Source organism: Aythya marila (assembly GCF_965140915.1).
Source record: "Aythya marila genome assembly, chromosome: 5".
In the NCBI taxonomy this organism is placed as follows: Eukaryota; Metazoa; Chordata; class Aves; order Anseriformes; family Anatidae; genus Aythya; species Aythya marila.
Genome location: NC_139046.1, coordinates 46,614,091 through 46,734,212, shown reverse-complemented (window position 1 = coordinate 46,734,212; position 120,122 = coordinate 46,614,091). Strand labels below are relative to the sequence as shown.

At 38.4% G+C, this 120,122-nt stretch overlaps 3 protein-coding genes across 7 annotated transcripts; all 3 read left to right on the top strand.

The window, feature by feature from the left end:
• Positions 1–25,996: 25,996 nt before the first annotated feature.
• LOC309878618 (acyl-CoA (8-3)-desaturase-like) lies at positions 25,997–38,179 on the top strand (the record flags this gene model as incomplete). Its single annotated transcript, XM_082761367.1, has 12 exons — positions 25,997–26,290; positions 29,567–29,677; positions 31,333–31,530; positions 32,285–32,386; positions 32,548–32,676; positions 34,048–34,108; positions 34,431–34,507; positions 35,311–35,408; positions 36,002–36,098; positions 37,066–37,145; positions 37,807–37,932; positions 38,128–38,179. 12 exons carry the CDS (start codon positions 25,997–25,999, stop codon positions 38,177–38,179), a joined length of 1,425 nt encoding a protein of 474 aa, XP_082617493.1.
• A 17,411-nt stretch (positions 38,180–55,590) lies between these two features.
• On the top strand, positions 55,591–94,618 carry CPT1A (carnitine palmitoyltransferase 1A). Of its 5 annotated transcripts, none has more exons than XM_082762105.1 (20): positions 55,591–55,733; positions 58,694–58,882; positions 68,101–68,253; positions 69,413–69,552; positions 69,947–70,118; positions 73,302–73,403; positions 74,248–74,385; positions 75,237–75,314; positions 75,961–76,068; positions 77,440–77,527; positions 79,596–79,791; positions 80,796–80,984; positions 81,213–81,318; positions 83,090–83,206; positions 83,999–84,163; positions 85,384–85,518; positions 87,824–87,976; positions 88,920–89,024; positions 89,946–90,038; positions 91,454–94,618. In XM_082762105.1, the coding sequence occupies exons 3-20, from the start codon at positions 68,113–68,115 to the stop codon at positions 91,538–91,540; spliced, it is 2,313 nt and encodes a 770-aa protein (XP_082618231.1). In that variant the 5' UTR covers positions 55,591–55,733; positions 58,694–58,882; positions 68,101–68,112; the 3' UTR covers positions 91,541–94,618. The 5 variants fall into 5 exon arrangements, with proteins under 5 accessions (XP_082618231.1, XP_082618233.1, XP_082618232.1 ...); XM_082762107.1 differs by lacking the exon at positions 55,591–55,733 and adding an exon at positions 56,401–56,493; XM_082762106.1 differs by lacking the exon at positions 55,591–55,733 and adding an exon at positions 56,981–57,048.
• Positions 94,619–98,434: 3,816 nt separating this feature from the next.
• TESMIN (testis expressed metallothionein like protein) lies at positions 98,435–110,178 on the top strand (the record flags this gene model as incomplete). Its single annotated transcript, XM_082761366.1, has 9 exons — positions 98,435–98,464; positions 99,143–99,260; positions 102,696–102,772; positions 105,119–105,204; positions 105,886–105,957; positions 106,595–106,697; positions 108,134–108,271; positions 109,124–109,299; positions 110,022–110,178. 9 exons carry the CDS (start codon positions 98,435–98,437, stop codon positions 110,176–110,178), a joined length of 957 nt encoding a protein of 318 aa, XP_082617492.1.
• Positions 110,179–120,122: the final 9,944 nt, after the last annotated feature.

The following is a 120,122-nucleotide window of genomic DNA, read 5'->3' as shown; positions in this document are numbered from 1 at the left end:
CCCCTCTGATAAAAAGATGGGATAATTAATGACAGCAGACATGGAGAAGGCCGAGGTCCTTAACAATATTATGTGATACGTTGAAAAATCAGAATGTTCACCTTTATTCACATTTATAGTGAGCCAAATAATCTTTCTGTGCCAATTAATCGAGTTGATTTATTTGAAGGTGTTGACACAAAGGTATTGACTAGATCTGTTATTGTGATCTTTGACATGTTAGAAGACACTCAGACTACTGAATTTATTAGGCAAATAACAACAGGGGTAATTTTTAAAAATAGTATTCCTTTCCCTTTGGCTTTCTTTATTGTATAAAATACCCAAGAAATATAATATGAACCTTTAAAATCTCCAGCATCATACTCCAGTGTGAATTAGTCTTTGATCTGTTTTAGAAACCCCGTTTCTTAGGGAAGCCATCCTTGTATGGTGACTGGTGATGTGAGTTCTCTCGTGTGTAGAATCATGTTGGCTGGTCTGTATCAAACTTCACAGTACAGTAGCAGTATTAATAATTGACAGATGAGCACAAAAGAGACTGTGTAAGGAAAAGCTGCAACATAAACTTTGTTCTTTTTGTTATGCGATACCAGAGGATCTCTCTGATTCTTTAATTTTGTGAGAGCAGCTTCACTCTGCTTTTGTTTAAATATCTAGCGTAAAAAATACTGTGAATTTTTATTTATCACTGCACAGTTCTTGTGCCAAAAAATGATGTGCTGGTACATGCAGTTTTATACCAGCACAGTATGGAGAACATTGTGTAAGAACAAGCTAATTATGCAAATCAAGCCTATAAGCTTTGCAAGACTTGCCACATTCAGAAATCTACATGACTGTAATTTTTGCTCTGACTCATAATTCCACTTTTGTGAATAGAATTGTGCATGGTAGTTACATACCATTCAGTATGTAACTGGGGCTTGCTTACATGGGCATGCTTACCCATATACAACCTGCTATATCAGCATCACAGTCAGGTCAAAGCTTCAATTACCTATGTCTTTGGGGCTATCTACAATGATATTTGTTCTAGACAATCTGAAAACTATTTAATAAAGGTAGGTGCCTTGGTAAAGCAACACTGATAGCAGCTTTGCATTTTAATGTAAAGTATTTTACAGTTAGCATGTGGTGAGTGATTTTAAGTGCCTTATCTCTCACTACTACATAATATGAGGCATAACATACTGCTTTACACTGACTACACTGAACTTGACTGGGTCTTTCAAGTTTTGCAGTGAACAATCTAAAGGAGATCTTTCCATAGTTGTTATACATTCTTAGCTGTTTAGGCTTTAAATCCATTGAATATATTCTTTAGAAATTTATTTATACGCCCAGTTCTAATACAAGTCTGGTGCAGCTTTGTCCTATGCATACATTCATCACTCATAGACTTAGGCTCATATAGGAAGATATAAAATCAGATTCAATACTGATTAATTACAATGTCTATTTTATTTTCATACATGGACTTATCCAGCGGGGAAAGAGAAGAGCAGCAACTCTGGCAACTGAAACTTTTGTTGGCAGTGATTTAAATGGTAGCTTTTCTCAGAATTTAGTCATTCCTCTTCCATCAACCTACTAGGATGTTTGCAGTCACACCCTCTCCAAGTCCTAGTCTGTCTTCTATTCCTCTTGAACTATGAATTAGCCATAGCAACTTTGGCTGGTTACAGTAGATATGATTTTACAAGGCTCTGGGTGCTCATGAAGATAAAAAAGGATTTGTCCTCTTTTCCTTTTTTTTTTTTTTTTTTTTTTTTTAGCACTTGTTGAAATGGGCACTAGGGTTATGCACATGATGAAGAAAAAAAAACTCAATAATAATATGTATGAAAGCTAATAAAATATATGAAAAAAATAATTACCACTTTGTTTCTGCATGATTTTTCCTTCCTGTGTTTTGAGAGAATGCACATCCCATTAAAAATATGATTTCAAGCTGATTCCCTTTTTTATCAACATTTTGCCGGGATGAACAGAGGTAACAAATTTCAGACTGTTGCATCTTGCCTTCCATTGGTGCCTGCTCATATTTCTGATGCAGTGTTTCAACACACCATTATGCAACTCCAATTTGCTGAATCAGAAATGATTTTATACATCACCTATACACATGAATGAACAAAGGAAGGGAGGCATGTACGGATCATAAAAATATTCATTATAATAGCTTTAAATGTCAGCTGTGGGACATAAACTAAAAGTTTGATATTGCAGCATACAAAATTTGCTCAATCTATGGGATGATGTAAATTAACCCTGTGAATATAGTTGCAAGCTGTGGGTGTGTGAAAATGAAAGAGATGTTCTCAGGGTACTTTCTAAACCTTTTTTTATTAATTCACTTGTTTTAACTGCTCTTACCAACCTTGAAACAGAAAACAATCTTTTGTAAGAAGCTGTGACAACTGATAGCCAGTGAGGTAAAACTCAGCCTTTCGTCACTGTGTATATTTTTTTAAAAAGCCTATACCCTGTTTCTTTAAAAGCTTTTTTTTTTTTTTTTTTTAAAGAAAAAAAAAAAGCTTTAAAATGTTGCTTTAAAAGCTTTAAAATGTGCTAGAACAGCATGGGAAGATTATTTAATTATTTATTGGGGGGTGGATGGGTAAGGAAATGGGGTAGTGGTGTGGAGAGGGTGCTGTTCCTAACTCCTATTTTTTTCTGCTCTCTTGAAATCTGTGAAGGTCATGGCAGAAAGAGGAGCAGAACATCTGCTCTGTCGAAGCATATTAGAATAATAATTCTCTTGAGAGATGTGAAGGAGAGAAGGCTTTGTCCTTCTTGCATTTCTTGAATATATGCTTCTGCTCAGCCATGCTGCCACCCAACACTACAGAGGTTAGAGAGGCTCTTTAGGGATTGTTGGAAGAAAGAGGGCTGCCCACAGGATTGTGATTATAGTCAGGGATGTACTATTACATAAAATGTTAGCAATCAGTGTAGCTTATAGTTTTTTTCAGAACTTCTAGCACTTACCATAGCTTACAGTTACAATGAATTTCTAGAATTCTCAGTTACATGGACTTTTTAGTCACCTGGACCTTCTGCAGATTGGGTCAAATCCTCATTTATTAGCACACAGTACAATAAAAATAACCTAGATTCCAGCTTTGCCTAAAAGAACATGAATCGCTCCCTCAGTCCTTGGAGGAAACAGACAACAGTGGAGGCATCCCTGACCTCTGGCAGGTCATGAGTTTTGCTATTCAGCAGCAGTTCCAGTCCAAGTCCCACTTAGGGCTTGGAGCTGCTTAATTGTAGAGGCAGCAATCTGTGTACTGTTATGACTCCCAGTTCCATGATGGGTGTTACCACAACCTGGTGACCCAGCACCTGTGTTTTGGTAATGCTATTGGATTTACATATTACAAGGGGTCAGGAGAAGGGATATCCTGCAAGCTCTAGGTAGGACTTAGACAGAAACTGGAGTAACGTGTTGCACTTGTTAGATTAAAAATCCATTCAGCAACAGTCATATTGCTAATGGTATCAGTGCTCCTTTTATATCTTCTTTCCACAGAATGAAGACAATGAAAAACCAAAATTTAGACTTTGAGCTTCACTTATGTTACTCGTAATTTGGGACTAATCTTTTGAAAAGTAAAAACAAATACATATCCATTTTTTTCTGACTGAAAAGGCAAAAATGCAAACATACTGTTCAGCTAAGCCCAACCACCAAGCACAGGTGAACCTATTTTTATTGTTATTACTTCCTGGGACTGTGCCTAAATACATCTGAACAGGTATATACTATATCGATTTTGGTGGAGGTAGGATGATTATAGCATTTTAGTTTGTAACATATAATTGGTACAGATGATTGAACAATTGAGACAATCATAATTAAGAAAAATTTAGATATAGTGTGAACACACATTTAAAATTGTCTCTCATCTCAAATTTTCAAGTAATTTAACTTCAAATATAATCAACCAATCTTTTCAGAAGATTAGTCTAGGAAGACTATACTTACTGCTAAGTTCTGGTTAGTCAGCACTTAACAATCGTGATAATCAAACCTTTACTTATTTAGTAAAGTCACAGCATCTATAATTATACAAACATGTTACAATCTCATTTTTGAATTTAAGAAATCAGCTCTCTAGTCTCGTTTTTATTTTCAGGCTCTTGCTCAATTAAGGTTTAAATATAACCCAAAGACTTACAAAGAAGGCAGCAAATAAGAACACAAAGCTGATAAAGCAAATGTCTTGGTATATTTCTAGTACAACCGCTATTTAAGCTCCCCCTTATTCTCTGCTCCACGCTAAGTTGAATTTTATTTATCTATCTTAAATGAATGGATGTACTAATTGTTGGAGATTAGCCACTGGTTCCTGTTCTATACTCAGATCTCAGGGAAAGCTGAAATAACAGTATGTTGTGAATTTGCAGCACTGGCCAAGAGTGAAAAGGGCTGTAACCTAATAAGAAGTTCGGTGGTAAACACAGATAAATGGAGCTTGTTTCCTTGTAATATGAACAGTGTGTAACTTATTAATTCTTCCTTTTCCAGTCTTATACATTAAAAACTAGTTTATTTAGTATATAATTTTAAAATTATTTTTATTTTTCAGTTTACCACTTACAGAAAGAAACCACTATTGGCAACAGCAAGACAAAATATTTGAAGATGGTAGGCTGTATCACAGTGAAAAAATAGATTTGTATGTGTAGGTTCATTTATAGCTTTCTTTGGCTTGATCGTTTTGTAACAACATGGGTTGTTACTATTTACCTCCTGGCAGGTTAAAACTTGCATTATGATGAGTTAAGTGTGTTTGACTCTTATTTTAGATTTATAAAATAAAATGAAAGATGAAAATCATCCAATTAAAATTGTGTTTCAGTCCCTGCTTCTTAATCCTTTGAATTACACAGAAGACTCCACTTGCCATTAGTTGCTTCTAAGGCACATTGCATGACAGATGAAAGGAGGTCAGTGGATTGAAAGCCTGCAAGTTCAGCGTTGACATCTCAGCCTCACAGGTGTTGCATGAGTTTGGAGAATTTTACGTTTTCTATCAATACCTATTGTTTGCAAGCCTAAGCCATGTATATTAATTTTATTTAGTGTGCAGTTACACATGCAAGCAGGGTTGTATGCACGTTGAGTCCACAGCAATTATCTTATTTATAGTCTGCCTAATGCACACAGTAAATGGCCAGGATCAGCACAGTGCTAGGCAAAGCACCACATGCTCACCAATGCCAGTGAATGTCATATCCATGCAGTCATTATCTGGGTGGGGAAATGTCAACTGCTGCAACTCCTTGGAATGGGCAGATCCCCAATCCTGCTGAGCTATTGTCTTCTTTCTCCCTGCTTTTACTCCACAGGTCTTTATTGTCTTTCATGTCAGTAATTTCCTCTTGAGTCCTTGAGGTACTTGCTGCTACTGATTCAATGAATTCTTCACTTCTGCTTCATTTTTAGTTTTCTTACCTTCTGTGAGCCTACTTAAATACTTACTTGCATCATCAGCATTTTATTCATTTATTTATTAAGCAAAATTTAATGAAGAAGAAAAAACTAAGGTTCAGCAAACTGAGGCCTACATCACAGACTGCTCAGTCTCACAAAACTGAGCCATGGGCTGCAGTTTCTTTCTTTGGTCTCAATGTTTTTTTGATCCTTGACAGCATGCTCAATCCTGGACTCCAATATCTGTTGTAAGCCTGCAGAGTAGGTGGATGGTGGTCACCAGCAAGGTCTCCTGTTCTGGAAGCAGTAGTTACGCCAAAATTCTCTCTTTCCTCTACTGGTTCACTCAGGATATAACACTGCTCTGTTCTAACAGCATAAAACAACTGTTGTCTCTACTTAGTAAGCAAGCTACATCAAGGATAGAAATAGTAGAACATGTAATGGTAGAAGAACTGCTAGAAGATAAACTTAGGTGGTGTTATCAGAAAGAATTATTTCCAGTGATGACTAGCTGTAGAATAACTTCAGATATGACATCTTTAACTTACTTTGGGAATGCTGTATAATGACTGAAGTTTCTCTTTGTTATTCTGCAACTATGGTAGCTTAAGATATTAAACATGCTGCTACACTGCACAATGAAAACTGAGATCTGTACCTTAAGGTTATAGCAAATCTGGCTTTGCATTTTCTTTGGTCTCATTGTGAAGCTTTGCTTAACTAGTATCATAGTGTATTAATAACCTTAAAATACAAAAGGTGATTTCATTAGCACTGAAGTTTTGCTCTTCTTTAACTTGCAACATTTCTGTACAACATTCTAATTATTTTTGTCACATTAATAATTAAAAATTACAGTATATTGGAGACTATATTGTTATGTATCATTCTTCAAGCATCAGTGGTTTGTAATGACACTATGGATATGGGTTGATACACCTATTGCAACTGAGATCTGAAACCAATACACTTTTTTTTTTTTTTTAATCTATTTTGCATAGGGTTAATAAAAGGCTAAGCCTTATTATCAGCTCAAACCTTAAGCTCATTGCTCCTAGGTGACTGGACTTCACTGCTGTTGCTTTGACTGGTTTCTCTGATTTCTGTGTTAACATGCTGCTATTAATTGATCTGTTGGTACTATTTTCTACTCATTCAACAGAAGGGAGAAATAATCTTTCCCATTTTTTTCTGCGTATCTCAAATTAGCAGCCATCAAATCTAGGTAACGTTCAGTATAGTGGAACTGAGATCAGCAACTGATGGAAATGTCACATCTCCTAACACAATCTGCCTATCCTGTCGCATAACTTGCTAACACTGTTCTTTCATTCTTTGCTCCAGTTTACCTGAAAAGTCTTCTCCTGTCCTTGGGAGTGTGACCAGTGGTCTATGATATAATGAGAGGAAGTGTTTGTAACTATGTAAAGAGGAATCTCTAGTATTCTTTCTTTTGCTCTAGAGAATAGGTTGTTTCTTAGAACTCTATATTTTACAGACTTAGCCCTTAAAAATGCTAAAGTGATAATTGTAAGTTCTCCTTATTAAACAGGTGTTATAATCCAAATAATTATAGACATCTCCTTACCTTCAGGGTAAGCTTTGCACATCTCAGTTGCAATACTTATCTGTTCTCATATTGAACATCTGACAACATGTTCTTGTCCTGTGATTATCTTCTCAGTCAGAAAGGGAAAAAGCAGAGCTAATGTACTGAAAGGTTGCTGTAATAAAAGATCAACTGAGCTGTACATTGTGCTCACTATCTCCTCTAACACTAATCAGTAGCTCACTGAGTTTCAGCATTCTCACTGGAATCTTGCTGTTGACTCATCCCCAGGAGGAAATGGAGGTCATTTATGGTTTGCTCGTGGTCCCCAGAAATGATCCTCCCAGGTTTTGCTTGGTGGTGGTGGTTAAGATTCTCCTACCTACGACAAGTTTCACTAAGTGTTAACAGCACACAGAATAAGGACTTCAGTTTCACCTGTTTTTCATTCTGTGATTTGCTTGTTTGTTTTGTTAAGGTGTTGTATCTGTAGCAATTCTGTGCTTTCCTCTTGACTTTTATTCACACCATTTTACTTGAATATATTTTTAGTAGCATAGCTTTACTGCAGCTAACGTATAAAGACAGAGACAGTTCGGTGCTATGAATTGTCCTTGCCTCCTAAGTGACAAAATGTATTGTGTGATAGATTCATCAGGAACAATGATGTCTTTGCATTGGATCAAACCTTTAACTGATGAGCTGCAGTACTCTATTTGTTTGGTCTTTTTCTGTGCATTTTGCACCTTTTGCTGCACAATGCCAGCTTTCTCAGAGTGAAAGAGACCTCTTAGATTTTCAGCTTGTGAGGAAGTGCACTGAAAAGTGAGGAGACAGCTTTGAGTGAGTTATTTAGTTACGAGGCTATTACACACATCATAAATGACATCTCTTTCTCTATGCTTTTTCTAGTAAAGATGGAACATGTGAGGGCCCTGAGTACACTAACAGGCCTTAATGACCCTGGCCAGCTTCACTTCTGACCTTCACCTTGCCCAGGGGCTCATATATTTGTCCCATATAAGCTTAGTGTTCGGTCTTCTCTCTCCCCCTTGAGCTGCATATTAGGAGTGCTGGGCTTCAGCTCAGCTGGCCCCTATCCCTGAACTGAGGACCCCTCTTATAACCACAAACTATTTTCATGCTGATCTGGCCTCAGTTGAACTTGGCTGTCATCGCAGGTCTGCCCTTCTCTTGGCCTTGAGATAGACCCTGGCTGACATGGCCCTGCTTGGCTGTGGCCCTGCTGGCTCCCCATCACACAGGGAGCTGCTGGGCTTTGCTGCATCCTGACAGAATTCTCTTCTATTTCTTGATCTGCAGCTAAAGCTTGTACCTTGAGTGCCACCTAGGTTTTTCTGTGATTAGCCTTAGCAGCTTCACTGAGTATTTGCAGACTTCTGAGCTGACTTATGTCCTGTTGTTGACAGGTCATTTAACCTTTTTACTTGCTGAAGCGTCAGAACAGGTGGGTGATCCTGGCATGAATTCCACAGGAAAGATTATTATTATTTTTTTTTTCAGTCTGAATAGAACACTATACATAGGTCCATCCGGTATCGAGGAAAAGCTTTAGGAAAAATATTACTAGTTTGCCCCCTTGTGGTACTGTCCTAGAAGTTAGTCCTAGAAGTGGATTGACCTTTCATTCTTTAATTTGTATGAACACCTCTCTGTTTACTGCTCAAGCTGGACCATCTGTGTCCATAACAGATAGCTTAGTGCTTCCTTGGCCTTCTGAACACTCTCAGTGCCAGCCAGTATTATTCAGACATGACAAAGACAGAATGCAGTTTTGCCTGCCTTTGAGACACTGATAATATACAATACTAGTAGTCTCGTGTTGCTTAACATGGAAATGTTATCCAAAAAATACACTGACCATCAAAGTAAGTGAGAACAGAGTACAGTTCAGTTGGAAGGGACCTACAAAGATCCATTTCCTTACCAAATTAGTGGCCAGTTAAAGCATACTAATGAGGATATCAGTGCCTCGTGAACATTGTCAGGCATGGGGCATCAGCCACCTGTTCCAGTGTTTTTCCACCCTCGCAGAAAAAAAAAAATATTTCTTAATTTTCAGTATGAATCTCCCGTGGTGAAGCTTTGTGCTGTTTCTATGTGTTCTGTCACTGATTACCAGGGAGAAGAGATTGGTGCTTCCCTTTCCATTTCCCCTTCTCAGGAAATTGTAGAGAGCAATGAGGTCACCTCTTAGCCTCCTTTTCTCCAAATTAGAGAACCCAAATGTTCTCAGCCTCTCCTCATAGCACGTGCTTTCCAGCCCTTTTGCCAGATTTGTTGCCCTTCTCTGGACACTTTCAAGGACCTTAACATCCTTTCTATATTGTGGAGACCAGAACTGCACACAGTATTCAAGGTGAGGCCACATCAATGCTAAGTGTAGTTGGAAAATCACCTCTTCTGACCAGCTTGCTACGCTGTATGTAGTGAACCCCAAAATGCGCTTTGCCTTCTTGGCTAGCTCATGTTAAGCCTGCTGTCAACTAGTACCTCACTTCTTTTTCTGCAGAGCTGCTCTCTAGCCACGCATTTCCCACTCTGTACCTGTGTCTGGCATTAATCCATCCAGGTGCAGAAATCTGGCATTTACCTTTTCTGAACTTCATGCCATTGTTGATTGTCCAGTTCTCCAAGATATTTAGATCCCTCTGCAAGGTCTCTCATCCCTGCTGGGAGTCAACAGCACCTCCCAGTTTAGTAACATCAGCAAACTTGCAAGTGATTCATTCAACTTTTGCATCCAGATCATTGATAAAAATGTTGACCAGGACTGGCCCTAGAACTGATCCCTGATGAATATCACTAGTGACCAGCTGCCAGCCAGGTGTAGCCCTATTTACGACAATTCTTTTGTTAGCACCCAGGATAATCTTCTTCCTAACTTTTCCAAGGATGGAGGTTAGACTAACAGGGCTGTAGTTTTCTGGGTCTTCTCTCATGCCCTTTTTGTATATGGGTATAACATTGGCTACCTTCCAGTCAGCAGGGACTGGACTTCAGGCTTCTAAGACCTTTGGTAAATTGTTGAGGGGAGTCCAACTATGACATCCACCCTCCCTCACTACACCGGGGTGAATCCCATCATACTGCATGGAAAAATCTGTTAACCACTTTCCACAGCCAATTGCCATGTGTAACCTCTGCATCAGCAGCGGAAAAATAAGTGAATATTTTAAAAGCTGTGTGTAGTAATTCTGCATATGGGTACTTAGCAGAAAGTACTTAAGCAGGGAAGTGGCTTGTGCTTACTGTGCATATTCAGTGCTTGGCCTTCTGCTTCCAGGGTAGATGAAGGCTCTGGTTGCATAAGGAAGAACAGCAAGTAAAGTGAGGTGACAAGTGGCTGGGTCACATATGGGTCCATAGATTCCCTATGGTGTGATGCTGGCAGGACATCAAAATCTGGTTCACTGTGGAAAACTAATGGCAAAATCACAGTGACTGCAGAAGGTGTTTCCTTTGAGGTAAAATTGTAATACCTTAACCTGTTCCAATCTGTCTCATGAATGATGTGGGAACACAGGAACATTGTCAAAAGTGGATTCCCGCTTCCTCATGCAGGTTCTTTTCTGGAGTCTCTGAAATCAGTTTGTCAAGCCCCAAGATTCAAGTGACAGAACTCAATAGCTTAGGGCTTTTTAAAGCTTTAAATATTATAAAAAATAAGTGAATGTTTTAAATGCTGAAGTACTCCTACTCTGACCTCAAAAAAACATCTTTGAGCTCTGACTGGTTTTTGGGTTCCTCTTAGGCACTGAGATCAAAGTTTCAACCTCATCTGATCATACAGAAGATGGAAAATTATTGCATCTCTTCTCCTTCTCCCAATTCCATTCATAAATACAGAATTCTACTCATTTTTTTGACTACTGAGGGCTGAACTGTTAAGAACTCAGAACTGCAGAGCTCACAATAGAATAACAAATGCTGGTACCACAACGGAAAATGCATCCACAAGAAAAAAAAACAAAACAACAACAACAACAACAACAACAACAAAAAACACGAAAACAACTCAGCTCAGTGTCTTGGGCTAAATGCCAAAGCATTAGAAGTAGCGGGAGTGCTTCAGCTCTCTCCTGATTAGGTTAATGTCTAGTGGCAGACTATGGAGAGAACGGATATGGTATCATGGTCTTGGAGTAGTTTGCGTCTCCTTTGCTCCCTCTGTATAATATACCCTGTGACACTCTAGCAGTGGTGATTGGGACCGACTCCAACAGCCTAGGCTAATGAAATTCCGTTCTTTGCCTCAATCTGCAACTCACAAAACCACTGTATGCCTTCTACAAAGGAAAATGTAATTTATGTCTCTGATATATTTAAATTAATTTAATTATGTTGCCTGTAGCCTTCTGTCTAAGGACACTGGGAGATCTTGTTTTATAGGTCCTACTTCAAGATTCAAATTATCCAGGTGTAATCCTAGCTGCTGTCAAGCTCTATGCTTAATGTCCAAAAGACAGCACTTGCAGCACTGGGCCAACCAATGTGTTGTGGAGTGCTTTGCTTGTCTGGCATCACCTCTTCCTTAGGTTTATAGTCTGTGAGCAACCAGTATGTAAGCAACTAGTAGCTGCCCAGGGCTAAGATTAAACAATTAGTACTCTGCTTGGATCTTTAGAGGTAACCCCCAGGTGTAGTCCAAGGCCTCTGTCTGATCAGGCAGGATTAGGAGCAATTAAGAGAATTAAAATGAAATATGATAGCCACTAATATCCATCATGTTGGGCTACACTTATGAAGACTAAGCGTTTTTAAAATGCTATCAATTTCCTCCCATGGTTAACCGTCCAGGTGGATCACAGTACATCTGAGGACAAAACATTAGAACATGGTGTCTATAGACATAAAAGAAAAAGAAAACCATTCAATCTCATTAACCTATGTGACAGTAATCCACAAATCCAAGCAGACATCTAGGGTTTGTGCCTCAGTGAGCCAGATTCAGCTAGGATAGCTCTTGATTCATTGGTTTCAAGGATGTAGATCCAAAAAGAAATGGACTGCAGTCCTGTGCCTGAAATTCAGTGAAGGACTACATACAAACTCTGCTTCATGTTATGTAGGAAGTAATATCAGCTATCAGCTATTTTGTGAGTCTTTGCAAAAGATGAAAAACAGACACATAACAAGGGTGTTGTTGAGGACAAACTATTTTCTTTCACAGTTATGTTGTTTCTCCCAACTACTTATAAGGAAGTTCACAGTGTCCCTTCTCTGTCTATGGCCATGTATGGATTCACCCTTTTTGAATCATACCAGAGTAGAATAGCATACAGCTTCCCATGTTCAGTAATAAGGCTGGTCTGTATCATATTAACTCTAAAGAGCATTTGAGAATGGTAGGACCTAGTTGCAGTGATTCAAAAAAAAAAACAGAGAACACCAACAAGAAGAGCATGAGTGGTCTTGGGCCTTTTCAGATATGGAGGTCACAGTTTGTTGTTTTTTTTTTTTTTCCTAATTCCAGTTCCCATTTTAATTGATCCAAATATCCTTTCAGAGATCAGTGCACAGAGGACTTCCAGCCCACCAGATAATGGCCTGTTGCTATAATGGTTTTAGGTGTTCATTTTCCTAACATTTAATATCATTTATCTGTTACATTGACAAACCAAAAGGATAGTTCATCTGCATGTTTCTTATGGCCCAGGTGTCTGCTGGACTAAATGGGTCAGCCTTACCAAAAGCCCTGTTCCCTAGAGTTTGGCTGTATGTTCAAGCCTCTGTTTCAAGATCTCACTTATAGCAACTGAAAAATGAAAAATACACTGAAATCTGACCTCATGGAACTGATGCATATGTAAACGTGGCATTATAAAAATGCCAAGTTTAAAACTTTTTGGGACATAAGACTATGTATCCAATCCAGATATCCTCTATATCTGGTTTTACACTTTTTTTTTGTTGTTTTTTTTTTTTTTTTTAATCAATCAAACAAACAAACAAACATTCTGTGAGGTCACTGATCATTTTAACACCTCTGTGCCGTTTCTTTTGCAATGTCTTTGAGCAATTTCTGTATTTCCTGTAGATGCTCAGGTGTGAGCCTTTCACCTTCATTGCTCGGGGCTCCCTTTTACCTGGCTCCATTAGAGTATGGAGAGGGTCTTGTGAGATTGTTTCTAAGGTATCCGATGAGCATCTTAAATTACTATCCATATTACACTCTGATATAATTGCTTCTTATCTTCACATTATACTGGTTGACAAGATATGAGAAGCATTCTTCTGAGACACAACTTCCAACAACCTATCACTAACCAATGCTCATTACACAACAGATATTTTCCCAGATCCTTATTTGAGTCTGGCTTACCTCAGTAAACTTAACTTTTCTTACCTCAATAATAGCTTTGTCAACCTCAGGTGTAACTATTTATATTTTTTTAATCTTTTTAAGGTTGCTTTTTTACCTTTTTACCAAAATCTTTTAACTTTTTTTCCCTTAGATATTTTCAGATTATGCAATACTGTTTACACTACTTCTGAGAGCTAGGATTAGTGTGGAAGGGGAGAAGCCCTTCCTTAGGGAGAAGCAATTTTGGTTTAGAAACATATTCTTTAGAAATAGTGGTGGAATACATATTAAGATTTTAGCTGTGCTTCAGCATTTGTTTACACCTCTGATACACAAAATCAAAATGTAAATTGAAGCAAGACAGTAGAAGTACTGTGGATTTCTTTGGAAAGGTGATGGTATGTTGACTTCTGGTGGAACCACGTGAATTCATGAAGGCATTATGATACAGAGCAAGTATCTGAAGTGGCTACTCCCAAGTCTGGAATATGAGAATTAATAGAGAGTTTTGGCTAGGTACCTAACTTTGAAAAGAATATGGGTAACTTGATACATCTTTATTCACTGCAGAAGTGAAAGGTGTTCCCAAATATGCAGAGAGTAAAGAATCTGTTTTGCTTATAGTTACCAGTTTTTAATATAGATTTTCCCAAGATAAAATTCTACACGTGCTTAGTAACGGGGTTCTTCTATAATATCATCAGTTCTATTGATCTGGTGGTCATATGCAAACCTAAGCCTGGACTGTCTCACAGCAACGCATAAAGGCCTTTCAGAATACAGCTCCTAGCTCTACTTAGTTAGCCTTCCATATTCCAGCATAATTGCGTAATAAGAACAGAACTGAGCTAGACAGATGAATTTAATAACACTCATTCCATACACAAACAAACCTTTCTTTAATGCCTCATTTCCCCTCAGATCATTACTCGCAATTCTCAGTTGTCTTTTAATGTATCATTTAGTTAATTCCTACAGAAAAAAAAAAAAATATTTGCCATAATTTATGAATGTTTTTTCTTATGCCTGCTTGAGACCCATCAAACTTTCCATAAATGACCACTAGGACCAGAGAGCTGAGCTTAAACTCTGCATAGAACAGTGTACAGTTAAACTTTATGATAAGGGGCCTGGTAGCAGAGACATGAAATTAAAAACTTTACCATACTAGTTATGAAACTCATTGTAAATACAATAAAATTGGAGCAATAGCTCTTGTATTATTGATTCTAGTAGTAAATTCAATTTGCTGTGTTCTCCTACATCCTCACTTAGCAAGGAAGCAGAAAATCTGAAAAGAAAGGATGAATTGTGATTAAATGTGGATCCAATCATTTCAGGTTACACCTGACAATGAGGTAACCTAGTAGGTGCTAAGCAAAGGTTGTGCAAGAAACCAGTCCAGCTACAAAATATAGATCCTCCCTTTTAATCTTGATAGTGGTTCCAAACTGACAGAATGAATTACTTTGCCCTGCTTTGCTCCCCCTTGTTTCCCTCAAATAAAAGTGACTAAATTGTTCTCACAAAGTGAGTAGGTGTTTAGGATTTTGTAAGACAACTCTTAAGTGTTCAGTGCACCAGTTCTCAGTTGATATTGGCTGAATGATTGACCATGATTTTAATATTTTCTTTTCCTTGGGAAGAATAAGAAAAATCAGACTCATTACTACAGCTGAGGTGTGATGAGTGCACATGGTAATTGTAAGAGGGCAATTCTGCAAAAGTTTGTTTGATTTGTTTGATTTTTCTATTTCTTAAGACTTTTCCTGAAATTTGTTTTGATCATTCAGGGAAACATAAACAAGTGTGGTAAGAGCTGAAAGTACAGTTCCTTAAAGACCTCTGTAATTCCATTTATGAAAGCAAAGGTGCAAAGGTAAGATCGTCTCTAGATCAAATTTATGCTCTCCATTTTTCTCAAACGATTACAGAGAAAGAATAAATAAGTCATTTAGACTATGTGGTTTTAGTCAAATAAAGCTAAGTGAATGAATTCATTCTTCGTACCTGAATTATTCCAATGCTCACCTTATTCCGGTTTAGACAGAGCGATGCCATGGAGCACGTTCTATCTCTGCACCACTATAGAGAAAAACTTTCTGATACTGAAGAGCTATATTCACTAAAGCACTAAAGGATTTTTTTTTTTTAAGTTAAAAAAGAAAAAAAGAAAGAAAGAAACCACTACCACACACACACACAAAACAGATCTGATAATGGGGTAAAATTCATTCATCCATTCAAAATTAAAACTGAAAGTAGCATTCAGTCTGTAACATGAATATTATCATGAAATAAGGCCAGTTTGCCTTATAAAGCCCTTAAATCAAGTGCTACTTGAAAACTAGTCCTACTGGTATGCTTCAGTCTTCCTTTTTTTTTTTTTTTTTTTTTTTTTTTGCTATGATTTTGTGGCCACGTTTTTCCATTATTTCATTTTCAGGTCATTCTGTTTCTATATTAGTCAGTCATAAAAAGAACAAAGACTGCTGCTCAAAGTACTTATCCAGTGTATTTATGCAGTCTGCACATTCATTATTATTCATATAATGCCTGAGTGTCCTCTAGAGGTAGAAAGTCGTTGTTGTTATTATTACTATTATTATTATTATTTGCAGTGTTACCATACGGGATAAATTACCCCAGGAAAAAGTTGTGTAGCTATACTTTTTCCAATGCCTCAGTTATCTAAAAGAGTTAACTCCAGAGTCATATGAGCTCAGCCTCACTCAAGTTAACACGTTTTTGTTTGTTTAGAGTACGCATACGTGTACACTGAGTTTTTCCTTTGTCAACATGATATGTCTGGGATCACAGAGGAATTCAAAGTCTGAGGAAGAATGTAATAGATTTCCAAATTGGGGAATAAAATCCTAAGTGCTGTCTTTGTTAATGATATCTTAAGATGGACAGGGCTACTGTCTGATAATAACCTGGAAGCAAAAAGCGGGGGAAAGCCTTGGGAGACCAATGACCTTTGTGATCCAATACTGTTGTTCCCTCTATGAAAAACAAAAATACAAACTTAGAAACCATCAGACAAGAAATTATCAGCAGTTAAAGACAAATGCTAGGGCTCTTGTACAAAACTAGGAAAATCTCTTCTAGATGACTGTGCAAACTGTTGGTTGCCAGGACCCCAGGAAGATTAATTCAAACGTGAAAAGGGGCCTCTATTAGGTAAATCAGAGAATTGCGGTGTTGCTCATATGACAGGAAACAAAAGGAACCAAGCACATTTTCAGGTTGTTTTTCTTCAGTATTTTTCTCCAAATTCATATATGTGTAAGTAGGTATGTATCTAAATTCTGTCGAAAAATAATGATTTTCAGCTGTTCTTTGAAGGCTTAAAGAAATGCTACATTTACTCTCACTGATGCAGTGCTTAAAGAAAGGAAGCACCTTTCATGAGATCTAGTGAAAGAAGCACGTATTATGTCTTTATTGTTGCAGAAGTGACTTCTCATGAAGATAAATTATAGCGTTATGCAATGTGTTTTCACCTACTATTTGATGTGACTTGTCTGTACCTGTTGACATACCTCAGGTGGGAAGGCAGGGTGGATCTTTACCTTGTGGGTCAAGTTGTAGTAATCAGTTTTCTCCAACTACTAACACAGAACAAGCTTTCTCCAAATGATATCTGTGAGTCTATGCAGAATGTGGACACAAGCTATAAGCTCCATGTGCAGGAAATCTTTACTGGATTACTAATATTGTGCTGTTTTACCTCTTGAAATTCACAACTCCTGTCCTTTGTAGGTGCACAAGAAGGTGCAGTGGCATGTATGTAAAGAATACTCCTCTTTTTGTCTTTCTTTCCAGAAGAATATGCACAGTAATTGTGGACACTGTCACAACTTTCTCTCAAGAGTTCATCTAAATGCATGCATGATTCCTGGCTTCTTAGCACTTTCCCATCCCTGCTACTGGTGTGATGGTAACAAAACTATTATCCTTAGGAAGCTTCTCTGCTGACTCTCCACTACCAATGAGAAGCATGTCTCACCTTCTACACCATATCATTTGAGATTGTTTTTGTTCCTTTCCTTTCATCATTTTTGTTGTTGTTGTAGTTGTTGCTAGACTGTTTTATTCAGCCTTTTCCATATACTATCCACATCGGAACATCAATCTCTGAAGATTAGGAAAATAAGTAATATGGTTATAAGACACATTTATGAAAACTGAGGACTAAGAAAATAAGTATAAGTATATATGCAATAGTAATCACTCTCTCCACAGACTGGCAGTGTGAAGTGGAAATCAGCTGGAAATTTTCCAGGTATGCCTTCCAAGTGAATGTTATTATAATAATAACCCAATAATTAATCAATAATTAGTCAATAATCCAGTTAATGAACTGGATAATGAGAGGGCATCTTAGCGGTGCTGTGATAAAGGATTATGTGGAAAGACTAAGGTTTTCTATGGGGTTTCAACCCCTCTCTCTGATGTTTTGCTGAACAGATGACAGTGTTACGTGCGTCCTTTGAAACACTCAGTCATAACTCATATTTATGCTGTTTTGCATAGATTATATCAAGTAGCAGGAAATAGGGATTCTCGTGCTGTGGAGATTACCAGTTGTTTGGTCTGTGTTTTTGATTCTAGAGAGGTGAAACTGTGGTGCCAGGATCATGGCCAAGAGGTTAAAAGGGTCCAAATTTTGAGTTAGTGTGTAGAGTAAGATACAGCCTGCCAAAAATTGAGTCACCCACTCAAGGCATGTATTCTCATTGCACTAGCCATGGAGAGTCTAAGTGGCCTCTTAATGCAGGAAGTTAATTGAAGTTAGACACTTAAATTTAGGTATGAATCTAGACCTAAATATTTGTCCTGGTATGGAAAATATAGACAAGTTCTGTTCATTGTAATACTAAATTAAATTGAGTATGTGTGTATGTAGGGGTAGAGAGAGAGAGAGAGAGAGGAGCTGGCAGAATAGAACATCATTCAAATAATATAAAGATCTGGGTATAACTTTAACTCTTTTTTTTTTTTTTATTTTATTTTTTTATTTTTTTTTATTTTCAGTCTTTTCATGCATCCTGGAGTAAGTAAGTGATCATGCACCTAATTTTGTGTATAGATTTGAGTAGAAGTGTTATGTGATTGTTTAATATGTCTTCCTTTTCTACATTCTTTTGTATTAGCAAGATAATTGTTGTCAGGCATTGTAAAGTTTGAGATGTGAAAAAGAAAGCTGATAAGAGAAATCATATCTCCATTAATGTTACAATGTCTGTTATCTTATGCATCTTTAAGTATGTGACTACAATAATCTCCATAAGTTTTGGTACTTGGCTTCTTTTTCAGCTTATCTTCCATTTGCCATATTAGCAGCACTAGAATTTATTCTATGTTAACATACCCCAGGAACCAGAGTGTTAGAGGAATGTCCATTTCCTTTGCCATGTTGCATGAGTTGGACAGAAACTTGAAAAATATTCAGACTGTTTGGGTACTCGCTGAGCTATCCTTCCCCACTTGCAACATGTAGTGATAGTTCCCCAAACCACCATGCCACAAGGAATATACATTCTTTGTATATTGTATTCATCTTATTCATCCTATTCTTCTGACACAGTATTTAGAGCTTGGCTCAAATGACTTTTAAATTGTTTTCTGAGTTTCCATCACCTTGAAATGCTTCTCCTTCATCTTGACACACTTAAGTGTTTGTTCAGACATGTAGAGACACATATTTAGTAACTCTTCAGCACTGAATTTGTGACAGGGAACTTCTGGTCTTAGATAGAAATATAACAAGAATGTTTTAACTGGTCACCTGGTGCTTTGACAAGCAGTCTGGAATGAAGTAAATGAGAGCAATGCAGGGTTTTCTTAAGAGTTTAAAAAGTTAAAAGAGGGGACAAAGTGTGAGAGTGATCCATATGATTCCATAATTTCTTCAGGGGGTTAAGGCTTAAGTCCCAGTGACTGTGGGTACAGTTATCAGCAAAACAGAGCATAATCAGCTGTACTAGCGAAAAAGGGTGTAGCATGGTGTGACAGAAAGGAGATGATATCACTCTTTCTATTCAGCATATGTTTGTACAGCAAATCTTGAGTCATACACTGATGCTTTTTGGGGGGGCAGTAGATAAGATCTGTTATTATGAAAGAACACATTGCATCACATGAAGATGCAAGGTGTTACAGTGTTGTTAATATAATAGCACAAAATAGCATAGCATAAAATAGCTTGGCACATATTAATTTAAGAGTGGAAGAGACCTACAGAGGTTATCAAGTCCAACTGCCTGACCACTTCAGGGTTAACCAAAAGTTAAAGATTATTATTATGGGCATTATCCAAATGCCTCTTGAACACGGACAGGCATGGAGCATCAAACACCTTGATAGGAAATTTATTCCAGTGCTTGACATCTCAGAGGAGTGGGCAGCCCAAGTTCTGTCATTACTGTGAAAGACTGAGGCAAAAAAGACATTAAATGCCTCTCTCTTTTCCTTGTCAGGTGGTCGATTTCATCAGGTATCAGTCTACTATTTCCTTAGACACCTCTCCTATAGATATCCCATGGAAACATGAGAGCCATAGCACAACTGTAAGTGACCGTCTTGACTGCTGTGCAGCAGCAAGGTAATAGGTGTAAGCATAACAAATCTGTCAGTCAGAATATTATCTTTTGCATATGCTTTGCCTCTTTACTGACCCCCACTGGCTTACTTTATTTATTTTTTCAGAAATTTCTGCAAAGTAGCACAAATAGAAACCAACTTTGCTGTGTCATTAGCAAGAGGACCTCTCAACACAGTGCTAGTTAACCAGTTGAGCACACCCAAATTGTGTCAAACATCCGGAAGGAATATGTCAGCATCAGCTCTGTGCCACATCAGCTGCTCTAAACACTATGAGAGGCTTGCTCACTTGAGTCTTTTCTAAATCAGTGATCAGGACCATGAAAAACGCTCAGTGAAGAATTTCTGAAGATGTACAACAGGCCACTGCAGAAGTGGCTTAGTGCTCCATAATGTGCTTCTGCTGTGTGGCTCTAGAGGAGCTGTTCTGATCAAGCTACATGCCACTGGTAATCTCTTCTCTAAAACATGATCTTCAATTCACAGTAGAAAAAACAGAGTTCATGGTCAGCATTTTGAACTGGAGGGGAACATGGAGCAGCCTGCTTAAGCCCTCATGAAAGCTATGAAGAGTTTAAGAGATGTTCTGTTATACTTTTATATGAGTCCACCACTATTGACATTTATCCTCAATGAAAATGAAAGTTAAAAAGCACAGGATAAGGACACCTGTCTTGAAGATGAAGGACGTAATTTTTGGTTAGTTGTCAATGACAAGTCATATTTAGTAGATGTTAATTTGTGCAGCACTCAACAGGAAAGGTAGAGGGGTTATTTCTTTGTAGAGATTTGTTCATAGCATCACTCATACTGGTTATTTATGGTGTTCATTAGCGTTCTTCTAAGACTTAAAAATACTTTGAAAATAATGTTTATGCAGCTCAAGTCCTTGATACTTGAGTAGCTTAGCTAATGAGCAGATCTTGCTGAATCACTTGATAACAGAAATGTGTACATTTGTGTGCTGCAAAACTACTAGACTTTTTAGAAGCTCCTGGTGAGGCTACTCTCTCCTTCCCACTTAGAAATATTTCACAATATTTATGTTGTTATGTACTACCTTGCCTGGAGCCTAGACACAGTGTCTTGTCTAGCAAAAGACATGAAGACATTTAAGCCTTCAACGTCTCTTTCTCTACCTTCTCCCCACCCCGTAAAAAACCTGCTCTGTCCTTATCACAGAAGCCCCTGGCTTTTTCCATGGGCACTCCTGGGGAAAGAACCTTGAGTCTGCCTCCTTGAATTACACGAATTACACTCCCTGGAGCTCCTGCACCAGGGAAATCAGAATAGCAACAAACTTTTTGATGCTGTCTATGTAGACAAGGTATCTTGGAGGGCAGAAGATCTGTATCTTCTACAGACCCACCAGTTCCAGTAAAAACCACACTGTTATGGGTGGCCCAGGGCAGCCAGACATGACAGTATAGGCTGCATTGGAGATACTGCAGACAGCACAGGACACTGATGCTGGCTACCAGGACCAGGAGTGAAGCAACCTGGCTTCCACGCTCTGGAGCTCTACCAGAAAGTATTGTGACCTGGCATTGTTGGCCAGGCAGGAAAGGCATGTCTAGGAGGACAGCTCCCCCAGTGCAGACTACAGCAGACACAGCAGTTTTAAGAGCTTTGAGCAGTGTTTTCTGCTGGCTGACAGGAACTGGAGCATGGGCGTCACACAGCTTCATGTCAGCTCCAGCCACCAGCCGGTGCAGGTGGAGCGAACATAGCAGACTTCCCCATGCTGTGGGTAGTGAACAAGTTGATTTTCTGCCTGACCTCTACAGATCAAGGATATCTGTCCCACCAACTCTCACTAATCAAAAAGAGTAGCTCCAACACCTTCCTGCAAGGTGAGAATGTGCTGCAGCACTTTTGTTTGTTTCTGTTGGTATAGTTTGTTTGCTTGTTTTTTTTTTTTTTTGTTTTGTTTTGTTTTGTTTTGTTTTGTTTTGTTTTTCCTCCAGTTTGTGCATCATTTTGCTGTGTTTAGAGATCCCTGTTTATGGAGATTTTGGTGTCTGCACTGTGGCTGTTCTGGCTATATACATCAGTTACTTGTATTGAAATTCACAGTGACATAGTGAAATTGTTACCATTGCCCACACAAATGTAATGAAGGAGTAAGCCATCAGAAAGATTTTACTCAGTTACAAAAACAAAGGAAGCAGTCTACGCAATACATTGAATTGATTTTCTACCAGTCCAGAATAGCAAATGCAGGAAGGCACATTGAGTCTGATATGCTGATTATCAAGCAAACCAATACCTTATCTTCTTTCTTGTCATTCAGAACAATTCAAAATATTTGTCGTAGGCAAACCATTGCAAATATGTTGTCAGTTGCCCCTCCTGCCAGGGTAAAAGAACATCCCCCCAGATAGTGTGTTAGCAGGTAGGGACATATTTAGTCTAAAGCATAGCAGAAATGCAAGCACTATTATAGTTCTCATCATCTTGGATTACTTATTAGGACATTTTCCAAATGTAGAAATTGATTATGGAGTCCATCAGTATTCAAGTCATAATCTGTATGGAAATACAAGACTATTTTTTCAGCATTTGTGCATGCTAAAGAAGGCTAAAGACATGACTTTGGTGTCATTCATCTAGCTAATGTTTCTCTGGTGTTCAAGAATCTGCCATGTGGTCCATGGCTTGCAGAAAGGGAACTAACAGAGTTCCTTTCGGAGTCAGCAAGTATTTGAATCACTTATGAGGTGCAACAGCTCAGTTTGGAAAATCAGTGTTCAGACTCTAACCTGTATTCAAGATTCATTTAGCTCCACCCCAAAAACTATTTTTACTTTTAGGCTTGATGATTTACACATTGACATGACACAAGAGTTTAAGAGAGGACCATGATGCAGGTTTGTTCCACTTCACCCTGATGAAAGTGGAGAGGAAGAGTGGATTACAGAACAAGATGTGGGATACGTGAGAGAACTGGATAGCAGGTAGGTAGATTCTCCGGTCATTATTTGATGTTTATCTTTTTAGCAGCTTGATCTGTTCTTGTGAAATGACATTGCAAAATGTGAAAACAGAGAGTAGCAATACTGTAAATACCTAAGTTTAGCTTAATGGCGGGTGGGAGGGTGTTCCAATAAAAAAAAATTGAATAGCTTCATGTAATAGATAGCTGTGACTCTGATTAATGACCTGTTTGTTACCAAATGTATTGTTCAATTGTATCAGTTGGCTGATGCATTAGCAATTATTATTAGCATTTTTTTCAGAGTAATGTCTATAGACCGAGAGGAATGGTGAAGTCATGAGTTCCATACAAACTACATGGCAGTTTCTTCTCTGACTGTATTATGTGGTGCGTTCTGGAGTAATTAAAAGTTCGGTTATCCAAGGGTTCAACATACATACATACATATGTGAAAGTACTTAATAGATTGGCTAACTATCTCCTGAAAGAGGCAGGTTCTCAATGCTGCTTTATACCTCTCACTAAAGTTTCCAACCAACAGTTTCTGAATGAATCATGCTTTATTTATTTATTTATTTATTTATTTATTTAGCCTCACACCTGTAGGAGTCTAAAGGCATACACATCTTCCACTCTGGCCCCATTCAAGAAGCTTACCAAGTGCAGCTAAGCACTCAGTAATAGTGAGTACTTAGTGTACTAAAAGCCGTAGCATACAGGGGGGAGCTTTTCCACACCCATCTTAGTTATCCAGTGGTACCTGCAGCTTTATGTAAAAGATGATTGGGGAAAAAAAAAAAAGGTACTTTCTCAGGTATTTTACTTAGTAACCTGTGAATCATTAAAAAGTTAAAGTATCAGAGGGATGTGACTTTAAATCTCTTGTGTACTGCTAGATTTCCCTGGCCATCTCGGTATCCTCAGAGAGGCAGAGATAAAGTTGAAACAGGAAAAATAGGAAATGTCTCAGTCATATTGTTGAAGTTATTTAAATTCATGTGGAATTTATGGTCAGAAAAAGCAGATAAGGAGGAATCAGCTAGGGCAAGAGGAGCTGAATTCTTTCTTTATTGAATATTCAACATTGAGTATTCAATGTAGGAGGGATGTTGAAAGGAACACGTTGTGCTGTAGTCCCAAAGGCGTGTACTGGTGCACTGGAGATGGCTTATCTCAAACATAGTCTGTAAAAAGTACCAAAAGTAAGACTGAGGGATGGCAAAGCCCAGAAACAAGAAGAAAAAGATGTTTTCTGACTGCCTACTGCAAAAGAAAAGAAGAAACAAAACACATCGATGATAATGACTGCTAAACTTTTTCTAAGGCATCTTATTTTATTGGCTGTCATTGGCAGCTGTGCTGAGAATTCAATTAGAGTCTTTTCACCTCTTCTTATAAAGGAGAAAAGCCATAAGCACTATTTAAACAGCTTAACTGTGTTAGCTGTAAGATTTCTGATGGTTATTTGGATCTAATAATTTTCTAACCAGAACCATGGACTGCAGAATTATTACTAAGTGAGAACTTTGTTATCCCAAGCAGACTCAAAAGTAAAGGAAGAAAAATGCAAGTGTGTGAGAAATGTTACAAATGTTTAGGAATTAGATCAAGTGGAATATTGCAAATTATGAAATAGCAGTAACTCTGACAAATTAATTTTTCAGATTTGATAACATCCTTTGAAAATTATCTGAATTGTGTGCTTCTCCATCCTGACTGATGTTGATACAGGCTTTAACATGAGTTCTCTTTATATGGAATAATGAAATCATTGATTCAGGTGTGTTTTTACAATATTTTCATGACTTTATGGCCTGTTGTTAAATTAAAAGAGAAAATTATGTGAATGTTATGACCTTTTTAAGAAAGATAGGAAAAGCTGAACCAAGTGCTATTTTGTAATTAATTCTAATTTCCTGGAATTAATAGTACTATTTTTCCCCTGACAGTTTACTTAGTAATTTTAGAAGTGGGAGGGAAGGGCAGGGGGAGAAAAAAACAGTTTAATAGCCTACCATCACAACCTCACATAACATTTTGTGTTTGCCATCTAAAGTTTACCTGAGGTAAAAAAAAAAAAAAAAAAAAAAAAAAAAAAAAAAAAAAAGAGCATAAAATGTGGAGGCCTGAGGAGACTTTCCAGTGCAAAGGGCACCGTGGAAGCCTCCTCCTCCCTGCCCTGCTCTTGGTATATAAATCACCTTTTTTACAAAGAGGTTAGAGGTTCATAGGCTGCAATATCCCAACAGAGATACAGAGTGATATTTTTGGGGAGAGGTAACAAGTTACCTCCTAAATTTTTCTTCATAATGTGAAGCCTGTGGGCCTAGTTGCTCCAGCCAAAGTATCACTTCTTCATCCATCTGTTTAGCAACTGGGCTGTGGACAAGAAAATTATCTTCAAATTCTCTGCTACTCCAGTGATACCAAGGTAGTACTACTGCTACAAGTTAAAGCGGACAGAATGTCTGAGAAAAACTCTCCTCCTCAAGGATTAATTCATCCTGTGTTTGGAGCTGTAGAAACCTGATCATTCCCATATTTTTGGAAAGTTGCAGTGCTGCATGCTACATCTCTGTTTTGCTGAATATCTTTTCTTTGTTCAATTGCATCAGAAAACAGTGTTTTGATTATTCCTGAGAATATCCTAACTTCTCCATCCCTGAGAAGAATGTTGATTTTGGGGAATCCTTCCCATTTTTCTCTGCATTCTGGGTGTTCATTCTTCTTGGAGGAGGTAACAAGGTATATTTTAAGCAAGATTTTCCCTGATGGATGGAGAGCCCAGTAAGCACATCTTGAGAACAGAATGAGCCAGGTGAGAAAAAGTGGTCTAACACTCAATAGTAGTGCATTTTTTTATGCCTGGGTTGCAATGCAGGGGCCAGGACAGGGAAGAGGAGGTTGTGAGTCTGTCTGTCTGCTTGTTTGGGGAATAGGTGAAGCCCAGAGGGGCTCTGCCTGCATCCAGGCACGCTCTTCAACACTTCTGTCATTTCTCTCAGGGCTGAAAAACTGAGGGAGGCGTGGGCTGGGGGGGCGGGTCGGGGCTTGACTCATCCCTTATACACCTGGGGAGACACAGGGCACGGTGGCTGCCTTTGGAGGAGAAGCAGCAGGAGGATGGTGCTGCTGCAAGGCGATGGGGACTGGGCAGCTGGAGACCAGGACCAGAAACAGGACCAGGACCAGAAACAGAACCGAGACCCGGACCCAGAACCGGTGGTGGCTTCTTCAGCCCTGTGGTCCCGCCGCTGCTTCACCTGGGAGGAGATTGCGCAGTGCTCAGGTCGGGGTCCGCCACCCCAGGACCGGTGGTTGGTGATCGACAGGAAGGTGTACGACATCAGCCACTTCTACAAGAAGCATCCCGGGGGTGCCCGGCTCCTCAGCAGCCATGCCGGGCAGGATGTCACGGTGAGGGATGTCACAGGCTGGGGATGGATGGAGAGGGCAGCGAAGACAGGGGGCACCAGGGTTGTGGTTGTAATCCAGATGAAGACTTCAGGATGGCTCTTATCTCTTGAGCTCACTTTAGAGCTACTGGAAGCGTACTGTGGTGGTTGCATATGGTGAGGAATCTGCAAGTGGTACTGCAGCAGTCCTGTGGCAACTGCAGCAGTCGCTCTCCTTATCTTAGTAAAGGAATCTCTTCCAAAGTGCTTCCCCAACTTAATTTGGAAGGGAAGGGAAGGGAAGGTGGTATGCTCTCCCAAGCAGTTTTCTAGGAAAGTCGCTGCAGTTACTGCCCATAGTCCCTCTGATACCTGGAATGAACCAAATTGGACGAATCAGATGGCTAGCTGATGTCAAGCTGCTGGTCAGTTAGTCTGTGGGCAAAAAGACATCTGCTCATCACCTTTCCTGTTTGACCATTATCTTTAAAGCTATGGAAACCTGTAGGAACACAGGAAATTGTTCAGCAAATTCTCTGGACTTCTGGTGTTCTAGTATGTACAGGTTATGCTGAAAATAATAGTAAATCAGCATCTATACAAAGATGTGACAAACAGGATTGCATCCTTGCTCTGTATTTTGAAAAGCAACTCGAGGCAAATAGGTTCTAAATCTCTCACACATGGGGGATGACTGATATTCATGAAAAAAAAATAAAATAATTTTCAGTCCACTGAGTTTAAACTTCAAATTTTATATTAGCAACATTTTGCATTCCATATTTTCCATCATTCATTTTCTTTAGTTAGCACTGTCAGACGTCTTTCATTTTAGGATACTGGATAGCCCCAGATAATGGATGAACTTGAAAAATACAGGTGCTTTGTTTCTAGGATCTGAGCTAGCTCTTACTGGTTGATGCCATATCCAAATAATAAGCCCTGTCAGAATTCAGCCAGTTTCGTGTGACAAAAGTTCAAAGCTAATTGATACATGTGATACTGGAGTATCTTGTCCTGCTTGAACTGTGTGTGCTTGCAGGCTGTGCATCTCGGCCTCAGAAAAAAACGTGAAAGCAAGTAAAAGATGGAATATTTGCTATAGGCACGGCTAGACTGCAGGATCATGGAGCAGAAAGAGCCAAGCTGGCACTGGTCAATCTATAACAGAAGCAAGATAAATTAGGGTTTGTGGAATTCGATACTCTACTCTGTATCCTGTTTATATGTGAACCTGAACTATCTTGTTTGGAGCAAACTTTATTTCCACACTGAGTTACAACCTGAATGTTGCAGGGAAAGTTAACATCCCAGACAGACCCAGTACAGAAGTAATTCCTCTTCAGTATTCAGTGGAGTTTCATGAGATGGTATGAATCTCACAGGCCCTTTAGTTGTAGTGGATGCAGACAAAAAGAGGAAGGAGCGTTAATTAACAAAATTGAGAAGAGGAGTGGAAATACTGAGTATGATTAATGCCACAATATTAGCAAGGGTCGCACCGCACAAAACTGTAAAGAAGAGCCCTGTTACTGCTGATGCTGTTGAAGTGTCTTCGCACAAAGTGTAGAAAAGCAGAGTTAAGGAACGAAGTAACTTAGGAAACAGGAACAACTGTCGTGAGGCTGGGTTGCAGTTTAACCAAATTCGCTTGAGTTTTGAAGGCTGTAATGATGTATAGTGTTGTATGAAATACAGTTACTTGCTGTAGATTGTTTTGCAGAGACACTTCTTGCTTGTTGTTAAAACTGGGATTTATTGCCAAATTTCATTGCTGGAATTGCTGGCAGAGATTCACTGTGATAGTGACTGTGTGCTCAGTACTTAGTCTGAGGTGTATATGCAGCATAGTTAGTCATGCAGTTGCCCAGGCCTGTGTTATTTTGTTATTTCAGAATATAGGACAGATTCTGTAGCAGTTCACTCAAAGCCTCAAAGCGATTAGCTGAACAGTGTTTTTTTTGTTTTTTTGTTTGTTTGTTTTTTTTGTCACACAACCATTCTTAATTCACACTTGCACAGAGTAGCCCTGCAGGGTTGGAACACAGTAAAACACTTACTCTGTTCGGGTTAGACTAACAAAAATTGATGCAGACGAAAGATGGTGCAAAAGCAGACATGCCAGCAGAGCAGTAAGATGAAGTAAGTTTGCTTGGTTGGATAAAAGCCATTCTCCACAGCTGGAGAATCTTTGGGAGGAGTTTCATTCCCATGGAGTGAATTCACAGCTCAGCTCAGCCTCAGCTGTAGCATATCAGCATACTCCTGTCTTTTTCAGGGCTCCAGCTACTCCCTACATGCTCTCTCTGTCAGTGAAGTTGTTTCCTCCTCTGTGTTTCTGCCCTTTCTGTCCCTAGCCCTGCCTGGAAGCTATCACACTGTTGTTTTTTCATGCTTTTATCTTTGTGAGAGATCAGTAACACCTAACCAGGCTTGTTCATATAAATTGCATTCTTGCATTAATTTCTGTAGGAATATCTCCAAGTGCTAGAAAAAAGCTCCCTACATACGTCACTTAGTCCTCAACGAAATCCATCCTGTATTAGTTAATTTGGGAGTGGATTTCTCTTCCCAGGGCTGGTTGGATTGTTGCTGTGACATGTTTCCTAAAGCAGGCTTCTCATTGCTATCACCTGTCCATCTCCTCCTCCAGAGCTTGTATTACTTATAGTTTAGTTTTCCATCATTACTTAGCCTTAATATAACAGAAGTCTTGATGCTATTACTTGACTAGTTGAGGAAAAGCAAGAATTTACTCTTTGATAATGGTATATTTCTGAAAGGTCAAAATCCTTTATGTCTGTGAATAACAACCACCATTTTTTTTTTCCTTTAAGAAGTTGGATTTACAAGGCAAACAGTCTTCTGATAAATTTACAATAAATATGTTTTTAGTTTGATGATGGAAGGTATTTTGGACACCTGACTGTCAAGGGTGAGTGAAAGGTCACTAAAATTGGGGTTAGAAGGGGAAGAAAGGCAAGGAAACTAAATTCCACTTTAGACATGTAATTGAGTTCAATTCAATTTTGTATTATGCAGCTTGCATATCCATAGTAATTTAAGTCTTTGAAGCCAGACCTTCTCTGTTTGCCAGTTAAATAATAAAATCTCATTTAAGAAGAGATTAGGGTAAAGGTGATGGAGGGGAAGATGTAAAAAATGAGGAGATATAAAGGTCTTTGTTACTGTGGTTCCTCCACCGTGAATGTTTTAGCATGCACAGCATATTGAGGAGATCGGGGTCAGTAACACGATAGTTTTTCTTATCTCTTTCTTTACTCTTCTGCATTTGCAGGATGCATTTGTAGCATTCCATGTTGACAAGCTACTGGTGAACAAGTACTTGAAGCCACTGCTGATTGGGGAGCTGGCACCAGATCAACCCAGTATTGAGCCCACTAAAAATGTAAGTTTATCCTCATAAACCAAAGATTAAAGGCAAATATTCTGAGATTATAACTTGATTTTCTAGATCAGTGTAGTTTCTAGAACAATGTGATCCAGGTTCTTCACAATTTTTTGTTACTACTCAAAAATCCTAAATGAGTATTAGTCTAAATCCATATTATTTGTCAGAGAATGAGATTCCTAAGGAATTTTCATCCCAGCAACTGCATAAGGTATAGAGGCTTGTTTGGCTCTCATGAATATTTGTTATCAACTTTTCTTTTCCCCTGCTTTGAGAAAGATCTAAGCAACCACTCAGTAGTTCTCTTCAACAGATAGTAACTTTTCAGACTGTATTCCCCTTCTGTTGTAGGTATCTGTAGGGACAGAATGCAGGTAGAGTGCATCAGCCTTGACAATACACTGTGAAACTTAATTCATTGCCCTTTTGGACGGCCTACTGTAGCAGTCTCAAGGTCAAACTGTGTAACTGCTGATGCCAGTGTGTGAATAACCAATCTTACATGCCAAAGAGGGGTGCAGACAATAGATCAGAAGCAGTCTTGGAGTGCAATTGTCCACAGGGTTGTATGCACCTAATTCCTTTCCTATATCCAAGACTGTTTTCTTCTATTCCTCCTTGTCTGCCCTGACTTCCTTTGCATAATTTCATGCTGAAGGGGAACAAGGTAACGTGCCATCATGTAACCCAGGCATTAGAAACAATTCCCAGAACAGCAAGTTCATAATTCCTATATATATGGATAGAATGTCCTATCCATGTGAGGCTGTGCCTTGCCAGTTTCCCACAGCTGGCCTGCAGTAGAGCCTGCATGTGCCTTGCTCCTTACAAACTCCATTTCCCAGAAATGACTGGCAAACTGGTCTGGCAGTCTCCTATGGGCTGGGCTTCATGGAGACAGAAGCCAGGCTTGTGAGGTATCTGCCGAGCTCGTAAAGACAAAGGTAGGTTGGTCTAGTACCTGGACTGTAGTCACTTCTTCCATATTACTTCCTCAGTGACCAACGTGAGGCCAGCTGGGCTATGGGTTCCATTTTTTGTACAGACGTTTGACCCTCCCCTGTTAATTGTGGGAAGGGTAAAGTGAAGGCATGCATTGTTCTGGTGAAAGTGATGGCACAGGAGGATTAATGTCATCATATGCATACAGTATGCCTTCTAATAAGTGCTTTACACACATGCACTTCTTCCCCTAATTTGACTATTTGAGGAAAGGTTCTGGATGTCTTTTAAATCTTCATGCCTTCACTATTGCCTGGCAATGTTTGAGTAGTGCTGGGCTCTGGTGACTATGGACCAGTAGCATTCAGAAGATATTACAGCCCTAAACAGCTGTTGCATGACCCCTGTGTTATTGCCAAGGAGATGGTGGAAGAAGCACAGGTGCTAGACATAGTCTTAGGAGCTGGGGGTACAGACATTTTCCTCTGTAATAGCTTCTGCTTGCTCCTCTGCTCTATGTACTTTATTGGGCAAAGGCATAGAGTAGTTGTAGGAGAACAGTGATGAAGTTTACTGGTGTGCAAGTCCAGCTCTTGTCCATTTGAACAGACTTTGATCTTTCTTTCCTCGCTTGAAATGTTTATTGGCTTTTAAGGCTGTAGCGCTACACTCTAGGAGCAGGGAATGTGTAATACTTGTGCTTTCCACAGAAAATGCTTGTAAAAGACTTCCGTGAATTGCGTGCCAGTGTTGAGAAAATGGGACTTCTGAAGCCAAATAAACTCTTCTTCTTCTTGCACCTTGCTCACATCCTCCTGTTGGATACTGCTGCTTGGCTCGTTCTCTTCTACTTTGGAACATCCTTAATGCCCTTTATTGTCTCTCTGGTGATGCTGAGCACTTCTCAGGTAAGCAATAGAGTCCACAACATATATGCATGGATTTATGTCAATTTTCATACACATACTATTGCAGTTTTGTAGCTCTCCACTACCTTACTTGGTACAGTTCTCCTTTGCTTAAGATGACAACTTCTATATGACTTGTGTTTCACAGAAGATGCAAAGAAGAAATTCTTAATTGTGGTGAGCTCCCAGTATGCCTAATCTGTAGCTTTTTTTTCCCTTTTTTTTTTTTTTTTTTTTCCCAAGATGTATTCACAGAATCATAGAGTGGTTAGGGTTGGAAGGGACGTTAAAGGCCATCTGTTACTTTTTACACAGGCAGATAACTTAGAACCATTCCTCCTTGTCCTAGCACTGAAAGAGGGGAGGCTTAGATTAGATGTTAAGAGAGAATTCTTTACTCAGAGAGTGGTTAGGCACTGGAACAGGTTGCCCAGAGAAGCTGTGAATGCCCTCTCTGGAAATGTTGATGGTGAGGTTGGATGGGGCCTGGGCAACCTGATCTAGTGGGTGGCATTCTCCCCCAAGGAACCGGGGCTGGAACCAGGTGGTGTTTAAGGTGCCTTCTAACCCAAGCAATTCCATGATTCTGTGATATGATCAGGCCATTGACCACAACTATGAGTGTGGCTATCCAGCTATTTCCTTATCCACCAAGTGGTCCATCCATCAAATCCATGTCTCTCCAATTTAGAGGCAATGATGGTCTTGATTCCCCTTTTGTGCTACTCCCAAGATTTCCTTTTTCCTCTTTCAGGTCCAGGCTTCATGGCTACAACATGATTTAGGACATCTCTCAGTCTTCAAGAAGACAAAGTGGAACCACTTGCTGCATAAGTTTGTCATGTGCCACTTGATTGTAAGTGATTGATCCTGGAACAACTTGCTTGATTTGATGGCCTTTCAGCAAGTGTGTGTTCTGAAGATTCTGTAGGAGTGTGCTCAGCACTGGGTGAAGAAGGGAGAGAATCTGGCTCTGAGAGCATTGTGGTTCTCATGCTCTGTTCTTCACTTAAACAGGGAGCATCAGCCAAATGGTGGACTCTTTTGCATTCCCGACACCATGCCAAACCCAACTGCTTCCAGAAAGATCCTGATATTGATATGCACCCGTTCTTGTTTACTTTGGGGAAGAAATTCTCTGTGGAGGTCAGTGTCTGTGTATGCATGTGGTCATATACTAGCAACTGAGAAGAACACCCTACTCAACAAAAAGCACAGTATATCATAAATATCTAAAACTGTAATCATAGTTTCTGAAAAAAAGATTTTCATCTGTCGATTTTCTTTAGACATTGTGAGCAGGTCATAGTTTATATTATACTATTTAAAAGTTGCTCAAGCATTTGAGAAGTTGCTGTAAACAAATAAGAGACAAATGTTCATTACATATAGGAGGGAAAATCCAGTAGGAAAAGACTACTAATGGTTATAGCAACTTAATGACCTACTAGGTTTTGTAACAGCTCAGTAATTACTGATTATTAGATAACTTGTGAATACTAATATAAAGCACGTATGCAGTTAGTCTGGGATTATTTCTTAATATTAATGTCTAAGGCTCACAGATGCAGGCTGCTCTGGTTTGTTTATGCCTTGATGTGAAAGGCAGCTGGCACAACAGTGCTGAAGAAACAGTGGCTGGCTGTTTCTGCAGTTTTCTGGAACTGGTTATTGTCAAGTGCCTCTCGTGTGCAGAAGTCATTTGACTACATAAGATGCTCTCAGCTTGTACTGCTAGGTCACTGCCAGCAGCAACAGCTGAGGACAATGCTGCAGCCCTTTTACTGCACAAGTTAATCAGTTTTTGAGGCCTTGTCAGAAGAACTACAGCAGAGATTTTATTTTTTCTTCCATTGAAATTGTCACTTAAGTTTACAGAATTAAAGAAAAAAGTAGAAAATGAAAACAAAGAATGACTGGTTTTGACTGGTAGTATAATTTAGTACTGTGGTATGTAAGCTTGTGCTAAGTGACTTATGAATGAATAAGGAACACAAAAACAAGAGATTCAACAGTTAAAATTCACCTCTATTTACTCTCAATTTTTATCATAACTCATGCTTATGGGTCACATAATCTTTTATGGTGAATGTGTTTGGATAACACATTCAGGTATAGCTTTTACTACCTTATTCCTTTCCAACACAGATAATGGTGGTATCTGACAGTAATTTATTTCCTACTGTGTCCCAAGGTATGTTTTAAGTATATGCAGAACTGCTTTTCAGCAATCACATTTCACTTTTCTCCTACTGAAGAAAAGTCTCAGGTTTGCTTAACTGCTTATTTCTGTAGGACTTCACAGAGTAAAGCATTAAAGCAGTCACTGGAGTGAGGGTTTATACATATGCTTTTGCTATGTAAAGTAATAGGACAGGTGCATGAGAGGGAGACAGTAATGATGGTTGTGCAAAGTGTGCAAAAAGGGTGCTTTCTGGGGAAGAAAGATGGAAAATGGCAAGTTACCTGTACAGATTACTTAGATTCCACTCATTGTTTTATTGTTTATTTTCACAGCTTGGAATCAAAAAGAAAAAATACATGCCATATAATCACCAGCACAAATACTTCTTCATTAGTGAGTATCTTCATTCTCCTGCGACAGTTATTACTAATGGGGCTTATAGATCTTACTTTTGAGCTGCAGTCAAACTTCAAAGAGCTTCTCATATTATCTCTGTTTTACCTCCTGAGACCAGCAGGCTCAAGGATCACTAAATGTTAGTCTTCTTTGATGCATGTTAAGATCATCCAGAAGTTTCTGGATGATAGCAGCCCTAAAACTTTTCAGACTACTATCTATATCGAGTAGTTGTTCAGGGATCCTTTGCTTCCAGTTCGCGATTTGATATGTCATTCAGTAAACGATATTACCAGTGATAATGATTTCTCCATTACAGCTCTTCCTCCGCTCCTGTTTCCCACCTACTTCCACTGCCACACATTTTATATCGCATATACCAAGAGGTATTGGGTGGTAAGTATTGCTGTTTGTGCAACCATGGGGTTAGCTGTGGGCTTTCAATCCTTCTCCTGAACATGGAGCCTACTTCTCTCAAGAGCTCAGGCCCAAGCTGCATGACCCAGCTTGCTCATCAGTTAGGCCTAATAAGACAGTCAGGTTGGTGCAGCATTTTTCAGTGGCTATGTATCCTTTCTGCTAAACACATTATGTTCCCCAGCTCGCTGATAAAGGCCTGGAAACAAGCAGTGGGCTATTTGATCTGCACTGCTTTGTCTTGCTTGCAAAATCATGGAGTGCATGTCCACAGTGTTCAGAAACAGGAGAATGTGGCTTTGCAGGAGCTGCTGTCCTCTATTTGTCAGCAGTATGCATATAATTTGCACTGCTTCCTATGCCAGACAGACAGTGCTTATGCTTCATTTTTCCTTCTCTTGCATGTGTTACAAATACAGAAAGGTAGAGCAACCTCCAGGCAAAATGAAATAGCTGGTCTAGCACTTTGTTCACTGTGGAGTCATTGTAAATGATTTGATATGTCTTATACTTGGGTTTCTGAATGCCTAGCTATTTGCTAACATATTAATCCACTTACTAGGAATAAATGATAAAATTTAATTCAATTATAGAGTGAAAAGAAAGCATTGATACTTTATTGTAACTTGTTTTTCTCTAGTTCTTTCAATTAAGCAAACAACTACAGCAAAAACCTACAGAAGTTGAATGTATAACGTTTTCTTTTACATATAACATGATGCTTAGAAAAAAGATTTAGGAAATGCAGTTTCTAATGATTTTATTGTCTTCGGGTTTGGTAGGACTTGGCCTGGATGCTGACCTTCTATATCAGATTCTTTTTTACCTATGGATCATTATTAGAAATAAAGAGTCTCCTGGCATATTACTTTATATTCAGGTAACATCTTTTAAAAAGATACTTCAGCCTTCCTTTGTGTATTCTTTCCATCTGTCTGCCTCTGCCTTATTCTTATTCTTCTGTGTTCTCTTTTACCAACTCTTTTTTGCTGTTTATTTTTTTTTTAAAGTTAAACTCTGCTTAATCATTTTCTGTGAAAGCAGAGATGTAACCAAATGATTACCAAATAGAGAAATTCTCACCTTATGTAATGTTCAGTGCTTTTGATATTGGTTCTGCTACTAATTAAAGAATGTTTAACAGGAACAAGGGTTACCCTGGGCTTGCAAATGTTTTAATCAGCAGCATAGCCTTCAGTGGACATACTCTGCTTAGATCATTTTACTGTTTCTATCTAGTTCGGTCCTTAGTTAAAAATAAAACCAGGATGAATGCCAGGCTACTTCAGTTTCATACCAAGACATATTAAGTAATGATGAGTTTTATAAGGAAATATGAAACTTCCAGGTGCTGGATTAGTCAGGCTGGTGCTCTCCCATGCATTTGTAAGCCTGGCTATGCTGTCATTTCAATGGCTCATCATTGACTCATTTACTTGTTACTGAATTCTGGCCTCTTGTTTGGTTGTGCAGGATGCTGGAGAGCAGCTGGTTTGTCTGGGTTTCACAGATGAACCATATCCCAATGGATATTTACTACGACAAGAATTTGGACTGGGTGTCTACCCAGGTAAAATATTTTCCCCTTGGGAACTGTGGCCATACAGGTACAAATTCTAACCACAAGACGAGCAGCTACTGTATTGCACTAAGGGTGAATCCTGCTGGTAACTGGAAAGTGAAGGTTAATAGGATGACTGCAGGAAAAAAAAAAGAGTTGCTGGAACATGTTTAGAGAAGAGCAATGAAGCTGGTTAAGGGACTAAAAAGCAACATGTGAGGAGTGGCTGAGGGAACTGGGCTTTCTTAATCTGGAGAAAAGGAGTCTGAGTGGAGACCTCATCAGTCTCTACAACTACCTGACGGGAGGCTGGAGCAACATAGGTGTTGGTCTGTTTTTCTCAGATGACAAATAATAGGACACAAGGAAACAGCCTCAAGTTGGGATAGATTTAGATTAGATATAAAGAAGAATTTCTTTGTGGAAAGGGTGGTTAGGCCTTGGTATAAGCTGCCCAAGGAAGTAGTAGAGTCCCCATCCCTGGACATATTTAAGAGATGTGGATGTGGCACTTAGGGATGTGGTTTGGTGGTGAACCTTTTTTCCTGAAGAGATGGAAGTTCATGTTCTGCTCTGGCTGAGCTCCTTTGCACCAACAAGATGTCAACTACTATCCCCTCTTTGCACAGTGACTTACTGGAGGCTAGCAGTAAAACCATCACAGAAGCACCTGTCCATATCTGCTTTTTCTGGAGATGTAGGTTTGAGAAGACTCAGAACATGACTGTGTTATTCATATGCATTCACAGGAGCACAGAGCCAACCCCTAGTTTTACCACGGTCCATGCTAGCTTGTCTGTATAACTGCTGCTACACAAGGGAAGGAGGGTTATGATTCTTGCCTTGAGGTAGCTCAGCTTGGGCTGAAAGAGAACAACAGAACAGAGTAGCACAGTATAGTGTGCTCTTGAGACAAATGGAAAAGGCTGCAGTAACAAACCTGTACTAACTTTGCCTTTCTTTTCCCTTTCTCCAGCTCCAGGCAACATGTAATGTTGAGCAGTCCCTGTTCAATGACTGGTTTACCGGGCATCTGAACTTTCAGATTGAACATCAGTGAGTATACACCCTGAGAGTGGTTGTTTTTTTTCAGAGCACTATTCTCTGCTCTGAATCCTACAAATTGTTGTTGGCACCAGTGAGTTTGTCTAAATCTGAAAACCCTAAAGATCATGATAGTTAATTCAATACCTTCACTGTGGGCCCACAGGAAGATTGGAATTATGATTGAAAATGGAATATGGGCAGGATCTGTGGAAACATACAGGTAGCAACAAGTCTTATTCAAAGTGGTAGTTCATATGCATCTGTGAAAATGTGTGTGCCAAGGCAACCTGTTTATACCCTGATGGAGTAGTGAGATATGCAATTGAAGGATGTACCCATCTCCATTCCTGTGCTGACTAGTTATGGAGATGATTACAGCTGGAGAAAGGGGGCAGAAGTGGATTCTCCTAGTTTATGGTATCACTTAATTTGGAAAAAACAGAGATATGAAAGACAACAGTAGAAGAATAAGGGAGGGGTAAAGCAGGAAAATATTATGAGTTCCTTGGGCTACAAGCACAACATAAGGAAAGAAGAGACAGGAGCAGCAAAAAGTTCTGTTTAGTGTGGGCTGTAAGAGTCCTAGGAAGTAATAATGAACAGAACAGGAATGTTTGAAAGGTAATATTTCTTGTGGGGGCACTGAAAGAGAACTTGTCTCCTTTCACAGCCTATTCCCCACAATGCCAAGACACAACTACTGGAAGGTGGCTCCTCTTGTGAAATCCTTGTGTGCCAAGCATGGCATTGAGTACCAATGCAAACCGTTGCTCACCGCCTTTGCAGACATTGTGCAGTAAGTAACAGTTAACACATAGGGAACAAAATTGAAGAAGGATATAGGAGAGGCTGAATTTTTAAGAACAGGGGTTGTCTTGCTCTTTCTAACAAATCTGCATGTGGAGATGCTTGTTTCCCTTGTCCTCACCAACACTCCCTTAAGCACCTACATGTAATGTGCCCATTTTCTCTCTCTCTCTCTCTCTCTCAGCTCTTTGAAGAATTCAGGAGAGCTCTGGCTTGATGCCTACCTACACAAATAGGAAGACAAAGTTTGATGGTGCCACATATAGCCTACTATGTCTTTGCATCCCCAGTAAGCTGAGGAGCAGGGACAACGAGGGACTAAGGAAGAATAAAATGGATAAGAACTGAAGGATGCGATTCCAATCCATGTGAAGTTATCTGAATATTTCTTTTGTTCTTTCCTGATATTTTGGTTCAGATATGTTAAAAGTGAATAAGGCCAGCAGGAGCTGAATGGTTAGATCAGGGAGAAACTTTTTGTTAACAGTGTCTGAGTAAACAAGGCCAAGAAGCAGTTCTGAGCATGTGTTCAGGTCAGATCTACGGACTGGTGTAGCTGCACACACAAGTTCATGGCAGTCTCCTCATGTGCAATATTTAACACCTAATACAATGTTTCCTTACTTGAAGTCATTTGAAATTGCACAAGATTTTGAATTAGTGTGGTGTCCTAACAATGCACTTACATCATAATAAACTACAAACTACACTTGGAGTATAGCAGTTGTAATATGTAGTTGAATAACAACATAAGCGTTGCTCCTATTATTGCTCTCTAGAGTATTTGCAACAACACCAGGCATTCCCAGTTGCCACGCAAAAATACAGTTCAAGCTCAATTCACTTTTCAAAACTTCTTTACTGCCTTTTTTTTTAGCCTTCTACTTAGGTACTCTTTGGAGCATTCCTCATGTGTGTTTCTTTGATCTGTTATATTTTACAAATCTGATCCAAGCTCTTTGATAAGTAAAATAGCTAACTTTCTTTTGTATTTCTTTTTGAAGGATTTTTTGAGGAATTATAGCAAAGGAGGCATTAGTAAGTAGTAAGAGCAGTGAAAGCCAGCTGCTAATATAAAATACTCAGATTGGTTTAGTGTTTTCTATCCATAAACTATATTTATGGTTATTAGCCATAAAGATAAAAATAACAGTATTATTATCCAGTAGCGTGTATGAGTAATAAAGTAAGAAGTAATGCAACTGAATTCCTGGAACTGTGCACTTGCAAGCAAATGTGTATTAGTGCTAGTAATTTTCTAGTAAGAAATAATCCTAGTTTCTTTAAGGAAAAAAAATGCATTCTCTTCTGTTTAATGAAGACAGAACCGGAACAGATTCTCAAATATGCAGCCATACTATATTTCCCTCTTGAGGGAAATGCTGTGATTATTGGCATTCTTAGTCCCCAGTACACCTCCAATATATTTTCAAACTAGTACAAAATGATCTATGCATTTCAACATAATCATTTTGGAAGTGTGTGTGTGGGGTGGATACATTACATGTATCTACATGTATGCCTCTAGAAAAATACCTTCTTCAGTTCTGTTTGTGGGAAGTCAGCTGAGAATTTCTTGTAGTAGATAAGAATTGGACACATGCCCTGTAAGTCCTCAAACTGGCACTGGTTTGAGAAATCTAAATGAACCTTCATTTAGGGGTGTGGTAATGATGGTAAAAATATAATAAAGGTATGGGCTAATTGAAAACATGGAAAATAAAATTTTTCCTAGTTTTTGGAAAAAAAGCATGATTAGCTTAGACAAAAAAAAAAATCTATAAATCAACTCTGCCTTCTGAATGGATTGCCTTCCACTCAGCTTTCCGCATTGGACTGAAGAGAAGAGGTTTGTATTACAGACAAAGGACTTTGGAAAAAACATGAGGTACAGAGATCGTCTGTTCACCAATCTTACTGCAACTCTGAGGATGTACAGGGGCTAACAAGGGGGGGGGCACACTGAAGGCCATAGAGTATGTGAAAAGGTACATGGGTGGCTCTTAGGTGCATCAAAAGGCAAATCAACCTCTCTGGTTTAGACCACCAGGCAAAACAAAGACTCTGGGGAGCCAATAAAAGAGAGATTCTGGGATCCTAACCCAAGACTTACCAGAACCTTGGCTGAGGACCACCCCCTACCCTGATAGCATAGGGAAAAAAACACTTGGGGAAGAAACTTCCTTGCAGCCTTGCCCTTCTTTTGGCAGCTCCTTTGCAGCTACACATCAGTGGGTGCTCTAACCCCAACCCTTGGCTGAGCTTTGTCCAGTAGTAGAAAAGAGCTAGCTGGGATAAAAGATTTTGCAGTTTATCCTGTACTTTGGTAACTTGCAGATGGCTCCAGAGTCTCAAAGAGCTGTAAAGGACAGCACAAGGCAAAAATATGTCTGGGGTAAACTAAAAACTGCACAGAGGACTCTGGGTCTCTGCTGCTTTACCTGCATCCTCAGGGACAGGCTACCAGCACCTGCTGGCAGTACTGGTCAAGCAGGGCCAGAAGAGCTGCAAAAAAAGTGGTAGAAAATGCCTAAAGAGTTGAAGTGGCCAAAGGAAGAAGAGGCAGCAGTGACATTGCTGGGGGATGGAAAAAATACAGGTGGTGCTGGCTGAAGGGAAACAGCTACCTAGGCTCCCTGCAGAGATAAAGCTCTTTGTGCCCCAAGTAGCAGAGGCGTGAGGGCTCCTGGTAGGCAGCAGCAGGACCAGAGATGTCCTGCTTAGATTGTTCAGCCCAGAGCAGGCTGAGGGGAGGCCTCATGGCAGCCTGCAGCTCCCTCACGAGGGGAGCGGAGGGGCAGGCGCTGAGCTCTGCTCTCTGGGGACAGTGACAGGACCGAGGGAACGGCATGGAGCTGGGACAGGGGAGGGTCAGATTGGATATGAGGAAAATGTTCTTCACAGAAAGTGGTCAGGCACTGGAACAGGGTCCTCAGGGAAGCAGTCACAGCAGCAAGCCTGACAGAGATCAAAAAGCATTCAGACAACACTATCAAACATATGATTTGATTTTTGGGTTGTCCTGTGTGGAGCCAGAAGTTAGACTCAATAATCATTTTGTGAATCCCTTCCAGCTTTGGACATTCTGTGATTCTATACGTTTCTTGCACTTCAAACAAATATTGGATCTTCTGCACAGCAAATTACTCACAAGGCCATGGAGAACATCTGAAGGAACTTGTGAACAACTGCAAGTGGGTTAGTGTTAGGATTAGGGCTAGCGTTAGGATTAGAATGGTGGTTAAAGTTAGGATAATGGGTTAAGATTTAGGGTAGGGAATAGGATTAGGGATGGTGTTTGGTTTAGGATTAAGGTTAGGGTATGGGTTATGACTGAGCTTTGAATTTGGGTTAGAGTTTCAAATAAACATTAAAATGGGACTGGAGTGCACCAAAGGCATTCAGGGTGCCACAGTGCTGCACAGAAGGCCCTCGTAGAAGATTGGGTCTTGGTTATTTTCAGTCTGTGAGTCAGGGTAAGCACTGGGTATAGTGAAAAGGCTTCATGTTAGGATAGGGGTTTTACAGTTGGAGTCAGGCATTGGCACTCAGAGGGACCTGGCACCCACCAAAGACATGCAAAACCATGCTGATCTGGAGCAGATACTTGTAAACCATCGTGGAGGGCAGAAATGTGCACAGATGCCCCTCCTGCAGTTCAGTGCCCTCTCACAGTCATGTGAAGCATACAAGAAAAATACTCAGAGGGCCACAGATGGCACTTAATCCACTGGAAGTGGATCAGTGGCCTAGTTTGGGATTAGGTTAAGGGTTTAGAAGTAATTATATTTGAGATTTTACATAGTATTTGGATTAGTGTTAGGGATATAGTTAGGATAAATTATAGGACTGGATATAGGTACTCTGAGGCACCTGGGGTGTATCAAAGGCACTTCCAGATTCCTTACTTCCGATAAAAGATATACAGAGCCCTGTTGGCATACCTAAATGCATTTGGAGATTCCTGGCATGCCCAGAAAGTCACCTGAGATCCTGGTGCACATTAGAAAGCACCAGCAGACCTCTCTGGAGCACAGAAAAACCCTATAAGGCCACACGTGCATCAAAAGATTCTGGTTGATCACAGTCCCCTTGCTGCAATTCAGAGCTCTCTCAGATTCAGGTAAAGCACACCTAAAAGCAATCAGAGGCCATGGTGCTCATGATAGAGATGAGGCACCTGGATTTGGTTTAGGTTTAGGGTTTGCAGTTTAAGGTTAGCATTAGTTGGGTTAAATTTAGTTTAAGGATCAGAGTTTAGTGTTCCCATTGAAGTTTAGGCTAAATTTTAGTATCAATTTAGGCTTAAAATAATTGTCGGGATTAGGTTTTGAAGTCCAAGGCACCTGGGCAATACCAAAGGCATTTCTGGGCTCTTTAATTCTAATGAAAGACACACAGAGAGCTCTGTTCCCATACCTAATTTTAGATTCCTGGCATGCCCAGAACATTACTTTAGCTCCTTGTGAGCATCAACAAGTACTCATAGGCCTCTCTGGAGCACAGAATGTCCTTCCAAGTCTGCAGGTGCACATCACAAGGCACTTATCTGTAGCAGAGAATCAAAACAGATATAGATACCTCTGCTGCTCTTCACAGCCCTCTCAGATTCAGGTGAAGCACACCGAAAAGCACTTGGATGTCCACAGTGCTCATCAGAGGACACTTGAAAATTATTGTAAGTAGGTCAGTTTCTTGGACGCAGTTAGGTTTAGTAGACATTAAGGGTTTTATTTAGTAACTCATCTATTTTTAGGGTTAGGATAAATAGTAGGAGTAGGGATTAGTACTCTGAGGCACCTGGGGTTTACCAAAGGCACTTCCACATTCTTAAGTTCTAACAAAAGACAAGGAGAGGCCCCTGCTGGTATCCAGACTGCATTCAAAGTTCTGGTATGCCCTTAAAGTCACCTCTGCTGCACGTCAAAATCTCTCCAAGGCTCCTGGTGTCCACCAGAGGGCTCACCTTGACAAAAACAGAGAGACGTGAACACAGATTCTCCTGTTGCTCTTCAGTGCTCTCAGCTTCAGAAAGCACTCGGAGGGTCACTGTGCTCATCAGATGGCACTTGAAGACTCCCAAAAGTGGGTCCATGTCTGGATTAGGATTAGATTAGGGGTTTAGAAGTAGTTGGGTATTTGAGTCTCATTTAGGATTAGGGCTAGAGTTAGGGTTATGATTAATGACAGGACTAGGGTTTAGCACTCTAAGGCACCTGATTTTGGTTTAGGGGTAGAGTTTAGAGTTAGTGTTGAGTGTTAAGGCTAGTGCTTTGGGTTAGGGTAAATTTTAGGGTCAGGGAAAGTTTAGGGTAGTTGTCAAGAATGGGCTTTGGCATCTGGGAAATGCCAAATGCACTTTCAGGTCTTTTTCGTCCAAACAAAAGCACACCAAAAGGTGCTCAGAGGACCATCACACTCATCAGAAGGCACTCAAAGACATCTGGAGTTGGTATCTCTCAGGTTACGTTGCTGAATGCAAGAACATGTGTATGCTGCTGCAGGTGAGGTGTCCAAGCTCCTGTCTCCTTGCCCTTGCAGCAGTGCTGAGGAGGCTGGTGTGTGGAATCCCCATGCCCAGGCCCTGCATCTGCACTGAGCGCACTGCAGAGGACGATGTTTCCACAGACACGCCTCTCACACAAGGCTGGGTATGTTACTGTGTCCGTTCAGGTGCTTTTCTGTGCAGTTCAGAGACTTCCCAGGCTTTCCAGTGAGGCCTCCAAGGCTCCTTGTGCCTTTCTGTGCTTCCCAAGGGCCCCCGAGTGTGTTTTGGTGCATCCCTGAGGACTCCAAGTGCCTTACTTTGCAGCCTAGGGGTTGTCCAAGGAAATTTCTCTTCACCTTTTAGTCGTTGGTGTTACTTTCTTTGTGGTCCCAGACCGTTCATATACCTTCCAGTGCGACCCATGAGCCTCCTTGGCCTTTCCTGTGTGGCCCAGTGGTTGTTGTATGCATCTCAGTGAGGTCCTGTGGCCTCCAAGTGCCTCCTGGTGCCTGTCAAGAACCTCCAAATGCTATTTGCTTGTCAGCAGCCCCTGAGTGCCTTTGTGTGTGGCCTGGGGACCTTCATGTGCCTTCCTGGGTAGCCCCTGGGACCTCTGTGCTCCTGTGTGTCCCAGGGGCCTCCAAGTGTGTTTCTGAGTGGCCCAAAGGCCTCTAAGTTCATGTTTGTTTGACCCATGATCCTCACTCAGAGTTTCCTAGGACAAGACTTTTGAATGGGAAGCACTGAGCATTTGGGCTGCTTGTGAGGACAAGCTGGGCATGCAGCTTGAGACTGCTGCAGAGTTGGCTCTAGCAATTTGATTCACATGCCAGTCTTGCTCTTCTCTTTTCTGAAGCTTATTTTGTCTTTAAACTGTTGGATTTTTCTGTTACAGTCAACTGAGTTTAGTTAAAGTAAACTAAATATTTCTGGGAAAACTTAAGTACTTCCAATAAGTAGATGTGCTACTAACTACCACCTGTAGTCCATAAGCACACCTTAGTTTACAAGAGATTCTTGCACAATTTTGTGCCTTTGGTGCTGACTATGGGTTGCTCAGCAATCTGCTCTGTAACTTACGCTGTGTTACTTCTTATCCCCATACCTTAATAATACATAAATTTGAGGAGAGGATTGTAATGGTTTTGACCAGGCTAGAGTTAATGAGTTCACACACTTTTACCTTTCTGATTCTCTCACTCATCCCACCTGGGTAGAGTGAGCAAGTGGCTGTGTGATGCTTAGCTGCTTGCCAGTGTTAAAATACAACAGTGAATTTTGAGAACTATCTGGTGGCAGCATCTATGAGAGAAGGGTATTTCAAATACTAGACATGCACCAAAAATACACTGTCTTGGACTTTCCTGTTTTATTTGTCACTCCTGCTTAGGTGGTCTTGGAGATTGAGCCCTAGATCACATTATTTGTGGCTGTGGAACACAGTAGGCTGCAAAACCTAGAAGCAATTTTTAATATAAAAGCTACTACTGAGTATGAATTCTTGAATTCTGGCAGGCTTGGTGCCATGACCACTTCCCTGGGGAGCCTGTTCCAGTGCCTGACCAACCTGTTGGTGAAGAATCTTTTCCTGATATCCAGCCTGAACATCCCTTGTCACAGCTTCAAGCCGTTCCCTTGGGTCCATTTCAGCGGGTATCAAAACACTTCTGCCATGTCAATGGATAGTATTTGGTGGGATTCTGCTGAACAAGATGTGATTGAGCCACACTTGCCCACCCCCTCTGTCAGAAGTCTGGAGTGTAAACACCAGAATAGGTGATAGTGTCCTAGCACCAGTATTTACAGAGGGAGAGATAAATACATTGCTAAACCTTGAACCATATGTCTTGTCCAGTTCAGGAGTCCATTCTGGGCAAGGATACGAAGTGTTTTTGTGCCTGTGTCCTTTTTCAAAAGGACAGGCTATATGAGAAAGACTTCCTCTCTCTATTTGTTCCTGCCATTTGCTTTCAAGGTCAGACTCAAAGGTATCCACCAACTCTTGACTGCAGCAAGCAGGTTTGGTAGGGAGGAGCAGGAATGGGAGACATACCTAATTTTACTCAGTAAAATCAGGTCGTGCAGCCCTATACCAACTATTTACCCTACACTTATACTACCTTATGCGTACCACACCTGCACAGGCCACATGCATTAATTAACATCCCTCCTTCAGCTAAGGAGGGTGGACAACTGACAGCACCCTACATGCATAATTCCAGGCAAGAACAGCCTTGCTCTGTGCAACGAGATGCAATACTGGCATCTCATTACACTACAGGGTGATATTTCCACTTGGAGGCTGCAGGTACAATGTGGGAAGGCCAATCATGAATTCACAGGGCTGGTAGTGTCCTCAGTGTAACCACCCCATCAAAAGAGGATTGTGAAAGCATGCACCCAATAGAAGAAAAACAGAGATTGTGCAAGCTCATCTGTGTTTCATTATTGTTATAGCTGTTGAAAAGTAGTGATGGATGTGGCCAGGAGCCCCTCTACAAAGCCTAGCAATGAAAGGGGTGAGAGATGTTACCAAATCTCCAAATATTCCAATCACATCTGCATATATATTCATGTATTTTGGATACTTTCACAGGAGGTTCAGCAGAACCACACAATTTTCTCTTTGTAAGGCATGTCCAGCCCAAATCCTGGGGTGGGGCTGGGGAGAATGGGCAGTGGTAACTGCAGATATCTCTGGGGAACCTGCAATCTGTAGGAGTTTGTACAAAAATAAATGCAAACAAACAAAAACCTTAAACTTTCAAAGGGCCTAAGAGAAGTACCTTGCGAATAAGGACAAGAGAAGATCTCTGCATTTAGCTAGTTTCTCAAATACAATAATCAAAAACTGCTTAAATAAATTTCAGGCTGGTCTTTTTAAGAACATTGACCTTCCTAAAAGTAGTTCTGAGCAAATTAAGAAATAAAAAAAGATTAGTCAGAGAAAACATTGGATGAAAAAAATGAATCCACAATTTGCTTCCTCTCTACAAACAGAGGAGCTAAATACCACCTCAGATTTAGAAGAGCACAGAAATATGCAATATAAAATTGCTGGGCCATCCAGTCAAGAGCTAGGGTACGACAAATCACAGCTGCTTCAAAGGCAAGATCAGGAAGTTTCACAATGAGAAAAATGCGCAGTCTGTGCTTTGTGAATGCCTGCTTCTAGTAGTTATGTTGGATTCAGTCCTGGAAAATAAATTTTCCAAGGCCCTTTTTTTTATCAATAGCCACACGAGGGCAGTAAGCTCTATTTTCTATTGCAGAAAGATTCTTCCCAGCTCGGGTACTGAACATGTTGCACAAAACGCTTGTTCAATAAAATAAGTAGCTGATATCTGTTCACTAAGGACCTACTGTGAAACAGTGAAATAACTCACTAAGTTTTCACAGTGATAATTTCAGTGCCTTGAAATTTTCTGACATTAAATTCAGCATTCATGAAAATTAAAATATTTATGAAAGACCTAATATTATGGCCTTTTAAAAAACTGCACTGTTTTAGCTGTACATGTAATTTTCCCACATGTGTTCTTTCCAAAAAGTCATTTTCATGTATTTGTTTCTAAAACCAAAATCTTCCTGCATAAAACTCACGATTCAAATCGCATTAACTTCCTAGAAAAGCCGCCTAAGATCAGTCACTAGCAGAGTCATTAACACTTTGCTACAAATATTAGGATTGCATTAAGAAATCCTGAGAAACACTGCCATTTTCATGCAATTTGGTAGACAGTAGTCAGTTCTTGTATTCTGTGATGTATAGAAATATTACTTTTCCCCACTCTTTGTCATTTAAAATCATTCTAAAAATATACTTTTTGGAGGAGAGGTTTAATTTCAGTCCCGTCTCTGACCAATTCAATTACTCGTATATTGTCATATAGGAGAACACTAAGACTTTTTTGCACTCTGTGCTTTTAATAATTCTTCACTCTAATGGCTTTCTAATCTTAGTGATTTTTCCCTTGTTACTTCTGTTCCTTCATTAAGGTACAGGAACATATTTATGTGTGGTGGTATTCTACTTATCCAGCATGTCATCTGTGCACTTCCTAAATTCATTAGCTTCCCAGGCACAAATGCAAGCAAAACTAATTCTCACAGATGATGGGAGTGCAAAGGCTCCAGCATGCAGAACAAGGGGCTTTGCAATAGTAATTCCCTGGCTGACAGTATTTTGAAAAGCAGCCTGGCAGATACAGCTTAGGTAGGAAGCTGACCTGCCTACAGGTCAGTAAATAGCCTACAAAGTCATGTATATTATTTTTCCTTAGGTTCTGAAAAGCTTGTTTTCAAAACATGTTGATGATCTTTGCTTTCATTCACCTTTCTTTATTGTCCTCAGCTCTTCTAGTGATTTGGATGTGTATTTTAGATATGTATAGGTAGAATTTGTGCTTGGTGCATGATCACAAAACTCAGCAGTTCTACACTGAATTGAACTATTCAGTCACAAATACGGACAAAGTCCACTGGATGCTTACATCACTTCGAAAAATTAGCCAAACAGCACAGGAGTACTTCTACACTGCTTGGTTTACTTTCTGTTGCCCATCTTGATAGGAGCTGTAGTTAATGTTTTTAAATAGGTCAACCACTTTGCTTTCTGTAGCAGTTTTTATTACTTATTAGAATGGTTTGATGAACACAACAAGACTGTTAAACATAACTAAATACTTTGATTCCTTCGGAAACTGAAAAATATTAAGGTGCTTTTCTTAGCTATTTACCCACAAAGCCAATCTTTCACCAAAGATTACAGAGATTGGCCTCACAATCATGTCTGCCAGCTCCCTTAGCACCCATGGGTGCAACCCACCAAGGCCCATGCACTTATATATGTTCAGTTTGCTCAAGCATTCCCTGATCTGATTCTCTTTGGCACATTTTCCTTGCTCCAGCGTTTCACTCTGGTCTTGATTAACACCGCGAATCCACAAATCAGTAGTGATATTTGCTTACACAACAAGCACACGGGATGACCAGGGAAGCTAAGGCTGTGTCCCAACAGCTGTGGCACAGCCAACACACAGAGTATTATGGCACGTTGCTGCAGGTGAGGAGCTGTGTCTGTAACCTGGATGTGCAACATCTAGGTTAACTAAGCAGGGAGACTTTAAGCTGCTTTTCTTCCAACGCAAACATTGCCAATACTTATCTTAGCCAGAGTTTCTGTCTATTTCAAATAATTGAAGGCTTCTCCCTTCTGGGGCTGCTAGTGGAACTTCCTTTGAAAACTCAAAGCTTGGAGCTGTGCTGTTGCAATGCTGCTATCATTGGCTTCACCTGTTGCCTCTTCTATAAGCTGTCTGGCACTTGCTTTCTCCCATCTTCCTCCAACTACTGAAGGTTTCACCCCCCCACTTCTTACCACTCAGTACTCTGCTTCATTTAAGTTGGTGGTACTACAGAAGGTAAAGGAAGCATGTGGCAAGTACACTATGTTTTATTATGGCTGCAGGTATAGAAAGATAAGGAAATTCAATAGAAAAGGTACAAAGGTAGATTTTAATTGTATGTGTGCACTCAGCCTTGACTGAAGATGAGACTTGCATATGTTGCAAATCTACAGGGCTTGAAAATCTCTTGGTTATGTATTATACATCTGAAACAAGGGCTGTGGAATTGAGTTCATATTGAAGCCTGTTTATGGAAGCCTACTGGTGCAACAAGAGAGCAACTGAAGCACGGATAGTTTTTATGCTGGCATAAATACTATAATGAAATGGAGATGTCTTTGGGGACTATGCATAGTAAGAATATCCTTTTCTTTCCTGAAAGAGCGGTTGGTGAATAATCCTTGTAAAGGGCAGCACTGTGAATTTTAGTTGCTGACTGTGACTATGGTGTTCAGTACAGGATATTTTCTCTGGCTCAGTTTGCAAATATCACTGGCACTGGTAATAGATGCCAAAAGAGGCTTGATGGGAGGTGGGGTTGTCCTGGTCCACATTTCCTTTATTTTCTGGGAGGTGTTCTGAAATGTAGAGCAATACAGTCACAAAGCAATGGGCGGAATGATAAAATGTGTCCTCACAAAGCTCTACTGGTCATTAAAGAAGACATACCTGAGTAGGCATGATAATTCATAAGGAAAATGACATGAGGAATTGTGGACGTGCTTCAGTTGCCTATGGATGAACTGCAAGCATTTAAAGGGAAAAGACTTAGACTGATATAGCCATGCTACATAAGCAATAGTGGTCTAGTGAGTGTTGCAATGCATTTTTTTTATTTTTTTTTTCCAAAAGCTATGAACAAAGTGAAAGAATAATCTAATCCATTCATCTGGAGGCAAGTAGTCTGCATTTTTTTATCCTGTCTAAAATGGTATGATCATGGGAAATAAAGGAGTCTTTCTTCCCTGCTCCTCAGCTGCACAGATTATTATTGTTTTTTTTTTGTTTTTGTTTTTGCACGGTGTTCCCACGGGCTCTGCTTACCTTGAACCATGAATAACATTGAGGAACTGAGCTGATGTGCTTTGTCCCTAAAGTCCAAAGTGCAGCAAGGAATTGAACTCCCTTCCTTTGATTTTGGCCTGGACTCTAAACAGCAGATCAATCTCTTTCAGTCTCTGGACACAGTCTGGGAATTACTGTAAGGCATATAACTGGTATACTAGAAATGAAGCAAATATTCACAGATACTTGACAATGCCATTGTCCTCCCAGACCTATGTGGGTAGCAAACAAGTAGAAAATAGTACATACAGTATCTCTTACCCTATGAGCCCCAGAAATCTGCAGTACAAACCCCTCAAGGTATGCCTAGTATTTGAAACTGTTAAAGGAAATTATGCTATTAATTTGCTGGTGAATGTTAGTCTGAGAGACAGATTTTCTATTGACAGTGGATTACTTTAAATGTTTTACAAGTGGACCTGATGTCTTCCAAAATGTACCTGCCGGATTCTTCAATTTGAACAAATAAACTTCTAAATAAAATTCCAAATAACCTCTAAATAAACTTCAAATTTTGCTAGAAATAATGGTATGTATTTTCAGGCCAGATGATTTTCTTTCTCAGAATTTTGCAGAATTTAGGGAGTGTCCCAAACACAACCACTATTAGGTTGCAACATTCACTAAAGCTTTTTCTAATTAATATACATGGACCTTTGGTATTGTGTTTTTGACTTTTCCCTTACTTTAGAAAACGCCTGCCTACATGCTTCCCTTTCAAAACTTGGCCAGGCTCCATTTTGCTACTGTCAACATAACCTTAGGCACATGCTGTAAGTAATGCCCTTTATACCTGGGATGCCATCCATTTTCTCACATCAAAGATGGTATCAGGTGATCCATATTCCTCACCCAATGTGACTGTGGAGGACAAATACTCAAATTCAGGGAAAAGAACTGAAACATCAGAAGGAGAGTTATGGAAAAACAGATAGTTTAAAAATTTCTGTGTGTGGCAGATCTAACACGTGCTGTCAATTCCTTCCAAATAGGCTCTTTACATATTTTTCTGAGCAGAGGAACACCTATGAGCTTGTCCAAAAGGACAGTCTCATCTGTATGGCACTGCAGTGCTGTTCATTTTGCTCTTACTGTTCAATATGTATTAAAAATATATTAGAGAAGCAGTGCAGTGCTTGGAATGTGGTGTTTTAAGCATGCAGATGCCACAATTCCTTTTGGACTTTTTCTCAAATATGTTCAGGCACTTTAAAAAAAAAAATCTCAGTGGATTCTATCATCATTATTTGATCATAAATTTAACCCTTTCTGTAAAACTTCTCTAACTGACCTGCTAAGTTTAAGGACAATTCAGTCAGCAACATGTTAGGCTTATATTTATACACTTCTCAGTGGGTATTGATTAGTTTTTCTGTTCACTTGGTCCAGGTCATATCTTTGGAGGTCATGTTGCAAAAGGTAGGAATATCTCATATGTACAAAACAGTAAGTCCAGGCACTGGGAGCATAACCCTGGCCATGGAGAATTCTTGGGTCAAATCTGGGGAAATTAGGTGGGTTTTCACCACCTGAAGTTATCATTATGAAATTTCTAAAGCAACACTGTATTGCTCGCTAGTTGAGCGGCATCTGTGAGTGTTGACTTTCCAAAGATGCCCTAAAGCCTAGTTTGACAGCCTAAACCAGGGGTTTAGAGTAGTTACTGCAAAGGTACACTAAACAAAACCTGTCACGTGTTCTGACCAACCATTTCACAGTTTGAATGATTGTAAAATCAGAATGCTCATTCCACTCCAGAATAACTAATACAATAGAAGTTCAGTTCAAACAGTGGTAATGTTTAAGAGAAGAAGAACGTATTTATTTTCTTAGAACTTCTGCTGTTGAAGTCACAGATACACACAGTATGCCTTCTGCTAGGTCTGAATGTCACAGGATAGGCTGATATCCCTGTTGACAATGCAGTCAAGCCATGTCAGTAGTGACCTGTATCTGTTTTTGTTTTAAAAAAAAAGACAGGGTAAGACATGACAACTCTCTTTTCTGTTTAAATATCAATTGGACTGCTTCTATATCCTCATGAGAAAGTATTTAAGAATGAAGGAAAAAAACAAGCCAGATCAAAGTCTTCCTTTCCATTACTCTGCTGGTACATTTTGGCGTTAGTCAGTATTAACAATGGTGGCTAAGATGGTTGACTCATAGCAGTAAGGGCCTGGGAGTCAGGAGTGGTCTGAAACATGTAAGAAAAGAAGGATGTGGCAATGCATGGGTATTATTTCTGGTAGGCAAAATCATCCAGGGATTTTCACCAGTAAGTATATGTGCTGACTGGTGAATGCAGTTTTGCAATGGTTCTTTTTTGATTTTTGACATAAATTTGATTCTTGACATAAAATCCTGTACCTTTTGGCTATTGGGTTTTGTAAAGATCTCTGCTTTTCCTACAGATAAATGCATCTATTCTGTGAGTGTGCACATGTGTATGTGTGTATACTGTCAGGACCCTGAGCAGGCTCCTCAATGCCTCCGTGGCTTTTGGGTGCAAGGCCTCAGATACAGGGTGCAGCTTTCTAGCCTTGATAAGAGCTGTTAGGGGAGGATCTAAGGGCCTCAGCGGGGCTCCCTGCTTCACTTGGAAGGAGCTTTTCAGCTGAGGCTTTTGTCCTTGATGCCCTGGCCTTGCAGCCAGTCCCCCACCTGGCCACGCTCCCTGTTGATCTGGACCCTGACCCTGACTCAGTTTTCCAGCTTGACAACCTTGGACTTCCTCATTGCTGCAGACGTGTCAAATGATCCGGCTGACCCTGTTTACTGTCACTGGACCTATTCTGCTCCCCTTGCTCAGGTGCCAAGGGATGGTGCCCTTGTCAGGGAGGGCACTGCCTTGCCTGCCTTGCACTCACCCTTGACTCCTGGCATACAAACATGCGTGCACTTAGCTGTCTACAAAAGGTGTATTTTGGAGCTGTTCTTCAATTCACTTACTACAGATGTGTTTTGCCACTCAAATTATCAGTGATAAATTGCTGAGGGATGCTGGGTTACCAGTGGCTATGTGTCCTAATTATGAAACGGAAACCTTCATGTTCAGATATCACAGGAGATAATACAAAGGAAAATAAAATAAACTGTCTTGGTGATGTTTAAAATGAAACTGTCTGACTAGTAAGCAAACTGGGACAATAGCTGGTGAAGCAACTAAGACTACATCGAACAATTGTGTGCTGAAAATCCTGAACAATTCAATTCCAATAAGCAGAATAAATCAGTTTCAACACAATTCAAGATAGTTGGTTGTCTATATTAAAATTGCTTGACTTCAGCTATTTGAGAAACTGAATCAATGTAATAATAATAAAAACACCAAAAGAGAACAATGCAAAATCATGTTGAGGATAACGAGTTTCCATTGAGGATAACCAACTTCCAAACATGATCCAGGCTTAAGGTTTAGTGATGTGACATCATTAAAATCTGTCAAAAATAGACAAAAGCAAAAATAATGAGCAGTACTGGAGAAGAAAAGCTGCTGCAAAGAAGCCATGTTGCATGTACAGAAGAGAAGAAATCTTGAAGAACTGGGGTAAGCTGACCAGAAGGATTTAATTCAAGAGGTACATATCTATAATGCTACACTTAAACTATTTCAGTCTGCATAGTTGTCATTGATTATTTTGATTTCTTTGGATTGTAAGAATCAGAATTAATTACTAGGAGGTCTTATAGTACCAAGCACATATTCAGTATGTGAATTACGGTGGAAAAAATGACTTATCTTTGCTGGGCAGTGAAAGATTAGAATTCCAGGCCACATTGCAGGCTTGCAGCTGACTACAGTTCCAGTCATGAGAAGCAGAATCACCTTATGTCCCTAGATGAAGAGAAAGCATACTTAGCAGAGAGAATGGAGCAGTAGCCACAGTAAAAGATGGTCCATGTTCTGATTAGGACGATCTTACTCGAGGAAGTATTTGACTTGTTTCACCTGGGTTAATGGGTGAATAGAGCCTGACCTAGGTGATAGTGGCAGGACCACTGGCAACTAGTCACAGGACTATCTGTAATGTTATGTTTACATCTGCCAGCAAAACAGAGCCAAGTCAAGTTTGGCTAAGACACAATCACACAACCTCATGTAATGCAATGCTTTTCATGTCCTTATGGAGGTTAGTTGCAGGGGGCTTAGAATCACAAGTTTATCTGGGTGTTCCCTAATTCATGAGAAGAAAATAAACAACACCAACAACTGTTCCCAGCTGACTGATTCCTTCCTGATTACCGTGTAGATGAACATGTTGGCTGGGGACAAAGATATGAGGAAACTCCTGGTAGAATGAGAGAAAGCAGACTTGCGTTGGTGTAAATCTGTGGTTTTTGCTTGTTTAATATTTCAAAGGTAAAAAGCACCCGGAAGAAAAAACATTCAACAACAAACATCAAGACATTTTAGGTTGTCTTTGTGCATAATGAAAAATATGCAGATGATTTTTTATTTTTAATCTCCTTGTAGAACACATACACCAAAGAGACAAAACTTATTAATTACCACCTTCTAACTCTTCAAGTTACATTATACATTATTTAGCCATACCTGTTATGGCTAAATACATGTAAACATGGATGCTGCTGAACTTGGGCGCATAAATGGGTTTGTGGTGATTTATTTATTTTTATTTTTTTTCCCCCCTCTTACTAATACTAATAGACCTAAGCCTCCTCTCCTTGTTTTCTTCTGGGCTTTATGCTTCTTCCTGGAGTAGTAACATCTTAAAATCACATCATTAGGCATGGAACACTGGAGGTGAAAATTCTGACCAGTAGCGTTTCGTTTTATTGACGTTGCATGATCTTAAGGATGTGGGAGAGGCTCAGTCTGTAGTGTCCGTGCTTCTGGATTTCATCATATGTTTGTGTGCTTTGGAGCCTTCAGGCACATCCTGGAAATTCCAGCTGGCAGGACTGTGGGGTTGGGTGGATCTGCCCACAAGGGAAAGATTATGAATCCCAAATTGTCCTAGTTCAGAACTGTCGTGTCGACACCACTGTAGTCTGACGTCATTTCAGACAGGACAGAGACTTCCTGCACCTGTCATACTGAAGTCAGAAGGTGCATCAGAGATATTCAAACTCCAAGATCTTGACACCCAAAAGCGACTGGCCCATTGCAAGCATAAAATTTAATCATTTCAACTTTTGCATGCTCTGGGACTGACACTTTTATTTAGATTGCTTCCATGATTTTGCATTTTTGGAAGCCTGCAATTACTTTTGGGAAGCACCGAGCGCACCTCCTTCTTCAGCCCCCTCCCTGCATTCGTTGCACCCTCGCAGGTCCCCCATGTGTTACATTACCCCAATTTACACCCATATCCCAACAACTCTACACCCCCACTGCCTCTCCTCGCAATCCCTGGGGCTTTATCGCCCGGGAGCGGCCACCTCCATGCCTCAGGAGCCCTGTGCGCCCCTTGACACCGCTCCCCTTCACCCCCACAGCCCCATCCCACCTCAGCTCCATCCCAACTCCCCTCAGGCCGCCATAACTTCCCCCCTTCAAACCCCGCCCCCCTGGGCGCTGCCCACCAATCACCCCCCAGCACCCCCCACCGATGACCTATCAGCGCCCTCCTCCCTTCCCGCTCCTCCGCCCCGCCGGCGAATCCCCGCCCTCTTTCCCACAGGCAGCCAATGGCGGGGCGGGCGGCAAGCGCGGCTCCGGCGGGGCGTGTGAGGGGAGCGGCCGCCGCCCTCCTTCGCTCGCTCCCTCCCTCGCCGCCTCCCAGCTCCGGCGCCGGTCTCCTGCGCTCGGCCGGCTCCGGGCCGCCCCTGGTGGAGCCGCTGAGCGGCGGCGGCGGCCCTCAGCAGGTGGGTGGCGGCCGGCCGGGCCGGGGGAGCCTCCCGGAGCGGGGCTGAGCCGCCGGCGTGCCCCGTGAGGTGTCCCCGGTGCGGGAGGCGGCGGAGGGGACGGGGTTGTGGGGAGGGGGGCGCCTGTGGGGCTGCTGCCCCCTGGTTTGGGCGCCAGAAGCTTACCCCCAGGGTTTTTATCCCTGCTGCCGAGCTCTGCGTGACACCGGGGCTAAAAGCTGTGAAACTTGCACGAAAATAGCGCAGTCACCGTAAAAAAGTGGTTTTTGAGGTGTGCTTGGGCTCGTTGCGGCAGGGAGAGGTGAGGGCCGGCAGCAGCTGCTGGTCCCCGGTTGCTCGCCGCGTTTTTACGCACCGTGAAGGTTTTGTGCCGCGTCTTGGGTTTTCAATGGGAAAAAGCAGCGTTAGGCGTGACTTTGGTTGTTTATTTAGCTGTGGTGCTGGTGGCGGAGCTGCAGCGTCAGGTGCCTTTTTTTGGGGGAAAGGAAAAAGTGCAAAGCGAGATGGAGAGAAGCGGCCCATTGTGCCTCTCACCTGGCAATTTGTCAGCGCTTGAAGGACGATTGTGTTGAAACTCCGCAGCGTAGAGGAAATTACTGTACGGAGGACTACTCATTTCCTTATCACGTGTGTAGGAGTGCAGCAGTGGGGCTGGGGAAGATGTTTTGTGCGGGGTTTCTCAATTCTATTTTCCTGCCTGCCCTCCTCAGTTTCTGGATCCATGTGCTCGGCTAACGCGGTCGTGTGTCCTCTGCCCAACGTGAGTTGTACAGTAGGCACCGGTAAGGTGCTCTTGGTTCGTTGATACAACTAATAATTACCGAGCTGTGATGTTGTAGGTGAGTGAGGTGGCTCTCCTTTAATTAACGCAGAAGCGCAGCTTCACCTGCTCACACAGAAACAAGGCTCCGACAGAGCCGTGACCTGCTGGGAGCTCGGGGATGTTCTGGGGGTGCGACAGCCTCAATCCGAGCACCCTGCTGCAAGGAAAGGCTACTCCTAGCTTAAAGAAGGACCGTGACATCCCACAGCTGAGGCGTGTGAGCTGAGGGCGCTGCGCTGCCTTCGGGGCAGCCTTGGCTCGGGCTCGGCGCCGCGACCTTTCACCCACTTCCCGGCAGCGGTCACGTGGGCGGGGGGCGTGGCCTGGGGGCGGTGGGTGTGGTTACGGGGCTTGGCCCCGCCCATAGGTGGGCGTGGTCAGGGTGCGGGCTCCGGGCGCCCTGCGGCGGGGAGCGGAGCGGAGTGGGTCGGGACAAACCGGATCGAGGGGAACCGGATCGAGCCGGCAGCGCGTGGAGCGGCTGGAGGTCTGGTGCGTGCGTGGAGGAGGGGTGTTCGCGTTGGCTGCACGCAGGGGTGGCAGGAGCGCTGCATCCCCAGCGTGGTGCGTGGCCGGTTCTGGAAAGTCTTGTGTAAAAAATGACCTAAGTGGAAGCTTTTATTTAAGGGAAATACACTTTTCTCTCTCTCTTTTTTTTTTTTTTTTTTTGTATATATTCTGAAGATACTGACTTTGCCCTGCACTGTGCTGTATCATAGTCCCAAACTCCAGAAAGACAAGCTATATGGCTGAAAAGCATCCCTCTTTCCTGTGTCTGGATTAGCTTTAATTTGAATGGTTGGCTTAAATATTAGGAATATGCTTAGATGTGGCTCTTCGGTATTCCAGACTTTCATCCTTACACAGTAAATAATCATTGAACTACTGTGATAGTAATTCCTTCATTTTGTCCTTGGTCACCTGACATTGTGGTCATGTTTTTGGACTTCAGAGACGCTGGAAGATGGACATCTTGTAGGGCTGCTGAAAGGCCTGCAGTTCTAGAAACGTTTGTTACCACAGAGGGGATAAACATAATTCTTTACTGCATGAGCTTAAAAGCTAATTAGTGCAAAGGGATAAAGAAGGGAGACAACTACTGTAATTAAATGCCTAAGTGATGGCTTTTATAGCAGTATTTAAAGTAACCAGATCCTAGTGCTTAGGTTTTTGAGGGGGGAGTGAGGTTTCTGCGTAGTACAGTAGCTGTTCAGTGTTTTTTTTGTGTGTGTGTGCTTATCTCTTACTCAGCAAGATTATTGTGAATTTTGAGAAGGTCAGAAGAGGTGGCTTGCTGGAATGTGTACTGTGTAACATATTGCAGTGAAGACTAGAATTATCTAAAATACCTAGGAACAGTGCAGTATGTGCAAACCTGTAATGAAAATGTTGTAAATAATGACAGCTGTAAGAGTTTCGGTTTTGATTACAGTTGTGGAGTGTAGCAGTGGAGTTTTTGTTGTAGTTGTTTTTGATGGAGTGTACATTACAGAACCATGTTGTATAGCAACATGCTATTCAGGAGGAGGAGACAGGCTGTATGATCCATAAGCTGTAGGGATTAGCCTGGTAATTAGCGCATTGTTTGATATACTTTCCCGTCTTTGCCTGGCTGTTTGCTAGGTGAGAAGCCAGCTTACTATCTGTGGTCTTTCTCCTGTGGAGATGTCAGTGAAAGCAATCTGTTCTATGAACGTGTCTCCAAAACATCTTGATAGTATCTGGTTTGACTGTAATGGGAGATTAAAGCCTATAAGCAAACACTTGCATTTACTTGTCTTAAACTGCAAGATGAAACTAGCCTTGGAGTCAGGCACCCAAGATCACCTCTCTTACTGCAGCTAGCCAGCAACCACTAATTTCATCCCCCAGAAATAACCGGGAGGGTAGCAGAGTAGTGGATGAACTTTGTTCATCCCACGGTTCTTTGCCATCTTGGACCTGTTACATGCAGACAGATCAGGCCAGTGTATTCATCCAGTGTAGTAAAAACCACTGTATCAAAGCTGCTGTTTGTGACAATTTTCTCCTTTGGCATCAGTTCTGACTAAATGGTTCCAGTCTGATCCAGTCCTGAGCCATTGAAAGCTGCGTGTGACTCAAAGTTCAAACTGTTTTTCTTGACTTTCTGTTTCAGAGCTGCAGTTAACTATTTGCCATTGCTGTAGCTTAATGGATATTAGCAGCTGACAGCATTGGAATGAATCTGGCTCTGAGCGTGTCCTGACCTACCCAAGAGTCCAGCTGCGGTGAGCCTGTGGGGCGGAAGACTTCTGTGTGACAAGCAGGTTTCAAGTCCTTTTTTGAAGCAGACAGAGCTGTTCAGGTATGTTCACATTTCATTCATTGGTCTGTTTGTTTGTCTGTGGGTGTTTTGTTGTTATCTCATCCTTTCACATATGCCTGTCATTCCAGTCCCCTTCTTGGGAAGGGGATAAAGAAATTGGGCCAAGATTCCAAAGAAGTTGCCTGCAGAGAGTAGCTAATCTATACCCAGAAGTGATCTTGGAAAATGCTGGACAGGTCACAAACTGATAGCTTGGTCAGTGGGGCAGTACTGCTGAGGTGTTCTGATTTCAGTGTGCTATGGGTGAGGTTTGCAGTGTTGCTGTACCTGTAGAAGCACGTGTACTCAGGTCTTCTGCTAGGGTTAAACCACAACATTTGTTCATTTTTAGATGTAAGTAATTCTTTAAAACGTTGCAGCGTAAGGGGACCTCAGCCATAAGTGAGGATGAGAGCGATCAGAGCCAATGATTAGCAATAACAAAAAAAACAACAACAACAAAAAAAACCACCCACAACCACCAAAAACCACCCCGCAAAACTTTCATAATGGGTAGTGAGGGAAAAGCTCCTTTCTCTTTGATGCTTTGGTTAAGCCACTTCACACATTGGCCTACTAGTCATATTTTGGGAACTTTGAGAGAACTCATGCATAAATAAATATCACCTTCAGCTTCTAGGAGACTTAAAGTGATTTTAGCTTGTTTCAGTCACAACTAACAAGGTATGAGAGAGCCCGTCAGTTTAACTTATAGATTAACATCACATTCAGTCGATCATCATTTAATGCAAATTTTAAAGGGGAGTGATTGCTTGGTTTGTTTTATTTCTATGCTGTAGTCACCAGCTTCACCTGAGATGCCCTACTGAGTGACTTAAATCCTCGTGACTGTTTATTGCAAAGGCATGGCTTGGCTTTACTCCTCAGATTTCTCTTAATGATTTTGTGTCTGTAGACCTGTTAGAGTATGCTTAATCACTGTAAGGTGAGTTGTTGGTAAGACTTGGGCAGCAGCCTCAAGCATGATTTTTTATTACTGAAAATTGGTATGCAAGGAAGCTAGTTAGAAATAGAGATTCTTAAGTGAATAACACTGTTGGTTAATCTTTACAGCAAGTTCAGAAGTCAGCTACTTGCAAAATATCACATGGTTCATGAATAAGCCCTATACTCTTTCTGAGCTATCTTGTTACATTTTTGCAGAACTCTAATCTACACTGCAAGAAAGTGGCATTAGCTAGTAAAATATTCAACAAACAAATGTCTTTTTGGTCACGATTAAATGTTTCGGCTGTATATTTGATGCTGTTTACTGAAGATAATTATAGATCAAAAACAGTTTCCTTTGGGAGGCGTAGTGACCTTTTTGGAAACTTTAATGCATGTACATTCAGACAACTTTGATCTTTGTTTGGATTTCTGTTGAACTGGATGCTTTACGTGTTGGTTTGAGCTTTGTTCAGCTGTGCATCACAGGAGCACCAGATGCTTGTGAGTAAAAGTGTCTTTGGCATCCTCTGGTTAGCTGCCTGCCCTACCAAAATTCTGCCCTAATGCTAGAGGATAGGCTGTGTCAGGTACTGGTACAGAGGCACTCACATAAGAGCAGATTTGACTGAGTTACTGCATTGGTGCTGGATACTGCTGTGCAGCATATACTTCAGTGACTAAATCTGCTGTACTTGTAGCAAACTGTGAAAACACCTTACTGAAGTCACATCAGCTTTGTTATTGAACACAGGCTCTTCATTTGATAGGGCCAGTCACTGTTTTCCTTTCCTCTAGCTATATACATGCAACAGTAAGTTAGTATTGTGTCCCACCACTTGTATCAGAAATCTACCTGCTCTAGACTAGCTAGCTTTCATGCAACCACGTAGTAGCGTTCAAAATGACTACGTAAGTCCATAAACGTTGTATACTAACACACTAGTGCTTTCAGAGAGGACAAAGTTACTGGAATAATGTTTAAAAAAAATCAGGTGAAGAATCGTCTGAAAAGTTCATGTAAAATCTACAAATGTACAAATCCTACTGCAAAATCCAGCTGCTTTTATTCTCCAAACTAAGGGTATTTTTTTGTCGGTTGCAGAGAACTTGTTCCACTTAAACATCTGTTCCCAATTTGACTTCCAAGGTGTGCTGTTCTTTTAAAGCAATTGAATTGTTTATGCCTAAGATTTCTTGTTCAGGCCTTATTTTTTTGAAGTAGATCTACTTAAAAAAAAAAAAAAAAAAAAAACAAATTTCAGGAAGAATCTGTGGTAGCTATGCAGTTAAATACAAAACCTTTCTCAAAAACAGAGCTTTATGTTCAACATGAGCAGCACTAATGATAAACTGGGAATTTTGGTCTACGTGCGGGCTCTACTGTAAATGGGATGCTACAGATACTGACTGCTGGAGTTTGGATGCTTTGTGTTGCACTCAGGCCATCCCGAGGGACTTTTTGAAGGGGATAATGAACTTTGCACGGCTCAACTGAGAACTTTATTCTTCTTCTGTATTGATGTTTTGGTTTTTTTCTTCTGAACCCAGCATTGAAATTCTAAACTTTGTCATTCTTTCCATGCCTTTGAAGGCGTTCTTCCAGCTCTCCATGTATTCTTTCCTGAAATGTTATGCCTGGTACATAAATATGTAAAAGGAAGATTAAAGAAGAAAAGCATGCTGTTTGTAAGGCACTTTGTGCAATTGCTTCTTTTTTCTATTCTAGCACTTGTTTTCTTCTCCCTGATTGCAGGACTCAAGATCCTTGAATGCCAAGTGTCCCCTTGCTAAAATAATACAGGATTTTTGTTTTATTTAGCTCTTATACCAACAGTCCCAGAATGGTTGAGGCTGGAAGGGACCTCTGGAGGTCATCTTATCCAGCTGCCCCACCACTCAAGCAAGATCACCTAGAACTGGTTGTCCAAAATCATATCCAGATAGCTCTTGAATATCCAAGGGACAGAGACTCCACAGTCTTTCTGGATAGGTAATGCTGGGCCCCATCACATTATAAAATAAAAAATCCTCACGTTCAGATGGACCCTCCTGTGTTTCAGTGCGTGTCCAGTGCCTCTTGTTCTGGTACGGGGCACCGCTGAAAAGGGCCCTGCTCTGTCCTCTTTGCACCCTACCTTTCCGATATTTATACCCTTTGATAAGATCCCTCCTGAGCAAGCCTCTTCTCCAGGCTGAACAGCCGTAGCTCTTTCAGCCTGCCTTCACAGGAGAGGTGTTTCAAGTCATCTTAATCGCTCTTCACTTAATTACTACCCTCTCCAGTAGCTTCATCTCTGGTACTGGGGAGCCTAAAACAGAATTCCAGATGAGGCCTCAGCGGCCCTGAGGGCAGGATTACCTCCCTTGACCTGTTGGCAAGGCTCTTCCTGATGTGTCCCAGGGCTCTGTGAACCTCCTCTGCTGCAAGGGGCCCCTTGCTGGCTCCTTGTGCAACTCGCAGGGTTGATTTCCAGCGGGTCTCCAGCGTGTGGTAATGCACCGGGTTGTGATGCAGGACTTTGCACTTCTCTTTGTTGACCTTAAAGAGGTTTTAACCTGCCCATTTCTTCAGCCCATCTGAGTGGCAATACAACCCCCGGTCTGTCAGCCACTCCCACCTGTATGTCCATCTGCTGAATGGTGGTTCCTTTTTTTTTTTTTTTTTTTTTTTATTTCAAGCTTATTTAAAAAGTTGGAAAGATACTACTTTTTCTGCTAAACATCTGAGAGGGTGCCAGTTTGATAAGACCTGAGAACTTCTGCAGAATTCAAATAGGCAAAGACATCCTTGATGACTGTTGCCCAGCTATACTTAAAGTCTTGCAAAAAATGTCTTTCTGTTTGTGTAAGAAGAAATCCTGCTGCCTAATGTAAGTGTAACTGACAGAGGAACATCAATGGCAGAAATCTGAAGAGAAATAAGGAATATTCCAGGAAGAGAATTAGGCACCTCAGTGCTCATGATTATCTTACTTTTAGTATCTGGTATGAAGTGATCAGTTTCGGTCACGAGCAATTATGAGCAATTTTTGGTTTATATAAACAAAACGCACTCATAGTTTTGACTTTCCAAGGAAGTCGAAAATGCATATTTATATATTAGAGCTTAACTGGGAGAGACAAAATACTTTGTCTTTTGAAACGAACACAGTGCAAGTGTTTTAGTGTTTTAACCCAGGGCTCTGATTCATTAAGTCTGTCCTTAGACTTGGCATTCAGTGATCTATTCTAAACCACCAAAATAAAGTTAACCAATGAAGATGCAAATGGGATTTATTTATTATTTTTTTTTGGATGACAATTTCTTCTAAAAGCTGTGGCAAGCTCATCTCCTGAAGGAAGTTCAAATTATTTTTCTTCCTTAGAGATGTGTGTGTCTGTGTGAGGTTATAAAGGTTTCCAGGTTCTGCTGAATCCAGTAGCATACTTTAACTCTTAGCACAGGGCTATGTGATGCTGCAAGTCTGCCCACCACCAACGAACAACGGTTTGGGTGTCAGAGATGTCTGTCTGAGAACTGTGGTAGTATTAAACCTCGCGCAGGGTGGTATGTGATGGCATTCCCAGCAGTCACTGTTCTTCAAGAAAAGAGTCAACCATTGACTGCCAAAGTAGAATCATTGAAGAGATTTGCTGGATGAACTGAGTTTGATTCTTGACAGATATATGCACCATATATAAAAGCTAATATACAAGTAGATGTCAAAATAGTATGAAGGGAGCTTCAGACTAAATTAATATTGCTTAAAGTGGGAGTCACAGAATTCTTTCACCCAGATTTTAGCTGTTCAGGGCTGTATGAATAAGATTTCTCTGTTTTTACTCTGCACTTGTTAATTTCCTTCCTTTGCAGGAGAAGGATCTGTGGATGTGAAAACTGCATTTAAGTAACGTCTCTTCCTGGTGACTGGACTATATCCAAGGAGAGATGGCTGGATTTTCCCTATTGCAAGAGGAGTAGGAATTAGAGAAAATGTATGAGTTGAGCAGGGGGCTAGGATGAGCTCTGAGATTAGAGGCAATATGGATATGGAGAGGAGTTGCTTTTTGTGATGAGGAGGTGCTGGCTTTCCTTAGCTTTTTTTAAACACTCTCGTTTTATCCATATAAAGCCTATGAAATCTGCAGAAACATATTAAGGCTTATACTCAATAGCATTTCCAAAAGTATCTGATTCAGGAATTAATAACTTATTTCGCTCAATGCACACTAATACGTTTAACTCTTTTGTATGATGGCCTGGTGCTTTTTAAGATACACATGAAAATTCTTTCACTGTCTTTTTAGACATTGTGTTCTGTATTGTATCTCTCAGAGAGGTTACCAACCAGAAGTGTCTTCTTGCATGTCTGACTAAATGTTTCCTGGACATGGGATGTTTTTTAGCTTCAGATTTCCCAGAGCTGAGACCAACATCTCCTTGGAAATAGGAACATGTAGGCCCTAATATAAAGCTGGCTGTCTGGGGCTTTCACCCTGAAATCACTAGGACTGTGGGCATGAGAATCTAAAAAGTTAAACCTTGGTCTTTGTCGTGACAATGTCCTGAAATTGCAGAAACAGCACAATGAGGAGGTTTTATGTGTAGTAGACAAACCAACATAGATTTTACATTTTACCATTTTCAGACCATTAGATCTATCAGGGCTTGAGCCTCACGGCATGTTTTGTGTTTTCTTGACCAAAAATCTGACTTCCAACCTAGCAGTATTTTGTTTATAACAATGGAAAAATAATGTGGTAAGTTTTGATTGGCTCAAGATGCAGTATGAGAAGGGAGGAGGAGAAGCATTTGCAGCTGTTACAGCACGTTCAAATTGAACTAAAACCAGAAGAGAGCAGAGAACAGCTTTCTCCTTCAATAAAATAAAATTGAACCAAGTTAGGGGGCAAACGTGTCTGTCAGATATGTTAATTCTATAAAAGAACGCTCAAAAGTATGAAAATAACTGTTTAAGTTTACTTGTAGAAATTGTGTTCATCTTTCTCTTTTTTTCCTTTAAGACTTGGCCAAGCTGCTAAGGCCGTAAGCTCTTCGTTATGGCTCGCTGCTGGGAATAGGGCTAATTAACATATGCTGTACAGAAATATTTTGCTGACCAAAACGCCTTAAGTTAAAAGAAGTTATTGTTTCAGTCTTAGCAAGCTGATTGATGTGGGCTCTGCCTTACCAACAGTGGTAAGTGAAGTCTAAAATCTCGCGCATGCTCCTGCAGCCTGTGCTCTTTCACCTACTTTGTGAGCAAGCACGTGATGGCAGAGGAATGCAAAGGAGGGGAAGTGTACAGCAGCTTATGATTGAATTGGCCTTTAAGAGCTAAAAGAAGTGTTCAAAGAAAGGCACTCCAGGAAGTCTCTTTGGTACTTCGCCATCATAACTCAGAACAAACAAACTAGTCTTAAAGACTTATTTTCCTTCGGTAAAGGAAAAGGATATGAAAAGAAACAAGCCGTTTGGTTTTATATCTTTCAGGGTCAAGTAATACAGTCCTATAACCAAACCTGTCTTTGTTTTCAGGGCTTGTTTAATTGATTCAGGATTAGTTTTCACTTGTGCTTCATTTGGTAATAAGGAATATTTTCCCTATTGAAGCATATTTAATGATCATGCTAAATTTAGTGTTGTTAATATATCAGGTTGACGGTTTCTGATGAATGCTATTTATAACTTTTTCTACATTGGACAATAGAAACACATGCACTTCAGAGGGAGGGTTTACTGAAATCCTTTCTCTTCGCAAACCAGGAGGAGGATTTCCAGGCTGAGAAGCCATAGGGGACTTGAAGGGTAACAGAAACTAGTTCATCTGTTACTTTTATGTTCTGGGATGCCAGTGTCTTATTCTATGTGTGATCTGGAGAGCCAGGTGGCTCTTTCGAAATGAGTCTGTGGGCCTGATTCTCCACATAGGGATATGGTGTGTGTGTGTGTCTCTTTGTTTTTTTGTTTGTTTTTTTTTTGTTTGTTTGTTTTTAACCCTGGTCTTAATAATAGCACTAAACTTACGATGAATTCTTTGATTGCTCTCTCCTTTTTTGAGCCCTGTTGTGTCCAGGGTGTGCCATGTATTACTATTGCCTATTTCATCACTCACACAATTTTGGCCTCAATGTAGAGCTGATGCACAGTTTACATGAATGAATACCCAGCTGACTGACTTCCTGATGCTTGCCAACAGCACGGCCCCTGCAAATGAACGGTTGTTAGTGACTGAGTCATGAAGTGCTACAGATTGCAGTTGTTGCTACAGCATGCAGGACTTAAAGGTCCTGAGACTCATGTTAAAAGCTGATTTTGTTTCTTCATTGTCTTAATGAAATGCTGTACAAGCGTAGATCCAACTGCATTCTATCTGTACGGCATTGTGAGCTTTAGCTACTCTTCTGGAAGCCAAAAGTCTGATTCACCAGGATTTTGAGCCTCTAACACTTGAGCAGTGACTGACGGATTTGGGAGATCTCTGAATTACCATCAGCTGCTGTAGGAGCAGTTGTATTGCAGAGGCGGATCATTAGAGGCTGGCTGAGGGACAGGTACTTTACATATATTGCAGTCACTACTTGTTGGTCAACTGCCTTACTAGATATTGGGCAACAGCACTTATCTTGTTCTTCTGCCTAGTGCTCCTTCTCTTCCTATATTTATTTCCTAGGCCTGTTATTAATGTAGCATTCCCTTATAATCCTTACCATACACAGACCTTTTTACACCTTCTGTCCTCCAGATGGTTTTCACATTATAGGATATTTCCAGCAAAGAGGAGGAGCATTATAGCATAATAGACTGCTTTTGAATTGCCCAGCTAAACTGCACTGGTTAGCTCTGACTTACTGTTTTACAAGGGATGAAGGTCAAGCAGAACTTAAGTTTTGCTAAGCAGTTTAAGCTTCAGATTTGTGGAAGAAATGTAAATTTAAGCATTTAGGATTCAAAAGGTATGAAGCAGTTGTACTTTTCTGTTTAAAGACAAATGCCAGTGCTACTTTAGAGCGCTTAGTGTTGATTACATTGTATTTTGTACCAGTAAAATGTGAAGTTAAAACCTGCCCTTGAATCCTGACCTACAAATGGGAATACGGATTCCTTTACCTCTTTGCTGTACTTCTAAGGGGATGATGGTTTTAAGTTTATGCACAGAATTTCTGGTAAGCTAATAAATGCATGTGTACAACAGACTTTGTTATCACAGTGGTCTCCTCAGGAATATATGGACTAAACAACTTCAATGCTATTCATAGAGCCTGCCTAGAAAAATCTGTGTTTTGTAGACCATCTATGATTGTAGGTGCTCAAACAACATTACTGTGATGATGAGTAGGGGTAACTTCCAGGGTATCTGTGTGGAAATGCTGGTTATGGAAAGAAAGAAGCTATGAAGATAAGTTGATAAAGAACAACTTAAAAGTTCAATTCAAATTGACAGTATCCTCAGGGAGAGTTAAGACATGTATGTGAACTGGATCTCAGTTGGGTTTCTATTCTAACTGCTGGTGGATTTTATTTTAGCCTGGTATGCCTGCCCGTTATGATGGTCTTTCTACTGTACTTGTGTTATTGTTGATTTGTTATGTTGGCATAATTAGTTCAATTAAATTTCCTCTTTACTTAATTTCAGATTTGTTTATATGAAGGTTACTTTTCTGATAGTTGTGTTTTTTTTCCCTGCTTGGCTTTAATTTTTGCATTTATTTGCTGGTGAGAACTGGGGCTGTGCTGTCGTATTGTTTTGACCTCTCAGCTTAAAAGTAAGGGAAGGAGACTATTTCAGAAGAAGGCATGGCCCAAAGCTGCTTTGTTTTGCTAGCTGAGTTGAAGACTTTAAATACCTTTTGTTTCTAAAATTATGGAAGAAAAAAAATCCCTTTATCATAGCAGAATGAGGTGCTACTTACCTGCAATACACTTCTTCTGAATATTATATCTTTAACTTCCTGCTCTGTGCTGGGGATTTATATATTATGTGTACGCACGATATTCAGCTTACTGAAGGCCTGCCAAAACGCTGAAATTATATATGAGTGTTTTGTCTCCATTTTCAGCAGCTGTGGTTAGAAGTAGTACCTTAATTAACATACCGGAGGCTCAGACTGAAGTGCAAGCATAGCCTGTGAAGAAGAGGGAAGTTCTATGTGTAAATTTGTCATACTTTGAAATGTTTTCCAAAATGACTGTGGAGAAGACTTCTTGACAGAAATGGGCTAGTTCCCAGTACCTTCGAACAAAGTCTAATTTTTTTAATCTTTTTTTTTTTTTTTTTTTTTCACAGAACTCTTCAAAAATGGCGGAAGCCCATCAAGCGGTAGCATTTCAATTTACAGTAACTCCAGATGGGATCGACCTGCGGATGAGCCATGAGGCACTCAAACAAATTTATCTGTCTGGTGTCCATTCATGGAAGAAAAAGTTCATCAGATTCAAGGTACTTAAAATTAGTCAAGCCTACTAAATGTGAAGGTTATTCAGTGTTTCATAGATTTATCGAAGTTTTGTTTAAGCACAACTTAATTTTTATGCCTCTGTGGCAAATAAAGTTCCTTATTGTGAATGACTTGTATGGATTTTAGTTAACAAGAGATAGTAAGGAAGGTAGCACTGGCTGATGCTGTGCTAAAATGACAGTGTCAAGACTGCAAGGATACATCTTTTTGATCTGTTCTGTGGAAAGCAAGACAAAGCAGGTGTAGAAATTAATAGTAGTTTTAGTTTACTTATCTTCATAAGAGATGATGTAATTATGTAATCTTTTAGCACAGGTCAAAAATATAATTGTGACTTTAAAAGTCATGTCGCTTAAAAAAAAAAAAAAAAAAAAAAAAAAACAACACACAAACAACTGTACTCTTGATTTACATCTTTACCAAAATTAAATTTTTCAAATTACAGAAAATGTGGGGTATATTCAAGGCAGATCTTCAGGTAATTTTTGAAAGAGTTATACTATGTAATAATGTTTCTGATCTGTATTATGGATATAAATGAAACTGATATTTGATACAGATTTCTATGAATTTATTTGTTCATGGGATCCTAAATGTATCTATCTTATTAGTAAAAAGCTAGGTAAACTACCGGTTAATTTCAGCATCTTCTTAACACTCAAATTTATATATTTTAAAGTAGTCTTAATAAAGATTTCTTAAAGCTTTGAGGACTGCTTCCATGACAGAAATTTTCCAGTTTTCAGTGTATTGTTTAGTAGAATATTTTCTGCCATTTATTCATTTAGAGAGGCCTGATCCAGAGCTAAGTGAGAATTATTGAAGTGCCATTTGCTCCAAGGAAGTTTGCTGACTTCAGTATTTTTAGTAAGACTTGAAGCACTGTCCGTATCATCTGCAAAGAAACTTTTGAAGTTCCTTTAATTATTGGTATTGTTGTGACAATATTCAGTAGCAGTTAAACTTCACTAAAATCCATTCCTTACTCATGAGTTAAGCACGTGTAAGAAAATGCTGGATAATCTTAACTTCTTGTTTAAAACTAAATGACTTAAATGTGTTGATTTTTGTTTCTTTCCATGGTAATATGAAGTCAACCACTTTGGTATGAAAAAATTATGTGAAGGCTTTTCTTTCCAGAATGGAATTATCACTGGTGTTTACCCTGCTAGCCCATCTAGCTGGCTTATTGTAGTTGTGGGTGTGATGTCAACAATGTATGCCAAAATTGATCCTTCTTTAGGAATAATAGCTAAAATCAACCGAACCCTTGATACAACGTAAGTAGCCTGAAAACTTACTGTTCTCTAAACCAAATCAGTTTGACAGGATTTAGATTAAGAGTATTTATATATAACTGTGTAAGTTTTTGAACAGTATGTTTGTGATAGAGTAAGCATAAATCTTAAAGCAAAAGGGTATGAAACATGTAGGTTGTTGTACCAGTATTACTGCATTGTTTTATGAGTGTTTGGGAAGCACGGTTGGTAACTTCTGTTGCCTTTGTTCTTCTTGTATGAGAGGATGTTTGTAAAGGAGCTTAATGAAAAGGGGCAAACAGGCTTCTGTAATGTCTGCCTGTAGTACCACGGGACTTAGGTTTGCAATATTAAGTTCTCTCTAAAACTTAAACTGCTGTTAACTGACAGATATTGCCTTTTTTTCTTAAAATAGTGGCTATATGTCAAATCAAACACAGAACATCGTCAGTGGAATACTTTTTGGCACAGGGCTTTGGGTTGCCCTTATTGTCACAATGCGGTACTCTCTCAAAATGCTGCTTTCCTACCATGGTTGGATGTTTGCTGAACACGGCAAACTTTCTGCAGGCACCAAGCTTTGGATGGTAAGGATATATTGTCTTTCTGTTTTATCTTAGTGTGCATCTGATTTGTTTTCAAGGCCCTAAAAAGTATAACTTTGTAGGTTTTTTTCATTCTCACTTGCATTTCTGTATCCTAAGATGGGAGGCTGTTAAATATTTCTAATTACTATCATCTTTTTGATGCTATAATTAAACTGTTCAGTATGGCCTTGTAGAAGGAAGAGTAAACACTTTAAAAATAACTTCTAAATTTGCCAATGTCTTGGGATTCTGTGACTCAAATACCTACTTCTCTTGGCACGTGGCACCAAAAAATCTTGTTTTCCCCACAAAGTGCTACCCTAATACTTTGTTGAAGGTGAATGTTGGTGTTTCTAGTCATCCATTCCAAACTTAATCCCACGTTTGAAGAAAATAACATTAAATGTCCCTTCAATCAATTTTAGTGGTATGACTCCAAAAAGAGTTGGAGCAAAAACATGAGGTAGGTAGCTTGTCACACAGTTTACACAAGATTTGAGTGATTTGGCTCCTCTCGATAATTGAGGTGCTTTGGAAAAAGATCTAAGAGGCTGTCATCTCCCTGAAAGGCAGTGATGAGTGTCAAGTGAGGGAATATACATATAGGTGCTCCAAAAATGAAGCAACTTTTGTTACTCAGACTTGGTCATTTTAACTCTCTTTCCAATATTAATGTAGAAATAATTAAAGTGCTCTACTAAGATAAAATAAGTGTCTCTAGCCTCAAAAATTAACGGTTATGTTTAACAATATGTAATGATTTATTATGGAAGGTAATCAACAACATCCAGAATATAGATTAAAATAAAATTTCATTTGTAACAGATGAATATTAAATTTCTAATCACTAGTTTCTCCTGGAAGCACTGTCAAGAGCCTCATGACTTGAATTTGTACAGTACAGGCTCTGAATGGTAAGGCTTTCTGTCAGTTGCTTGAAGCTCCCGCTGTCAGGGTTTTCAGCATGTCTTACCAAATAGATGTGTTAAAGCTCTTAATCTTAGCTTATAACGCCAGCCTTCAATAGTGTGAACTGTAATGCTACTTACCATGCCCTGTTGTGTATTATATTTGTATACTTCCCTATATTATAGGTTGCATATATTTTTTTCTATTTTCTTGTGCGTTACATATGCTTTAGAAACAAGTCTCTATATAAATATATGCCCAACAGTGTCCCATCTCTCCTTAATATGAATCTTTATTTTAATTCCTTACCTTTTCTTCAGCTAGTTCCAACAAAAGAGAAGACTGGTTTCCCTAATGAAAGTACCAAGTACCTTAGCTTTCTAGATTTTTATCATCCAGGAGAGGTTTCTATGTGTATGTTTGGGGTTTTTGATTTTTTTTTCATCTGCTTTTCATGCTCATTAACAGCATGAAAATATTAGCATGGGTATATTGTTCTCTGTTCAAATAGTCATGCAGATAGAAAACTTGAGCTGTGATTCAGTCACTGTATAAATTGATTTGCAGGCTGGATGAAAATTCCAGCCTCTAAATAAGTCAAATTTTCTGATCAGCATGAGGGGAAATTCCAAGTATTAGTTGCAGTTTAAAAATAACAAAAGACAAACATTCTTGGAACAGATGCAACATGTGCAAGAATGAGATCATTTGCTGTGTCTGGATATGAAAGTGGAGAAGTAATTATGGATGTGTGTCTGTCAGTTCAATTTAATGGTCTCAAACTGTTAAATTCTCATTGAGTTTAAGAGAAATACTGTGAAATGTTTTCTGTCTGTCAGTTGAGCAGGTACTTTTTTTCTGTCTGAAGAAAGTGTCAGCCTTGCCTGAGTTCTGGAATAAAATTGTTTTCATGCAAGGAAAGTAGATTTTCCTGTGAAACGCTGAGTGTTTTTCTCATTCAGCTTTAAATTTGTCTCATCATGAAGCACATTCAGATTTCATTGGGCTGATCACTGTGGCACATCTAACAGATCTGTTTGTTGCAGGGAGGTCTTTGTTGCTAACACAAACTCTTAATGTCTGTGCTGCCTGAAACAACCTCCTGTAGCTGTGCTGACCAAGGAAATTGAGAGGAGTGAATATTTTAATAAGTAGCCTTGTCAGTTGTTTGTAATTTGGGTAGAGAGGGCAAGTTCTTGCAATTAAACAGTGAAAGGAAATCCTCAGTTTTCATCTGTCTTCAGACTATTAGACCATTTAGTGAACTGTGTGCAATGTGCTGTGTAGTCTGTTGGGCCCAGATTGGATTTCACAATAAAGGTTCCACTGGATCAGTGGTTTAATGCTTGTTTTTACTTTCATGCTGAAATGGGGTGATGGTTCCAATATCTTTCTGTGTATAATCTAGAAGCTGCATGGTCTAGACTTTCAGCCTAGTGCATGTCACAGCTCAGAGGCAGCCACAGATAGAAATGCTGCTTCTGTCTTCAGTCTCATGGAAAAGTAGGGACTGCTCTGAAATCTGAAGCTGAAATGGTAACTGTTGGCTTTTGGCTGTTTTGGTTGTGGTTTTTTTTTTTTTTTTTTTGATAACAGAAGGACTGAGTATAACAACCGGCATGCTCACACAACTTGATGTGTTCAAATTGTGCAGTAGATTACCTGGGACAGTCTCATGCTTAAAGAAACTCCCTGTAAATCTATAATACTGATACTGAGCTCTAACTGTGGAAAATATCAAATCATGATTCCAAACCATTATTATTGTTTTTAATGATGCCTGTAGTTATCTAAGATCCTTAGCTGAATGAGAGGCTTGATAATGAATCCTGTTTTAAAGTACAATGTAGGGTGTTTCTTTTTACTGCCTATTATAAAAGTGAAATATCAACAGGTAGACTTGCTTCTTTAGCCTTCGCAGAGGAAATGTATGAAGAAACAAAGCACTAAGTAACCATCTCTGTTTTTCTTTGAGATCAAAGCGTGCCACACAAGAACAACAGTATTGCTTAACAACTAAAAGATTGTGTGGGAAGACAGGAAGACTCCATGACACAATTTCTGCAACTGACACAATGTTTTAACCTTTAGGAAGTTAGTTTCTGTCAGTGCCTTTTTAACTTTGTGAAACAATGATAAAGGTGGTAGTTTGCTAAATGTATCGCTTACTGATGAAAGGAACTCAGAGCTATGTTATTCCTTATTACTCTTGTCACTTTCCTTTGTGGAATCTAATAATTTGGGGTGTGTATTTTGGTTTTGTTTTTTCTTCAGTCACTTGTAAAGCTCTTCTCGGGACGTAAGCCCATGTTGTACAGTTTCCAGACATCTTTACCACGGCTGCCAGTTCCAGCTGTCAAAGACACAGTCAATAGGGTATGTTGAACTTAATTCACTTTCCTTAGTAAGGTTTAATCAGTATTTAGATACCATTGTGATTTTGTTTGACTGTTTGGTTTTGTTTTGTTTTCCCATGTCTTTTAAAATCATTGCATGGTAGTATTAATGTTGTCTAATGGATTAAAATGTCTCCATAGAAATTAAAACAAGGCCTATGACAAATCACTAAAACCAACGACAGTTTGAAGCTGGCTTGCTTCATGTTGAACAATATGATACCAACTTACATAACGCTGTCCAATGAAATGTGACTTCCAGGGCTTCTGATACATCTTGGTTTTGTTGCATTCCCTAACGCATACAGAAAAGTGTTTTATGAAACAAAAGTCTTGCAGCAAAGTAGGGCAGTATGTCATAGAAGCTGAAGATTTGATTTTCTTGTTTTTGAGACAAAAAAAAAAATTCTCTGCATCATGCTAAAGAAGCAGAATCATTTAATTTCTAAGGAAGAAAAACAATTCCAAAAGTTTCCAACTTATTTTGAAAAAGGAAAAAAGAAACAAGTTAACGCTTATATACTGAGTTCTTCAATACAATAAGTACTTTAAGATATGTTCTGCTCTTGAGGGGAGAATGTATGTTAGAAAAGTGACCTTTTTCACTTGCAATTTGCTGACAAATATGTAGAAAAGATCTAATTTTTGTACTTCACAGGCAAATATTTAGAATAGAGTATAGTCTTAACTGTAACAACATAACATTTGAAACCTTATGTATTCAGTCTGAATACTCTGTCTACTGTTCAAATATTTTGTGTAGAAATGATAAGAAGCTACATGTCGGTGACTACACTGATGCTGATTCTTTTCCTGTGTTCTAGTATCTGGAATCAGTCCGGCCACTTATGAATGATGAAGAGTTCAAAAGAATGGAAGGTCTTGCCAAAGACTTCGCATTTAATTTGGGACCAAGGCTTCAGTGGTATTTGAAGCTAAAATCCTGGTGGGCCACAAACTATGTAAGTAGATAAACAGGAGACTTAACTATTCAACTGACCTTATTTTATTTGTTCTTTGTTGCATTTTTGGCTTAACATTTAAAAAGGAATGAATGTTGCAGAAAGCAACTGAAATTGACTAATATTTGTGTAAAGCGGAGACCACTTGATTTGCACAGAAATGATTTGATCTGGGATTTAGTAAACAGTGTCGCAAATGGAACTTGAAAGAGTGGATCTTCATTTCTATGTTTATTCTTCTGGAGCTGGTAATTTAGCTGTAATGATTGCTTTTAAGCTGTTCGTTACCTTGTTAGGATTTATAATTCAACACTGGGTGTGGCTGACCAGGTAGAAGAGGGATTTAGGACAATTTTTTTATATAGAGCAGGTAAAGCATATGAAAGTGAAGTAAAGAATCATAACAAATGCGTAGTTTTTTATCAAAAAGAAAATGCAGACTCCAATACTGTAGTGAGAACTGTGTAGTATAATTCCTTCCTGAGGTATTATCTAAAATTTATCTGTACAAGTTAGCCTGAGGTAAACTAAGATGATCTATAGTTACCCTGGCATACTTCACATTCAGGAGATCTGATGCATTTTAAACATTATATGAAGATGATGCCTTCAGAAGCTTATGATCAGAGAGCTAGAGCTGAATTTATTTTTTTCAACCTTTGTTGTTGTTTTCCCCTAAATATTAACAGAATTTAGTGGAGGATTTTGGTCTGTTTGCGTGTTTCCTAAGTGAAAGGGCAAGCTAACAGTTTTCATGCTGCTTCTGTGTGGAGTGTTGTCGAGTCATTAACATAAACACAAACTATGGAAGTGATGAGGTCTTACTCATTTTCTTGTTCTTCATGCTGCAGGTTAGTGATTGGTGGGAAGAATATATCTATCTTAGAGGACGTGGACCAATTATGGTTAATAGTAACTATTTTGCAATGGTAGGTAAATGCTGTGAACATCTTGTCTGCCATAGAACCACTGTAAAATTTCTGCCAGTGATTTTTTTCATTTTTTCTGTTTTGGAACTCCAGTATGTGGTGATTTTCTTTCTTGAGTATAACCTGAAACTAATATCTTAAGTACAGTGCTATTTTCATAATAAACTTAGCACATCTGTCATTTAAGCAGACTCATGCAGTAATGAGTTGTTATCCAGTTCTGTACTTATTGCCACAAGCAATCTTTAAAATCTCAATGTAAAACTTTCATTAGTAACACAGCTGTATGTTCTTATTTACAAGTTTACTTTCTGTACAGACATTTGCAAAAGACCCTTATGTTAAAAACAAAATTAGGAAATACTGTAGTCTTGAATTTAACTTTTTAGTAATAGTATTTGGAATGACTAATAGCTGTCATGTAGGTTTTCAGACTGATGCTGTTTAAGGAGACTTTGACTACTGAAGAAATTTTAAATTCGAAGTCGTCAAGTCACTGCACTAGCATACTTCATTATATTTTAAAGCCTCTTCTTTACTGACCAGAATAAACTGTAAGAAAAAAATGAATGAGAAGTACTGAGTTTTTTTTTTTTCCCAATGTAGTATGGTGATAATTAACTTAAAATTCTTATTTGTTCTACAGGACTTCCTTTATTTAACACCCACAACCCTACAGGCAGCTAGAGCTGGTAATGTTATCCATGCCATCTTGCTCTACCGGAAAAAACTGGACAGACAAGAAATCAAGCCAGTATGTATATAAGTTTAAATGGCTTTTGATCTCTTCCAGCACAGCCAGTAAGAAGTTGATCTGTTTTTCTGGAGCAGGAAAGGAGAGGAATATCTTATGCCAGAACAATAAGTAAGGTGCAGCTAGATCTGTGATCTTAAAACATTTTGGTTGTCACCTGAATTGCATGTAGGCAGAAAGTACCAGCTATCAGAAACACAGACTTCAGTCATGCTAACTGACTTCAGTATTTGAAACTGACGTACCTATTTGCCCAAAAGAAAATAGGATCTTCCACTTGTGTGTGTTAATCGTACCACCTCACAAATTATTGGTATGTACCAAGCACGTAATGGTACTTCCAAGCCACTGAAGTCTGAAAATCTCATAGGAAAACATTTCCATATTTCTTGCTAATACTGGCTTTAAGGATGGATTTTAAGTGGAGTAGCATATGAAAGTTGTATGCTACACTGAATGCCATAATGCTTGCTATATTTTCATGTTGTTCTTTTGGATTTATGCTCATAATTATCTAGCTTAGTAGGTCCACCAAATATGATGAATGTATTTACTTAATTTATCAAGACGGGAGATAAAAATCTGCAGTGTATAGCTGAATTTATTCGTTTCTTAACCTGATGCAACAATGATGCTAGAGAAACTAAAAAAAAAAAAAAAAAAAAAAGTCTTTGAACAGAAGTGTAGAAACACTTGATTTCCACTAGATATGTACCTCATACCATTCTGACTCTGCACTCGCTGCCTGAGGCAAGGAGTAGACCCTGAGGTTAAGAGTGGGCCAGTGGTAGCCTAAGGGTAGATGACATGAAAATCCTATGGAGAGTTGTGCTGAATTGTAGGCAGCAGAGATAGGCAAGATGAATCCCATTCTGAATTTCTATCCCGCTCTGTGACTGTGTGTTGTAGTGAACAAATATTGTTAAAGCAATTAAGGAGTTCTGTTGAAGATCATGGCAGGGGTGTAATTAGTTGTATGCAACTGCATGTCTGAGAAATTGGAACTTTTTAAACCTCCTTCTGGCTGTTTAGGAACAAAAAAAGAAGTGAAGAGGTAATGCTTGCTGCATGTGTATCTTTTGCATCCAGACTGACCATAGAGAGATCCTTGGATTTCTGATGCTAACTAGTTTTAGTTATGCCTCCTGAAGGGAGAGCTTTGGTAAGGTGAGGGGGGATGTGGAAATGCAGCTACTGGAATGTCAATGAAACTTTCCGCATGTAGTTGAAGTCAAGATGAGGACCACAAAAAAACAGATGCATTATAAATCCCATTGTTCTACAGCCTGTTTTTTAACCAGACTGTTTTTCTTTCCTTGTTAATATTCTAACTGTATACAAATTACAATTTAATGTGTATTTGTGGTGCAGATTCTTCTGATGGGATCAACTGTTCCGCTCTGCTCAGCTCAGTGGGAGCGGATGTTTAACACATCCCGTATTCCAGGGGTGGAATCAGGTAAGCAGGACCATCCAAGGAGAAAAAAACATCATGGAATTTACAGTTTAGGGAGAATTTTCTGCTAAAATCGTATTTTCCCATGTAAGGATCTGAAAGACAGGACACCAATAGTGTTGTTTCTGAAGAAGTAATGAATTGCCATAAAGTGTATAGATGACTTCTCTTTCAGAGTAATTTTGAAAGTTTAGTGGTTTTTTGTCTCTTTCTTTATAAGATAACTTCAAGAAATTGTTTGCCCCATATTTTTAATGTGTATATAACCTTTACTTTTTTTCCATTCTGCTCTTTCAGGTTCCTTTTTGATATCTGTTTTTTTGTGAAAGTCGTGTTCCTTTATCAAAGTTATTTTAAAATATGTCATCTCTTGTTTTTTTTTTCCTTTCTGTTTATTATTCACAATAACATCATAATGTATTTTTCTCAATATGAGCAACAGTATTGTTTACGTGGTTTACAGGCAGTCTTAGTCTTGTCAGTTTCTTTCATTGCCAGTATTGCCTTGACACTTGGTATGCACTGTAAGATACCAGATAAGTGAAATCACCTGTAATAAGGAGATTGTCCAAAACTTTCTCTGTAATGCATTAAGAAAATGTATACAGTGTTGGTGGTGGTGAGCTTCTGTCCTACCCTAACTCTAGTAATGGTCTGATTATCCTAAGTGATGAGTAACTAAATTTTCACATCTTAGTGTTGAATAAAGGGAGGCAGCTGTTGAATTACAGTAGGGTCATTTTCATCTCAGTCTGCTTCTGCAACTTCTACGTACTGCGGAACATTACAAATACGTTTATATGATCACCACAAGCAATCATATTAGCTCAGCCCCAAAAACATTTGTATCTGCAAGTTAGTTCAAGTTAGTTACAAGATAGTTCATGTGTACATTCTCATTGTAGGTGTAAACATGCTCTCATTACAGACAACAGAAGTTGAATACATCTTGAGGGAACGCAGATGTGTGCATTCGTTAATAATGCCTATAGATAGAAAAGCAGGGTTTGTCACATTCTACTTTCGGTCCTCTCTCATTTAGGTCCTCTCATTTTCACTTTAGGTCCTATGCCTGTTGAAGTTAGTCATGTAACTCTGGGGTAACTCCAGCTCCTCAATTTTTATTTTTATTTTAAAATGCCTTCCATGATGTGATGAATCTGCATGTTCGATTGCGCTTTCCAAGTGATAGTGGTGCTCTTTAATAGTATAATAGGCTCACAGAAGCATGAAAATGCTTCTGATCAATGGATGGAGCATACCTGTCTAAACTTCATTAAGTGCTCTATACTTTATTAAGAGTTCTATACTTTGAGTGCTCTGAGCACTCTTTCCTGGTGCAACAGTTCTCAAATTTCTCAGAATCATGACTTAGGCTTTTTTTCTTTACCATCTCGTTAACTGGTCTCCTCAGATGCATAAGAATGAAAACAGTTCTTTGGAGTAGTGAAAGAACTGAACAGTTTTCATCAAATGAGGACTTTTCCTGGCTGCTTACAAACCTTCACTTGAGGTTTGACACAATGCCTTCATGACATAAGTTTAGGCTTATCCCAATTGGATTTATATTTGTAAATAAAGTGAGGACAAACTTGCGGCCTAGGTTTCTTCTTCACTGACTACTGTAATGTGACACTTCATGCCTATAGAGGTAGTATTCTGTCTGCATGTGCCAGGGTAAGCATGAAAAAAAGCTTATGAACATGGATGTACCTTCTGCCAGACTTACCCAGCATGTTCTCTTGCTGACTGCTTCATCAGGCTACACTGGTACTGCTTACTTTTTGGATACAGAAATGCAGATGTAGTTGCTTTAGTTGTCTCCACCGTGGAACTGTTACGTGATTACCAAATCTGGGTATTTGACTGTTTCGTGCAGCAATCTTTGTGTACTAAAATTCTGAATTAACGTGTGGGAGTGGTACCTCTTATTCTACATTTTATTTCTTTGTTAAAAGAAGCAAGCTGTGGCTAACTGGTAATACATACAGCAGGCATTTGATGTTATATAGTGTATTATTGGTATTTTGAAACTTCAGCTTTCTTCTCACGTAAGTGATTACAATTCTAGATACTCTCCAGCATGTGAAAGACAGCAAGCACATTGTTGTGTACCATAAGGGGCGTTACTTCAAAGTGTGGCTGTACCATGATGGTAGACTGTTGAAACCTCGAGAAATTGAACAGCAGATGCAAAGAATTCTTGATGATGATTCAGAGCCTCAGGCTGGTGAAGCAAAACTTGCAGCTCTTACTGCAGGAGATAGGTATGGTTATTATCATTTTTTTTTAATTAATATATTAAGAAGTATATTGCTGACATGTAACGGCTGTACGGCCCTTTGTAATAACAGGGAGTTAAAAGTAATTTTGCAGTGTCAGTGCTGTATACAGGCTCCTTATACTTAGCTGAAAAGCTGGGAAACTCTGCTTTAATTGTTTGCTGTAAGAATAGTAATTTGAAGCTTTTCAGTGTTAAGCATATTGAACTAAAGCTTAAATCTGCTCTGAGGCTTCCTGGCATCTTAAAGAATATCCTAAAATTTAAGATAGAGAATGTTAATTCAGTAACTGCTGTTCTATATTTATGACTTGCACCTACAAAATAAAGCAGCATATACTCAGTTCTAGGTGCAAGATCAGTTATTTGTTCAGTTACTAAATGTAGATCTATGCTATACGTTTGGGGTGCAGCAGACATGTTGAACTTCTGAAGAGTAAGGTGTGCATGTGTGATGATATCATTGGATGGTTTGGCTTGGAAAGGACTTCACAAGTTCATCAAGTTCCAACCTCGGTGCCATGGGTAGGGACACCTTCCTCTACACCAGGTTGCTCAAAGCCACATCCAGAGACAGAACATAAACTTCTCTGGGAAACCTGTTCCAGTGTCTCAGTGCCCCCTGAATAAAGAATTTCGTGCTGACGTCTAATCAAAATCTACTCTCTTTTAGTTTCTTTTAGTTTGAAACCATTACAATTGTCCTATCGCTATGCTCCCTGATCAGGAGTCCCTCTCTAGCTTTCTGTAGGCCCCCTTTAAGTACTGGAAGGGTGCTATAAGATCACTTTGGAATTGATAATGAATTGCTTCCTAGCTTTGCATTATATCTGTGTTCTTAGAATTTCCCCTTCTGATGTAGTTTAAACATAGTGAAAGTAGTAGCTTTGAATTTGATAAAAGTAGGAGAAATGTTGCATAGTGATTTTAAGGGTAATAAAATATTGACTGATTTTTGTAACTTGGCTGTAAACCAAATTCTTTCTGCAGAATACCATGGGCTAAGGCTCGACAGACTTATTTTAGCCGTGGAAAGAACAAACAGTCTCTAGATGCTGTTGAAAAAGCAGCATTTTTTGTGACGTTGGATGACATCGAGCAAGGGTGCAAGAAGGAAGATCCAGGGAAGTCACTGGATGCATATGCAAAGTCCCTAATACATGGCAAATGTTATGACAGGTACAGTATCGATTCTGTGGAAAACATCTTATTTTTAGAATTTTGCTAATACATGAGTTAGTGACTTCTAAGCCAATAAGTTTGTCTGTTTATTTAAAAAAAATAAAAATCAAACCCAAACAAAAAAGCATTGTGCGTTTGAATGTCTTTTTGATAGAGATGAAGATACAGTGTAAAAATGTTCTTAAAGTATAAAAATCCATAACATAATCTCAATTTCTTTTGTAGGTGGTTTGATAAAACATTTACTCTTGTAGTATTCAAAAATGGCAGAATGGGTCTGAATGCAGAGCATTCTTGGGCAGATGCGCCTATTGTTGGACACCTGTGGGAGGTAAGTGTTTTATTTAAAAAAAAAAAAAAAAAAAAAAAAGGAACGTAAAAGATAACATTATTTGGTCCTCTGAAGATCATTGGATTTGTCTTCAGTCCCCTGCATTTATTGAGCTGATGAGGATTTACGGACCTCTTTCAGTTTTGTCTATTTTCGGTTTTACACAGCAACTACAGAATTTTTTTAAAAATGCTTAGGAAGTTGCTATGCCTTAAATTTAAAGTCTTAATTGTATTTTAATGACAACAGATGCATTCACAGAAAAGTGATACAGCATTCCATCCCGCTTGTTTATAGTATTCAGTATAAATACACTGTTGCCTGTTTAACACAGCATTTTATGGTGCATATATGCATGCTTCTGAAGCATTTAAGCTTCCTTGTGCTATCCAAACCCCGTGCTTATTTTTAAAATTTAGATACAGGCTGGAGTATAACTTTTCCTCTAAGCCATTTTTTATGAGGTGTAGACTGATATGTTGTTTTAATTAGCTCGTTTCACTGCAGTGAATGGGATGAAGGCACTTTTTAACAGATTTCTCCATCATGAGCATAGTTTATTGCCTGAAATCCTATTTGAATGTTTTTTTTTTTTTTTCTCTCAAAGCTTAAGCCTATAAACAGTTATGTCTCAATCACTCATAAATATTAGCTAATTCTAATTTCATTATGTATTTGTGCAAATGGGACTCAGGCCTGAATGATGCCCCCAAGTCATGTCCTGATTTTATTATCTGAGAGCATCTATTTGTAAGAACAAGAAGTCCTAATTGCATTCGCTAACCAGGGGAGAATGTCAAAACTTGTTTGAGGTTGACTGGACTGTCTAGTTCAGACCAGCTGTTCTGGGTAATGGAAAAGTTACTTTTCAGTGAATATACTAAGATATACTTAGTTCATTTGTTTGTTCTTACTCTTAGATTTTCCCTTTTCTGTGAAGAATTACAAAGCTCAAAACAAACTGAGAAGAATTCAGTTTCCTAGGAAATTATCTATTGTTAGGTGTTTATACATGGTGTGTTTTGTAGATATAATGATTTTTTTCATAGTTGGCATGTTCTGTCATCTAAGTGAGAAAGTTAAATTAAGAGACTGGAAATATGTATGTATGTGTAACAGACTTTTGTCAAGTTTTTTTCTTTCCATGTTGAGCAGATTGAAATCTGCTTTGTGTTTTTACATTGAGGATGTCATTTGAAATCATGTGAGGTAGAAATTTTTTATCCTGTCGTTCAGGTTGTATTGTCCATCCTGAAAACATTCCACTTCCTCACACAAGAAGTCTAATGCACATATATAAACACTGAATAGGATGCAAATCTTAAAGAGAATTAAATATTTCTGATAAAATTTTTGCAAGGATATGCACTTAATCTGAAATAAACTTTTTACAAACAAATTTAGACAGATGATAACCTTGCAGAAACTCTTCAGAATCAAAATTGAACAAAGTTTGTGAAATATAAGACTCTAAGACTTTTTGTTACTACTGCTAAGTTGGAGGTGGGATTTTAATTAAAACACTGATTATTTCGGTACCATGTAACAAAATGTACTGCAGCAGTCAGGTATTTTGTACGTATCTCACGTTTTCCTGTGAAGAAGACAGACAAAAATCCCTTAAAGTAGTAGGAAAGCATCTATCCTCACTCTTTGAAAACAGACCGTGTACTATACTTCACTATCTATTGAAATTGTATTATGCTGACTTCAAAATTCTAATTTCATAGCAATATGTTATATTTACAATTTTGAAAATGTATCTTTGCAGAATGTAATGGCAACTGAGTACCTTGAACTGGGCTATTCAGAGGATGGACACTGCAAAGGAGATACCAATCAAAATATTCCTATGCCTACCAAACTACAGTGGGAAATTCCAGAAGAAGTAAGTACAGAGCAGATAATGCTCTGGGGAAGGAGGTCCTTAGGAGGTCCTTTTTTTTTTTTTTTTTTTTTTTTTTTTTTTTTTTTTTTTTCCCCTGAGCAGTCAAATCAGTTTAGTAATTACTGATAACTTCATAAATAGCTTGAATTTCCTTGACCCCTGTAAGATATTATTTCACCTTACCCAGTTCACTTAAAATGATGTCAGGGTTTTTAACACCCGCTTTTTAAAATTCTGGTTAGGAAATTTCAACTTCTTACTAGAAACGTTCTTGCTTGGCAACATATCAAAAACAAGTGGCCATCCATTGTAAATAGAAACTGTACGGCTATAGAGTTTTTTGCTATGGTTTCATTATTGTGCTTGTGTAACATCTCCTTTTGATTAGCTGTCTTTAAGTATTAAAAGTTCTGTACAGAAGGCTTTTTCTTTATTTTTTTCATGAGTTCAAGACAAACTGCCATAACCCTATTTCACTTTAATTTAAAATGTAATGGCTGGTGATACATTTAATTAAGTATGTTGTGTGTTTTTTTAAGCCCAATTTTGGGCTCTAAATGAGTATTGGCTTAAAACTCTTTTAAAGCTCTTTGAATCTCAACTTTCAGGCAAAGATAGTTTCTCCAAAGGAAGAGTAATTAGACAATGATGTTCATGGCACACAGAAAGGCAACATTTTTTATGTGTCAGTTAAAAATGCGTGCTCTTCTTCAACATTACTCTTAGATGCCTTCTAATGCATGCATATGTATATATTTGCATATAAGTAAGCAATTTCTTTTTTTATTATAGTGCCAAGAAGTGATTGAGAGGTCTCTGAGCACTGCCACGGCTCTGGCAGATGATGTGGACTTCTGTTCATTTTATTTTGACGTTTTTGGGAAGGGACTAATAAAGAAAGCAAAAACTAGCCCTGATGCCTTCGTTCAACTTGCCCTGCAGCTTGCTCACTATCGGGTAAGAACAGACTGCTTCTGGCTTATAGAATCATAGAATCATTCAACTTAGAAAAGACCTCCAAGATCATCTAGTCCAACTGTCAAGAATGGTCATCTAGATTATAGAATCTCATTAAATTGGGAATAGTATGTTTGCGTACTATTAGTACGCAACTGTTTGTTGTGGTTAAAACACATGGCTGTGTAAAGTACGCTGTACTTTAACTTCGCACTGCTTGTGCAAGGTCATTCCATGGAAGTTAATGGAAATGCGGAACAGATTACTTGCTGGAAATTCAGTGTCCAAAGGTTGGCTTATTGATGCTAATGCGGCTTTTTCTTTTCCCGTTAGTTGTTCTATCTCTGGATACTTCGTAGATATGAAAATTCTAGCATGTGTGTTTTCCAGTAGTGTTATTATCTAAATGGTATTAAACTTATCTTTTAGTTGGAAGTTCCCCTTAATTGGGTAGTCAGGGACATTCCCAAAGAAGATTAATAGAAGTGCCTGCCTGTTTTTTTTTCTTGTAGCTCACTTTTTCTGCAGTCTGTTTTCAGAAAGCACCAATATAACGAAATTTTAATTTCTTTTCCCTCCTTCCCCCCTTTTTCTTTCTTCTAACCACCTATCCTCTTTATTTTAAGCTGAACAGACTTGTGATCTGTTCTGATGTATATTTTGATCAGGAAGAGTTGCTAATGTGTTAGATAAGCTTTTACAACTTTTTTTTTTCCACTTTCAGTTTTCACATCCTTGAATCACGTTCTTTCACATGCTTTCCATCCCCATGCTTCCATGCATCTTCATCCTATTAAACTTGGGGTTGAAAATATTCTTAAGGATGTCACAGTCTTCTAGGATGTCATAATCTTCTATGGATTATGTGCCATAGTTGTATTAATTAGGAAGCCACTGAACATTCTTACAGGTTTTTGGTAGTTTTTTAATTGGTTTCTGTTTATAACAGACTGAAAAAGACTGGATATAAAATGCATGGTGTAGTCCTTGTTAGTCCTTTCTGGTTTGGTTGTTCAACTAGTATTTATCAAATCCCATTATTAATCTTGTTTTTTTTTTAATCATCTGTAGATAAGACTGTTAACGGTGGGCTACTAAAAACTTAACATTTAATTTGTGGAGTGATTCGTATCCTGTGTGCTTACCTTGAACCTTACTGTTGATTAAGAAAGGGGCTATGTTCGAATAAACCTTTAAGTCCTTATTTTTCAAATTTAAAGGACATGGGAAAATTTTCTTTGACATATGAAGCCTCTATGACGCGCTTGTTCAGAGAAGGCAGGACTGAAACTGTCCGTTCATGTACTGTTGAATCATGCAATTTTGTTCGAACCATGGAAGATCCAACTGAAAGCGTAAGTTTACTGTGTTGTTTCCTAATACAATTCGTAAGTCATATGGCTATCGCTACTTATTCATACAAACTCCTGAATTGTTTTAAAAGATTTAAGGAAAGATCTATGCCTTTGTTTTGAGGAATGAAGTGTAGCATCAGATGATTGTCTGCATCCTTCACTAGTATGACAGGAATTGAAGGCTATACCAAAGGTGAATGGCAGTAACCACCAGAATACCAACTTCTACAGACCCTGAATTCCAGAAAACCGAGATGATTTGTGACTTTTTATTATGTGTACAAGTAATGCCATGTCAGTTAGGCTTTCCTCCCTGATAGGGAAGCTTACATTATTCATAAGAAATAAGTAGTTGCTGTCATATCTTGATTTCAGTGGGCTTTTTAGTCTTTCTTGTGATCTGATGAGCAAACAAATGAAGTATGGCCTAGGGGAAAGCTGCTTGGTTTTGAAAACTTGGGCAATGCTGTTAAAGATGTTTGCTGTCAAAATGGAAGGATGCAGGACAGTCAGCGTGGAGGATGGTCATCTTGATGGCAGTCTGTTCTTCATTCTACTGATAGTCATGGTTTTCACTGGTAGAGTAGGCTAAATAAATCATTGCGTTTGCAGGTTTTTCTAAGCTAAAGGGAGTTTCCATCTGCATGGGTAGAGGTTCTAATGAAAAAGATGTAGGACTATAATAATCAGTAACTCAGCACTGATGTAGCATGCTCAGTGTTACACCATTGTGAAAGTGTCAGCACTCAGTTTAGTTTGTCTTGCCCTATTATTTTTATTAGTCCTTTTTCCCCTGTATTTTTTCCTTCCCCTACTATGGCCTTAGCTGGCAGGGTATGCCCAGCTTTGGACACCACACTTGAGGTATGGATGGACTGGAGAGAGTCATAACGAAAGTAACAAAGATCCAAACAGGATCTGTGAGGAGAACTTGAACTTCTTTATTCTTGCCTAGTCTAAAGAAGTGAACTTAGTGTAGTGAGAAGAGGTAGGAAGCCAGGCTGTCCTCAAGTGGGGGGAAAAAAAAGCTGATGGAAAGATGATGGGAACAATCTGTTCTCTTTCCCAAGAGGTAATAGACTTAAGTTTTGGCACGAAACACATTAGGGAAACATTTTCTGCTACTAAGGATAGATAATGAGTAGAAAAGTAAATAGTCAGAAGCCTCAAACAGATATTTTTTTTTCTCTTAAAGTAAGTTACATAATGGTTCTTCAGGAAGGACCTTTAGTTGATCTGATCTTAGGGAAGAGAAGAAGTCTAAGTAGATGAACAGTTCTGGTTCTTTCCAGCTCGGTGATTCTATGAATAAACGTTCATGCAGGAAAATACTATATTGTAGTTCAACTTTTATTTTTTCTGATTAGCTGATGTGTATATATTTAGAAGTGAGTATTTCGAAATGACTGTTATACGTTGTCAACATTGGTAATAGCCAAAAATTACATGGTCATATACCACTTCATTAGAAAATTAATTTAAGAAATGCCAATTATTGCTACTGTGGACCTGGAATAAAAATAGTGATCCTGGATGATCTTCAATATGTAACTGTTCCTTTAAAATGAAATGAAAACACTATTTATTTATTTTGAATTTTAAGTTACTATGTATAATGTCCAGCTTATTGCTAGCAACCTACAGGTTTATGCTAATTGTTTTCAGGTAATTGTGGTATCACTTGGAACCTAAACTCTTGATTCCCATTAAGGAACTTTACTGGGAAGGGGGGGGGGGGGGGAGCGGGGTGAGGGTTGAATGGCTTGTGGCATAAAATACAGTGATGCTAGACATAAGAAGTGACAGGTTGCCATATTTTCAGCATTGCATTCCATATTATAAAAATCTTAAAATAGCTATCTAAAAATGAGCTTGGAACTAATAATTTCTGTCAGCCTCTGCATTACGTTCATATGTTGTTGTCAGTTAGCCTTCTAAAATAGCTGTTGAAGTTCCTGCTTTTCTTAAGTCATGTTGAGACTTGCTTTTCTGTAGCTAAGAAGCTAAATATACAAAGTAATAAACTACAGTTGTAATCATGTTTGTTTCTGTGGTTATATCACATTTAAAATATTGTTTTGTTTTCATTTTGCACTATTTACAGCAGGTAATAGCTAATACTGAAAGAAAATATGTGAGGTTGCAAAGTGAGTGAATTCTAGTATTTGGTCTTAGTTGCCTGCCTTGTCTTGTACTTTGTCCTTAAATGCTCTAGGCTCAGGAGCCATTGCTGTAACTTAGTTATTGTACCTCCCACCCTCAATCCAGTTCATTACCTGATTTTCTTCTTTATTTCATTTTTTAGAATGAAAATAAGCTTAAGTTCTTCCGGCTTGCAGCTACCAAACATCAGCACTTATATCGTCTTGCCATGACTGGTGCTGGCATTGACCGCCATCTGTTCTGCCTCTATGTTGTTTCCAAGTACCTTTCTGTAGATTCTCCTTTCCTTAAGGAAGTAAGTGATCTTTATTGGTGTCTATTGATTACAGGAAATAATCTGTGTTTACTTAGTGTCTTCTGGTATCTGCTTACATACTTACGTAATTACAATTTTCCTCAGAAAAAAAGGTAAGTGTTTAGGTAGCACTGCTTAACATTTACTGGTAGATTACAACTTGGTTTTGTTTTGCTTTATATCTACACTTACTAATGGGCATTTTAGTAATGTTATGTACAGGTTATAGAGGTTTACAAGAGAGATGTAATATGTATTAAAAAAAATACTGGCTACTTGTGGCTCTTAGCATATTTTTAAGGTATTACAGCCTTTCTCTTAAGAATGCTCTACTGGAATTGTGGCAAAAAAAAAACAACTTTGTTATAAGTTAATGTGAGCTAAATCACTAATTATGATTTTTTTCCACGGCTTGTTACAGTGACAAATGCTTTATTAAACCAGGTTTTAAGGCTAGGATTTATTTTTAAAAAATTGTACATCTTTTGAAAATAAGAGTGTATTCCTGCTTTAAGTTAAGAATAAAACAGCCTTGTACAACTTCTGTAACCTTGCAAGAAACTTCTGTATATTGTTAGAGATTTTTCAAACTTAATGACTTACCACAGTATTTCACTGGGATTTGAATGCTGCCTTTCTTGGTCTTATTAACAAGACCTGGTATGCAGGGTTTACCAGGTTATAGACCAGATTTATCTGTTTTGAAATAACATTTCTTGCAGCAGAAATGCTATTTTTTGAGAAATTAACATCAAGACCTCATATATGGCCTGCATATCGGGATAGGTTCAGCTGTTTCTTTTAACCTGATTGATTGATTGTTCCATTAACATGAACTGGAGTTATCTTTAATAATTGCTTATTGAATGTTTAATAACTTACCTTGATTATGTTCTTAAGCAGTATGTTGTACTTGATTGCATCCCTTTCTTGTCTAACAAAGGTGTTGTCGGAGCCTTGGAGGCTGTCAACGAGTCAGACACCACAGCAACACATTGATCTGAAGAAGAACCCTGAAATGCTCTCCAGTGGTGGAGGATTTGGACCAGTATGTTTGCTAAGTACAAGTGTCTATTTTGAAAACAGTTTCAGACTAAAAATTTCAGAGGTGTAATACCTTAGTGTTGCACATTAAAAGCACGTGCTGCACTTTTAAATGTATGTGTTTAATGTTTTCCAAGATATGGATGTGCTTAGAGGAAACATCATGTTTTTTGCCTTGTCCCAAAGGATTATGGAATGGATTATTCCTAAGGAAATGCACAGTTGCCAAATGTGCTACAGGGTTCCATGTTCTGATAAGCTGGGGGCTTTTATCACATCAGTTATGCCCAGAGATTGATTATGCCAGGCTATTATTACAGACAAATGCTTTATTACTTAATCTAGATTTTAAGGTTGGCATTTGTAGAAGTAATTTCACTTTTTTTTATTATTTCCTGATTAATTAAAAACATGTTCATGCTTTCTTTTTTTCCAAATTAAGCTAATTAAACTGGTATGCTAGCCCTCCTAAATGTGAGTAGTGGCTAGATTTAGGAAAAAAAAAAAAATCAAACTTTGTACAACCTTCATAGCCTTTAAAGAAACTAGTATGTTTTTAGAAATTTAAAGAGCTGCTGACTTTGCTGTAGTATTTTTTACCAGGATTTGAATGTGATAGTTGATAATATGTGTCAGCACTGTCTGTTAAGTAGATTTTACCAAGTGATAGACTAGATTTATCTGTTTCCAAAAGCATTTGTATTAAACGAACAGTCAGAGGGACTACAGGACTGCTCCTAGAAATTAGGATAGTTAGTCTATTTTGGTTGGTTTGTCAAGATGGAAGCTTACAGAAAGCTTATTTTTTGCTTCAGGAAAAACTGCAAGGGATGTTAAAAACTGCACAGTGAGAGTTGTGTAATTATGTACAAGATCGTGTAGAAAATGAAGGAAAAAAATAGCACTTGTTTTTGTCTTTCTTTAGGTGGCTGATGATGGTTATGGTGTTTCTTACATTATCTTGGATGAAAACTCTATCCATTTCCATGTCTCCAGCAAAATCTCCTGTTCTGAGACAGTAAGGGACAATTCTTTCCTTTATTTTAATAAATTTGATGAATATCTGCTTGTAAAACTGTTCTACTAAATTTTTTAGACAATGAGTAGGACTTACAATGTTGTTACACTGTGGGTTTTGACGCCTGTTACACCTGGTGTTGTGGATGACGTATGCTGTATGTTAATTTTTTTCTCAACTTCTATAAACTTAATAGCTTTATGAATCATGGAAACCATATGCTACTTCACTTATGCTTTCAGGCATAAGGAAGGCCATCTTTATGCAGGTATAGTTCCTTGAATTTATGTGAAATGACTCATACCTGTCCCATAAACAGTAAGATAGGAATCTCCTGGTTTTTGTTTTATATTTTCAGTTTGATTTGCCTCTGACTGTAGTTGTAAAGATAATGAAATGTGTGCTCTTTATTCTTTGAATTTGCTTGGTCTAAGTAGTTCTGAAAGGAAGTTGACCCATAAATTGTAACCTGTGCTTGGGAAACATAATTATCATAATTTATCAGAGTAACACCCAACTATTAGAATGTCGCATCTGTTCACTATCCTGCTGATTCAGAAGCGTTTATTGAGTGAGCTTTGATTCATCCTTCCTCTTTGTCTTATGACACGCTCAGTTTTGGCAGGATCACATAGCTGAACTAGTTTTCCTCTTTTGACCTTAACTTGTCCGAGAGATCTCGATGCCTTCAGTTAATCATTAAATATTAGAAAATACGACTTTGTTCTTACATAGGCACTTGAAAAACAATTTCAACTTTTAGTTTATACATTAGATTTCCCTGTAATTTTACTTATCAGTCAAGGCAAAAGTCCATACAGGGAAGGCAGCACTTCATGTGCTTGGCCTTGATACTAAGCTGTCTCTGCAGTAGGTTTTATAATGTAGCTAATGATTTATATTTGTAATTTTAGTTTCTTCCTTGTACCATTCATCTGACAGCATGAAGACTTTGTTTGCACTTAAGTAAATGTAATTTTCATTTTCAATACTTCATGTAATTCTTCAATAGTAATAGTTTCAGGATTCTGGTAGAAACTCAACTGAAAAATGTTTTTATGCTTTTTCACAACTACTAAGTTGTCATACACTTTCTGAACATTCTTCTGTCTTCTAAAAAATCAGCTTTTACAAAATCTTCATGTATAAAATAGTCGTCTTTTTTTTGAAGTCGTAATACATAGTTATAAGCACATGTTTTGAAAAGGAGATTCTCCCTTCTCTTTATGGAAACAAATACATAATGAAGAACTCATCAGTTAGTAACAGCATATACCTGGATTAATTTATATAGCATTAGAATTTCTGTGGTTTATATCCCAAAGTTTGAAAATTTAATGTTAAAATTCCTTCTTTTGCTTAAAAGACAACCGTTGCCTGACTGTGCTCATAGTTCTTGTTTGTTTGTTTTTAAGGATTCTCATCGCTTTGGAAAGAACATCCAAAAAGCAATGGTTGACATCATGGGTTTATTTAACCACAGTAAAAACTGTACAAAGTGATTTGCCGTATTGGTGCAAAGCAACCTCCTGTTGTTGGAATGGGGACTCTTCTGAACAGTGAATGAAAGCAAGGCTTGTCAAACAATAGCTGGTGAAGAAGCTGAGTCACAATCTTATTGATCATCTATGAAAACCTTAGCAGTGGCTTGAATGTTTCATGATTTTTTTTTCCAATATTTTGGAAGAATTTATTTCCACAAAGGGTGTCTTTTGAAATCTTGTATGTTTCTAGGGATGAAGTATAGCATTATTGCATGAAGGTATGTGTATTCTAACTCCTGCAGTTTTCCCTTAATCTGTATACCCCTGTTCTTTTTTTTTTTTTTTTCCCTTTCTTATAATTGAGTCTACTTCCCTCCCTGAATGGAAGGGATAAAACATATCAAGTCTTAAACTCAAGTCCTACGAAAGATTTGATTTGGTATATATTGATAGTAGAATGTTCTTCAAAGTATCTGCTGCTTTATGTCAATGAATGACAAAACTTGTGGCTATTTACCTTCATTGACTTCCTTAAAACTAATTTCTTAAAAATGTTAAAAAAAATAAATATATTTATATATATACGCACACACAGTGAATCACACCTCACTAGTGTAATATAAACCAGTGCATCACACTCAACTAGTGTAGTGGATTTTTTTCTTTTTTTTTTTTTTTGGAAAGTATGTGCTACATTGAGTAGTAAAATACTATGTAAATTAGAAGGTATCACATTTTTCTTACTACTTACAAGCACGTTTGCCACATTGTTGATTTTTGTTTCCATATAAATGGACCTGTGTGCTTGTTCATGCCAGTGCCTTTAAAAAAAAAAAAAAAATCTAAACCCGGGAAAAAAATCTTATGCTGGGAGTCAGTTTTACATTATTTTAGTGATGGGTGAGGGGAAGTAGTAATGCATATCTAGTTCTGAAATTATAACTAGGTGGGTATGACATAAGTAGACTTGAATATCTTTGTGTATGGTGCAGCTAGGTTCAAAGCTCTAATGAAATAATTTCATATTAAATAGCAAAGATCATTCTCTATGAAATGTAGGAGTAATTGTTTCAGAGCTACAGATACTCATCAGCTTATTTTGCTGAATAGTGTCGGTGCTCAGCTGAGGTAAGTTTGAATCCCAGGGAATTGTAAAAATTATTTAAATGCAAGCCTGTTGGATTGTCTGGGAATCAGGGCTGCCTGTAGAGGTTGAGCAATTGCAGTCTTCCTTCTTTCAGCCTGGAAGGACCAATACTATGTATGGCCAGCTATCTACGTGAGAAAAGCTGTGAAGGCAGTAGAAATCAACTCTAGAATGGGGAAATCCTAGCCTTATGAAATCCTTCCTGGGAGATGCCCTTGATCAAGCAGTTTCTGGAGGATACAACAAGAAATTAGGGTAGGGGAGTAGGGTGGACAATTTCACTGAAAAGGGGGCATAATATTTCCAAGTGCAGAAGTAAAATGGTTACTACAAAACCGAAGTAACTTGGTATGTGATGCTTCACTTCCGCGGGCTTTATTGGTGTCATTACTTTTTAGATCATGCAATGCAGTGTACCTGGTAGGGCAACAAATTTATTTTTCTGGGAATGTAAAGTACACGATGTTTAGTAATACAGTAAGTGCTGCTCCAGAGCTGTGCTAATTTTGAAAGCACTCTGGGGAATGATACAAAACTTCTCATTAGATTTTTGGATGTTTTCTGGCCAGTATTTCTAACTTTATATGCCTTTTCCTGTTTTTCGTTGGTTTTTTTTTTTTTTTTTTTGCAATGTTCTAGATATTAAAACACTTCTGTGTGTATGTTTGAGGTAGGAAACCTTAACAAAGATCCAGTATGCATACTTAAGCAAATATATGCTTACATAAAGGAAATTGGCCAATTTGCCAATTGGCCCATAGAAATTGGCCAAAGACTCATTATTCGATTGGGTACAGTGTGTGGGAAAGGAGACTTTGAAATAAGCCTTACTGCAGCTGACAGGCCTGGCATTTATCAGACTACTGCAACAACATTATTAGCGATATATTCCTTTGGAGCTGCAGAAATAATGCACTGTTTTTGTATTGACCACTGACCAATCCATACTTAAATTAACATAGGGCATATTAGCTTGTAGGTTTTCCAAAAAAAAAAAAAAAGTTTAGATTTGACTCTCAGGTGTTAAATGTTTTAAGTCTAATTATAGTTAGTGCAGTTATCAATGCAATTTTACATTCTTAGAGTAAGCATAATTGGCACAAAGTTGTTTTTGTAATTGTAAATGTTTAAAAGTGGTGTTAAATGTATCTTTTTTTTTTTTAATTTGGGATAGATCATAATTCCTAAACAGATAGGATTTTATTTCATTCCTTAAAAACATCAACAGCGTGTAAATAAAATATGCTTTTTGGATGTAAATCTTAGCAATCCACAGTGAATGTAGGCTATTAATAAATAATTAATTTAAATCTTGATGTTTGATATGTGTACATACAGTAAAACTTACTTGCTTCTTTGCTCAAAAGCCATAGGAATGTAATTGAAATTACTTAGAGTTGAATGAACTTTATAGTACAATGTACTTTATTGTTGAAGTAAAATGTTTTGGAAAAATGATTCATCCATAACTAAACCTTGAATCCCTTGAATCACTTCTTGATGAGTGATAAGAGTTCAGGTTAGGATTGACTAGGTAGTAAAAGTCAGGTTGAATGATGATAAATTAACCTGTTTATTAAATAGCAGTGTGGAATTGATTGAATACCTCGAATATGCATTTTCAGAATTTCTTGATTCAGCTATTTAATGCAACAGAGTAGGAGAGCTTTGGTGCATTTAGAGGCTACCATTGTCCAGAATTAACACCACTCAAACTGAATATTCTTTTAAGGGTTGATCTTCTGAAGGACAAAAGAGGTGTGTGCCTGACCTTGAAAATCATGATTCTAATTCACCCTTTGTACCAATTGCTTTCTTGTATAAAATGTATTAAGCTGTTTTTTTATCTTGTTCACTTACTCTATTGTGGTTGGTTATTTACATTCAACACTGTGTCAATGTTCTACCCTCTTCTGTGACTTCAAAAAATAAAGTTTCACAATTACCACTACTTAGTAAAATGTTTTTGTGTCTTTTTTATCTTTTTTTGCTGGCTCCCTTGCTCCCATTTCTGGGCTTGTGAAATAATTGCTGTTAAATCCAGTTAGGAATGGTAGTAGGAGACTACTCAGCGTATTTTAGTAGTTACAGGGATGTTTTAGAAGTTCTGTAGATATTTTGCTGGGTAATGAACAATTTTTCAGGGTCAGTAGAAAGAAACAACATAAGTTTTTAGTCCAGATTTTTTTTAATGAGGTACAAATAGCTGCTGGAAAGTTTCTGTGAAACTGCCTGCAAGCCAATAAACAGCACTGGTTTTTGCTTTACAGTTAATAGTAATCCAGTATAGTAGTGAGTTGTAGAAAGGGCTTTAGGAGCAGAAGTTGGAAGCCAGCTATTTCACAGAATCACACAATCACAGGATAGTTGAGGTGGGATAGGGCCTCTAGGCCCATCTGGTCCCAACCCTACTCAAGCAGGATCACCCAGAGCAGGTTGCTGAGGACCATGTCCAGGTAGGTTTTGAAGATCTCCAAAGTGGAGACCCCACACAGCCTCTGAGCAGCCTGTGCCAGGACTCTATGCACAGTACAGAAGGACTTCCTGATGTTTAGAGAGAACCCCTCGTGTTCCAGTTCGGGCCCATTGCTTCTTGTCCTTGCATTGGGCACCACTGAAAAAGAGCCTGGTTCTGACCTCTGCACCATCCCTCAGGTATTTATAGACGCTGGTAAAATCCTCCAAGCTATCTCCATACTGAACAGGCCCAGCTCTCAGTCTCCCCTCTAGGAGGGACGCTCCACTCCCTCCATCACTTGTGGCTGTTCTTCAGGCACTCTCCAGTAGCTCAATTGTAGCTCTTGTATGGGGCAGCCCAGAACTAGACCCAGTATTCCAAGTGTGGTCTCACCACTGATCAGTAGCAGTCTTCTGCATAACAAATTATACCTTTTGGCTATAACAAACAATAGCTTATCTAGTACCAGGGCTTTGGGACTCTGACTTATTGTAATGTGAGATAATTTCCAAGAGGGGAGGTAGAGCAACTCCCATCTGAGAGCCTCCGGCTCCACATTGAAGGATGAACTCTGAAACAAGAGTTGAAATTTAAATAGAACTGCCACCAATTAAAGTGACAGCCTTTGCTGTTCCCCCATATTTAACAACTTATTTCTTTTTAAAAGGTAAAGAAGAGCAATCTCTAATGTTTATGCAGTGTATAGTGGAAGGAAATGCAGTTGCTGGGTCATAATTTGTACAGCGGGAGAGTAACTACTGCTTTTCTCAGGACACAGTGGGAAATTGTAATGTGCCTGCTGTGTTTTGGTACCAGCTGCCCTAACAGTAGTGAACTAAGATTTACTCTTTCGGCATCTGCCTGGAAATACTCAATAGTTTTGGTTTGTTTTTCATTTCAAGCTGCCTTGGGCGCCCTGTGAGGGGAGGGAGGTTTCCCTGTGTGGAGAGCCAGCGGCCGTTGCCCCCGGGCGGGGCGTTATGGCGCGTGCGCGGCCTCCGGTAACGGCCGGGGGAGGCCGTGTGTGCCCTGCTCTCTGAGGGGGCGGCGGCGGCCCCCGGGGAGGTGAAGTCCCTGGGGAAGGGGCAGGGGGCTCCCACGGCCCTGCAGGTGGAGTGAGGGGCGAGTCCTGCCCCGGGGGTGTCCCCGAGGGGGTCGTGATGGGTGCGTGTGGGGCTGAGAGACCGCAGCCGTCCCTGTCTGGCGTGTCCTAACGCTTGAGCCTCCCCGCGTTGGTGTGGTCTGAATCCAGAAATAGGAGCGATGGCAGCTTAACGTTGGCACTGTGGTACTTAAAGGGCAGGGAGGAGCCTGGTCTGCCTCTGGCAGTAGTGGCACGGAGAGCATTTGGTCTCACTGGGCTGCTTAGGGCTGTGAACCTGAAGCAGGATAATTATTGCTCTGCAAGCAACACCTCTGTCCAGGCTCTGTGCTAGGACAGATTCGATTGCTATTAAAAAAAAAAAAAAAAAGATTCTGATTTAAGCCTGAATGCTGTTAACATATTTAAAAGTTACAAGGGCACGTTCTTATGGTAACAAGCAGCTGTTTGCGTTGGAGTGGTGGCCTGTGTTTTCTAAAAAGCAGATTCAGGACCCTAACGACCACTTGCAGTGTTATATTTTTCAGTTTCATGTTAATTGAATCAATCTTTAGTATTGTGTGTACTTAGTCTATTTCATTCACTTCTAGATATAAAAGCTGTTCAGAAGAATACTGAAATAGAAAATGTAATTATCTTCAAATAAATGAGAAGGAGCTGATGGTCTGTCTATGACTATGGAGAATCAGATATTGCTCGATATAAGATCAGTTATAGATGGTGGACTTGTAACTGAAATATTTAGTCAAAATAATCCTTTTATTTCTGAAAATTTTAATCTGGAAACTGCAGTAATAAATAATCAATTTGAAGAAGGATTGTCATCTAGTCAAGGCAATCATTTATGCACTGTAAATGCGGGAGAGACTCTGTTGGATCACTTTAAGTATTCTCCTACCGCTGAAAATCAGAATGCAATAGCAAAAGTTGAAATATATCCACATGGAAACAACAGCTGTGGCAATGAAGATCTTGGAAATTACAAGGAATTAAATCTTCCAGAAGAAGATGAACATACATGTTCACCTTATCTGCCTTCAGATGGTGTCCATTTTCTTTCTTCTGTCATGACACAGCATAAAAATTGCAGTGTTCCAAATTCAAGCGTTTTCTCAGCAGAAGAAACAGTCGATCAAAATGTCAGAACTGTACCAGTAAGATTAAGTGAAATAGGAATTTTGTATGTGCTTATTTGTGCTTGAAATGTGGGGAACTACCACATTAAAACTTACATGAGATCCACATTATGTCTAAAGTTACATCATAAATTTTATACTATAACAAAATTCGTAGTAAATACAGCAATAAATTTATGTTTTGTATTACCATAAATAACATGAAGTGAACATGTAGTTCTGACTGTTGTTTTATATACTACCATTGGTATTAGCAAGTATTAGGTAGTTGTACAAATTACAAATATTGTATTAATTTCTAATTCTACAGGTGAGTCAGTAGACATCTTAAAAAGTATGGTCCAAATGAGCTAACAATTAATTAATTTGCAACAGTAAATTGTGGCCTATATTGTTAAATCTCTGTAGAGAAAGTAGTTTTGTATGTGGTGTACTTTCTACATTTGGCAAAGTTTTTCTGTGTATTTTGAAGGTAATACCTCTGTTGCTTCAGTTACTATCTATAAAGTATTATCTATCATTAAACTTTCTGTGATACTCACAGGACCAAATCCATGTGCTTTATGCAGACTAATCATATTTAGAATACTTTTGTGTGCTTCTATATTTCTTTATGGTTGTACAGTATCTTCTGCAGAAATCCCCTCAATTTGTTTTTGCTCTGTGGGCTGCTATTAGAGGAGCACCAAAGCTTAGTCTGAGAAACTATTTTGAAATCCCAGCAAGGTGCTAGGCTGAAGTCATGTGGCAGCTGTGAGGCTACCTGTGCAGGAAACCTCTCATCACAGAACCTATTGCTTACATTACCCAGCCCTTTGCATTTCACAGTGGCATTTCATCTTGAGATGCTAAAAGTCTACCATGATATTTACCTTATTTACCTTACATGTTTTAGGTTTCTTTCTGATTTCGCGTTATGGTTTAAAAGGATCTCTGGCTTGGGAGTTTCTCTACGCTCATGCTCAATATTATCAGTAGTTCTTTAATAATCAAAATAATCATCTTAAGTCTTTTGACCTTTTGATAAGATTCAAATTTCTCCAGAAAATAGAGGTATCAGTAAGGCACAATGGTTCCTTTATTCAAAATCAAGCTGCAGGTAACAAACATTTGTTAGCCTTGGGTCTTCTATACAAAGGGTCTAAAAATAAGATTTAGAAAAAATCTTTCGGACCAGCTGCCTTCCTATTACCCTCAGAGTTTACCACACTAAATCTGTGTTTCCTTAATCAGTCCTGTTTCTTGAAGGTATTAGAACAAAATTATAATTGGGTTACGCATACTTTTAGTAAAATAAAAAAGCTGATTGGCTGTGTCTGTGCTGCTTACTTACCGTTCCAAACTGCTGTCTATATTATGTGGAGGAAGTAGGGAACATAAAGACTGAGAGCAAATTGTCCAATTCAAACAATCTCAATCCTAATTTGAGACTAAGAAATAGTTGTTTTTTATCTTTTCCATTTTCTCTTAATTTGCTTTATTATTGAAAATACAAAAGTAGATGTTAGGTATGATGCTATTATAGTTACAGGTATATTAGATCTGAACCATTACTACATGTTGAACAGAAAATGGAGAAATAATGTTCACATTTCAGTGGTATCTGGTAATGCTGTTTGCAGCATTTATGTGCTTAATTATATCTTGAAAATGTAAATAATTTATAATTTTGAAGGCCACTATAAATCATTTTTGTTTATTTGTTTGGCTTTTTAAAAATGAGACATTTAATATATAAAAGTTATAAATTAAACATATTAAACATTCTGTTCTTCAGGTGTTTAGACCATTAATACCTCCAGTTGCAGGTGAGAATAACTGTATTTGTTATGACCAATATAAGGGAATCCAAACCAGCCCTATGCAGTCAAAAAACTTGCCAGATTGCTTAAATGGTAAGTGCCTCAAGTGGCTGAGTGGAATTTTTTTTTTTTTCAATAACCTTAGAAAAGCATTTAAATAGCTAAATAACATACTTTCTAGATTTGGAAAATTGCATTATGAGCCATTGAGCCATTTCTGAAAACATTAGTAGAGCTAAGAAGGCTTGGAAGGAAACAAGGTTTGAAATGGATCACCATTTCTTTGTGTATGTTCATGTTGCTTCAACCATGTAGTTGTCTTACTTTTGATTTTTTTTTCCTTGCTCCTATACCCCTTCTCCATTCATTCAGGAGAGTGTGAAGAAAATATTCCTTCTTGCAAAAAAATTTCCCTTTGGATTTTGTCAAACAATGTTTTTATTTCACTTTGAAGTCTGACAAGAGGTGTTAAAACTGTGGTTTGCACTGATACTGCTGATGATAGTAAGCTCTTGAGTTGGTGTATTCTGCCTGTTCACAACCATGCTCAGGGTTAAACCGACTGCTAGATTTGGTCTGAAAGGATAGTTTTTCCTCAAGTCTGAGTGGACCAAGAGCACTGAAGAAAGTTGCCTTCTTTTTTGATGTGGAATGTAGTCTGCTCTCTCTAATGGTATTGAGGAGACTTATTTAACAAATATTCTGTATTTGCAGGGTGATACTTTGTGGCCCGTGTTGTTTTTTGTATCCCTCAAAAGAATGATTGAGTTTCCTTTTTGTGTACCAAGCCTTGTATGTCAGTCAGTGTTAAACAGACAGCCTACTATCATGTAGATGCTATCTAGCAAAGCAAGTGTTCTCAAGTTGTTCTTTCTGGCATATAATGTCCCTTATAATGCATTTAGTCCCGCAGCCATCCTTTGTATGTTAGCAATATACAGTCTTTACAATGGAAGCTGACATATTCATCTGCCTTGCTAACGTAATGTCATTGCTAAATGAATTTTACCAGATGGGCACAATAAACCTTTTAGAGACATCAAACAAACCCATACTGAAGTCTGTTTTTCCCAAGTCTGTCACAAGAGAATATTAAATATTCTTTCATAAGACTGTAATGCCATAGTGACATGAAAATCTGCCTTTATTAACACTATAAATGATCTCTTGGTATAAAAACACTGATCTCTTAGTAAACAAAATATTCTTTATTTTATATACTAGAATCTTCCAGCGGTATTTGTGGCTTACCTCAGACTAATGCTTCTGCCTATGATGAAATAGTAAGTATGCATTTATTTTTTTTAATTTATTGTATTTGTTTGGAATTCAAAGTAGATTTTAAAGCATGGCTACTAAGATGTAATACTTGATGTTTCAGGCTGAGGTAAGAGAGGCAATTAGAAATGTTATTGAGAATTACCGAACAATTACAGAACAATTTTTCAGAGTTCAAATGTTGGCGAATCTGGCTGCAAGTTATTAGCATTGCATGGTGTAGTGGAGGAACCCAGATGTTTACACAGAAATGATACCAACCCTGTGGTGATTATATTCTGTAACTGATAGCAGAATTGTATGCTAAAGAAAATTCTTAACTTATTTATACCACACATGCATCAAAAAATCCTACATAATAAGCCCTTTGTCAAGACTAATAAGACTTCCTCAGACTCACAGTCTAAATTTTATCAAGTACAGTGCTATTTTGTATATAACATATTATTTTCTACTTATCTATACTTGCTAGAAGCAAATATGATAATATGAAAACTACCTCACAAAGGAATCACTTCTAAATAAGTGAAATGAAACCTTGAAACAGAATGTGGTGTTTTATGGTTAGGGAACTGAATCTTAGACCAGCATAGTAGAAAACTAGAGTAAAACAAAACAAAACAAAACAAAACAAAACAAAAAAAAACACACACACGCACAACAACAACAAAAATGCATAACATGCAAAACACTCCCCATGCAACAATTTAGAGAACCAGGAGTCCATCTCAACTAGATTGAGGAGATACAGTACGGTACCTCAAGAACTGCTTCCAGAACCAAACAAAGTGAAAGGGTCAAAAAGCAAACAACTTAATGCATAATAATGAGTTTGTCTGAAAGACTCCAGTCTGTGATTATGCAGCGTTATGAAACGCATTGCCCTTATGAAAACCTTTATATCTTCATGTTAAGAATTAAAGTTTCTTAGACGAAAGCTAATCATTAGTTATTTATTCCAGGTAATCTGTCAGTTGGAAGGAGGTACTCAAATACTCTGCATAAACAACTCTGCCACACAGGAACTAAAACCAGTTTATCTATTGCCCCAGTATCAAGACCAACATAATTATCTTCAATCTGGTAAAATGAAAGTTAAAATTATCTCTAACATGTCAGATAGCAAGCACATCATGGTTAATGTGCAACTGCATGTGTTTATATTCTTACGCAGCGACAGTGGGAGATGAGCCACAGTTAGCATAGCTATCACAAGTTATTACATTATTTTATAACTGAAAAATGCTAGGCACTTCAATGTAATAAGAAAGATGAAATGAATATGTAGAATACAATGCAAGCATAAATATTTGCATACATTTGCATTTACCATAGCTTGCCACCAAGTGTCACTGTTTCTGTATAAAACAAGAGCAGCTTCGAGGGCTCGCAGGTATACTTTAGCCTTGGGATTTAAAATGTCCCACTGATTTTTGCATCATTTGGTGAACTTGAATTACCATCCATTTTTAAGGAAGGTGCTTTCTGAGGCCCTAAAATTAATGGTTTAGCTATTCTGATGTTTGGTGGAGTAATACATTTTCATCTTAGAAGCAATACAACACTTGAGAGAATATTTCTTTACTGAAATATAGCTTCCTCAGAAAGATAAACATGGCATATTTCATTATTTATCACTGTCATTTTATTTATTTAAATTGTTAATAATTATGTATTATTTTATTAACTTCATTACAGTGCTGTATGTTAATGTCAGTGTGAAAAGAAAGCCTTTTAATATTAAGCACCATACATAAACACGTTTCAGACATTTTTATCTTATCAAAATATTATAACTCTATGCCATTATGCCATTTGTTTTTTAATGTTCTTGGTGTCATAGAGTAAAAACAACCTGTGCTCAAATTCCTAGCTTACAAATTGGCGATTTTTTCTTCTTTAAGTTTTTGGTGGTGGTGGTTTTGCTTTTGTTTTGTGTGTGTGTGTGATCAGCTTTTTATTCTTTTTCTTTGCAATGAAAAAAAAAACATTCCTGGAGAGAGAACTTCTAGGCCACAATTCATTCATTCATTCATTGACACAATTGTAGAGTAAGTTTGGTTTCTAAAGTAGATTGTAACAGGAGGTGAAGAAAGAAGACAGACAGTGTCAGGGAAGTAATTTCTTTGTCAGTATAAGAAGTTCAAGCTACCTATTTGCAGGTATGCTTAATTTAAAAAAAAAAATGCAAAAAATAAACTGTATACACGTAGTAGTTCTGCAGTCTTCAGGTAAATATCTTCTTTTCAGATGTGGGCAACCCTGTAACAGCTGTACTGGGGCAGTATTTGCCTGTTTCAGGTAAACTGGATCTTAATGAGCAAGAGGTAAAGAAGCTTTATTCTTTGCATTTATCAAGTAGCAGCATACATTCTTTTTACTTTCCTTAATAAGGGTTATTATGTCTATGTCAGGAATAACAACCATGAATTTTCTAAAGACAGTTTAGTTAGTCTGGACAGATTAGTTTTGCATCCAATACAATTTCTGTTGTGGTTTAACCTGGCCGGCAGCTAAACACCACACAGCGGTTTTCTCACCCTCCCCTCTCCCTCTCTGGGATGGGGGAGAGAAACAGGAAAGTGAAGCCTGTCAGTTGAGATAAAGACAGTTTAATAAGAGAGAAAAATAATAATAACAACAATAATAATAACAATAATGATGATAATAGTACTACTACTAATAATGTATATGAAACAAGTGATGCACAATGCAATTGTTCACCACCCGCTGACCAATGCCCAGCCTAACCCCAAGCAGTCCACTCCCCCCCCCATGGCTAGCCACCCCTATATATTGTTCAGCATGACGTCAGATGGTATGGAATACCCCTTTGGCCAGTTGTGGTCAGCTGCTCTGGGTCTGTCCCCTCCCAGCTCCTGCTGCACCCCCAGCCTGCCTGTTGGCAGGACAGAGTGAGAAGCTGAAATGTCCTTGGCCTGGTGTAAGCACTGCTCTGCAACAATTAAAACATCAGCATATTATCAGCACTCTTCTCACCCTAAGCCAAAACATAGCACCCTACCAGCTACTAGGAAGAAAATTAACTCTGTCCTAACTGAAACCAGGACAATAAAGGTATCACAGAATCATGGAATAGCAGAATGGTTGAGGTTGGAAACTTCTGGAGATCATCCACTCCAGCCCTCATGCCAAGCAGGGTGACCCACAGCACGTTGTGCAGGATGGCATCCAGGCAGGTTTTGAATATCTCCAGAGAAGGAGACCCGACAGCCTCTCTGGGCAATCTGTTCCAGTGTTCTGTTGTCTTCACAGTAAAGAAGTGTTTTCTCGTGTTCAGATGGAACTTCCCTGTGTTTCAGTTTGTGCCCGTTGCCTCTTATCCCAGTTTCAGAATTTTCTGGAAATAATACCAAAATTAAAAATAGTTTTCCCTGAGAAAAATAAATGTTTTCCAGTTTTCAGAACTTGAATTTTGAATTTAAATAGATTATATTATTTCTCAGAACTGTTATGCAACTCTTTTGGGGGGAGGGAGTAGGAAGGCATATTGGCTTTTACAGAAGAAGGGGACTGTTTTCTTCCAGTAAAATTCTTTACATTCTCCTCATGATTAGGATTTAGTAGTCATTATGTCTGATTAATTCATAATTCTTTCATGTTTCTTTTTTGCTGATGGAGTAAGTGGTAGAAAAGTATTTCAATTTATTTTTAAAAATGAAAACTGAACAGAAGACCAGAAATCTTTGCAGAAGTTTGATTTCTAGTGTGTTACTTCCAACAGAGCTGTTAGCAAAAATCACTGCAAATTTTTACCTGTTAACTTCTGATTTATGTGAAATGAATATGTGATGTCAGTACGAGCACAGCAGATGGGTTGTGAATAGCAATCATTGTCATAAAGGAGGGAACTGAAAACCCAAGGGCTAGAGGAAACAATCAACTATAGAGTTTTTCAGCACTAGAAGTAGTATATCAGCAAATTTGTGCCTAAACATTCTGGCATAGTGATATAGGCTGGACAGCTATTCTTTTCTCTTTAATTTTATCTTCAGTCTGTTGTTCCCTAAATTTCTTCTCTTGCTTTAAATATATTAATTTTCCTCTTCCTTATGGTCAGCTAGATTAATCACCAATTAAAATAACCATGATTTACAGTTACTCACATGCTCAGCCCCTCATTTTACGTGTATTAACAGCATAATCCTATTTGTTCTTCCCTTCTCTCTCCATAACCAGGCTGTTATTAATCGCATATCTGAAGAGACAACAGATCTGCAGTCTGTTTTGTTGGCCTGTGATCTAATTCTTTTTTAAAAATTTGCTTAGTCTTCAACCAATTAGATGTCATATGGTAGATGAACATAATGTAAATTATCAAGTCACTAGCCAGTTTCAGTTGACTACTGGAAATAAAAGCAACTGAACATAGAATTATCAGTATGTTGAAAACAGTACGCTAATACTGCAGCACTGAAAGCTGTTCTTGGTACTTCACGCCAGGGGAAATGGGGATCCTGACATACCGAGCAGTTTCACAGAGGACATGCATGCAATTTTAATGGTTTTAAACTTCTATGAGTTTTATCACTATTCATGGCAAACAAAGCATCCTTGGAGCATTTTCTCAGTGTTACTTTATCTCTTCTAACTCATGAAAGTCTTTTTAAAAACTTAACATAAACTAGTTATATGAATTTTATCTTAAACAGTTTGAACATGGATCCTTACAATCGGCAGCTAGCACTGCCACATTCCAGCCAGAATCAAACGTGCAAGTGAAAGTGCCTTCAGCTGGGTAAGATGAGTGAAACATTTAGTCCATGATGACTTCTGCATTTTATACTGGAAATGACTCCTAGACATCTTTGTGTTACATGGCTGCTTCTCTCTTGTAATACAAATGCAGTTCTGTACAAATGCTTTCTGTGTGTATCTCAGTGGTCATGAAGCCTGTTGGTGGTGGTCAAGGCTGTCTAGCATGCTTCCAGGGTTTCTTAGGATCAATGCAATTGTGGTGTCCATGTGTCTGAAAAACATTTAATTTTCTGAATTAGTGAATATGTTTCCAAATGTAAGTAATGTGCTTTGCCCATATTTCTAACACTAGTGGAATTCTTTTAATAATATTTAATTGGAGATCGTTGTTAAATACAAGGCAGATGCAACCCCAAGGTGAGAGGTGAGAATGCTTTGCAGTTGCTCAACTATCACTGGATTCTGTGACTGGGGGCTGATTTGCCCCAGGTAGAGACAGCTGGTGGGTAGCAGGAGATTACAGGTTATTTAGTCTTCTCTTTTTGTCACCTGCTCTGTGACTCTACATTTGTTAGGTAGCTCCAATAGTGCTGAGGGAAAAAAGAAAAAACAAAACAAAACAAAACAGGTTTTTATTGTTTTAAATGTATAGACTAAATTTCATAGTAGCTGTATTTGTATTTTTTTTTTCTAATTTTTTTTCCTTTTTCAACCTGTGTAGCCTACCTTGTCGTTCAGGGTTTACAAAGTCTAAGAAACCATGTAACTGCACAAAATCTCAGTGTCTTAAATTGTAAGTAATAGTTTATCAACATTTCATAAATGCTAGTAGCAGTGTATATATGAAAGGACAAACATACAATAAATGTATTCCACTGAACAGTCCATAGGTGTCAAAAGTTACTCCTCTGATCCTGAGTTAAAAAGATCAACAGTTTATGTAAACTAATGTTCACACAAGCTCAGAATGTAGTGCAGAGTTTTGGATGACTGAATATAATAAAAAATACGGAAAATACAATAAGAAGCTAGAAGGTAATGATCAATGTGTATCCAGAAAATAATTTATGGAATGTAATTGCTGTGTAGTGAAGCATCTATCTGGCTGCCGTGCATAATAATATATGCATAAATATTATGCGCACAGTATTATTATGTTTACATGCATAAACATTATTTACATAAATAAGATGCATGGAGCCGTGTACATAATGATTACAATTTGATTCATTTGTGGAGTGGGCTTGTTTTACAAAACATAAAATTGAATGAAAGAGAGAAGGATTTTGTATGGTTTTGGGTATGATTATATGACTGAGGAAGGGGACATTTTTCATGAGTAGAAACTATAAATTCTGTCTTGAAATAGAATAACATTTAAAAGCAGTTAATCTTTTCATTTCTTATTTTGCCTTATATGTTAATCACAGATATTGTGATTGCTTTGCCAATGGTGATTTTTGCTGCAATTGCAACTGCAATAATTGTTACAACAATCCGCTTCATGAAACTGAACGATTTAAAGCCATTAAGGTAAAAAAAAAAATACAGACCAGTATCATCTTTGTGAAAAATACGTATGAAAAATACAGAAGTATTGTTTTTTCTCCAGTAAAATTCCTTGAAATGTTATTTTTATATTAAATAGCACTGTGGTGTCTCTATATTTTTCTTACATAAATAAATACCTATATATACATATTTAATTTCCTTTTATAGAACTTCTGATACTTTGGATTAAAACTGGTGGTATGATAACTGAATGATAATTTTCATTCTTGGAAGGAAGTATGGAACCCCAAGTTTAATTTCAGAAATGTTTTCACTTAAAGGAAAATTTATTGTGTCCCCAAATTAGAGGAATTTAAAGGAATTAGAGGAATTTAAAGGAATTTATCATTATCCAAATTATTATTCTCATTGACAGATCTTCTGCAATTGTCTGTACCAGTCTTTCTGGTTGATTTATTCATGAAAGATAGAGTACTATGGGGGCTGATTTTTGTTTGTGTTTCAAACTTCAAAATCTGGGCAATAATTTAATCTTAGACGTATATATGTCTGTTATGTTTTGTAAAGTTTAGAGTGAAAATGAAAGGTCTTATTCTACTGCTGATACTTTAAAATTAGGATATATTAATGGCTTTGTTATTCTTGCATGCAACTCTCCAGAGCTCTTTTGTATCATTCAGATAATCTCTGGATTGTAGAAGAATTTGATCTAATTAGATTTATTACTTTGCTGAATTCGACCAGTGGAAGCTACATCAGTTTTTGGGATCAATGTGCAACAACTGGTTTTCAAATCAAATGCTCTTCAGTAGTTGTACTGATGGGGTTGTTGACGTCTGTTGATGACTGTCTTTCACTGTTGCAGATGGCATCCTGGTAGAGAATAAGAGATCTTGTCTGTGCCTGAGGAAAGCATACTAGCTTCTGTGTCATCCATAAATATTGGACATAAAGTGTATAGAATCCCTTTAATCAGCCTTTTAGTAGTCCATGGCATTTGTGAGGTCTTAGGATGTGAAAAAAACTACATTTCCAATGGAATATCCAATGCTGATTTCATTGAATGTTCTTGTATTGGAACATTAATAAATATCATTAATACTCATGAGATGTACGTGACCATATGTGCACTATTTTTCACTGGCAACTTTTTATTTCTGGTGAAAGTAGGGTCAGCAGTGAGACAAAACCAGCCCCAAGTGAATAGCAGATGGGTCATTTAGGATATTATTTGACCAATTTGAGTTGCTTTCTGTGATATAGCCCAGTCAGCTTAATATTCTGGAATCTTTGAATTTCTGCTTTCACATGCTGTAGAAGACTCTTTTATATATGTTCTTCATGTCACCAAGGATGAGTAGAAAGTAAGAAATTCGTAGTTAAATATTGCACGGCACTCTTCAAGTGTTTCAAAGTATGTCTTTGAATGTCTCATAATTTAACATTTTTTGTTTCAGGTCTGTCTCGATAGAAACCCAGAAGCTTTCCTACCAAAGATTGGGCAAACAAAACTGGGAGAAGTTAAACCTCACCATAACAAAGGATGCAATTGCAGGCGTTCAGGATGTCTCAAGAATTATTGTGAGTGCTTTGAGGTGAGTCAGGTGAATTTTCCTATTGTTGATTATTACTTTAACATTGATTTTATTTTGTAACTAGTTCTTTCTTTGAATTGTTGATCATAAAATTTTTTGAACATAGGAGTCACAGTCTCATTCTTGCCATGTCTTTAACTTCAGAGAACTGAATCTAGCTGAAGTTGATGAGTTAAAAGGCCAGCCAGCTTGCTGACCAGAACACTCTTGCCCCGCTTGGTCAGGTGCACCCCATCCTGTGTCAGCATTGCCCTGTCTCTTAAAAGTATGTTTGAGATCGTAGAACCCAAAACCTTGAGCACGGCACCAGCCATGCAGCCAATTGTTCACTTGGTCTGTTCATCTCCTTCTTCTTTGGTCCCAGCCTCCAAATGGGAAGATGGAGGAGAACATTGCTTGTACTCCTGATCCCTTTAACATCTTTCTGAGGGACATAAAGTCCCTTTTGATATTTTGGAGTCTCTGTGTTGCAGCCTCATTAGATCCTGCATGAAAGAGTAGGAATGGGTGGTAGTCTTCAGGCCCCAACAGGCTTGGAAGACTCTTCATAATATCATGAATGCAGGCAATGTTTTCTGCCAATCCAGGTAGCTTTAATGCTCAATCCACAAATTGAAGGGGAGCAGTCTGTGATTTGTCTGTGTACAGGGCAAGGGAGTATCACTATTCTCCACAGAGAATCCTTGGAGGGAACTGACTTGCTTCCTCAAATTGATACCGACAGTCTCACTCTGAGAATATAGACCAGTATATCTAGAATAAGTCCCTGGTGATATAGGTCTAGTCGTTCTTCAGTTGTATGTTTAATTTAAGTTTTATATAATTTTTATACAAATATTCTGTATTTGCCAGGCTAAAATTATGTGTTCCTCTATTTGTAAATGCATTGGTTGCAAAAATTATGAAGAAAGTCCAGATAAAAATCCACAGCTGACTGCGCTAAACTACATGGACATAGGAAGTAATGAAGGAAATAACCCAGTTTTAACATCAGCATTGGAAATATTACCAAAATTGGAGAAAGACAGGTGAATAGTTGGAAATAGTAATGCATAACCCATTGGTCTATCTTCAGTAATGTGTCATGTAACCAGTATCATATTTACCTAAGAAATAATGACTAAAATGACAGGTGGTTTGTATAAAAGGAATTACCTTCACACAGCTTTTTCCCTCTTAATTAAATAAATACATAAAGGGGAGACTATTCCTATCCCTTAGGAACGTATTATGGAGACTTCAAGGACTTACGTATTAGTTCTGCTTTAAAAACAGAAGTTAGTTTTGTGTTGATCACATAATTAATTATCTTCATAATCCCTTCCAGTTCATTCATTTCTAACAAAACCTTTCCCAAAGAAGTAGTAAGAAAATTGTTTTTATTATGTTTGTGGTGTTCAGACAATAATAATTTTGAAAATATTTGAATAATTTCTGCTGTGGATAATGTATAGATGGGGTAGATGATGTCAAATTATGCCTTTATTTGAATTGCATAAAAGAAAGAATAATGTTAATAATGTAGCCGAATACGATGTTAACAACTGGTAGTTTAAAGAGTTTATTCAAAGGAAGGGGTGGTAAAATGCCATTTCGGGAATCCTTGAGGAACTTGGTGCTGTTTTCTTTGCCAGCAGTAGGCTGAATTTACTGTTAGTACCTTAGTTAAGAAGTTTGAAGTTTGTCTTTTAAATTATTTTCTGTATTTAAAATGGATATATTTTATACTAAATTATTTTTTCTCTGTCAGACTGAGATATCTATCTTGGGAAGAAGTGAAAGCAACATGTACTTGTCTCCTGGTGCAAGCTGAAGAGGCAGAAAAACGAGGATACTCTGACTGTCTAGGTGAACGTATGATCATGGAGGAATTTGGGAGGTGTTTATCCCAGATTTTACATGCATAATTAAAACCTGCAAGACTGAAGGTTTTCAATAATTTTCCATGTATTACAAAGCCAATGAGTATTAATATGGATATATTGTCAGTCTCCACAGTGCCGCTGCTTAATGATCTTACCTTGATCTTTCATAGGACTAATTTCATTGACTTCTCATGAATTCTTTCTGGGTTATGCTGGTGTAAGTGAAATCCATGTAATATCCAACATTTTTTCAAGTAACTTAATACAAAAGAAAGTTTACTACATTTCCTACTAAAAAAGATTTTCTCTGTACTTACGATTTTCTGAAGAATTGGCCCAGTCTTTACCTAGACTCTAATTAAAAGTCAGTTTAACTTAAAATGACTTTGGATGTTTTTGAGTAGACATCCAGTAGAAACTAAGTAAAAATTTCCTGTCTTGTTTTGGTTATTATGTGAATGGTGAAGCAATTTAATTTCCAGTGGTAGTAGGTAAATCTGCTGTGTTTAGCTTTGGATCTTCTCTGGTTTGGCAACTCATTTCTCCTGTCTGCTGATGTACTATTTTTGGAAAAGAGAGCAACATTGTCAATTGGTTTGGTGTTCATTGTTGGAAAAAAACATCTAAAACAATACTGGCATCCTTTTCTTAGTGCCACTCTCCCTCCTCCTCCCTCACTTCCTACTCCCTCCCCCTAACTTTTTTCTAACAGTGGCTTTAGTAGACATAGAGCCTGTCTAATAAAAAGTAGGAATTTGACGTCCTTTTTTCTCCTATCTTAAAGTACAAGAGTATGTGACAGAAAAATCTTTTATGAATCTTTTAAGATTATGAAATCTTATGAAAAGATTTTATGAATCTTTTATACAGAATTAAAATTTGCTGAAACCTAGATTTGCAATCCAGTTTCCCTTAAAGTTTTGAATAACTTTTGTTTGTTTATTTATTTTTGGTATGTTTAAAATCTAAAATGCTACACACTCAGTATGTATAAAAACTAAAATGTGTAAAATTTTCATATCTTCTCTGTGATATGTTTTCTGCTTCTCATTCTCATTGTTGTTCAATTTTATTTTCTCCAGCAGGAGTAAGCTATTTGCTGCCATATTGTTATCTAAATGATTTGACAGATTATATCAAAAATAATGCTGTTTGGTTTTAGATGTATTTATGCTAGGTTAATAATATTTGCTTGAATATTTCTGACTTTTGTGCTGAAAAGAATAAAGATATTCTCCATGTCATGTTGATTCATTAAAAATAACCTTGCCAGAATAGTAGGTAAGAATTCATGCTATTTAAAAATAAATAAATAATAATAGCCTTTATTTTTGTGGGGAATATTGGAAAATTTTAGTAGACACAGGAAAACATTTGTGTCATTTTATAAAATGCTGTCAAATTTTCATTTGGAGTACCAAGTACAGTTCTGGTCATCTGTGCTTAAGAAAGATAAAAGTTAATTTGGAACAGGTGCAGTTCTGAGAACTGGGATCAATGTGTGTGTGTGGAATATCTATCTTTAGAAACAAACAAAGGAGATTTTCTGCTTTATCTAGGCAAATGAAGGCAGAGAGGAGATACGATGACTCTTTATAAATAAATCCAGTGTATAAATATCAAAGAGGAATAGAAGCCATTTTAGATAAAAGATGTGAGTACAAATCACATACATTTAGAATGGAAAATAAACTCTCGTAACCATTCAAGGAGAAAGGGGCAGAATACTCTTCTGGATATAGTGTGGGCCAGGAATCTGAACAATTTAAAAATAGAACCTCATAAATATATGGAAAGAATTGCATAAATAAAATATTTTTCCTGGAGACAGTATGTTATGTCTGTCCTACAAGAGTTTAGGTTCTTGTACATTGGCATATTCAAGAGATTTTTAAAAGCAGAGCCAGTAGATTATGTTATATTTGCCTTGCATGAATCTCATACTTAGCTTCTACTACTCAGCTTTGGGACCCAGAGAAACAATACTTCTTGCTATGTTATTCTTAGAACCCCTAAGTACTGAACATGAACAGATGCTGAGGCAAGAAGACTGACAGACTGTATTCACTTTCTCAGAGGTATTAGAATGCTAAATGTGCAGGCCTGAATTAATCACTTTGGGATCATGAAAGAATTTTCAGCCACATGAGACAGGAAATTCAGGGGAATTTGTTTTGTTGTTTTCTTATGTAACGTAGGTCTACCTAGGATTTTTATTTTTTTTAGTTTATTTTTAGTTTTAGTTCTTAATGTTCTGCCAGTTCAAAGTCATTTGATGTTGCTGGTGCCCTCAGTCTCTGACTCTTTCTGTGGCACAGTAAGTACTGTTTTGAATCTCTTATGTGTGAAATGTACAAGAAATTGCTGGCACATTTGGGAAATGTAACATGGATGTTCCATGGGCCCTTCTAAACCGAACACAGACAAGACTCAGCAGCAGCAAGGGACTATGTTTGAAGATCCAGCCCCTTGTGCCTACAAACCACACCAACAATATGCATGGTACCTCATCAAAAAGAGCAAACTAGCTCTTGTGACTGTAACAAAATTAACCTATGGTCCTATTTGTTGCCCAACAAGTCCATAGTGATGAAGTAAATGAAATGTCATACCAGGAATTTAAATCAGTGAGTCAGCATCACCATGGTATATAGCTGGGGCCGGTTGTATCAGTGAAGTAATTCAGAAAGGAGCAAAGGCCTGAGCTTAAATTGAGCTCCTGAGTGATAATGGAGCCCCCATCAAGGATTCCCATAGCACTGGGGTCTTAAGAATACAGTCAGAACAATAGTTTTATTGTGCTGTTCCAGGTTGTTTTGATTAGGCACAGATCTCTTCAGCAGGGACCCATTTTACTCCCTCTCAAATAAACAGCCCACCACCATTTTATTCTTTTACCATTATTCCCAGTTTTACTGATTTTTTTTTCCATCCTCGTTTGATAGTTTCATCCTTGCCATTGACCCCACTAAGTCAGAACATGTCCTTTCACTGTCTTTTCAGTTTTCACCCAAAGGGAGTTCCTGACTCTGCACTTTCAGCATTTTACATCTAGAAATTTGTTCTGTTATTATCCTATTAGTTTAGCCCCAGGTTGAGGTTGGTCTGCTGACTTTTAGCCCTTCCCTTGTCTACAGAATCTGGCAATTTCTAACATTGGTGCCCTGTTGGGTTAACCCTGGACAGGTCTGGGCATCTGTATGCATACTTAACAAGTAATGAATATTACTGAAAGTGATGAACTTTGTACACACTTAAAATTGTTAGATTAATTGCATTGTATTTTACTGCACTGATAGCAATAGCTTACTGTGTGATAGAACTCTAGGATAGTGTCATCATTTGATCTCTGTCTTTAGGTGATTTTTCTTTATTTTTATTTTTTGGTTGCAGGAATTAAAAGGAAAAAAGGAAAAAAGAATTACAATAGCCATTGCAGTGAGAATTGTATAAGTGTTTGGTATTTGGCGCATGTCTGTATTTCTGTTTCTGAAGTAAAGCAATTAAGTCACTTCATTCTGCAGAGCTGCTTGTAATCAATGAATAGGGTACCTGTACACAGATGGTCTCCATCCCAAATATTGCAGCATGGCAACCTGCTGTAGCATACTTTGCTGTTTACTCATTAGAGTTCTTTTTTACCGTCCTAGTCAGTAACTAACGAAGCTATGTCAGACAGGCCTTCTGAGAAGTGCTAGTAGTTAACAAATGTTATTAATTCATTGCACAGCACAGAGCTCTGTGTTACAGAAAGGGCATGGTTTGTGGCTAAGGAGCAAAATGGAGACTTCGGGGACCTGAGTTCTCTTCTTAGCTCTGCTCTAGACTTCCTGTCTGGTCTTGAGAGAGATTCACTGAATTTCTGTGGCTGTGATTTAGGGAAAAGGGCCTTCTTGAATTATAGTTCTTGTCTGTTCTGTAAAGCAGAATAGCAGACCCCCTTACTGTTTTTCTTTAGTCTGCCAGTTATTTAGGTCTCAGTCCATAAACAATCCAAAGTCTCTCCCTTTACTTCAGTAGGATCTTAGGCCTTTAGAAAGAGTCAGGAATATCTGATCCGGAGCACGGACCTAACACAGTGGGGCCCAGATCCCAGTTGAGGTGTCTACTGTAGTAAAAATTACAGCAATACTGCTAACATGTGAAGGAGAGGAAGAGGTATATGGTGAATTTGCAAAAAACAGTAGCATATCCTATAAGCATACCCCCCAAAATAATGCTTCCATAAATCTTCATTGGAGCGTGGATATTTGCCATTCAGTATTATCCACTTCAGAGACCAAATGTGACTCATTATTAAATTACTACAATCTGTGCTGATGTAGAAGCACCTCTGACACATCTCATTGTGAGTCATTTTTTCAGAGTAATTGCATTAGTAATAGCCGATTACACAGCAATCTTATGTTCCTACAAAATTAAGGTAATTACTGCAGCTAGAAACACATCCCTCTGTATTCTGTCCTAGCAAGGAGGCTGGTAAAAGGCAATGTAATGCTTCAATTCTTTGTAACAAGAGAAACATTAAGGTATAATTACATTATTTGGATGGGGGAGGGGAAGTTTTCACATTTGGACAGAACATGGAAACAAAGTCATAGTTTTTAGCCACAAATTCCTGCTACCTAAAGGCAAATAAATAAATAAATAATAATAATAATAGTTAAATAATAATAATAATAATAATAAAAAGATCTTTTGTGTTTATGTTAACCAGTATGGAGGAAATGTATTTGAAACAAGTGAATGAGGTTCTGTTCTGTACTTTGAAAATCACAGTTTTCTGTCTTTGAAGTAGATTTATTATGCAAAATGTGCATTTTTCTTTAAACTGGATGGTCCAGAGAAGCTGGTATGGATTTATTTTTACACTGAGGTAAAATAGGTAAAAATTTGTTCACATGGCAGACCTGAATACCAGCTTCTAATTAGTCTGTGTGCTAGAGAATTTGTGTTTGAGTTTTTAAATTTCTTTGTGTTTTGGGGGGAAATGTGACATTTCACATTTTCTCACATTATTAGATGTTTAATATAACAGGTGAGGAACAATGGACAGGCCATTCCCTGTAAATTTAGCTAAGCAATTCAATCCTAAATAGTCTAGAAGGGATACTGAAAAGCTGGTATTATGCAGCGTCAACATTCATAGACAAAGGATGCCACTTGGTTGTTTGAGACCTGCAGCTTGGGTTGGTGATGCTTGATGCAAGTTCTGCCTGCAAATTTTACTTTCTCTTGCCTTAATATGTCATGTTTGAATTGCTGGGTGCAATCTGATAGCCGTGGAGTAAGAAAGAGGTGAAAAAGAAAAAAGAAAAAAAAGTGGTGGAATATACAAAGTAAAAAAATAAAAAGAACAATCTGGTGCTCCAAATTGCTTTGATTACAAAGCCCAGCACCTGAGTACAGATTGCTCAGTTAACACAACAGGTGGGAAAAGAGTCAATTTAAGCTAAATTCCTTTGATGCAAGCATCTTAGCAAATGTTGTATGTAGTTGTCATTTATTAGCCATATTTATGGTGAAAAGAATGGCTCCTTTGAAATGACTAGAAATCAAATAGGATCAAAGTAACTACATCAAAAATAATTTTATTTATTTATTTATTTATTTATAATGATGAGAAGTGATAGAAGAAAATACGATACTGCTCTGGTATAGGGCTTCTCCCAGCAGGACTGGGGACAATAGAAAGCTATTTCAGTGTGGAGTTGTCCCTGTTTACATGTTTTTCACTTTGATATCATTAATCCAGACTCACTTCATTGCTTATCTTTTCTTTTATGCCTTGTTTAGAAGCCTATTAAGATTTAGATACTGTAAAAAGCAGAAACAGGTAATTCATGAGAGATTCTGACTGCAGTGAGTAAAATAATAATAATAATAATAATAATAATAATAATAATAATCAGAGGTTGCTGCAGGTCTGCCATGATTTGAAAGCTGTCAGTGCTAGTGATGATATAATTATGGAAGGGCATAGGTTATGTATTGTCCAAGTCTGGTAATGATATCTGAATTGTTAATAGAGCTCTGTTAGTCACCATTATTTGTAAAAATTAGAGTAGCAACAAAAACATTGGTATTTGAATTTATCTGTTTTATTTATTTATTTATATTAAGGGGAGTGCCATAGTACTTCTCTGTCTCTAGGAGTAAGTTTATGTTGTTGATCATTTCTTTTGTTTGTTCCAATCACATGTACACACACATGTTTTTTTTCTAGCTTTAGTAGAAATGCATAGGCATACATCTTTTTTTGTCTCTTCTATGTTTTAACATTTTTCCTTCACTTAATAATTTATTTTTAAAAAATCCTGGCCTTAATCATTCTATTTTCCCCTAAATTTAAGCTGGTGTACCAAACCAGGGAATAGATCTTCTGCAGAGTATGTAATTCCATGGAGTTAGAACTACCGACACCAGAAAACAATATTTCTATTTTTCAAGGATTTTGCTTTTAATATGATGAAAAACATCAACAAAGAAGTAGCTATAACTAATATACACTTGTAAGTTATGAATGTTATTCTTTAAAAATTACTTTTTAAAAATACATAAAAATTGTCTAGATTAAGTTTGTAATACTGTTCATCATTGTCAGTGGCATATCTCCTGCCATCTAGTGATAAACAAGAGAAACAAGTCAGAAAAACTGTTCCAACACAGCATCCAGTTCAAAGCAACAGGCATAAATTGTATGAAAGAGACTGGGTCCAGACAGAGGAATAATCATGCAGCTAGTACAGAACATCAATGCTGACTTCAAAAGACAAGGCTCTGCTCCTGTCTCAGATAACCTGAAGGTTATTGCAGTAACCATGAGTTGAGATTTGCATTGCTCAGGCAATTGATTAGATTAAATCGCCCAAATTCTTCTTGTAGTGTTTTAAATAAAGAAATGACATGGTACGTGGGGTCTGGTCATCAGTATGGGACAGAAGATAACTGGGTAAGTGACTTCTATTTAGCTAAACTTTGGCAAGATGAATTCTGCCCCTACCTCAACTCAGTAATATCATTACTCATCAATATCATAATCAAAATGCATGTCAGTAATGCAATTAAATAACAATCTTAGCAGGCTTTGTGATGCTTTATAATGGAATTACTTATTTCCACCACGTGTATGTGGAGTGTTTGGAGAGTGAAAAGTACATAGTACAGGTAAAAGGATGATATTTCACATGAAAACTCACGTCTCCTTTTCTCTGTAAAATCTGCACATTCTGTATGGTGGCTATAAGAAGTGTGGATATGAAGAAGAAAGAATGTGAGAACTCAAATCACTTCTTGCAGAAAAATCTATTCTGGGAACTTGAAGTCAGCTCTGTAGTTTAGTGTGATTAGAACTAGAAGATGTCTGGTTTATGTTTCAGAGATTCTTTCCCTTCAGGTGCCACTCTCACTTGTGTATGTACAATAGAAATGAGTAACCCAGAATGTATCTTCCAAGATCATAAAATGAGCAACAGTTACAACATCCACCACAGTTATTTATTGACAGCTCCTTTTCATCTTCAATTCACAATCACTACTTTGTCTGATGTGGTTTGGAGAAGAGTCTTGGTTTGCAGGCTGTACTTAGATTGCAGATGAGGTCAAGGTAACTATTTGTCTGAAGGTATTTTCAGAGTCAAGGTAACTATTTGTCTGAGGGAATTTTCAGAGCGATGTATGGTGGGAAAAGAATGGTACTTAGCTCTGAGGGGCCAGGGTCTTTAGCTGTTATTCCTCTGAACTGATTCAATTTTGGGAATCTGTGATATAGTTTCTTGTGAAGAAGTAGGAGGAACCATCGGCTGTTTACAGCTAGAAAGATGATGTGAAATTCTTTGGCTAGGAAGCATTTATGAGAGCAAAGTCTGTAGATGATAAGATTTTATGCAAGCTAAAAAAAACTAAAACTTTAGCTGCAAGTTTTTAGAAGGGAACGTGCATATGTTTTTTGTTTTTGTTTTGTCATGTGGCTCTTGTGACACTAGATAAATAATTCTGAACTAAGCATTTTGTTGCAGGATTTTAAATGCCAGTTCTCATTATTTTTAAGGCTAGCTAGTGCTAGCCTTGCTTTAGTGATACTTAGAGGAATCTTCATAGTAAGCAATCATCTTATTATATTAATAATCAGGCAAAGACAAGTGCTTGTAAGTCATAACTGAAAAGAATTTGAAGTTTTCTTCTGTTTGCCAACAGTATGTCACTGAGTAGGCAGCCCCTCTAAAAATACCTTTGAAAACAAGACATTTGAATTAATAATATGCTCGAAGAAGAGAGGCTTAATCATCTACTCAGTATCTTTGGATTCGCTCCAGAAATTGAGGACTACATCTGACCTACTCTTTTGACTTTAAGGATTTATGTGCAGTATTTCAAGAACATTTCAGAGTGATTGATGGCCCAAGAGTTACTGCTATAATGCTACCTGCCCTTTGAGTTCCAATGTCTGAAGTTGGACTTGCTTAAGGAGTTTTATACTAGGCTAAGACATTATTAGAATGATCTTCAGGTGGTTCAGCTTGAAATAAAAACATTTCTGAGGTGCACACACAATATGTCTGAGGTAAATTTAACTGGTCATAGGATTATTCTTCAAAGTAGGATAATCTTGGGCTAGCATCAAGATGTCATAATGCCATATGCCAGTTGCCTCTCTCTCACTGGGACAATGAAAGGAAAGATGAGCTGCAACTGCATCTTCCACAGGCTTCCTCATCTACTATCCAGGTCCAGAAAACACAGGCAAATGCATTCCTATGCAGCAAAAACCTTGTTCAAATGTAATTTCCTGTGGTGAGGCAGGAGAGTGTTATTTTCAAATCTGGTATCAGTTCAAGGCCTAAATGTATCACTACACATGCTCTTTAGTTCTCAAACTGGTAATATCCTGACAAATTGAATCTGATGTTATTTTTCTCTAGCAGTGATTACAGTGCTTTTTAGGCTTTGTTTTAACCTAATGTTTGTCTTTATTATGTGTGTTCAATTACGATTTCAGAGAGTTACCAGGTATGTGATAAATAAGTTACTGAAACTGTTCCAAGAAAAATGGGCAGTTGTACAACTATTTACCACTCTGAAACAGTGACTTCATCTGAAAAGACCTGATTGTTTTAATAACTTCATATCTTGCTTTAAAACATTAAAGATATGCTGGTGTTTTGCTCTGCAATTCCAAACATTAAGCATATGCAAAATCCTGAACTTAAATATGAGCTGTTTTTAATTTTTATGTAAAAGCTTTGCTGCCCTAAGAGCACAAGATTCATTCTGAGTCATCACACATAGCATTCTGTTGTTTATAATGGCTAGTTGCAGATATTTATAGAAAACCGTGAGGAAAAAGGCAGTTAAGGAATTAGACTTCTCTATCCTCTGAGTCTCAAGAGGTCACCAGTGTTAAAGAATGCATCTAGATAAGCAGGTTTGGTAATCAGACAGCCTCCATCAGGGATTAGATTTTAATCTGTCCATATATTTGATGCAGTCTTTTGTTGTAATGAGCTCTTCAATGTGCTATGACAAAGTATTTCCATTAGCCTAACTTGACCTCACTAACTTTTGCGTTATGAGAAATGTACAAATATTGTTCCATATTGACTTTTTCTCCCTATTTGTGATTTTGTAGAACTGTCAAATTTTAATAATCTGTTTGTATTCCTTCTAAACAGAAGCTATCTGTTGTATTTAATTTCTCCTTCTAATGGAATCTACTCCATACTTGGCTTTCTCAGTACCTGTTCTACATCCAGAACTGTATTACCAGTTCTACAAAGGGAATTGTTTCGTGATTTTTGTAATTTGGGGACCATTTTGGGGACTGCAGAAAACTTCAGGTCTGATTTTTAACATTTAATACCCTTTGTTTCGTCCATAGCTTGTAATGAGAAATAAGTAAGCATTTTGCAAATCAAGGCTTTTATTTTTTCCATGAACCAGTCTGCTCAGGCTATGAGATCTTTTCTGTTTCTAGTCTGGACTTAATT

Coding starts and splice junctions, on each gene's coding strand:
- CPT1A (XM_082762105.1), top strand. CDS start 68,113: ATGGCGGAAGCCCATCAAGCGGTAGCATTTCAATTTACAGTAACTCCA. Junction 74,386..75,236: donor CCTGGTGGGCCACAAACTAT/GTAAGTAGATAA, acceptor TTCATGCTGCAG/GTTAGTGATTGGTGGGAAGA. Junction 75,315..75,960: donor ATAGTAACTATTTTGCAATG/GTAGGTAAATGC, acceptor TTTGTTCTACAG/GACTTCCTTTATTTAACACC.